This window comes from Podarcis vaucheri, assembly GCF_965113315.1.
Source record: "Podarcis vaucheri genome assembly, chromosome: 11".
Classification (NCBI taxonomy): domain Eukaryota; kingdom Metazoa; phylum Chordata; class Lepidosauria; order Squamata; family Lacertidae; genus Podarcis; species Podarcis vaucheri.
The window spans coordinates 28,849,451-28,993,629 of record NC_138749.1 but is presented as its reverse complement, the minus strand read 5'-3'; the positions used below and the strand labels follow the sequence as shown (position 1 = coordinate 28,993,629).

The 144,179-nt window shown below is 44.4% G+C and overlaps 2 protein-coding genes across 2 annotated transcripts in view; both read right to left on the bottom strand.

Moving 5' to 3' along the window:
• Positions 1 to 32,912, bottom strand: part of LHFPL2 (LHFPL tetraspan subfamily member 2) — a 103,817-nt gene extending 70,905 nt beyond the window's left edge. The window contains exon 1 of the mRNA XM_082192037.1: positions 32,798 to 32,912. The gene's annotated coding sequence lies outside the window, so the exon portion shown is untranslated. The remainder of the gene's footprint in view (positions 1 to 32,797) is intronic.
• A 15,138-nt stretch (positions 32,913 to 48,050) lies between these two features.
• Positions 48,051 to 143,957, bottom strand: ARSB (arylsulfatase B). Its single transcript, XM_082191960.1, has 8 exons — positions 143,623 to 143,957; positions 135,494 to 135,680; positions 125,300 to 125,490; positions 123,181 to 123,388; positions 89,467 to 89,710; positions 85,511 to 85,581; positions 51,098 to 51,223; positions 48,051 to 50,142 (listed from the first exon to the last, which is right to left on the bottom strand). Exons 1-8 carry the CDS (start codon positions 143,911 to 143,913, stop codon positions 49,877 to 49,879), a joined length of 1,584 nt encoding a protein of 527 aa, XP_082048086.1. The 5' UTR covers positions 143,914 to 143,957; the 3' UTR covers positions 48,051 to 49,876.
• Positions 143,958 to 144,179: the final 222 nt, after the last annotated feature.

Genomic DNA, 144,179 nt, shown 5'->3' with positions numbered 1-144,179 from the left:
TTAAGTCAGTTCATAAAGGAAAACTGGTCTGGATTAGTTCTATATATCTTTCCTTAATCTGTATTAGCTCTGTTCAGAGAAAATAAAAAACAGAATAGCATACAGAGAGGTCTGTGCACAAACGAGTACTTTTCACAAGCTGCTTTAACATGCCTTTTGAAGTTATTGTTGCAGCTGGTGTGCCCTGAGATCTGAGTCCTCTGGGCAGTTAAGTGATAAGTCTGAAGATAAGAGACAGAGGATCAAAAGAAATTGAGAAAGTAAGGGAAACTGGGAAAGTTGATGAGGCAGGAAAGACCAAAAGGGATCCAACTGTTGTAGAAAGTGGCCGAATAAAAATAAAATAAATCAGTCTCACACATGCATGCATGTCCTTTTACTGAACATTCTGCTAGTCTTATGCAAACACATGAATGCCATATTTTAAATGTTTGCTGGCCACAACGATGCATAGGTCCATTTTTTGTTTTTGAACTAAGATGGTTAACTCGGTTTCTTACACCAATATCTTTACTTACAGTTTTATTAACCAACTACTAGCCGTACTTAAGAGTGTACCACCACCCCCAAAATCAATGTTAGAAGGGCACTTGTTTAATTAACAAAATCTCAAGGGATGCATAGCCAATCTGTCAGTCTGAGTTTCAAGTGTAGAATTTCAAATTAAGTCTGCAGTCTTTTGTAGCAGACTTGTTTCTTGGTTAAATAATCCAGTATGCAACAACCAAAGCCATGTAAAATAGTAGTTTATTGTTCATAGTATCAATTCTATCTAAATGGGTATTTGGCTTCAGGATATATATTTATTCTCTCTCTCTCTCTCTCTCTCCCTCTCTCTCCCTCTCTCTCTCTCTCTCACACACACACACACACTTGCTACTTGCCAGTTGGGAAGGAAGCAAAATCAAGGAGTGGCCCAAACATAGTCATGTTCATTAATTTCCAGTAGGTCTACTCTGAGTAAACCTAGTTGAATAGCACCCACCTAGTTTATGGGACGCAGGTGGCGCTGTGGGTTAAACCACAGAGCCTAGAGCTTGTTGATCAGAAGGTCGGCGGTTTGAATCCTCATGACGGGCCGTTGTTTGGTCCCAGCTCCTGCCAACCTAGCAGTTCGAAAGCACGAAGTGCAAGTATATAAATAGGTACCGCTCGGGTGGAAAGGTGAACGGCGTTTCTGTGCGCTGCTCTGGTTCACCAGAAGCAGCTTAGTCATGCTGGCCACATGACACGGAAGCTGTACGCCGGCTCCCTCGGCCAATAAAGTGAGATGAGCACTGCAACCCTGGAGTCGTCCACGACTGGACCTAATGGTCAGGGGTCCCTTTACCTTTTTAGTTACACTTGCTGGGGGGGGAGGGGGAACCTATAATACTATAAATGGTAATAAATTTATTTAAATGTAACATGTGTTACAACTTTGTTGTGAGAAACATATCTGAATAGATAGTACTTTGAAAATTAATATTAAGCAAATTTTTACTGACTTGAATAAGTAACCCACAAGAAAAAGTTCAAAATCACGGAAACCAATGAAGGAATGGAAAAATACCTTTAACCGCCTCCAGTTTATACTACTTAGCACTTTTATTAGATAAATTACCACCATTTAACTACCGCAGAAAACTCCCTAGAGGGAGACTAATCAAATATATCACACAGTGAAAACACACTTCCTTAGCTTAAGTATAAACAGCTTTTAAACTTCAGACACAAACCCCAATTTTGCAAAACAAACACATTACAGTATTCAACACAAAGGATATGTGCAATTTTCCTTGTTCAGCACAATGTTAATGGGATTTCCATTTCTTTCCTGTTTTAATTTTAAGAATGGGCTTTCTGATAAACCTTCCTTCTGCTGTTTCTATTCCTGTCCATGCTAAGAAAGGTCAAGGATTTGTTCTTGCTAAACAGTGGATGACAAAATGTTGTTCATAGTTTGAACGTTGAACACAGGAGTTCCTGCACTGGGGTGATAGATATAAATTATCCAGCCAAAGGCAAGGTTATTTAAGCAGTCATCTTGTGCATAATTACATCCACATACACAGAAAATCAATGGGACATGTGTGTGTTGACAGAGTGCAGGACTGAAGGCCTAATGAGTAATGATGTTTTAATACATCCTGGCTTTAAATGACTAGCCTTGGAGAATTTGGCTTCATCCACCAAAAACATCACGAGGTGGCTAGATATGTCTTAGAACCTTTTAAGCTGTAGGGAAATTTACTTTTTAAACTTTTGCACCTGTAGGTTTCTGCATACCAACCATTAAAATTACTATTATACAAAATCAGCAACAACAACACAACAGTTTATCCACATTTAGCTACTGAGAAGATATACCTATTTGGGCAGGTTCACATGTTATGTTATAATTGTGCATACTCCATCTTCCTCTGCCCAGGTCCCCCTACATTGTGGCCAGTTATGCACTAGCATAAAATAGAATAAAGGAGGGCACATGTACAAATGCAAATTTATAAATAATTACTATAAATAGAAATACAAGACATCTCAACAAAACTGGGGTGGGGGGTGGATAATGAGCAGACGGCCTGTGTGTCTACTGTATGGTTCTTTATTTTTAAACCAGATAGCCCTGTAACAAATTACTTGTTCAAACAGAGAGGGGAAAGGGGAACCTTTTATGGCAGGCAGGCCAGATCCTTATCTTCCCCATCCCTGGAGCGTGTTCCATAGGGTGGGCGCCACTACAGTGGTACCTCGGGTTAAGTACTTAATTCATTCCGGAGGTCTGTTCGTAACCTGAAACCGTTCTTAACCTGAAGCACCACTTTAGCTGATGGGGCCTCCTGCCACCGCCGGTGCACGATTTCTGTTCTCATCCTGAAGCAAAGTTCTTAACCCGAGGTACTATTTCTGGGTTAGTGGAGTCTGTAACCTGAAGCGTCTGTAACCTGAAGCATCTGTAACCCGAGGTACCACTGTACTGAGAAGGCCCTCTGCCTAGTTCCCTGATTCTTAGAAATAGCTATCATGGATCAGGTACAATAGTTTTTTGTTGCTTATCAAGGAAAGGAAAGCTTGCTTATCATATGATAATCATTTGAATGAACCATAATGTGTCAACAAGTTTATAAGGTCAGTTACACAAATATTTTAAGATGAAGTCTCAAGTATAGATAATCAACAAAGCATAAACGCCTAGTAGTTCAGCCTATTATAAACTCCTTAACTTTGATCTCAAGCATCTGAGTTGCAGTTATGATCTACAAGAACTGCAAACTGAAGAGAACATTTTTACACACAAATATACATAATACACAAAGAGTCCCATTCTATAGACAGCCTTACTTTCACCATTGTCAACTGAAGTTTATTTAGGCTTCAATTCAATGCTTACTTACCTGGGAGTAAGTCCCACTTAATTCAAGGGAACTTAATTCTGAATTGAAATGTATAGAATTGTATCTATTGTTCTTCCCTTTAAGATAAAATTAATATATTTTAAATTCCCAATCTTTAGGGTAGTTCAATGGCAAATACAATATGGTTACGAACTGCCCTTATGGTGCCAATCATCAGGCTTTTAAAATGTAAATTTGTTTTAAAAAGCTCCCCCCCCCCCCCCGCCTCAAGCAACATGGCTTTGGCCATAAATGCTTCTCCAGGTGTTTCATTCTATTCAAATTGTTTCTGCCTTCGGCCCCAGAAATCTCCTCTAGTATTGTTTACGCAATTATTATTATTGTTACTACGCAATAACATTATGTATGAGCAAATGCCAGTTGTTTCAAAGTTGTTGTTGTTGTTTAGTCGTTTAGTCGTGTCCGACTCTTCGTGACCCCATGGACCAGAGCACGCCAGGCACTCCTGTCTTCCACTGTCTCCCGCAGTGGAAGTAGACTATAAAAAAATACTTATTATGTAACCAAGTATCTTTTCTTAACTATTCTGCTGTACTTTTTCTACTGTTTTTCAATGAGAAAGAGAGAAGTAACTTTTTTTGCAGGTTAGGTTGTATGTTCTCTTGGGGTGGGAAGGAGGGAGCATAGGGAGCAAAAATGGAATTTTGTTTGTTTGGAAAATACAATATGCTCACTTTTGGCACACAAGCACTACTAGACTTATAAAAATCAAAATAAAAGCTTTAGTGAAAAGTTTGAACTGTTTCATTTATTGTAGTTTGCCTTTTCAAAAGAGTTCAGTACTACTCTGCATCCCCCCCCCCGCCCCCCTGCTTTTTAGTGAGTAGCATTGAAAACTCCTTTCAGGATATGCAGATGTTTGGTGCCTTAAGTTTCTTCAGCAATCTACATTTTTCTTTTAGCTTCATTTGCATGATGGCAGTTAAGATGAGTGCTCTATTTTTGCTGCAGATAAAAATAATAATTTAAAAACCTAATTCCTGATCCTTTCCCCCTCCAAATCTGCCTTTAGGGCTTCAATAAACAGTAAATCCATTGTTCTACTTGTTTTATTCTACATGGCACTCAACTCCAAAGCATAAAACTGTACTGCATTGTCAGAGAACTCTGCTTTACCCTCAGCCTGACTTACACACAAACACTTTTCCTCTCTCCTAACCACAACAGTACAATCATTTCATAGACCTACTGCCTATTAGAGGCTTTCAAACTGTAGGTGAACCACATAAAATGGGTAGGTGGGTAAAAATATTGTCCTATTAAACACTTCTTCAGCCCCCTCCTAAAGATGTATTTCTTATATATTTCTCCATCAGTTCTAGCTTTCTCTTAGATTATTTTTTTTTTAAATCTTACATTAAAAAATGGCTTGGGGTGCACACAAATACGGTCCTTTTTTCTCATTTGAATTTTTTTTCATTTTATTTATTTAATGCTTTTCATCATATCCATTGCACGGTGGTGTACAATAAAGATCAATTTTAAAACAACAGTTCCAGCATAACAGTTAAGAGAGTAGAGAAAACTGCAGATTCAACCAGCCATCAATAAACTGCAAAGAAACTACCTGCATCAACCTGAATTGACAACTAATATCCTGCAAAGGGACGCGGGTGGCGCTGTGGGTAAAAGCCTCAGCGCCTAGGGCTTGCCGATCGAAAGGTCGGCGGTTCGAATCCCCGCGGCGGGGTGCGCTCCCGCTGCTCGGTCCCAGCGCCTGCCAACCTAGCAGTTCGAAAGCACCCCCGGGTGCAAGTAGATAAATAGGTACCGCTTACCAGCGGGAAGGTAAACGGCGTTCCGTGTGCTGCGCTGGCTCGCCAGATGCAGCTTTGTCACGCTGGCCACGTGACCCGGAAGTGTCTCCGGACAGCGCTGGCCCCCGGCCTATAGATGTGAGATGGGCGCACAAACCCCAGAGTCTGTCAAGACTGGCCCGTTCGGGCAGGGGTACCTTTACCTTATCCTGCAAATGCCAGAAAAACAGCCACGTCGGTGCCGAAATTAAGTGATTTTTTGTCAATCATACCTCAGGGAATTCCACAAGTGGGGTGACACCTCAAAGAAGGCATTTTCTCATGTGCCTACATAAGGTAAAAACGACAGCCAAACATAAAGTGTTGTCTTCCAAGACAAATACATGTACAGGTGTTGAGTCTTGTATGCAGTTATCCACATGACACCTATACAGACTTGGAAAATCTTTTGCATTACAGAGTAAGTTCACATCCACAGGCCATTCTTCAGTTTAAAGTGTGGGGTTTTGCACAAGTAAGTCTTTAGGGGCACCATTGTTGCTATTAAACCAGGCCTTAGTGTTAGGCATATGAAATGAATACCTGTACTGTGCCGAAAAGTCCCACCCAAATATTGCTGTTTGACTGCACCTTGCAGGAGAGCCTTCAGCAGTGCATATAGAAAACTCTCAGTCCACTGCTTATTGAGTCAAATGTTTATGTGTCATGCAATGACAGGAAAGGATAATCTACCCCCCAAAAAATTGAGTCAAATAAGGAATGCTTAACAGAACAAAGGATATTTACTCAGATTACAACTGAGAATTATGTTTATTCCTCTTGCTAGCCAGTCCAAGAAATAAGAAATGTCAAACATTGTGTTATTCACACTTTTAAAAAACCTTTTTTTCTTTTCCCCAACAAAGCCCACTGTGTTTCATCAGCTTTTCAGGATGCAAGTTTTATGCACTGTTAATAAGGAAATGAATTACTAGAGTGCTTAATGGCTGATAAAAAGAAGCTATTGTCTGAAGAGGAGAAAAAAGAAGCTGTTTATGAAGTTGCAGGTCTCATGCTTTATAAACAAATGTTTTAATGGAACAGTCAGTGTTCTGGGTGACTTCAACGTGGTTGTCATAGCCCACCCTCAGCTGCCTGTAACACTCATGAGACTAAACTAAAAAAAAAAGGGGGGGGAATGTATTGAGTTGGGGCTCTTGGATGTGATACATGCATGTGAGGCCCAGGGGTCAAATGTGTCCCTCTAGGCATTTCTATACAGGCCACAGGGCTCTCCTGAGGCAATACTTTCTCTCACCAGGCCACACAATTCAACTAGTCCTCCTCTGCAACCTTCTCAAGTGCTTATGTCCAAGTGGAATGTGACACTGAATAATGCCTCTTGCTTGCCTAGATTCTATAGCTGGAATGTAGCCTACTGACTGTTGTTGCACCTACTTTTTGCCTCTGGCTCCAACCCACCACTAGCATGCAGCTCCCAAAAGCAGCATACAAGAAAACTCTTAACTACTCTACAAATACCCTGCAAATTATCCTAAATGCTGCAGAATCAAGAGTCATTACTATGTAACCTTTGGGACTATAGTCTAGGAAAGTAGTTGTGCAAATAATTTCAATTTCAGTTGTACAGAGCAAAAGCATGCCTGTATCCTAGACAAAAGGTCTTACAACTAGTGTATTGCAACGTATCTGTGATGCTAGTACTGTTTTGCTTTTCTTAAATGTTAAAAGTGTTGCTTTTGTGAGTCATAGGAAGAACTAATGGCAAGGAAAGGCAGCATGCATAACTTACAGATACCTACAGGGACAGGAATGTAGTCTGGCAGCCCCTCTCAGAAGCACCTAGGCTGTGTACACACAAGGGAGGTGGTGGAATTCAATGTCATGCTATTACAAATGTTCCATCTGTGCAAGCACATTGACTTACCAGACAGAACAATCTCCCCTCCTGGCCACTTTTCTGGAAGTTTTCCCACTCCACCCCTGAGCCCATGTTGGTGGGGGTGGGGGAGAACACTGGGATGTCCCACTGTACAAGAGGAAGCCCTTGCACAAGGCGTCTGCTGATGGGGTTCATTAGGTGAATCCCACCATATACCTTTAATCAGTGCTTTTTTTCTTAAAAAAAATGTTTAGGGCTACTCTCATTTTGACTCAAGAAAACCACCACTTTATAGTTCAAATCATGGAAAATAAATAAGGTATTTGGTCCATTGACCAAAGTACAAAAATTCACAAAATGTTTAGTGGTATGTGTACCCCTGCGTACCCCACCCCACCCTGGAAAAAGCACTGTTTTTAATGCACAATATTTTCCTCAAAGAATTCAGGGCACTGAAGTTTGTTAAGGGTTGCTGGGAACTGTAGCTATGTGGGAGGGAACTACAGTACCAAAAATACTTTTGAAGCAAAGAATGTGCTTTAAAGGCATATACACATGAAGTAGCACATGATGTACACTGCTTGAAGTAGCAGTGTGCCAGCCACCATGAGTGGTTCTTTCACAGCCTCAGCTGTTCTCTGAAGAACTACAGGGTGCCATAGCCACTAAGTACTACATTGCAGACCCAGCACTTTACAATTAAGAGGCTGAAAGTAGACAAGAGGAAGAGAAGGCACAACAGACAAGAAAGAAAAAGGGGGCCAGAGGGGAAGTCATGGTATCAACAGTGGAATGCAACAAGGTCATGTTCATAGTATACATTTAAAGCACTCTTGCACCACTTTAACAGTCATGGAGAATTCTGGGAACTGTAGTTTATTAAGAGTGTTAGAAATTACAGGGCTGTGGGGTCAGCACCCTTAACAAACTTCAATTCCTGGTATCTTTGGGGGAAGCCATGACTGCTAAGGAGTGCTTTAAATGTGTGGATGTTACCCATGCATATAGAGGTTGCATTTATGAGTGTGAGACAGAAGGCATAATAGGCAGATGCAATGTGCCATGAGTGGAAATGAAGTAGTAGTGATGAGGTAATGGCAAGAGAGGAGATACTGTCCTTTTTACAGTAAGAGGTTTTGTTTGTTTGCTGCTACTGACTAATAAAGCCACTTTTGGAAAACTCAAATACACATGTTCACTGTATTTCTGGGCTACAGCTAACTGTTCATCAGAATCATTTAAAATGGACTGACATTCCATCATGATTATATCTGTTGCTTTAAGACTGTCCTTACAGTACAAAAGCCCATACTAAGTAAGAGTCATAAAACAATTATCTAAAGATAATTTTGGAAGGAACGTAGTTGTCTCCCGCTGAAGCCAGTGTTTGGGTTCAACAGTAGGATCAAATGCTGGTTTACTATCCTGGTTTGCAGGCCAACACAAAACATGGTTTTACCGCTTCAGATGTAATGACAAAGTATGGTTTGCCCAAAATCAATAATTACTTATTAATTACTCTGAGTATGCAAGAGGGAAGTGCATGAGGCTCCTTCCATACACCTGACTAACCATGGCTATTTCCTTGAAGACTGCATTAAGTGTCACATAACAAGACTAAACAAGAAGAACAGAAATGCGGAACCAAAGGAGGAAAGAGTGTAATTAGCCAGCCTCAGAACAAACTAATACCATATTCTCCAAGCCGTTTATGTCCACAGAAAATAAACGGGCATAATATACAGCATTATTCCTGGTGATCCAGGGCAAAACAAAATCCCTCCCTAAAATGCCTTTCCCAAGTGAACCTTCTAGGACAGGGGTCTGTAACCCAGCGCCCCGACACTCCCCACTGTGGCGGGCGCTGTACTGGCTGTGACGTCGCATGGGGGCGGTGCGTGCATTAGTCACGCACCGTCCCGACGTCACCTTCCCACCCGCTGTCAGATCGCGGCTCTGGAGATATATTTGTTTTAAATGTCGCAATGGTTTTGCGGCTCCCAGTTTTTTTTCTCTTCGGAAATGGGTCCAAGTGGCTCTTTTTGTCTTAAAGGTTGCAGACCCCTGTTCTAGGACATTACCCTTGGAATTTTGCTTAAGTAACCTCTGCAAGTTGTGGATCACAAGTTTCAGTTCATATGCAAGAGTGTGAGGCATATGTTAAGTTTTTATGAAAAGATATTGGTCAGCATTCATCCACCTGGTGCCCTCCAGCCTTATAGGAAGCTGCTGCAGGAGGAGGAGGACTGCAAGCAACATCATGGGAAGGATGTTTCTAGGACTACGGTGAAACTGTGAATTTCCCTTGTTATTTTTGCTACTGGATCCTGCATGCCATTTAACTAATCTTGTTATATTTATAGTACTGAAATGTGGTTTGTGTATGTTGTTATATTTTTGTTTTGCCAGGTTATTATGATATTGTAGTTTTTGCTTGAAATGCACTCCTATTTCTTTGTTGTAATCCACTTTGAACACGACTTTTTTGTGGAACAGGAGCATACAAATAAAAGGAATGGATGAATGAATATTTTGGGATGCTACTGCTATTAGGTAAAGGTAAAGGACCCCTGGATGGTTGAGTCCGGTCAAAGGTGACTATGGGGTTGTGGTGCTCATCAACACCTGGAGGGCATCAAGTTAGCAAATGCTGGTTTTGAATAATCCTCCAACTTCATTGACTTCCAACATACAGTATATCTTTATCCTACCATTCTGGAAATGACACATAGTTTCCTCCCAAAAAAATTAAAAGAATGAAACAGTTATTCTGCAATCTTTCTCATAAACCTAAGTCTTACAAGTCTTCTGAGAAGACATCACTATGATTGTTTTCATAATTCAGCTGACTCCCAACAGATTTTGCATAGTCTTTTTAATTACTAGAGCTACTTCGTTTAAATCAATTCTAAAGGCACGAACTGGGCAATAGTAAACACACACCCCTTGCCCTTTCACAAGGAACTCTTATATCTGTCATTTTCACAGCAGGAGAACAAAGCCAGCCACATCACAGATAAATAGTTCACACAAACCCCCTATTGCCAATGGTAATTTTGCTGTGTTAGGTCACTATTCTTTTTTGCTTAGCATAGGCAAATTTCCCATGCTGAACAAGTGGATCAATTTTTGCTTTCTTGTTACTAAACTCTTTTGAGCTACTGACAGCAGATATAATTATTTGCCTGAAATATACAAACAGAACCATGTTCTTTACAGATCTGAAGCTTCTATGGGGAATAAAAAGCTTAAACAACATTCTTCAGATTGCTTTACAATCTTTATCATCAGGATTCTCAATGCCACTTACACTGCCCAAATCTTTCAGAGACAACAATGCATGCAAGCCATATTTTGTTTACATTTTAAAGTTGGGAATGAACAAGTAGACAAAGAGACTAGCTCAAGGTTACACAGAGTAGATCAGAATAATAAGATAAATTTTCCTCACTAACTTAGTAAGCAAATACATATATTTCTGTACAGTTTGAATTTTATTTACTTATTCCGCTGTCAACATCCATGTCTTTATTTATATTTTTTTGCATAGACTTTATTTATGCATTTCAGTAATAAATACAAATAAACTGCCTTGCTCAAAGGAATACCCTATTCCTCCCTCCCACCTCCCCATTCATTCCAAATGTATATATAATTTACAAAGAAATCATGTGTAAGGACAATTGTAGGCATCGGGTGATACCATGTTCATTGTTTCAGCAGAGTTCACCAGATTCCTATGTGCCATATATTAAAGGCAGTGTCCTCTTCCGCCAGTTATAAAAACAGTTAGAATCTGGCCAGAGGGCGCTTTCAGTCAGCTCCAGGACTGTTTTGAAAGTACTGATTGGCGCATGTTTGAACATCAAGTTCTGCACAGATACGCGCTGTACTTTCTTATATTAAAGTGTGCACCGATAATGTAACAACGGAGAGGTGCATTAGAGTCTATGGGAACTGCAAACCCTGGATGACTGCTGAAGTAAGGTCACTCCTGAAAGCTCGGGATACTGCCTTCAAGGCAGGGAATATAGATATATACAGAGGGGCAAGAACAAAGCTCAGGAAAGGCATTAAGGCGGCAAAACAACAATATAAGCTTAAGGTGGAGAATTGCCTAGCCTATAACAACACGAAACAAGTGTGGCAGGGACTGCAGCATCTAACTAACTACAAGGCCAATATGAGGAACACTGTTAAGGCTGATGATTTGTTGGCAGAAGAGCTGAACATCTTCTTTGCCTGCTATGAGGTAAAAAGATCAGGTATCATAGCTCCTGCTTGCCAGCCTACAAATTCTCAGCCACTTATTCTATATGACCATCAAGTGAAAGCTGCATTGAGGACGGTGAATACCAGTAAGCTGCTGGTCCAGATGGGGTGCTGGGGATAGTGGTAAAAAACTGTGCTGATCAACTAGCAGGGGTCCTGACAAGGATTTTTAACATCTCTCTGCAAACGGCTTGTGTTCCACCATGTTTGAAAGCAGCCACCGTTGTCCGAGTCCCAAGATAAAACAGCAACTAACTGCCTAAATGACTACAGACCTATTGCATTAACATCTGTAGTGATGAAATGCTTCGAGAGATTGGTCCTTCAACACCTTAGGACATGTTTCCCACGAGATTTTGATAAATATCAGTTTGCCTATAGGAGAAACAGGTCAACAGATGATGCCATAGCTACAGCCTTTCACCTTGCAGCGAGTCATCTGGAGAGACTGGGAAATTATGTTAGAATGTTGTTTATTGATTATAGCTCGGCTTTTAATACCATCCTTCTGGACATTCTTATAAAAAACCTGACGGAACTAGACCTTTCTTCTACCGTCTGTGACTGGATTAAAGTCTTTCTGAGGGATCGGACACAAACAGTGAGGATTGGGCCTGTTACATCTACCTCCCTGAAGCTCAGCACTGGCACCCCACAGAGATGTGTGCTGAGTCTCTACCTGTACTCATTGTATACATATGACTGTATTTCATCTGATCCATCCACTGCAATTATTAAGTTTGCAGATGATACTACCACAATGGGTTTAAATACAGGTGGAGATGAATCAGCGTACAGGGGGGAGGTTCAAAAGGTATCTACATGGCGCCTAGAGAATAACTTGCACCTAAATATTAGCAAGACAAATGAGATGGTGTTGGACTTTCAGAAGAAGAGGGGAACTAGCCCCGTTGTATATTGGGGGGGGGGTTGTGTGGAGACAGTCTCTTCCTTTAAATTCCTGGGAGTTTACCTTAGTGAAGACCTCACTTGGAAAAACAATAAAACTCAGGTGGTTAGGAAGGCCCAACAGAGACTCCATTTCCTCAGGGTCTTGTGAAAGAAGAACGTTTTTTTCTTCTCAAAAAAGAAAAACCACCTCTGAAATAAATGCATTTTAAGCTTGTTGGGGGGGGGGAGGACATTGTTGAATGCCTGCCACACAGGTGTTTTGTGCTTTTGAATTCTTTCTCCAATTCCTTGTTCTTATTTGCCGAATCGTGATATTGTTGACAAAAGCAAATCGAAATTTGTAAAGATTGTATTTTTAGGGAAGTGAAAACCCGTGTCCATAACGTAGGCTTGATCATCTCTCTCCTCCTTGGTTTCCTTTCTCTTTTTGCCAAGCCCTTCATCATTCTTTTCTTCCCGTGTGCCATAGACCAGTTTCTTTCCTCGCAGAGTGTTTAATATTTTGTGGAATTGAGGTCAGCTTGGGTGTTGAGATAGCCGGCTGTCCACCTTGCTTCTTAGATCCTCGTAGCTCTCCAGGCCACTCCCTCCTTGGGGGTCTTTGCCTGGCTGAAGATGAATCCCTGAACTCTGTTTGTGCCGCTTTGCGCCCCTTGGCTTTCTCTCCCTTTGCCTCTTTGGTTTTCTTGGCCGCTGCAGGCGCCTTGGCCTCTGCCTGGGGGCCCCTCGTCCTCGGCCCCTCGTCTTGCTTTCCTTAGACACAGCTTTCTGGCGGGCACCGGGTGTGTTTGCCAGGAAGGCCTTGGAAGAGCTCTGTTTCTTGAGGATTTGGGCCTCTTTCTCCCCCCCCCCCCCGGGGACTTCTTTGCCTTGGGCTTTGCTGGAGATTTGCCTGGATGCTTGCTAGCTTTCGCCTTGGTGCTCTTGCTGGAAGCTGCCTCCTCCTTCCCCCCTTCTGCGATTGCTCCCAGCCTCGGTTTCTCCATAGGAATCTTTGCCTTGTGATTCTTGGCCGCTTTCTTCGGTGTGGGCACTGTTTTTCCATCCGAATCCGAATGCTTTTCCTGGCTCTTCTTTCCCTTGGCTTCCTCTGTGCCCAGCTTGAATCTCCCTGTGGCCCCCAGTGCGGAAGAGTTTTGTGGCCGAATGAGGCAGCCCCTTTTCAGGCCTCTGGCCAGGGCCATCTTCAGGCCGTACTTCAGGAGGATGGGGTCCACCCCGGGGTAGCTGCTCAGGATGTAGCACTTTATGGCCATGACAGAGGCCCCCTTGTGCTCATCCAGGGTCTTCACCGCTTCCATCACATGGTCATCATGGGTGGGTTGGAGCGGTTCAGGGGGGGGCGGGGGCTGCCCAGCGAGGCAGAGGACTTGGCTGCTGACAACGCCTCCATTGCAATCAGCTGCCCAACTCTTCCTCCCCTTCCCACCTCGTGAAAGAACAATGTTAAACAACAATTGATGATCTCCTTCTACTGGTCCACAATAGAAAGTGTCCTCTCATATTGTATCACAGTGTGGTACGTTGGCTTGACAGACACGGACAGAAAGTCTTTACAGAGGATAGTGAACACAGCACATGATATCATGGGCTGTCCCCTGAGCCCGCTAGATGACATTGCAAGGGATCATTGCCTTAGGAGAGCGAGAAAAATTCTCAGGGACGATTCACACCCCGGCCAGCACCTCTTTAATCTTCTACCCTCAGGCAGGAGATATAGAAGTATAATCAGTCATACCAACAGGCTAAAAACAGTTTCTGTCTGTGGGCTGTTAGGCTGCTGAATGGAAAATAATATAGTGCAACTGACTTTCGGGGTTGGTGTGTTGTGCAACAAGCACACAGAGTGCAATGATGTTGAGTGTATGTGGGGGGGGGGAGGCTCGGTTAATTTCACTGTACACAGGTTGTACATTGACAATAAAGGTATAATTAATAATAATAATAATAATATATCCATGCATTTTCTTAACTCATATCTTTTTAAGTATTTCACCATACAATGCTTATAGTATAAACTTATACGGATGTGTGAATACAGCATGGTTTAAATAGTTAATGGCAAAGACTAGTGTACTTATAATCATTAACTATATACGTACCCACAACTGGGGGAAGTTGATATAAAGGAAAAAAGGAAAGACCTGGAACTAGATGTGGTCTCAGCCACCACGGGAAAGGAACCAGTCATGATCCCAGGCTTAGCATTATGTTAGGGACAGGAATCATGGTTCGCTTTGCTCCCAACAAACCACAATCTGCAGTCAAAGTTTCTTTTAGTCTTACTGGTTATCGTTTGTTAAGATGAAATAAACTGGAACCCCTGGCTTGGTTTGTTTCATCCCAGCCACCAACTGGAAGCAAGGAAACTTCTTCACACAATAGAGAATTAACATTAGGAATTAATTCCACAAAATATGGTGATGGCCAGAAGCTTAGATGACTTCAAAAAGCTATTAAACAAAGAATACAGGGCTATCAATTCCTATTAGTTTTGATGGCTATACAGCACATGAATGTTCAGATTCACTATGCCTCTTGAGTACCACTTGCTGGGTGTGAGGTTAAACAACAGGGTCAGCTTGTAATTGTAACACCCTGGCTTGTGGGTTTCCTAGAAGCATCTGGCTAGCCACTGCTAGAAACAAAAAAGTGGACAAGTTATTCTTGGTACGATCCAGTAGAGAGCTCTTTCACAGTTTTTAAAGCAACTGGGATCCAGTGAGTGGTCTAGGAGCATCTGGTAGTTGGAGTTTAGCTGAAGCTAAGCAGGTGTGAACCTGATTGATTTCATGGGAGACCACTAAGAGCCCCATGTAACAGCAAAATATTAGTGTAATAAATAATATTTTGTAAAAAGTGATTTAACAATCTAGAAAGCCTAAAATGACATTTACTGCCTTTGCACTTCAGTGTATGGGGGAATCTATCCTGCAGTTTTCACCTCTCCACTTTAAACAGTTGAACAGAAATATGTTGAAAATGTGCTAACCTAAGCCTTGAGACAATGCAGGAGCATGCCAGACTTAAGACCCACTGGGCAGACTTTCCTATCTTGTTTGGCTAATGTTCTCCCATCCCAAACTCTGGACTTCCTGCCCCCATTCAATTGTACAATAAGATTTCCAGTTATAGCCCAGCCAGGTGGCCAGAAGGTCAGATACTTTTGCTCAGCAGAACACCACTGCATAAGATTTCCTCTTGACCTTCCCGTACACTTCTCTTAAGAATCCTGGAACTGAAAGTTGACAAATCCAGACTTGGTGGATCAAAGGAAAGGCAAATTCCGCAGGACAGACCTAGTTTCACAATCTTCCACCTTCTGCCCTGACTGCTAGCTTTTTATCTCTTCTAAAATGTTAACAAAGAGATACAGCCTCTAGTTAACTGAAAGTATTAGATGGAAGTGGAAAAGAAAGCTTGGTCTCTCAGGTAAAGGTGGATGAAAAATGCTACCACAACAATAAAAAGCAATTTACTTGGAACTTGCTTGGCGAGGAGATGCTGTTACAGACGGATGTCCCGGACCCCACAGACGATTTGATCCATCAGGGCATCATCTAAGTCTCGGAACTTGCAGTGCATTGCAGCCTGTCGGAGGGCGGTGGTGTAGTTGTTGATTGACTCCCCCTCTGCCTGGTTCAGGTGGTAGAACGCATGGCGGGCACCAATCTTGGACGGCTTTGGTGTGTAGTGGTTGCGGAGCTTCTCTTGAATCGTGTCCCAAGGTGCTGCCTGGACTGCTAGAGGCGCAACCAATGCTCGGGCCGTCGCAAACAGTTCGGGGCCACAAAGGCTGAGGAGAGGCCCCGCTTCTGCTCTACAGACCCTCTTGTCAGCTCATTTGCTTGGAGGTAGCAGTCAAACCGAGCGAGGTAGGAGTCCCATGATTCAGAGGCTGGGGCAAACGGCGGTAGAGGCACGAGTGAAGCCATGGTTCCGATGCCGACGTGGAGGCAATGGATGGAACTCCGTGCTCTAGCCAGAACGGTCAGCTCTGAATTGGTTCTGCTCCGTGATTTCGCTCAGTGTTTCAGCTCCGTGATTCAGCTCATCTCAGAGGGTGGCCGCATCTGGCTGTGCTCTGTTGTCCATCGATCCCATCCTCATCGCCAGTGTTGAATAGTGGGTAGACATAGCAGACGACACAGCGATTTCTCCAAAGCAGCTCTTTATTTGTAAGCTGGATCAGAACTGAACAGCAAACAGCTCAGCCGGCCTGCTTTTATAGGCAGCCGGCTGTCAACATTGTAGCAACAACCCAGGGTTTCCTGTCTAAAATAACTGACGTGGACCTGAGTGAAAACTACATACACAATACTCCTGGTGGCCAGGGTGAGAAATTCAATACATAACAATGATCATACAGGTATTTATATGCACTCTTTACCAAATTAAAGTAACAATAAAACCACATAATAATTTTAGTCTCCTGAAAACTGTACCTGACATAAAAAAGAAATGTTTAATCAGATGACATTAGATAAAAGGGGGTGACAAACATAGCATCACATTGCATCTTGAGTGAAACTTCATAGGCATTTAAAATTAAAATGGTTTAAGAGCAGACTATACATTTTCAAATATTCAATGATACAGTGTGCTAATAAGTACAAAGTAAAATAATTTTAGCAGAATTTAGGAATAAAATCAGATGTCTTTAAGTATAGTAGGAATCAGAAAAGGTCCTGTTATTAGAATAAAGAAATCAGGCTCTTCGCAGCATATGTAACCTACAAATGACCGCATTTTAACAGCTCCCTCTCTCAAGAGGACCAGATAAAATCTCCCCATAGCTTCTTAATTGGTAAAATATTTAAACGGTCTGGGGAAAAAAGTCACTGGAAACTCTCTGGCATGGAGTTTAATCATTAACATTTGCAGACTCCGGCACTTAATTTTTAAACATTTTGAAGTCAGTGGTGCTTCTTCCTACTGGCAGTTTCTTTTTGAGAAATATTCTACAAAATGCACCAACAACTTCCTCACCCCCACAAAACACACACACACAAATCTGAACTTCAATTCAACTAGGGAGGATGTAATTTGCATTGAGAGATAGATTTTTGATTTTTTAGAAGTTCCTTAAGAGGTCAAATGGTGATTGAAATTGTCAACAATGAGGTATGTAGATTCTGCTGACAGTAATCAAGCAATTATCTTCAAAGGGCAGGCTGCATATGAGCTTAAAATTGAACCACCATTACCTATTTTTTCTTTGGGTTTGTTTTAAGAGGTATGCCTGAGCAAATGGTGAACTTGTGAAGTATTAAGAAAGCAGAAATGATGCAACTGGTGTGAGGAAAGGTGTGGGGTGATAGCACCAAACTGTCTCCATTTGGTCACTAAGACTGGTTGATCCACATCTAAGGCATCCATGTGGCGAGGAGACATATTGTGATGCCCCACAACGACCCAAGCTGAGGCCAATTGCAGTTTGGTTCTTACTTTTCCAGAACTGACACCTTCAGTGACATTCCATTTGGTCATTATAATGATCATGCAAGAACTGGTACTTGCATTTGCTTATTTTCCTTTTTCACCCCCTTTCAGATCTATCAGACAGTAAGCAGAGCACAGCCTGGGTTGGGAGTAGACCTACAGAGAACTCTGCAGGGAGGGGCTCTTTGCCCCTACCTGGTCCACTTTCCCAGCGAGCAAGAGTGTTTGCCTATAGTGGTCTGATGCAATCCACTGTATTGGTGTGATTGATGCCTGGCCACGTTAACATAAAAATCTAACTTCTTTTTTTTTTTTTACTTTCTAGAATGGGAAAACATATCCACTACCATAGACCTATACTTTTTCCACCCACAGATTATAAAATGGAATAGTACCTTCAAAAACCCAGTACAGTGGTACTTCTGGTTATGAACACTTCAGGTTGCGAACTCTGCTAATGCAGAAGTAGCTGCTCCTGGTTGCGAACTTTGCCCCAGGATGTGAACAGAAAGGAGACCCCATTAGCAAAAGCGTGTCTCAGGATAAGAACGGTTTCAGCTTAAGAGCAGACCTCTGGAACGAATTAAGTTCGTAACCAGAGGTACCATGGTAATTCCAAATTTTGCTCCTTTAGAGCTAATATTTTTTCATGAGTGGAGAAACAGTATACTTGTTTAATAGGGTAACTTGATGTTTAAAATGTCCTCTACAAGGAAAACATCTCATTTCAGAAAGATCATCATTGCGTACAATAAAGCTGAGCATCAAACACAGCAGCTAATGAGCCCAATGAGATTGCTTCTACTGACTCATAATATGTTTTAACTGGTAAACTGAAATATCACAGAGAACAGCAAGCCCGCATTTCTTAAAATGGTATTTGTAAAGAAACATATATCAGTTTTTTAGTGAAGATGAACAACTAAAGTTTCAAACTGTCAGGATAACAGACTTCTGAGTCAGGGAGCTGTACCAAGAGACATGCATTTTCGGGTCAAAGGATGAGTGAGGGAGCATAAATCTGACATTCGTTTTATTTTGAATTGATGACAGGTATTCATAGATGTCAGTAAACATTAGAACAGAAAAGTTAGAAGTTTCTAGCCTGAAGTTACCTTGAGTAGATTCATGCTTTCAGAAAGGTATTTTTACATTAAAATGCTTGGACTTGGGAACTAAGAGATATAAACACTGGATATTTAATTAAATCCAAGGATGAAATCAGTTAAACAAATTATTTGGAACCACAAAGATGAGCCTGTTGTAGAGAAGGCTTGTATATGTTACAGAGTCTGATATGTTCAACATTTGGTGAATGTCAACCATTATGTCAATATTTATAGTTCTAGACCAATTTTCTAAGTCTCTGAAAACTCAGGGTTATACTAAACTAGTGAATGATGACAGCCACTTGTGTATTTCTGAGAAGTGTGTCATATTCAGACAAATCCAAAATGCAAAATGAAGCACTGAAGGATATCTGAGAAGAAGTGCCACAGATATGTGCAGAGGTTTTGGAATGTTTATGAACTGTATTCTTCAACCACAGAATCTTCCTTTATGATCTATTATGACGCATACTCTTTTTACAGATCTATTCATTTTAGACTTGCATATAACATATCCTACATTGCAGAGGGTTGGACTAGATGACAGATGGGATCCTTTCCAACACTACAATTCTATAATTCTATACGGAGACACAGAAATATTGTTTTTCAAAAACTGTCAGCATGCTTGGAAAATGCAGCCAAACATTCTAAAATATTTTAAAGAATACTGGGCAATCTATGTTAAAATCTAGTTTATGAACCACAAAATCTAGTACAATGCTGTATTGTAGTTCAACAGCAATGTTTAAAGTACAGGACAGTACTCCTTTTGACATCATAGTGATTAATCACATCCAAAGGTGTCTGACAATACAATCTACACACGTCTCCTCAGAAATAACTGCCACCAAGTTCAATGAGGCTTACTTCCAAGTAAGTGGGAACAGAATTGCAGCCTAAAAGCAATTGATTCTACAGAAGCAGCTGTAACAGATTTGACAAAATCATGCTGAGGCAGTTCCTACTACTGTATAACTCTATACTCTAAAACTACCACAGGTTAACTTGTGGGGTTTTGTGTGAGATAAAACTTTGATATTTGGATACTCAGGCAAAAGTTGAGCAAATACGAAAGATTCATTTGACAGAACAAAGTTGGTAAAACAAATGATGTGTTAAGAGATAGATATTTTAGGAAACAGGTAACTAATTAATAATTGTATTAAATCCAGTGGTTGTTACAGGCTTCTATAACATGGTAGTAAACACACAGCTTCTTGTAAATTTCAGTTGCTTATTTAGTTATTACTCTTCAGTTAGATGTTACAGGACTAGTTGGTAAATGCTTAGCTTATTTTGAGTTATTACTTCAGTTTCTTAAACTTAAGTATTAAGCTGTAACACCTCAATAACTAATACTTTGGTTCTCAAACAAGATGGTACTTTCTGGCAGTTTCCCCACCTTCTAACAGTCACACCCCTGAGGTACTTCTAGCGGTGTAATGGAACCAGGGGATCACCACACCCCCTCTTAACTGGTTTCAGATTCTTCTCTTGCTAGATCACTGGCTCCTCACAGCTCTGCTTCTCCTTGCTCAAACTCAGCCCTCCAGTTGACCCCTGTTCGAATACTCAGAAGGCACTACACCATCTTTGCATCCAAGCTCAGAGACTCCTTTCTCTAGCTGCAGATATTTTCCTCAAAGTACGGTAGATGTTACACACAGAACCAACTCATTCAGCGCTCTCCCCTCCAGCTCTCTCTCAAACCATCTTAAAACCATCTGAATACTCTCTCAGAAACTGCTCCTTTTTATTTTCCCTCCCAAAGTGCTGTCTTTACCCACACCCACACACCCTCTAGCTAGCTGCCTTGGGAGCCCATCAGGGAGAGAGGCTCCAGCACATTGGTGGAATTCTGAGGCATTGCATCACTGGACTCTAGTCTAGCTCAGCTGTCCATCACACATGCACCAACAGAATGGTTCCATTCAAATTCATCCAGCCATCATCATTAGTTTCCAAATACCTTTCCTTATCCATTGTCTCCAGTGAACACTCACTCCCCATTGGATTAATTATGCTTTATGCCCAATTTAACAGGATCGCAGGAAACTAAAGAGCTGGTGGCAAAAGTCAAAACCCAGATTCACTAGGCATGTCACAGCAAGAATGAACTCTAGACACAGAACATTACAGCAACTGGTGCATTTGCAATGTACGTTGAGAGTGGAATGGGATGATTTTTTTACAGGTGAAAAGGAAGCAGTGGTGACAGTGAAACAAAAAATTGTAATTCATTGCCCATAAAAATATCCACACAGGGTACATCTATATATATATATAAATTGTTTATCTTTCACTTGCTTGGTAAACACTATTGCAGTGTTTTGATGGAATCACTTGTGTGCAAATTAAATAAGTATTCTTCCATGCAAATTAAATAAAAAACAAAAAAGTATACTAGATTAAAAATACAGTAGGAGTTACCTAAATACTTGTAAACTTGGTTATCTGAAATTATAATAAGGGTTTTTAACAGCAAAAAATAAATAAACCCGAGGGAATAATCATATTTTATATATTTCCAATGCCAAAATATGTGTCCAAGAACTTCTTAATAATTTAAGGGAGCTACTGCCATCTTCAGGAAATTCTATATGAAATTAACAGCAAATTATTAACTGTTTAAAATTCTGGATGTAGAATTAGTATATGCTACCATGGGAAAAGTGCAAAATGTTTAAATGTTGTTTTCATCTATTTTGTAGATATCCCAGAACATTGCTTATGAATCATGCTTAAATGGAAGTAAGTAGTTGTCTCATCCACTTTTCATTGTGTTTCACCAGGACAAATTAATGGCTGTGATCACACCCAACCCTCAGGGCATGGTTCATTTAACCTTGTTATGGTTTTGAATATCTGAACCTTCTGTGGTGATCACACAAGGGTTCCTTGACGTTTCACTGTCTATCGATCCCTGTACCACCACTTTATTTCTCACTGCCACCACCCAGGCCCTACCGAGTACAATATTGAGTCTACTCAGGGTTAAATTGGAACATAAACTTCTGTTTATTTATTGCAGTTTAACAAGCGTGTGGTTTCATAAACGGTATCGGTCAATTACATTCATGGGGGGCCTATCCAGACCTATAACTTCCGCTACCTGCTCTCACTCACTAAACCAACTCTCAGATATTTACTTGTCTTCCTAGCCCCTAACTGTTCCTGACTCAGCTTATTTTGCTACACTAACCCAACCTACCCACAAACTCTATCCCAATTCACTCCCACTCCAACCAACCACCCAAATCCCAACGAACTCTTCAATGAACTCTCCCCTTTGCCCCTCCCAGAGCTGGTTTTATAATCCCTCTGACTCCACCCCCCTGGGTCCTGATTGGGTAACCTGTTTAACTATTTCACCTCCAGCTCTCATATGTTAACATCACACCTGCCCCAGGCAACGAATCATTTTTATTTTCGGGCAACTAATCACAAATTGAAACTATGGTTGGTTGGTTGCTTGCTTGCTTGCTTGCTTGCTTACAAATCTTAGCTTGTTTTAAAAGTAATATGTCATTATATCCAGTCCCAGAACTCCTGTTTAATTTTGGTTTGTATCAGCACCCCAGCCACTTTATAGCACAGAGGTATAAGACAAAAGCACCTGGAAAATGGAAGCATGGCTAAACAACTATTGGTGATGTTTTTGTATAGATGGGAGTAATTTCTTCACATTCTGACTGACAACAGAGGGAAATGTGCTGTTTTTTAAAATGTTTTTATGTATACTCTTTCTTTTTCTTATTTAACTCACTAAAATAAATCTCAAAATGTAACAAAAAAAAACCCCAAACAAACCAAAAACAAGAGACTTTCCCCACCACCCAACTCTTCCATGGGAAGCCCTTCTTCTCAAGCTACCTCACCTAGTTTCACAGCTGTTTTATAGGGTGAAGACATTTAAAGGAGCCTCTCTGCTACCTTATGAAAAATTCCGCAGGGTGGAATTTTGAAAGCATAACTAACTTAACTTTTAGCTAGCTACTCTGATTGTTATACTTGCTTATTGACGTTTCATATTTAAGTTATTCTCCCTGGTCTACTGTTGGGAAATTTTAACCTGTGAGTGCAAGACACTTCACTTAACTGTGCAACAATGAGTGGGAGAGCTATCCTGTTGATTCCACAAATTCAACATTTTGGTCAGCAAATAACTTGTTTTTTCAAAAAAAAAAAAAAATGGAGATTCAGGCAGGAGTCCTACAGACAAAAAATATTTTATTCCACTGCGGTAGAGGGAAAAGTTTAAGAATTTCTGATCTCAAGACACTGTTGTGTGTGTCTGTGCAGGAGATAGAGGGAAACTGAAAATCTCTGAGGACAATTCCTCACACTATTTGTACAGTCTGCCAATAATAAGGGAGCTGGTAATACAGTGTGGCAATAACTGTACAGGAATGCTAGAAAAGCCTAAAAGGAAACCACAATGAGATTAGCACTGTTCCTCTGCTCATCTGCAAAACTGTTCATAGCTTGTTCAACCAACTATGACTAAACATTAAGTGGAACATGGCAAATGTATGGTCTTATACTATATCCAGCCTATCTCTGCCCTTTTTCATGACTCCAAAAGGAGTTTATTGTTTTATAGCTGGGCTTGCATTCACAAATGTCTAGAGTCAGCATTAAATGTAAGCCCTGCCACTTTCCAGCAGGCCCAGATTCACCAGGCATCAAATGACTTTGGGGATAGACCTGCCCACCTGTCAACAGTTGCCTGTGGTGAGGTGGGCGGGAGTTTTGTTCTGACTAACCAGACAAATGCAGTCCTCCACGCCTGCTCTACAAAGAAGAACGTGCACGCAAATAATATGCAACAGCATTCCATTGTCTCCCTTGCCTGGAAGAGTAGGTGTGGTGCAAGCAAACCAGGACTGCTCATCTGAAAGACTGACCATGGATTGTTCAACAAACAATGGTTAAAAGAAACTTTGCAACCTTCTTAACTTCCCCCTTGAAACTCAGCTATGCTCTTCATGAAAAACAGAATACAGTGGTACCTTGGGTTACATACACTTCAGGTTACACACTCCACTAAGCCAGAAATAGTGCTTCAGGTTAAGAACTTTGCTTCGTGATAAGAACAGAAATCATGCTCTGGCGGTGCGGCGGCAGCAGGAGGCCCCATTAGCTAAAGTGGTGCTTCAGGTTAAGAACAGTTTCAGGTTAAGTACGGACCTCCGGAACGAATTAAGTACTTAACCCGAGGTACCACTGTAAATAGTAAGAAGGGGGTCATTTTAGGTAAGTAGTAAGCCTTCAATAAGAGAGAAAATCAAAGATGCAATCACATCAGGATGACAATGATCATGGCTCAACACAATACTATTTTCATGATCTAATTTAGCTGTCTTTGGGATTTCTAAAAAGAAAACATTGTAATTTTCAGCAGACATTGACTAACAGGAGCTTAAAACTACAAAGAAAACAAATTGAAGGCTTTTGGCTCAGTAAATCCGAAAATGTGTGTATATCTCTGAGTAAATCACTAGCTCTTCAGAGGCATCTTTGCAATTTCTGCAACTTAGATATACAAAAAGAAAAGGCATTTCTTCAGCACAATGTATTGCATCAACTTGCATTGATCAACAGGAAGTTAGCACTTGTTCCAACTTGGAACTCACAAAAGCTCTCAGAATTCTCTTCTGAAGAAACTATGTAAGAATTTACTTTTTCAGTAACAGAAGGTTTGTAGATCATTCCACATGGTGAATCTGTATTGCAGTTTTATGAAACATAATTCAACCTATGATGCACAACACCTGTAAAAGTGCTTGATCCAGCCCTCCAATATGAGCAAAACCACCATAACAATGTCTCTCCTATTCTCAATAACCCACAGAGCATGACAATCAATGATATCAAAATAATCTGAGTCTCACTCCTCTTGCCTCTCTTCATTAAAGAAGGTAAGCAATCAATGCATCCAATATTGTTTTAGTGTCAAACCCTAGCCTGGAGCCAGACTGAAATGGGTACAGACAATCAATTCTCAAGGTATTCATCCCAAAAGGTGTATTTGCAACTAGGTAACTCGGTCCCAGCGCCTGCCAACCTAGCAGTTCGAAAGCACCCCCGGGGGGCAAGTAGATAAATAGGTTCCGCTTACCAGCGGGAAGGTAAACGGCGTTCCGTGTGCGGCTCTGGCTCGCCAGAGCAGCGTTGTCACGCTGGCCACGTGACCCGGAAGTGTCTCCGGACAGCGCTGGCCCCCGGTCAATAGATGTGAGATGGGCGCACAAACCCCATAGTCTGTCAAGACTGGCCCGTTCGGGCAGGGGTACCTTTACCTTTACCTTTAATGGTTGTTGCATTCTACAGAGTCAAGTAAGTGTTTCTTCAGGATTGGGCTCACCGCTGCCTCCTTCAGAACGGCCTGAACCATTTTCTCTCTTAAAGAGGCATTGGTCACATCCTGGACTTACCTAATTATTTCACTTCAGCTTGACAAAAGTTGCCAAGATAGGAAAGGCTCAAGAATATTGGTGGTAAGCTGAACCTCTCCTAAAACCTCATCCACATTCTCAGGCTGAAATTAATTCCATCTAGCCTAAACTGTTCCCAGCTAACCAGGCTAGATTATTCTCTCCAGAGGAGCTGTAACAATGATGGATTCATCTTCACAATGGAGAAACTAGAAGACCACTGTTTTCTGGCCAGGTATAACTTGTCAAATCAAATCAAATCCCTTTATTGGCATCACAGTATAAAACTTTTCAGGTCACTGGGATAATTAAAAGGACAAGAGTGAAGCTGTTGAGGACATAAGGTCACACTGTGATCGTGTGCACTTAGATATTTTGCTTCGCCCTGTCAGTTCCCTGAAAGGATGGTTTGTTGGGAACCTTTTTGGGTAAAATTGTGGCTAATAAGGAAGCTTCTAAAGCAGTGATATCTTTGTCCTGATCTGCCAGGAGAAACCTCATTTGACTTCTTCTCAGAGTTTTAGGCCAGAGGTCCAACATTTTGCTCAGCATCAGTTGGTGAGGTCTACTGTGTAGAAAGCAATCTAAGAGAATGTGATCCATTGAATCAGGTACTTCTTGGCTGCAGGCACACAGACAGGCTTGATATGAGGTATATGAGAATCTACCTTTGGTCACTGCAGAAGGGAACGCATTTAATCTCGCGACCATAAAGGCTCTTCAGTGGGAAGGGAGTAGTAGATCCTTTAGATATTTGGCACAGATTCTGTAGGGTGTTGTAATACCTAAGGCCTCAGGAGAACAGGATCTCAGAGTATGAGGTAACAAGCACTGTCTTTCGTGGTCGTAGAGCCACTGCTTGTAATGAACTCATTCTGGAACTACAACAAAATTTTGGTCATTGGGCCTATCTTGAAGGAATTGCATTTTCTCAGTTATATAGGAAGACTATGCTAGTTCCTAAAAATGGTCATTCTGAACACTGGCTGTACAACTGCAACAGTTCGCTGGTGGCTGCATCCCATACTTTCTCTTACCTTGTTCCTTAGGCTTGGAGCTGCTTAGATCTGCTTTCTGCATAGAAACAATCTTAAGTGCCATGAAAATGAAACATGGGGAAGTACATCACATAGCTTTTTTCCAAGAGCCAAACATGTAGATCAAAGTTCTAGAAGTGGATCCAGATGTCATGGATCTTCTTTCAACAATGTTATAGTGTCTAAAAATGCTTTCAGTCAGGCTGGCAGATTGCCTGTGTAACTTCCACAGAGCTCCTGGTAGCCATATCCCAAGCTTTTTATTCATGCTCCAGTCTTGGTTTTGGCTAGTAATTTTGTTCTGTAATTGGGGAGCATAGAACCAGGGTAGAAGAACACTGTGATATGTTCAGGTGCTGCAATTTGGCATGCACGCTATCCTGGAGCCAATTGCCCTGGCTGGGTTTAGAATTTCTCACTAAATGCCACCAACAGGTCTTATGTGGATCTGACCTAGACCATATCCATACCACAAGCATTAGTTTCTTGATTCTCAAGGGCTTGAAAAACTTGGTTCCCAAGGGATACCATGGTGCAGATGCAAGCTCCCAATTTGCCAGTGAATTAGCTACTTACAGCTACATGGAGAATGTTCATGTCTTCTAGAAACAAATGAGATTCAGTTTCTTGCCACTAGGTTTTATTGGCTACCAAGAACATTAACTCTTGACTGACTGCACTTCTTATGTATATTAGATGGTTGCCTTATCTGTGCAACAGTGCACAGGAAAGTACATTGCTATGGTATCACTTTTTAATTGTGACTTTTCAAGTTCTGGCTTTTTCTTTGCATGCCATATTTCTTTTATTCCTGAGTCCTGTCTTGGTTTCCAATAAATCTTCACATGTGTTTCTTCAACGGATGAATCTCTTTCTAAGTTAACCACTACCTTGATCCAAACTCCATGTCCTTTTTTGGACCTCATGTTTGCAGACATTCCTCTTCAGCTGTTTTTATTTATTTACATTCCGCCTTTCTTCCATCATGGAAGCAAGGTGGTGTACGTGTGGTTCTCCAATTGTCACCCTCTCAAGCAATGACTACACCCCAAGCTGCTTAGCTTCAGCAAGGTAGTGGCTCCATGTGCCTTCAAACCACGTTCTAGGACCTGGATGTGAATGTCAGTCCCTGCCAGTGGTTTCTGCATCTGTTGAGTTCAAAATGTTCTAGAGTCTTTGGCTATGAGGATCGCTACGAGTCTCAATAAAGCAAGCACCAAGCAGGTTCCAGCCATTCATCACAAACACTCTATTTTGTGTTAACTGTGTCAAGAAAGTAATGAGAATTTGGCACAAGAATAAAGCAGTACACCCTTCAAGCGACCCAAAAAGGATAAAAGGAAGTAAATACAGAGTCAATAATATCTCACACTTATCTCCACCTTCTGGCCATATGCAACTGGAGGAAGACACAGATAATAAAAGCATGTGTTTTACAATTCACTTCCCCATAAAACTGAGAGGCTGTTTCCCCCTGCTTGCTCTTCCAAAAGCCTCTTGGTTTGTTTCTAGATAGGTATGACATACCAAGTCTTATATGCTAGCATACCCCTTAATGAATTAACCAAAAGGAAAATTCATATGCATTCAGTGATACTGCAAGAAGTGGCACGGCTGTTAAGGAATGGGTCACCCACAGCTGTCTACTTAAGGCTGAATGAAACCAGTTCTGTTAATTTACAGAAGGCATGGCTATGATTACATTAAGGCATATTCACCAGATCAACATACAAAGTAACCATTTCAGCTACATTTCAGGCTAGAAAAAGGTTTTCACTACACCTGTCCTAATTATGGCCACAATGAAAAACTGGGATAAACTGCAGTAAACTTCCGAATGGGCCATTTTTGTGAAGATGTTACAATATAACTGCTGTTGAAAGTCAAAATTAAAGTTAAAATGAACTATACTTATTTGAGGCTCATCAATGTTAAAGGTGTAACTTACACCTGTAATTCATTCCTGGGACATTTTGTGTTGTGAAATGAAAAGATGCAATGAGTAAATATGAAAGGAGTGTTCAATAAATATACATCTTCCTCTGTATACATATTGCCTCCTGTGTTGTAGCTGGAATTTCACACATCAATGAATAATGCTATGAATGTTAATAATTAATGTTTGTAATGCTACACACAGTCGCCCTTCAACTGAACTTTGATAAAGTTTTCCTGTTTTTCTGGATTTATCTCCAACAGTGACAAAGGATTACTAGAAATCACGGCACTTCCTACCAAACAAAGATTATATCCTCATGGGAAGCTATTCTGCTCTTGAAGCATTTTTGTGCCTAGTGAAAATTGTGACATCACACCTTGAAGGCAGGCAGAGATGAAATATGCAGGGAAAACGAATGCCCTAATTGTGACTTGGGTCATTGCATTAAGTTGGTTCATAATCCTCATGGATGTGTGTATATCACAGTTCCTTACTAGCAGGGCTTTTTTTCAGCCAGAACTTACCCAAACTTATCCAGCACCTCTCAGGTGGGCGCCATTACCATTATAAGAGAACAAGGGAGATGTTCGTGGTGGTTTCCAGCATCTCTTTTTCTAGAAAAATAGCACTGCTTACTAGTGCAGAATAGGGAGTGCCCCATCCACTTTTGACTGAGGTCCCATCCAAGGCTGGCCAAAGGCATTTTGTTGCCTGAAGCAAATGGTGAGAAGTCACCTCCTTCCAGTCCCATCTACCCCTGTCCCCTACGAGTTTGAAGCCCCACCTCCACCAATGTTACTCCTAAGAAAATGGAAGAAAATGAAAATGATTATCCCTACTTTAACTCATGCTACTATAAAAACATGAATGAAAAGTGTGCAGGCAAATGCCTATTGAAATCTCAGAAGCCAGAGAGGGTGACTTCAGGGATGGAAGAAGGGGGTGCGGTGGGTGTGAACCGCCCCGGGTATCACCACTGAGGGGGGGGCGACAAAATGCCGGGCGGCACTCAATGCAGGGCCTGCAGCGCACCTGAGCCACTCATCTCTCCTGGGAGAGACGCGGTGGTTTGGGTGTGTGCAGCCTCGGCGCTGTCCAAACAGTCCACCCGCTACCTCCCCTCCAGCTGTAGAGCGGCTGAGTGGGAGGAGGCAGGCAGACTCCGGAGGCCCCACGGTGCACCCCGCTCTCGCCCCTATGGGCGGCTCCGCCGCTGGGTGACTTAAACAGTAGTTGTGAATATCACTTTAGAGCGCTACATTGACCACCCACATTGAGCAAAATCAAAACAAATTGTGCAAAATGGCAAATGCTGGAGAATTATGCAAAGTAAGAAAAATGTGTATATTTCCCCAATGTTTATTATTTAAAAGGACACATTAGGTAGATAGATAGGTAGGTAGGTAGATGAATACTGTGGCATCAATGCACAACATTTATGCTTACTGTGCAGACTCACAAGGTGCTAGCAGAAGAGTAGCTCAAAGCATGTGTGCCTTGTGAGGATCAGGTGTTTTTTCATGCAAATTGAAAAAAGAGGAACTGCACAGGTAGAAAGAGCAGCCAAGAATGCTACCACTTCCCATAGTCTGGTACAAACCACAGAATTCCATTCCAAAATAAAAATAAGGCAAAAAGCAGGATGGCTTGTCTGTTGGCCCTTTTTTTAATCACAGGAGCACATAGCCATAAGGGAACCAGAACAAAACCTGTGTTTTCATTATAGCAAAGGAAATTTCATCAAACTTTTAACATCTCTGCAAAACAAGCTACACCTACCAAATCCCCTCTTATGGACATATGCTATACTGGATCTCTGTCCTCCTTTACGTGTATTCAACCTGTGGAACTCTTCAGTCCAGAAGACAGCTTCAACATTTGCAAAAGGGGATTTCCCCACTAGTGTGTGCATGTAAATGTGAGGTAGCAAACGTGGTGCCCTTCAGATGTTGATGGACTACAACCAGGGTCAGCCAAAGACATTCTGACACCTGAGGTGGACTGCAAAATGTGTCAAGGAAGAAGGGATGAGGAAAGATCTATGTCAGGAACAAGGGGATGGGGCAGAGTGTTTGTACCGGGAACTGTTACCCTGGTAGATCCTGCCATCTGAGGCAGTTGCCTCACCTTGACTCATGGGTGGGCCGGCCCTGACTACAATGCTCATCAGCCACAGCCAACATGGTCAGGGGTAATGGGAGCTGTAGTCTAGCAACATCTGGAGAACACTACAGTGGCTACCCCTGATGCAGATGTGCAAACATACACAAGCACATAATAGTAGTGTTTACAGTCCATTCTACACACAAATACAAAGATATGGAGTAAATTTGCTTACTCCTCCTCCTGACCCAATCAGCGAGTAACACAAACATTAGTTGAAAAGTGTCTTGAGAAGTTGCCAACTCCCTGGCAACTTTCCTAAGTAGGTATAAGAGCTATGACATTAGATCAATGTTGATGCTTGTAAGAGAACACATTAATGCCAATGTTTTACTTGATATTAGTCCAATTTCCTCCACTGGGGATTAAAATGTATGCTATGTCAAACAGCTCTTCCTAAAATTTCTCTGTGCAACAATGTTATTTATTCTACCCTTTTCCTTCCCAACACTACTAGCCTGTTAAAAAATCAACAAAAACAGCCACAGTAATAGTAAGCAATAAAAAGTTACTAATAAGCGTCGTCCATCACTACATTTCTTGATGTGATTAGATTTCATGTTTGTTTATTTGTTTTTAACTCCACATAACAACAGACCACTGTACAACTTTAATAAAATCCCCAGTAAACCAGGTCTACTCCATTCAGTGCATGTTGCTTTGGTACACAAAAGCTGAATGCAGAGCCAATGAGCAGGTGAAGGACTGCATCCTTCACATGGCATTGGATTGCAATCAAACCCACACTTAAGCCTGCAACCCAATGCACTTACTCCCAAGTAAGAGTGCATTGCATTGCTTACTTAGTGTGCATCAGACTGCATCCTTCATACGGCATTGGCTTGCAGTTCTGTCTTAATTTGACAGGACTTATTTTGAGTAAGAGGGCACTGACTCAGAATTCAAAAGAAAAATAAAACTGCAGAAGATGGAACAGATAAAAGTATTGCTCGTTTTGCAGTTCTCTGATTTGTCTTGTGTACTACACTGCTTTTCTAAAACCAGGTTTCTAAGCCAACACTCTTCCCAAAATAATTACACATTTTATTACGCTTCTATGCAAACAGTTACTGCACTTTCCTTACACTAGTAATAACTATACCACAAAACAGGAGATTGATGGGAAGCAACTAATCCAAATGTTAACAATGTAATTCAAGAGGCTCCATACCTTTATGCAAGCAAGTTAAATTAGTGGAACCACCATCTGACCTGTGTTTGTTTTGCACGTCGCCATCATAACAGTTCCCATAAAAACAGGAACAGGAACAAGAGAATCAGTTTGGAGAAGCACAGCTACTTGTAAAAATCCCCCTCCCATTATGATGTATGCAGGCAAGAGAGCCGAAAAGAATGCAAGAGTTCTCTCGCACACACATAGGGTGTTCAGTATTGCGGAAAGCGCTTCACTCCCAACAAGGGGTGCATGTGAGAAAAGCTAACGGCTCCCTCCCAGCGACCCAACCATTAAGGGTCTCTGGAACGAACAATGCATTCACTCCGGCTTTCATTTTCCACACTGGAAAGCCACAGCAGGCGGCAGAGCAATAAAACCACTGGCAGATTTATCTGCCTGCTTGGTCGGCTGCGGAGACAGATGGGAGGGAAAGGGGCTTCGGCGGCGGCGGCAGCAGCAACAAACCTGGAGTGTTCCAGTGCAGTCAGGGCGCAGTCTCGAGGTTTGCTCCAGGCTCCGCAGCTCAGCTACAAGGCCGTAGATGTAGCATCTGCAAAGTTTTGTGCTCTCTGGGTTCTTCTCCCCCAGTAGTGATCTGACCAGTTCCAGTGCTAGAGGCTAAAGTGGATTTGGCGCTGTGTGTGTTTAGACGCGCACGTTCCCCTCGTGGTAGGACAGAAACCCTTTTGATCGCCCGCTGCTAAACCTGTTTGTGGGATCCCAGCTTTTCTCTGCAGCTGTTTCCAGGACGCTCCTCCAGCAGATCCTCACTGCCTTTTTTTCTCCCACACCCACACGGTCAGACACCGAAATAACCCGGAAGGCTGCTGGGATTTGGAACGAAGAAGCTGGAAGTTTGAAGACAGCCAGCCGAAGCGTACTTGCTTTAAAGCAAAACCCACCGAAATCACTGGAATGGGCTCACCCCAGTTTTGTTTCGCTAAAGAGGAGAGGGTCGTTCTCTCCTGAGCCAGTGGCCAGCAAGGCGCGCGCGAACACGCCAAGGCACACACTTTTCCACACTCAAGTTTTCAGGCACGTAGGAAGAGCGGAGCTCCCTCCCCCCCCCTCACTGGCGAGACACGGTCGTCGTGACCCCCCCCCCGCCGCCCCTTTATTTTCCTCACGTCCAAAGTTCATAAGCACATGGAGGGGAAGTTTGCTCCGCAAAAGCCGCCACCATTCCCAGCGCCTCCCTGGCCGGCCAGCCTCTCTCCCTCTCCTCTCCCCGCGCAAATCCAATGAATGGAAAGGAAACCCCCTCGGACTTACCCGACGTCCAAGGGTGCAACTTCGCCGCAGCCGCCTCGCGGGTTTCCCCCGGCTGGTAAATCCCCCGGTGCCCGGCAGGAAGCGGCCGTGAGCGCGCTCGCGCTTGGCGTCTCCGGCCACCTCAGCGCGGGCGTCCCCCTCCGTCCTCCCTCCCCTCCCTCCGCAGGCCTCGGCGCGGCCAGCCCAGGAGGAGCGGAGGGACCTCGCCTGCTCTGCAGCTTCCCGCGGGAGGGAAGAAGGAGCGGTGTGGAGCGAGGCTGCCTCCTCGCTCGCTCCTGCCCTGGACCAGCCCACTCCACACGGCCGTCCCCCCACCAACGTCTGCCTTCCTCTTCTCTCTCCTCCCAAAGCCGGTGGATTAAAAGGGGGGACGAGGCCGGCGGCGGAGCAGGAAGGGATAGTGTTGGAGAGCGATTGGGGCGTCCTGAGGAGAAGCCGCCAGCGATTGCAAGACGAGGACTGTCCCTCACCAAAGGGGAAAGGAGGGCGGTCTGGGAGGGAAGGGCGGGATGCGGGGCCCAAGCCAACGTACGAGGAGGGGGGGTATCGGGGTCGAGGGACAAAAAGGAGGAGCACACGGGGAACAAGTGTCAAGGTAGTTTTCCTCTGTTGGGTGGGAATATTATATTCATGTACACACATTCACACACTTTGGTGGCGCACGGCAAGAGAGCCGGCAAGAATTGCGAAGCTCGAAGAAGACCCGAGGGGATAGAGGTGGGGGCGCCCCATGACTTCTTGTCGTGGGGTCAGGGAGCGAGGTTCCTGAGGTAAAATGTGAGGCTTCGTGTGGGGGGGAAAGTGGGCGCAAGTTTGAAGTCTGAGGGGTGATACGCGCAGCTTCCCTTCTCCCCGAGACATGGAAGTGTTCCTTTCATCTGTTTGTCACGACGTTGTATATAAAAAAGGAAAACGAGGATGGAAAACCTTTCAAGGGAAAAATAAACACATGCCTTCTGTCTGTGTGTGTGTGGTGTACAGAAAGAGGCAAAAACGATAGGAGTGCGTGAGGTAATGGGGAAGGTATCTTTCTGAGGGAGATTTCGTCAGGTGGTGTAAAAAGATCAGGGGGGGGGCAGGATGAGGGCAGATGTAAGGCATCGCGGTCCCTGCGGGAATACACGTGTGAAATGCCTTCCCACGTGAAAGCGGAACAGCCCATCCGAGGAGAGACTACGCCGCGAAGGAGCAGCCGCGCCAGGCTCCTGACTCGGAGCGGCGGAGCGCAGGGTTTGGTCAGCAGCAAGGCTGCCCCGCGCTGCGAGCCAAGGCAGAGCGTCCCAAGAGGCAGGGGGACGAGGTCAGCGGCTGTGTGTGTTGATAGGAGGGAGGCCCCACGGCTCCCAGCAGCGGGCGGGGCGGAGTGAGCGTGGCAGACACAATAAAGGGTTCATGCATGGAGCAAGGCTGGGGCGGGCGGGAGGAAGAAAGGCCCGCGGGCCGCGGGGGATACGGAACTCCCCGTCTCTGCTGCTCATTACGAGGGAGGGACGGAGAGGGGACGGCAAGGCCGACGAAGCAAACGGTCGCGGCGAAACTGGCCTCGGGGGAAACCCAGCACTGGGCAGAAGAAGAGGCTTCTGCGGGAGGCGAGGGAGTTCCCGCCAAGCCCAGCTACTTTTTGGCGCGCGCGCGCTCTCTCTCTCTCGCCCGCTCTCCCTCCCTGCTTGATGTGTGTGAGTGAGTGAGAGAGACGTTAATGGTACTACTAGCTTGGTGCCTCCCTGCCGAAGACGCTGCCAAAAGCACCAAACGGAAACCGAGTGCAGTGCTGAGCAGCAGTCGTGTCCCTGGGATAGAAAGGGAATTATTGGACACCCTCCTCGCCTGCCTCAGAGGGAAAGGAAAACAGCAAGCAAAGCATGAGATTGCACCTCAGAGGAAGAGGAAAAATATAACACGGCACTCTGTTCTCTCTCTCTCTCTCGCTTTCTCTCTCTCTCTCTGTGTGTGTGTGTACATTGTGTGCTATGATCCTGTTGGTGGTTTGCTGTTGTGCCCTGATAAGTCTCAGTATTTTATGGGTTATTAAAAAAAAAAAGACACCTGTTGAGGGAATAAATTGAAACTTGGCATACATAAACCACCCAATGAGGCCTACAAATGTGGCAGAACTGGGCCTATCTTTTATTTATGTAAGAATTTACATACTGCTTGATTGTAAAACACACAAACACAAAATTCTAAGCCGTTTACAACTATTCTAAGTGGTTTAAAACAATAAACTGCCTGTAACAGTGCTGGAAATGGACACATTTACTTTTTTCAGTTTTGAAAAGGAGTATCATATATTTCCAATTTTGGTGAAAACTGATGTACAGTGGTACCTCGGGTTACAGACACTTCAGGTTACAGACCCTTCAGGTTACAGTCTCCACTAACCCAGAAATAGTACCTCAGGTTAAGAACTTTACCTCAGGATGAGAACAGAAATCATGCTGTGGCGGCGCGGCGGCAGCGGGAGGCCCCATTAGCTAAACCTTAGGTTAAGAACAGTTTCAGGTTAAGTACGGACCTCCAGAAAGAATTAAGTTCTTAACCCGAGGTACCGCTGTAGTTTATTTGGACTTATTTAGAAACCAAATCTTTCATTGGTTTGGTGAAGTTTTGAGTGGCCATTCAAAAGTCATTAAGGTTTCCCTGTCCCTTTAAAATCTATGGCTGCAACTATTAGCAAAATAAGGCAGTACATGCACAGTTTAATTTTTGAACTGAGAATTTTGCCAGCACACCAGTGTTTACAGAGGGAGCCACCAAGCGGGTGCTCTGTGCAATGTCTGTTCATTTAGTTATGGGATATAACAGTGTGGTGCAGTTTCTAGTTAAGGGGTCACCAATTTTGGGGAGTCTCACGATATCTTTCTTTGGGGCTCTGGATTACCTGAGAAACTACTGAGAGATGAGGATGGGGTGGTGGAGCTGTCCTCCCAACAGAGGCATTGCAGCCGCTTACCTAGAAGGTGTTGGGGTGGGGCAGATTGGTTCAGTGTTCAGTGTAAAACAAGTTACGTACTTCGTATTCTAAGTATGGGTGCAATCCTATCCTGAAGTTTCATAGGCTGTCACTGCAGTGGCAGAGAGGAGCCAATATTCATGGAATTACAGTAGTACCTCGGGTTACAGACACTTCAGGTTACAGACGCTTCAGGTTACAGACTCCGCTAACCCAGAAATAGTACCTTGGGTTAAGAACTTTGCTACAGGATGAGAACAGAAATTGCGTGGCAGTGGGAGGCCCCATTAGCTAAAGTGGTGCTTCAGGTTAAGAACAGTTTCAGGTTAAGAACGGACCTCTGGAATGAATTGAAGTTCTTAACCTGAGGTACCACTGTAAATGTTGGCAGGTGAATCCTTCCCTCTCACAGTGCTTGTATGTTTCCACCGGAGGAGGAATAGGACACAGTGGAAGTTCTACCAGGATCAGTTGTGTACCCCCTTGTCCCCGCTGATAGATTTGCAGCCGTAGGATTGGATAGCTCAGTTGGTAGAGCATGAGACTTTTAATCTTGGGGTTGTGGGTTCAAGCCCCACATTGGGCAAAAGAGTCTTGCATTGCAGGGGGTTAGACTAAATTTACCCTCATGGTCCCTTCCAACTCTACAATCCTATGATTCTACGGTTGCTCGATCCATGCATTTTATTACGCTGCTTCAAAATAATTGTGCATTGTGTTATTCATCGCAACTGGACCAATAAGAGTTAAAAGAAACCCTTGGAAATGAGGTTAGTGTAAACAACCAGATAATATATCATGCTGAACATTTTACTGCGACTAGCTTCGGTTTTTCTGTTGTAGACATTGATGCTGCAATGGGATACACCGTAACACTGCCAAATGCTTCCCAGTATTATTAAATTTAACTTCACCACTCATCTACAGAGAATTATTAAGTTTCAAATAGAAACTAATTATTCTGGTCTGTCTCAGGGCCGATTCTGACATAATGTCTTTCCCCCCACCCACCCCCAACAGCTGAATATAGCAGAATACTCTCAGAGGAACATATGTGAAGGGGGTGAATACTATGTCAGATTGAAAAATCCACATGTATTTTGTTGAAAAAGATCTGCGAGCAGGAAATTAAATTCCTAACCGCTCTAGCAGTATTATGCAAAATAATAAAACAGCAAGGAGTTTGTAAATACCCCATAGTAATAACTTAAGTGTCCAAAATATATCTGCTGATTTCATGCCATAATCCAAACAAGTGTGTTCAGCTATTTTGTGCTGTTGCCTCGTTCTTCTCTATAAGAATTAGAACAACTGCGTTCAAACAAATGCATTGGAAGGGTCAGCACACGACTAGATTGAGGCCTTTCTTTCCTCCTTTCCCTCTTTTCCACTAGCATTTGGTTGTTCTCATACTGTATAAGGGTTTAGCACCTATGGCGATAGCATTCGTGTCAGTACCTCCTATGACACCCTCGTGAAAGAGGTCAGCAAATATTGCCTCAAAAATCTACAATGCATGAGAAACTACATTTTTTCCACTCACTGGCACAGGTGTAGCCCTCTTACATTGAACAGCTGCTCAAACAGGCCCACATTTCATTGGAAAGCTGGGATTGGAAATTTATGCTCTCTTCCATTCTGCACAGATAACTGCAAAGGCTCTTTTCTGTGGTAGCCAGTGTAGGCGCCTTTTTCTGCATTGCCGAGTGGACTGATGCTGGGGCAAGTCAGTCAGCACCATCTGGGCGGCTTCCAACAAAATATTAAAAACAATACAGCATCAGACATTAAAAACTTCCCTAAACAGTTGTCTTTTAAAAGTAAAATAGTTGTTTATTGCCTTGACATCTGCTGGGAGGGCGTTCCACAGGGCAGGCGCCACTACCGAGAAGGCCCTCTGCCTGGTTCCCTGTAACTTGGCTTCTCGCAGTGAGGGAACCGCCAGAAGGCCCTCAGCACTGGACCTCAGTGTCCGGGCTGGATGATGGGGGTGGAGATGCTCCTTCAGGTATACAGGACCGAGGCCATTTAGGGCTTTAAAGGTTAGCACCAACACTTTGAATTGTGCTCAGAAACGTACTTTTATCTCTTTCTATGCATTTAGATGTGGCAGCCAATTCCTGATGTGCAGCCACATAGCAGCTGTTTTGTGGCTGGTGCCCATGACAGTTTCTAAAAGTTTCAAAAGTGCCCGTTGGCCCCAGAAGCTTGTGCTATAGCATCTAAGCTATTAATTTCAACTGGAGGCAAAGGAGGCATCTCCACATGACCCCAACCTATAAATGCTTCCTGCAAATAACACATTATTTCTGTCTACAGATTGAACAAATAATAGTAATTTAGTTGATAATTGGCACAAATTGTCTTTTCTCTATAGCTACATGTTTCAGCTGCATGGAAGTGACTTCCATGGGCATAGAAATTATGTTTTGTATTTGATGTTGATGTTAACCTGCTGGTACCTAGATAAAAATTGTCTACAAAATAATGTTTTTACATGCATCTTGTTCTAGAATGCACTTATAGTTAAATAACACATGACAGCCTGCCTAGATACTTCCCACTTTTTATTTCTATAATAAAAACAAGTCCCTGGATGGGTAATTGTACCATGCACCATGACTCTCAGCTAAAGACCTAACACATCATGCACATGTGCATTTCCCCAACACCTGTAAAAAAGGACATGCAGTAGCAACATTTTTTGGTTATATCTATATTGAACTATTGTTACATGCTCTAGGTGGGTCTATCTTTAAAGACTGAAAACTACAGCTGCTTCAGAATGCTGCTGCCAGGTTGCTGACAGGGATCCATTGTTCAAAGCATGTGATTCTGCAGCTATTTAATCTGCAGTGACTCCTGGTATGTTTATGAGTTTGATTCAAAGTGGTTGCTGTCACCATTGTGGTTTGTTTCCGGGGTATTTGAAGGACTACCTGTTCGCACTTGATTCTGCCAGCCGGTTAAAGTTTGAGGAAGATCTGCTCTGTATTTTCACCACTATCTAAATTGTGATTAGTGAATACACATGTTTTATGTTGTGGCTTTGATGATGTCAGTCACATCCAGATAATTTAGTGAAGATGATTAAAGAACAGAACTTTAAAGCTTTCCAGAGCCATTTGAGAAATAAACTTGCATTCAACAATTAGAGAGAAGAAAGAGATTCAGAAACCAGGAGAGAGAGAGAGAGAAATGTATATAGTATGAAATTGCCATAAAAATGCAAGGTAGCAATAAGTAATACATCAAATAATGTAAATGTAAATGTATTTACTTAAGAATAATAAATTACAGAACTATTTAAGGTTAACCAGTTCACCTTTTTAAAAAGAACAAAAGTACTTTTTCTGAAGAAAAATACAGAATTTCTGAAGTTATTTTGAAGACTCTGAGAACTTATTGTAAAATGCTAGAATGAATTAAGGCACCTATAAATGAATGCTAGAGGTGTTTTTGGAGTTTATCTGGGGGAGGGAGAAAGAAAGTTGAGTCAAGTTCAAGGAAAAAACTCCAGCTGTAATGTCCTGCTACTTTCTATGTTGCACCTTAATGCAATAAATTGTAGCTTAGAATAAGACTGCATAAACACGAGAATTTATTATAGACTCAATGAAGATTGTGTATGGACTACCTAGAAAAAACATGTACCTGTACTCAATCTAGATCCATTGTATATTTTTTGCCCCTGAAAAGTGCTTCTTGAGAAACTGGTTTCATTCCAAGAATAAAAGCGCATTGTGGATTGATTCTGCTTTACCTCACAGTGTGTTCATTTGGAAAGAGAGATCTAAGTAGTCCCAGCAGTGTGTCCACATCTGCCCAATGACATTGTGGGTGGGCATATACCAATAATCATCCACCCGGGGCATGTGCAGGGAGCAAAAATGTGCAGATAACCTAATTAAGGGGAGGGTTTTCAAATATGTATCAAGTAACTACACCCATCCTTGTGGACAGCAGGATCTATAATCCATCTAGATTTAAAGCAGGATGTTGAAGACAAGCACAAGTGATTCTGGAGTGAGAAAAACAACATTTTTGTGCTATTAACAGGTTTGTGTGTACACAGCCTGAACACTCTAAGGCGGAATCTGTTACTGACTTTGCCAGCCATTTAGGATGCAAAAGGCTGACACTTCCACACAGCTGCTTTGAGCTGTTTATACACTGTGAAAATGGGCTCTGTAACAACTGCTAGTGTGCAACCTCTGGCCTTCAAACAACAGACTTTTATCCACATAGATGGGCAATGATGTAATTTGAGACAATTCACAAAACCCTAAGCTACTCTGTGGGACAATGGGAGCTTTTCATTCCTGTTCTTCATTTAGCGTGTATGAGCCATTCTGGTCAATTTGCAGTTGTGGACTATGTCAATCTTTATTTCTACCAAGCAGTATTCCAAAGGCTTGTTAAACTGATTTTTACCCTAGACAAGTATAAACTTGTCTTTTGGAAATATGTCCTATTGATATAAATGGAACACACTCCCCCTAAACAGTTCACCATAATAGTCATCAACTCAGTCCTAAATATATATATATAAACTGGTCAAATCCCACAAGAGATATTTTCATGCAGAATGAAGACTCTTCATGCACAGCTGATCAGAATGGAGACACTTATCCACATTGCAGTGTTCAGTTGGGGGCCCAATGAATTGCATGGATGGTGCTTTGAACATGCAGTGAAGATACAGCTATAAAGCAAGAGAAAAGTTTTCCTGACATATATCTGCGTATCTCTCAGTGTGTGCAACTAGACCACCAGCTAAAGTGGACAGTGGTTAGATATTATAAGTGTGTGTGAAGTATGCATCATGTCACCTTTTAACTGCTTTGGCAAATTGCTGCCTGCCAGGACTGGCCCACCCATTAGGCAAGGTGAGGTGAGGCAGCTGCCTCAGGCAACAGGATCCATAGCAGCAAAAGATCCAGCCTCTAAGGAATGCATTACCTGCTGGTGCCGCTGCTGCTGCTGCAGAAACGATGACTGTGGCTCACTCTGGGGAGGCCAGATCTACCCTACTGCCGCCTCTGCAGCCTAAAACAGACAGTCCGCCTTGTGCTCTGGCTCCTCCTCTCGAGCTTGCAAACCATTTCCCCCCTGTTCGCTTACAACAGGCAAACTCTAATCCAAAACCAAAACTATTAGTCTTCTGTCTTACTAACTATCCCCCATTTGCAGCTGCCAAAGTCTTTGCTTTGCTGGTGGCCAATCTCGACAGGTCATGACTTTGTCTATATTTCTTAATGGCTTATCTCTAAGTGATTCCCTGGTCAGGAAAAAAAGTTTAGCCTGTGTTTCTACACTGCTAAATCAAACACCTGGCACCTTCTCTTAATACTCCAAGTATTGGTTAAACCCTAACATTTACTAAACCTAGGAAGCATGGGTGTCTTGCACCTACAAACTCTGGCACCCAAACCTATAACAATACGTAAGCCAGAGGTTGGGAGCCTCAGGTGCAAGAGCTGAGTGTGACTCTGCAGGCCCCCCATCTGACCCTTGGAACTCTTTCCCAGCCATACATATCATACCCTAAGTGTTTTCGTCTGGCTGGAATGTGTCCTTGAACTCTGAGCATGATTACTGCTTGCCAGCCCCTTCTGCCCCTTGCCAGAGGACAGAAGAGTGTGTGCAGAAATTAGCCTACAGTACAGATGTAAAATTAACACTTGTTGCTTTTACCATTGGCATGTGGCTGTCAGTTGCTCAGAAGGGAATGTGACATTGGGACTGAAAGACATTCCCCACCTCTGACCTAAGTAGTCATTAAAGGCCTCCAAATTCAAAGTTCTATTAACAGTGTAAAATGGACCCTTTGTTTCCTGCAGTACCCTGTGGGCTTCTGAATGACCACCTTGTGATTATGAATCAGTTGAGCAGTTTTGGAGTCTTTCACCAGAAAGAGACAGGTGGCACATGCTTATTTTAATGAATGGTACCAAAAAACTTCCTCTAATGTTTACTATCTATAACTAAACTTTTATGCAGAATTAATAATTCAAAGTTGTTTTTCTCCCACACACATTTGAGCATCGTCTCCTTTGTCATTACAACATCCTCAAGCAATGAAGCAATCAAGATCTCAGCAATGCTGAATTATGTATGACTGATTGATTCGCGGGCTGCAGTAAGCAGCTGTAACGCAAATAATGTCTGGTGTCAAAACAGTTAAAGTGATGCTATTGATCTGAGTGGGATACTGGACATTCCTGCAGTTCTGATAGATTCATCCAATGGGTTGCCACTTGCTTAGGGGGAAGTGGAGGCTAGATATGGACATAGTGCATTGATCAGAAAACATTTGTAACACATTGATTAAGAAAGAACACTATAGGAAATAAATGGTGCTTGGGGAAAATTAGTTTGTGCACTGCAGCTTCATATGAATTCCGGGGAGGATGTTTGGATGCAGAGGTAACTCTGGCCCCATGGCTTAATTGGGGCTGTAACTGTTCTTTTGCATACAGAGAAACTGAATATTTAGGAAACAGTAAATGACCGAGAGCAAGAAAACAAATGAATATTCAAAGAAACTGCCAAAGGTAGATCTATCTACGATGAAAAATGTTATCCAAAGCAGTGGGTGATTTATAGTTATGATCTTACATTCATTTAAGAACAAAGAAAAGAGATTGCACCCATTGTGGGGTGGAATGCAACAGGCAAATTAAGTGTATCTTTACAAAGGGGGAAATACTTAATCAGAGCTACAATTCCCAATACCCTTAATAAACTACAGTCCCCAGGAATCTTTGGAGAGGGGATGTGCTTTAAAAGTATAATGTGTACCTTGTCAAAAACTGTATCAGTTCTAAACACACCATTTGTATAGGAGATGTGGCTGCAAGTGCAGTTGGAGTCAAGTCGATGGCAGAATCCAGTAATCACATGCTGAGAATAATGGGTTAAATGATGCCTTATAAGATTGTTTTGAAGGCAGCCAAGATTGAAGTGGGATGGGGAGAGATGGAGGTCAAATGTAATTTCTCATTCAGGTCTGAAGTTGTGAGGGTTAAAGACAAGTTCCCAAAGGGATAGTTTGAGCCAGTTCATTTGCTGGTGGGAGTTGTTTTTAACATGGATTGTATTTCAAAGTATGTATGTGTTTCAAAGTCAATAATAAATAAGATTAAAGTATCAGTGAAAATAAAAGAAAGCTATCATATATTTAATTAACGAGTTGACTCCCAAATAGAGAGAAATGTGTTCCACCTGCATTTTGAAGGGGACCAATCTGATTCACCAGTCCAAGCATTATATGCAGGTCACCCACTTGCTGGAGCATCACCTTCCAAAGAAACTACTCTATTCCGAACTTAAAAATGGAAAGCATAATGCTGGTGGTCAACAAAAGAGGTTTAAAGACTGTCTCAAGGCAAAGCTTTAAAAATGTAGTATAAACACTGACAACTGGGAAACACTGGCCTGCGAGCGCTCCAGTTGGAGAACAGCCTTTACCAAAGGTGTCATGGGCTTTGAAGACACGCAAACTCAGGACGCAAGGGAGAAACGTGCTAAGAGGAAGGCACGCTTGGCAAATCCACACCATGATCAACTCCCATCCAGAAACCAATGTTCCCACTGTGCAAGGACGTGTGGATCCAGAATTGGCCTCCACAGTGACTTACGGACTCATTGTTAAAACCATGTTTATAGAGGACAATCTTACTCAGCTACGAGTGATCGCCAAAGAAGAAAGAAGTACCGTATTTTTTGCCCCATAGGACGCACTTTTTCCCCTCCAAAAATGAAGGGGAAATGTGTGTGCGTCCTATGGGTCGAATGCAGGCTTTCGATGAAGCTTGGAGAGCAAGACGCGTCGGTGCGCACCGACCCTCTCGCTATCCAGGCTTCGAGCAGATCTCCGCAAGCCGTGGGAGCCCGGTGCTGGGCTCCTGCTGCTTGCAGAGAGTTGCCTGTTCTGGGGGCTGGGTTCGGGGGAAGCTCGGGCTTCCATAGCCCCACACCTGGGGGGGGAGTAAATTTTTTCCCTTTTATTTCCCCCCAAAAAAACTAGGTGCGCCTTATGGGACGGTGCGTCCTATAGGGCGAAAAATACGGTATATGCAGGTCAACTATGGAACGGATTGCAAGCTTCCTTGTGTGTGTTTCATAAAGGAAATGTATTGAAAGGCATAGAAAAATGTGTATTTTAGGGAAATATTATGTACAAAATGCATACTTCAAGGAAATGTTTATATAACTTAATTGTGGGGGTTCTGTACATTTTTTTAAGAATTAGTTTTTATTGGGGGTTTTGTGTTACAAAGCAAACAGATCAACAGGGAATAGTACATCTATGGGGGTTCTATGCTTCTAAAAAACTGCAAAATTGGGATAAATCAGAGTTGTTGTTGTTAGAATTTATATACTGCCCTATACCTGCAGGAGAACATTTGAAACTGACAAGGAATGGAACCATATAGACTGAGTAATCAATTCCTACACACAAAATATCCACCCTGTTAAGGGGGGGGGGAATCACAACTAAGTAAAATAATTGCAAGAGGAATCAGAACACTGTGAACTTTTAAATATTTGCAGTGCAATCCTATGCATATTTACACAAAAGTAAGTCCAGTGAGTTTCATGGGGTTTACTCACAAGTGAGTGTACACAGGATTTAAAAGTTTAGTTGAAAAACCAAGCCTAGGGGAATAGGATGAATTATGTGTATTATACCAAATTAAGTGTGCAGTTTTGTACCTAGAAGAATACAGTGGTACCTCGGTTTAAGAACAGTCCTGCTTACGAATGATTCCACTTACAAACTCAGCAAAAGTGGGAGGCCTAATTAGGGAAAGTGTGCCTCGGTTTAAGAACGGTTTCAGTTTAAGAACGGACTTCCAGAATGGATTGAGTTTGTAAACCAAGGTACCACCATATATGTACTTGTTAGTTGGCAAGGACTTAACAATGTCAAATCAAAGGAGGCCATTGTGGGAAAAGATAGAAAGGCAGCAGGGGAGCCCAGGAGCTGCAGCCCCCCCCCCCACGTCTATCTCATTATGGGGTGGGTGGGTTAGGAGACGAGCATGGCTGGCTGCCATGATGCCCTCTTTATGGCTCAGCTGGAACAGGCAAAGACTGGGCCAAAAGCAAAACACCAGGGTGAAGACTTTTGTAGTCCCTCAGTGTCCCATCACTAAGTAGGCTGAGAGCCAAGGGATGTCGGATGGTTTGAAACACCACAAGCAGTGTGTCAAGGGTGGAGGAAGCAGAGTAAGGAGAGTGAGAGTAAGGGAGCTTGTTTGAGGAGAGAGAGAGAACTGGGACAAAAGATATGGGGGAACATGTGCAAGTGGAACAGGGATAACTAGATTAGAAGCCTCTCACCACAAGAGACAGGGGGAGAGTGGAAGGACAGTAAATAACTGACTGCTGCTATGTAAGATAGGCCTTGGTGGCAGGCCAGAGGGGTGTGTGTGTCTTGTAAAGAAACCTACCAATCTACGATGTCTGCTGATAAACTGGGTCTTGAACTCCTTCAAGAAATAAGCACTCACCAGTTGAACACTGAAGAAAGGGAATCTGCTGACATTCTGAAGGCTTTCCTTACTAAATTTTGAAGTGTTTTGGTTTTTTTAAAAAAAGATCTATGTGACGTTCTTAGTCCTCCTAACCCCCTGAAGAAAAATAAATAAATAAAAGAATCATAGTCATCTAGTACTAACCCATTCTGTTTATATGTTCAGTTTGACTGGCAGAGCTTTAAGTTTACCATAGAATATTATCTGTTTTAAAAAAGATATAAAGTCCTTGTAGTTATGCTGATTCTCAGAGCTGTTTGCTAAATCTGAAGACATAAAATAAAACAATGTATGCCAAAGATGAAATATGTGCCCAGCTCCAACATGTCGATTTAGTGTACAGTATTGTGCAGCAGACCGTAGTATAGCTCATAACTTTATAAAGAGCCCTCAGATATTTTAAGAATGAAAGGCACTATGCAGTCAAACCTATATTTTCTTCATTGCCTTGGATGCCAGCGTTTGTCCATAGTAAGCTGTGGCTTTGCTAGTATAGCTTGTTGTGGTTTCTGAAGAGTATGTTCTGTACATCTAAATCTAGAATTTCTCTTTGACTGTACTTATTTTAACTATAGCTCTTCAGACAAAACACAGCAGCTTTCTTTATCAAAGAGCCCAGACAGAATGAAGGGAAACTAGCAGCTGGGAAGGTTATCTTTTTTATGATTGCAGCAGATGTTCAGCCTGTGTGTCTGGAGGCAGTTGGAGGATGGATTGGGGCTAACAGATTGAGGCTGAATCCTGACAAGACAGAAGTACTGTTTTGGGGGGACAGGAGGCAGGTGGGTGTGGAGGACTCCATGGTCCTGAATGGGGTAACTGTGCAGGTAACTGTGCCCCTGAAGGACCAAGTGCGCAGCCTGGGAGTCATTTTGGACTCACATGCAGGCTGAGACCCGACCTGCCCACGGACCGTCTCACCAGAGTGGTGCATGCTCTGGTCATCTCTCTATGTGGGGCTACCTTTGAAGGTGACCCGAAAACTACAACTAATCCAGAATGTGGCAGCTAGACTGCTGAGACCACATAACACTGGTCTCAAAAGACCTACATTGGCTCCCAGTACGTTTCCAAGTACAATTCAAAGTGTTGGTGCTGACCTTTAAAGCCCTAAACGGCCTCGGTCCAGTATACCTGAAGGAGCGTCTCAACCCCGATCGCTCAACCCAGACACTGAGGTGCAGCGCTGAGGCCCTTCTGGCAGGTCCCTCACTGCGAGAAGCCAAGTTACAGAAAACCAGGCAGAGGGCCTTCTCGGTAGTGGCACCCGCCCTGTGGAACACCCTCCCACCAGATGTCAAGGAGAACAATAACTACCAGGCTTTTAGAAGACATCTGAAGACAGCCCTGTTTAGGGAAGCTTTTAATGTTTGGACTAATGTATTTTAATATTTTGTTGGAAGCTGCCCAGAGTGGCTGGGGAAACCCAGCCAGATGGGCGGGGTATAAATAATATATTATTATTATTATTATTATTATTATTATTATTATTATTATTATTATTATTATCATCATCATTATTATTATCATTATTATTATTATTATACAAGCAAGAGGTTTAGTATCAGCCCTTCCAATGTTCCCTAACACAATTCCTGCCCTGAAGCAGAAATTCATCCATAGGGTGACCAATATAATTAGCAAACCTGGTGCATCTGTAATACACATAGGTCAAGATTCGTGATCACACAGGAGTAAATTCCAGTGGAACCTACCTGCTGACTAAGCTTGCATGGGATTGCAGCCTTAGTGATGAAGGATGAGAGAAGATGAAGACCAGCACCTCCATGTGATCTCACAATTTATTTATAGCTTGGAAAACCTAATGCAATAAATCTTTTACTTAACGTATAGGTTGTGTTTAGATATGCGGTATACAATTTAATAGAACTGAAATCCTGTGTATGCTTATGTGTTTAGCATCATCATTTTGGCACTTACCAAAACAAAACACCTCTTCTTCAAATTCGTTTCTTATGAATCCAGTGCTTAGCTCTTCCAGGGTGACTGCTTACACATTGCCAAAATAAAATAAAATAAAAGAAGAAAGACACAAGTTTGCATATAATTTGCACCCTTAAAATTACTACAGTTTTAACAGAATATTTTTTTTAAACCAGAGCAGGTGACCTGCAGCCTGCTGTCCAAATGCAAACTGTTGATGAGCAACTTCAGGGCCCTTGCCTTGAAGGGGGCTTTTATGGTTCTTTTATCTTTAAACTTTTATCTTTAAACTGGACTTGGATCATGCAGCTCGTCCAACAGAGGATTGTCCTTGGTAAAGTTGAACAATTTGTCAACCTAAACAGTATACGTTTGAAGCAAAAATGGCATCAAGCCCCCCACCCACCCCTTTTCACCCATTTTCTGAACAATACATTTGGTGCGAGGGAATAACATAGAAAAGGGCCACCAGGCACTTCCCATCCTGGCCAGAGTTGAGTAGTGGATCCTAGGAGGTGGTAGCTTCTCCGCCATGGAATCTCCTCAGCCCATTCTCCTCCTCACTTTACCTTGCTCTGGTAATGTCAGAGCAAGCACTGTGAATTGGGCCCAGGAAAAAAAAGTCAGACAAATATAATTTATTTGTGGTCCACTGGTCGCAAATGAAAAGTTTCAGAATGTAAAATGCATGAGATCTTCAAGAGAGGGGGAAAACCCAGAAAGCAAGAAGATTGTCTAAAGGAAATTACAATATTTAGACTTGCTCAAACTTATTAGAGCCCCCTAATAAAATGACCAACTGAGACTCGACCATCATCCTGTGATGGCATCTGACCATCCCTTTATTTAAAAGGAACACGTGACACAGATTAAGATACTCCCACAGCATTTCCCCCTACTTTTTCCACCTCGTGCAGAATTCTATAAACCGCTATTACGTTCTCACCCACTTTGTGGAGTTCTCACCGAAACTCTTCACAGTCCCTTTTTGGTTTTACTACCCTCAACAAAACAGTGTCATCAGCAAACTTGGCTGCCTCTCTGCTCACACCTACCTCCACATAATTTACAAACATATTAAAAACACTGGTATCATCACAGATCTTTGAGGAACCCCACTTCCATTGTGGGAATTGTCCATTTATTATTGCTCCCAGTTTCCTGTTATTTGGTTACTGAGCCATAAGAGAACCTTTCCTCTCATTCCATAACTACAAAGTTTAATCAGGAGCCTTTGGTAAGTGGACTTTGTGTAAAAAAAAAAAGTCCAAAGAGTTCTGAGTAAATATGTATATAGGGAAGTAGCAGATGGAATGGTGGGGTGGAGGCAGCTACCTCACCTCCTGGCAGGTGAGCCGCTGATGCTTACTGGGAGGTTCACAGTGGTGGCAAGGTTGGTGCAGTGCGAAGAAGAAGAAGAAGAAGAAGAAGAAGAAGAAGAAGAAGAAGACGAAGAAGAGGAGGAGGAGGAGGAGAAGGAGGAGGAGTTTGGATTTGATATCCCGCTTTATCACTACCCGAAGGAGTCTCAAAGTGGCTAACATTCTCCTTTCCCTTCCTCCCCCACAACAAACACTCTGTGAGGTGAGTGGGGCTGAGAGACTTCAGAGAAGTGTGACTAGCCCAAGGTCACCCAGCAGCTGGATGTGGAGGAGCGGAGACGCGAACCCGGTTCACCAGATTACGAGTCTACTGCTCTTAACCACTACACCACACTGGCTCTCAAAGGTGCCAGCAGAGTCAATCCGGTGCTCCTGCCAGTGTCATATGCACTGTGCCACCCTCCACAATATCTTGCCCTTCTCCCTCCTGGCAAGCAGCAGCAACTCAACTGCTGGGAGGTCAGGTATACATCTCCACGCCACCATCCTGTCCACCACTGTGGACACAGTATTCATATTGATCTCAATATTCATATTGTGGAAATAAGACATTTTGGGTGTAGAGCTGACATGTTTGGCTATCACTAGGACCTTGGTGTGTAGCTGCTAAGAGGTTCTGTTCATGGAGATTCTAGGATGCTCCTGTTAGAGTGACTCGCGAGGTAAAGGTGTGGAGAGAGAAAAGGAACTCTACAATTGGCTTCTTTCTCCTTTTCTTTACAACTCTGTCAGCCTCCGATAAAAGCTGGCTCCCGGCAAGTATGAAATCAAGCCTTTGACTTCAGATGCAAAAGAATTTAGAAGGCCCCGCCCCCCCCCCCCCCCGCCATGACTCAGAGCTTTCCAACTGAAATAATGTTTCCCAGCTGGCCAGGAACTTTGGGAAGGCGGCATCATTTTACCCTCTGCTTCAGAGACATGTCATGGATGGCAAAAAAACCCACCAACATCCAAATGGCAGATTTATGATTCTATAGAACTTCAAGCACAACCGATGGTGAAACTGGCTCCTTCAAACAGCTTTTGAGTAAGAAGAACTGGATCCAATGGACTGAAGTGAAAGCTGAAGAGGTAAAATAAACGAGTCAGAAGTGTCTGTGTCCCTGAGTCTATGGGCTGATTCCCATGGAAGATTTTTGTACACTTTGCCGTGGTGTACACAAGGATGCACACATTTTTATGTACACAAATATAATGTGGGAATCAGCTCTATGACTACCCTGGATATACCTTTCTCGGGCTGCTGAGCAGTTTCCTACATCCAAGGCCCCCAGGCTTTCTTCGTTCCTGGGTCACAATGAGGGTCATTTTCTGGGTAGAACACGGGAACAGAGTTATTGTTATAGTGCTGGAGACGAAAAAGGAGCTTTTTCACAATGTCAGGATATTGTTCTGACAAGTCACTTCGTTCCTCGGGATCATTAACAATATCATAGAGCCAAAGTTTCTTTGTTGGAGGGTCTGAAGACAGAGCCTCTGACTCATCAAATAAAGATGGCGGTGGAAACCAGTGGGAGCAACCTATAAACAGGAACAGAGCAGATTAGAGGTTAGTTGGGACAGCATTAACCTCTTAATTTGTTTCCAGCTTGTTCACAGATCTGACTTGTTCAATTTTAGAGAAGTGGAATTGAACTTGCGACACGGAATTTGTTTTTTCCCTATAGAGCTTTGCCAGCTGACCAACAGAATACCCAGAAGATGAATTAAATGTTAGTAGGAAGAAGAGTTCCTAATATAAACTGTATGAAGCTCAGTCTGCAGTAGAGCTATTTGGCTGAGGTTTGTTGCTCTTTTCTTGGTTTTGACACCACCGCCCTCAACTCCTTTCTCTTACTGCACCTTTTGCACCTTTACATATTTTTTTATAACGAACATTCAACGATCAGTGGGTGAACTTTGAGCAACAAGACACACACAAGCGGACAAACAGTGCCATCCTAGAAACAAGGTAAGAGATTAATCTGCAAGAACACTGACTGACATATAGGAAATTATAGTACCAGCTGGATGCCTCAACTGGAAAGCTGGGATGCCTGCCATTTTGAGTGAGCTTTCTAGCAGGTGTGCCTCTTGCTGCTTCAAGTGACAAATTTGAATACAATGCTTCATACTATGTCAAAACAGATAGTGCATGTGGGAATGTTAGCACACTTTAAATAAATAAGTTACTTTTTCAGGCAGAACAGCCTAAACTGGTCATCTTTCCCACCTCTGTAAGCTGCCCGGGAGGAAATGTCTATTGATGGGTGGCCATACACATTTAACCAACCAACCAACCAACCAACCAACCAACCAACCTTATTTTAAGGCTGAAGGGCAGGGAGTTCTTATGATCATTATTAAGTCAGTTCTTTCTTACACCTCTGGAGCATCAATTGCTACCAAAACCAGTATTCACAAATTTAATACAGCAAATACCAGGAAGTGCCACTATCTGGAACATGCGAAAGGGAGGAATCCCATAAAAAGTTACCTGGATTGCCGGTTAGTAGTTTCCATTTTCCATGTCGAATTGCAGCATGTATAGAGGTATTGAAAATTGAATCTTCCCAGGAAAAATAATTACTCTGTGATGAAGTTCTGTTTCTGATACCTGCACCTAAGATCAAATAGGACACGGGTATTATATCCATTGTGAAATTATATTGTTTGTGTGTGGAATAGGTAAAAAGGTAAAGGACCCCTGGAAGGTTAAGTCCCGTCAAAGGCGACTATAGGGTTGTGCCTAGGACTTGCTGATCAGAAGGTCGGCGGTTCGAATCCCCGCGACGGGGTGAGCTCCCATTGCTCGGTCCCTGCTCCTGCCAACCTAGCAGTTCAAAAGCACATCAAAGTGCAAGTAGATAAATAGGTACCGCTCCAGCGGGATGGTAAACGGCGTTTCCATGTGCTGCTCTGGTTCGCCAGAAGCGGCTTAGTCATGCTGGCCACATGACCTGGAAGCTGTACGCCGGCTCCCTCGGCCAGTAAAGCATGATGAGTGCCGCAACCCCAGAGTCGGCCACGACTGGACCTAATGGTCAGGGGTCCCTTTACCTTTACCTTATTATATCCATTGTGAAATTATATTGTTTGTGTGCGGAATAGGTAAAAAGGTAAAGGACCCCTGGAAGGTTAAATCCAGTCAAAAGCGACTATAGGGTTGTGGCGCTCATCTCGCTTTCAGGCCAAGGCAGCTGGCATTTGTCCACAGACAGCTTTCTGGGTCATGTGGCCAATATGATTAAACCACTTCTGGCACAATGGAGGACCGTGACAAGTGCCAGAGTGCACTGGAACTTATTATGCATTTTAAAGAAATACTTATAATTATAAACGCACTTATGGTGAAGACAGAGGAATCATTTGCTAGAGTTGTGGAGATAGCATGGAAGTGTAACAATAACATTCCATACAAATATAGCCTTCTTTCCCCATGGTCAACACCTGAAAATAACAGTTCTGCAAGTTTGCAGATAGTAGGTGTAGCTGGGGGGGGGGCAGACTGGGTGCCACACTGTGGGGGGTGGAACTTACCATGGGCCTGCAGTGCTCCTGAGTCATGCGTCTCTCCTGGGAGTGGCTCGGTGGCTCGGGAGCCTGCAGGCTCCGTGCTGCCCAAAACAGCAATGTGGGGCTTGCGTCCACCCGCTGCCACCCTACAGCTGAGGGGGAGGTGGCAGTGGCGTAGCATTGGTTGTCAGCACCCGGGGCAAGGCAAGTAATTTGTGCCCCCTAACCCATGGATTTGCGCACCCTAACCCTAACCCCCAGATGTTGCGCCCGGTGCGGCCGGCCCCCCTGCACCCCCCACGCTACGCCACTGGGAGGTGGTGGGCGGACTCCATGGAGGCTCTGCTCAGTGTGCCCTGCCCTGGCTTGCCCCACCCCTGGGCAAAGGGCACATGTCTCCTTTGGCACCCAAGCAGCTAGCTATGCTGCTTCTAAAGATACCACCAGTGCTTTTTTTCTTTTTAAAAAAATGTTTAGGAGTACTCTCATTTTGACTCAAGAAAACCACCATTTTATAGTTCAAATCAGGAAAAATAAATACAGTAAATGGGCAAAAGTGCAAAGATTCACAAAATGTTTAGGGGTATGCGTACCCCTGCGTACTACCACCTCCCCCTTCCCGGAAAAAAGCACTGGATACCACCAAGACACTTCCCTCACAATGCCCAGATCAGTTTTTAAAACTTGCTAGGTTTTTAAAAATAAAGCACAGGCGAAACAAATATGAATGTATGTGAGGTGCTTAAATATAGCATAAAAAGGTGAGCAGTATCCCCGAAGCATAAGGTGTTTCTGGCAAGAGTGATGGCTGATTGAGCATTTGAGTTGACAGACAATAGATCTGTCATGCAATCATGTAATTTTAAAGTATTGCATCTGTGTTGATTATTTAAAGGCCATTTGTATATATTTACATGTTTAGACATTGATTTCTTCTTTTACAGTGTTATTGTGTGAAGGCAAAATTTTGAGTGCTTCCAATATGATAAAAAGATCAGTTCTAAATTAAAATTACGTTACAGAAAGCAATCTGTCTGTGTATGGTACATGCATAAGTGAAGGGCGTGTGGATAGATGACAGCAGCAGAGAAGGCCCCCTCTTTAGGATGGAGTAGGAGGATTCAGAAAAGCCTTGTCTGTGTAGGCAGACTCATCTTTGCCTTTATTCCAGCAGAACAGAAAGCATGCCTGATTGTCAGCGATGTGTGAGGCCTGAGAACACAGTGCAGCCTTTAATTTGGCTCTGCCAATAATGTAAATATTATAATGAACATGTGTTCCCAAGCCTCCAGCCTAATGAGATGGATGCAATCTGGGCTAGCCACAGTCCTAAGAATCTGCTAGAAAAAGGCACACACCAGCCACAGCTTACACACTGCTGAGTAACCATATTCTTTCCATATTCTTTGAGCACATAGAGTTTGCTACTGTTTTTAATTTTTATTACTATAATTGTTTTATCATTATGTTATTATTATTTCAGGAATGTTTCTGTCCTCTCTTTCCAGTTCACAAACTGAACCACTCAAAGTGTCTTATGAAACAAAAGTAAAAATAATAAAAATAATAATAATGCCTACACACTATTACAATAAAAGATGCAGATAAAAAGCACCACAAATCAGTCAACCTATAAAAATGAAGTAAACCACCAGAAAACAAATATCCAGCTTCTGGGACAAAGACCAGCCTAAATAAAAATGTTATATACCATCAAACAGAGAGGAAGTATGGGTCTCCCATGATATGATGCTTCAGAGAGTGGGAGAAAACACTCTCCCATGTCCCTACCTTCTATACCTTAGGTGTAGGGTGAAGAAGAAGAAGAAGAAGAAGAAGAAGAAGAAGAAGAAGAAGAAGAAGAAGAAGAGGAGTAGTAGTTTGGATTTGATATCCCGCCTTTCACTCCCTTTAAGGAGTCTCAAAGCGGCTAACATTCTCCTTTCCCTTCCTCCCCCACAGCAAACACTCTGTGAGGTGAGTGGGGCTGAGAGACTTCAGAGAAGCGTGACTGGCCCAAGGTCACTCAGCAGCTGCATGTGGAGGAGCGGAGACACGAACCCGGTTCCCCAGATTACGAGACTACCGCTCTTAACCACTACAACACACTGGCTAAAAGTGCCTCTCTTAATAACCTTTGAGTCCAGGCAGCATAATCTAGGAGGAAATAGTCCTTCAGGTATTCTGGTCCTAAGCTGTAGCTCACCAAAAACACCTCCACACAGATTCTCTCAGTAAACCAAACAACAGCAGTGCATCATAGGTCATTGTTATTATCATCCTATACCGCAGTTGGAGGACTGACAAAGAGAGAGGGTTGTTTGCCTGAGGCTAGCACAGGGTGAGTTGAGGTTTCCTCTTTCTGTCTGACAATAGGGAATTCATCCGCACCTTTAATGATATGTGCAGCGTTTTATTAGGTGGTGAGTGAAGTCATTTATGAAGGCAAGCTCCTTTTTAAGAAGCACTGATGACGAAACATTTCCATGAGATTTGATATGCTCTTTTAGAACAACCACTTTCCCACACTGTTTATAAGTGTAAAATAAAGTCAGTCCAGCCAACTCTAAACTTCCAGGGGTTAAACTATGCTGGTTTATGTTTTTCCTTGATCTCTGTAAATTTAATTACACTTTTAACAGTTTTCTTGCTCTACTTTCAACATGGAACAAGAATGAAAGGAAAAGTCTGCCAGACACACACTGAATTAGAAAATCGTTGAGGTAAAGGACTGCACATGGTATTTATTATCTAGGCTGGAAAATTCAAATCTTTCATCATTTTGTGTGTACATTCCATATGACTCGTTCCAAATTGATCCAAACTTTTGATTTTCAATTTATAAAAGCAAACCTCACGGGCAATATATTGCAATGATAATTTATATGTAAAAGGTTTCAGAACAGACTATCTGTTTTGTGTGGAAGTATAAGGCAGAGAGAGAAATACATATAAACCAGAGTTTCAGCCTATTTATCTAAACAACTGAATTAAAAATCCTAATGCTTTCAGCCTAACTTTTCACCCCCAAAATGTTAAGTAAAGGTAACTACAGGCAATTTGTGTGAGGGCTGTTTTCCAGGTCCTCGCACTTGACAGCTGAGCATGTCTAAGTCAGCTCCACCTCCTTTTCTGGTCACTTCCAGGTCACCACGATGCATGAGGTCACGCATCAATTGGTTGTTGCCTGTACATTTGTTACCCTGCCTTGACTCTCCCATAATTTCTTAAGAAGAGCTCAGCTGTGTCAGAGCTGGAGTCAGGCATAGGTCAGCAATAAAACAATAAACCACCAGAGGCCAATGAAATTATCTCTTTATTCAAGGAAACAAACCACAGCTCAGTCCTAGTGGTCTCAGCAACTCTTTCCAGGAGGTCTTGCCCCCAATGAAGCAGTTGTGACAACTGAAGGTCTCCACCTCCACAGCGCCCACTAGGAATCCTCCTCTCCAAGGTCTTTCCCAAGCAGTCACAAACTGAATCTGCACACTCTGCTCTGCTCATTTCGGTTATCTGTGTGTTCTAGGAGATCAAGGGGGAAGGGAGCTGGTTGCAGCAGGAGGGGAAGACTGCCTCTCTGTCTTCTGGCCCCACTCCTCTCCAGTCCCTGCTTCTGCCTCTGAACTGTTCTTGGCCGCAGCCTCTTCCTGTTACCTCTTCAGCTTCTGACACCTTCTCCTCCCAGTCTGCTCCTTTTCCCATTCATTGTCGTCAGAGATATGCTGCCTCTAAACCTGGAGCTTTCATGTAGCCATAATTCCCTCTAATAGTGATCCCAGGTGTTTGAATGCTGGTGTAATGGGTATGGGGTTGCTCGTGCGTAAGTTGCCGCCTCTCTTGGTTATGCCTTGTTAAACCTTTCTGTCTGGACAGCCCTTCAATTCGTGGCTGCCTCAGTCGCTAGCAGAATCCGTCAGTGGGCGTTTCTTAAATCTTTTCCAACATAAAAGTTGTTTGACACCCAGTCTCCTCCTACTCTCTCTGCGCGGAAGTCTTCTGCGCAGGGTGGGCGTGGGTAGCGGAGGACCCGTGCTCTCCCCGCTGGTGTCCGGTGAAGAGTCCTGGAGCCCTCTCGCCGATTCCCCCATCAGCCTCTCTATATCCCTGGTGTTGCGCTGATTTGCTTCCCCATCTGCGGAGCTGCCTCTCTCCCTGCTGGGCCCTTCTCCAGCATCATTTGAGAGCCTTCCCTCCGCCTCTAGCTCCGATGTCAGTTCCCTGACATCCGGTCAGTTTGGAAGCAAAAGGGGCCATCTCAAAACAGCTAGGGGTTTCTACATACTTCAGAAACTCCCTTCCTCCTTCCTGAAAGTCCCCTGCCCTCTAAGAGGCCGCAGGGCATTCCTCTTAAAAAGTGGGGAGAGACATTTCCCACTTGCCATGAAGAATTCCCAATGATAGACCTGTTTCCATAAATCTAATTTCATTCAAATCCATCTAAGTCCATAGTCATCATCAGATCATGTAGCAGCAAGTTCCATCAATTTATTGTAGGAAGTGTGAAAAAGTACTTCTTTTGGTTGGTTTGGAATCACTCAACATTCATCTCCACTGGGTGACTTGAGATTTTAGTATTATGAGGAAGATCTCAGTCTTTGACCCATTTTAACTGTCTTTTAAAAAAAATTTCAATTTCTTCATAAATGTTGATCATACGCTCCTGTGTAGAATTACTGTGTTTATATTAATGATTATATATTGCCATGCCTATTGCTAATAATATGGCAAAAGCATGACAGTGCAAACATGAGAGTGTGCAGGTTCTAGGAGAGGAGTTTGGGTTTTTTATTATTATAAATGAATCAACCAAAATTATAAAGGGTCTGGAAGCCAAGCCTTAGGAAGAGCGGTTGAGAGAGTTGGGAATGTTTAGCCTGGGAAAGAAGAGACTGAGATAGCCACCTTCAAATATCCCAAGGGCTGTCACATGGAAGATGGAGCAAGCTGGCTTTCTCCTGCTCCAGAGGGCAGGACCTGAACCAATGGATTCAAGTTACAAGAAAAGAGATTGTGACCAAACATCAGAAGAACCTTCTGACAGTAAGAGCTGTTGGACAGTGGAACAGACTCCCTTAGGAGGTTGTGAACTCTGCTTCCTTGGAGTTTTTAAAGCAGAGGTTGGGTGGACATGTGTCATGGATGCTTTAGATGAGAGTCCTACATTGCAGGAAGTTGGGGTCCCCTCCAACTCTACAATTCTAAGATTCTATTAATCCCGATGCAGTTTACAAGCAACATATAATACAGTGGACACTCGGGTTGTGAACGTGATCTGTGCAGGATGCACGTTCACAACCCGCAGCGTCCGCAATCTGCAGTGGTGCGTCTGCGCACGCGCGGGTTGTGATTCAGCATTTCTGCACATGCGCAAAGCGTGATTTTGCGCTTCTGCACATGTGCGACCGCCGAAACCCGTAAGTAATCAGTTCTGGTACTTCCGGGTTTTGGCAGTCCAAAACCCAAAAAACCACAACCTGAAGCATCTGTAACCCGAGGTATGACTGTAATAGCATTATGGAACATAATAGGACATCACAAACACAGCATAAATTAACAAACATAAATGGTAAACAGATCATGGCAGTGTCATTTATCTCCAGTTATTTTGTTGATGTGCCACAGTGAGCTAAGCCATGGTTTGGTTTAACATGTTGTCTAAATCCAGGCTCATAATTAACTCTTGCAGAAAACCAGGAACCATAAAACCAGGAGCCTAGATTCAGATGACACACTATGCCAAGCTAAAGCTTAGTTCAGTGCAGCGGGGCAGAAAAACAGCCCAGGAAGAGTGAAGTGGCTATGAACTCCTCTTCAGTAGCCTGTGTGCACATGCATTCATGCTAAGCCATGATTTGGTTTAGCATGACATGCAGACCAGGCCATCATGCATAAACAGGTAGCTCCAATTATTATTTTTAAAGAAGTCTTCTGAGTTTATGTTCTAATCTTTGATGATTCAAAGGTTAAATTGCAGAGAAGTAAAAATGCAACAGTGAATTAAGTTTTATACAACTGCATAGGTAACACAGTTTTATAGAAGGCCCATTATTTATATTCCTCATGCTCATTCCCTCACTCCTTAAATAAAAGCTCCAGTAACCAGCGTCATTGGCAGAACCACAAAGAGATGAGATATAAATAGGCAGTAGATGCATTTTTAAAAAGGTCCAGGAAAACTAACCAAATACATTCACTGTGATTAAAATGATGAGAGAGAGAACCATGCTGAAAAAGTTTTTTTCTCTCTCTGTGTGTATGGCAAGTGATCAAAGCGTACATAGCTTTGGTATAACACGGTATTTAGTGAAAGCCCAACCACAAAAGTTAAAGCATACTGTATTCCAGTGTATTTGTGGTGCGGACGGTACATTCTGGGGCCTGGTGGAGGAGACTGAAACCATGTAAACGTAATACTTAATTTGGAAGCAGACTCATGCCCAATCATTTATTCCACAATGCTTGTCATACGAGCTCAGTTTCCATAGGCAACATTTTTTGACTGCCACCCTTCGCTGACCATGAGCAAAAAAGAAAGTCTTTGCTCACAGTGTGGGAGATGGCATGCACTGTGATTGCTAATGTATTACAACCAACCAAGTAGGGCTATTCATCAGCAACCTCTGCTTTTCTTGCCGCCCGCTCTGCAGTCGCAGCTATGGAACTGATCTGGCTAAGTCACAACACCCTAAGCAACCTGCACACTACACCCAGAGACATTTCAAAAAGCCTCTTAAAGAAAGGAATGTGCGATTTGGGACTGGACACAGTTACAAGTGAACAACTTAGTGTGCATTGTTGTGACTTGTGTGTGCACCCACAGATGGGAAACTGGCAATGCATCCTATGCTGGGGGAAGGTTAAGATTCTATTGAAAAGAATACTAGTAATACCAGTAATAAAGGTAAAGGTAAAGGACCCCTGACCATGAGGTCCAGTAGTGACTGACTCTGGGGTTGCGGCGCTCATCTTGCTTTATTGGCCGAGGGAGCGGGCGTACAACTTCCGGGTCATGTGGCCAGCATGACTAAGCTGCTTCTGGCGAACCAGAGCAGCGCATGGAAACGCCGTTTACCTTCCCACCGGAGCGGTACCTATTTATCTACTTGCACTTAGATGTGCTTTCGAACTGCTAGGTTGGCAGGAGCAGGGACCGAGCAACGGGAGCTCACCCCATCGCGGGGATTCGAACCGCTGACCTTCTGATCAGCAAGTCCTAGGCTCTGTGGTTTAACACACAGCGCCACTCGCGTCCCTAATACCAGTAATACTTTCCTGATAAAAGCAACAGTACATCTCTTATTTGAACACCAGTGAAGACTGCTACCCATTCAAGATCTTAGCTTGATCATCTCAACCCTTGGCTTTGTATAAGGCAGGCTACCAAGTTCTTGAGTGTACAAAGCATATGAGAAACTATTCTGTCCAATGGTTAAAAAATCCTACTACAGTCGTACTTTGGAAGTTGAACAAAATCCGTTCTGGAAGTCCGTTTAACTTCTGAAATGCTCAGCATCCAAAGCATGGCTTCTGATTGGCTGTAGGAAGCTCCTGCAGCCAATCAGAAGCCCCGTCAGATGTTCAGCTTCCAAAAAAATGTTCGAAAACCAGAACACTCACTTCTGGTTTTCGATCGTTCAGGAGCCGAAATGTTCGACTCCCAAGGCATTCAGGAGCCTAGATACAACTGTATTATCACTAGCATTATGTTGCAAGCTCAAATTCATATATTGTCATGAGCTGAAGCTTGGGCACATATTGTATAGAATGGTCTAAACATATCATAGTAGGGGATCATAAAAGGAAATAAAGCAAGCTTGCAGTTAGGTGGAAGTGAAGGACGAAAGAGAATGTGAAGGTAAAGATACAAACCTTTACTAGTGGTGCAGCAATAAAACTGCTAGCACATTTGCAAAGCTAAGCAGGTTTCTGATTGGTTGGAGCACTGTGTGTTGAGATTCCTTCATTGCAGAGGGTTAGACAAGATGACATTCAGAGTCCCTTCCAACTCTACAATTCTATGGTCTATGAAACACACAAACATCTAGGGACTATCTAGAACACACAAGTATATATGCAAGATACTTGGGGATGGCAGTCAAGGTTGCCATCATTACCATGTCTGGAAAGCTAAAAACTGTATAAGCAGCTTTGGGAAAGCAATTTTTGGGTGGCTTCTGGACCTGGACTCTGTTGGTTTACACCTGTGTTGGACTATCCATTACGACAGGATGACAGGTCACCTCTGTCAGTGGAATGCTGTGCTTTTGGAAGCGCAGCAAACTACTATTTTGAATTCTGCTTATTTGCTTGCATGACACTATGTGTGTGCTTTCAATGAATCGTCGTTAAATTGCAACCATACTGACTTGTCTTGACAGTACCAACTAGGGCTGAGTAGAAGAAACTTTACCAGGAATCAGAGAAGGTAAAGTGGATAGGCAGCTATATACTTCACTCTAGGCCTGGAGCCAAATACCCTAAGAATAAAATAAAATCCCACGAGAGAACTCTTATCTGACTACTTCCAAAGCCAGTAAATGATGCATGTGTGGAAGCCTGCTTCTTCATGCATGCTACATGTAGAATCACATGGGCATTGCTGAGGGCACAACAAAAGTTTAAGAGCTCTCAGATTGTATGGAAGATTTCTTGAGAAACTCATAAGAAACTGCAAAGTTCATGGAAATAAATGCAGGCCTCAATATATGCACGATATATACAAAGGCACTCTAAGGCTTTAGCCACCCAAGGTTATTAAAAATGGGGATTTGTTATGCAGATTCTGAGTATAGCGAACAGAAAACGTAACTGTTTACATTTGTTATAACCCATATGAAAGAAAAGGGATTTGGACCAGAAAAAAGGAGAAGTTACATTACTTTAAGAGGTGCTGCAGACCTTTAAGGAGGGCATGCCTATACCAGACTCTCAAGACACAGGCTTGCATTTATTCTCCCTTGCCTCAATAAACTTTTTTTTAAAGCTCAAAGTATACATTTTGTTCCTTTGTGTATGGAAATATGACCAAAAGCAAGAGGTATGAACAGGATAAAAAAAAAATTAAATACATTGTTCCACTAGTTAATTAAAAACATTCAAATATGGTGCTCATTTAAGCTGCAGATAATGTAAACAAAAAGCCTTGCACGTACAAGCAGTGAGGAAGAGGAACAGCTAGCTTGGACTGGTTTATTTTCCAAGAGAAGAAGAAGAAGAGTTTGGATTTGATATCCCGCTTTATCACTACCCTAAGGAGTCTCAAGGGACGCGGGTGGCACTGTGGGTTAAACCACAGAGCCTAGGACTTGCCGATCAGAAGGTCGGCGGTTCGAATCCCCGCACCAGGGTGAGCGCCCAATGCTCGGTCCCTGCTCCTGTAAACCTAGCAGTTCGAAAGCATATCAAAGTGCAAGTAGATAAATAGGTACCACCTTGGCAGGAAGGTAAACAGCATTTCCGTGCGCTGCTCAGGTTCACCAGAAGTGGCTTAGTCATGCTGGCCACATGACCTGGAAGCTGTATGCCGGCTCCCTCGGCCAATAAAGTGAGATGAGTGACGCAACCCCAGAGTCGGCCACGACTGGACCTAATGGTCAGGGGTCCCTTTACCCTTTACCTTTAAGGAGTCTCAAAGCGGCTAACAATCTCCTTTTCTCTTCTTCCCCCACAACAAACACTCTGTGAGGTGAGTGAGGCTGAGAGACTTCAGAGAGAAGTGTGACTAGCCCACAGTCACCCAGCAGTTTCATGTGGAGGAGCAGGGAATCGAACCTGGTTCACCAGATTACGAGTCCACTGCTCTTAACCACTACACCACACTGGCAGCCTGCTAACATATAAAAAGTAAAACATTTCATGAAGGATCTCTCTCAACCCCACACAGCCTCCAACACTGCATATTCCATGGAAGGAAAGCGGTCCCTTTGAGATACGCAGCCTTTCTTTATGTCAGAGAAGACTCTGCAGGTGTTGCTGGACTACAGTTCCCATCATCCCCTGACCATTAGCCATTCCAGCTGGGGCTGATGGGAGTTGGAGTCCAACAGCTTCTGGAGGGCCACAGCTCCCACATTCTATGTGGGCTACTTTACCAAATCTATTGGGGATGCAGTTCAAATGCTACAGTTCAAATGAACTGGCATTGCGTCAGAATCCTGCTCCACTTGGCCCAGTATTATCTGTTCTGATTGGTAATACATCTCTACAGTTTTAAACAGGTCCCCTCACATCCCTGCCAACTGCGATCCTCAGTGGTGAAAAACTAATGGACCTTCAGATGTTGTTGGACTTCAACTTTCGCAAACCTCCCCAATCTTCATGGCTACTGAGTCAACAGTGATGGGAGCTATCTGGTAGCATCCAGAGGACTAGGGGTCCCCACCCCATTTCAACTGGAGGTCTTGGGGGCAGAACCAAGGAATTTCTGCATATTAAGCATGCACTCTACCCCCACAGTCCTTCCCTTCTTACAAAGCCTCATAGGTATACCTACCTATAACCCAAGGAGAGACAAGAGGAACTTCTTGCTTTCATGGTCTTCGCAATGCCTTACAAGCAACTTGCTAGAATAAGCTATAAATGAATGTTTATTGCATGGCTCGTTGTTTTGACTGGGTCACAGAAACCTTGTTAGTTTGACATATACAAGCTTTTTACAGATAAGCAAGGAACATTGGGATTTCGTAGGAAAAGTCCTATGTTTTGGTGGTGACACTAAGTCTGTACAGCTCAGCGTGTTTTATACTTGCCATCCTTATCAGAATTTTCTTCCAAGAACAGCAAAATGAGAAGTAGACCTTGTTAAACTAATCTTACGTCTTGAAGTTCAACCCACAAAGTGGCCTTTCACTTTCACTTCAACACAGATCCCTTGCAGTAGATCCTTGTGGTTCCTTATCCAGTTTAATGCCACACTTTATGACAGTCCCCCCCCCCCGCTGTTGCTCATTTTTAGCTAAGCCAAGTGTGTACTCCTGGTTCAAAATGGTGGTTTCTAGTATCAATACTGTCAGGGAACTGACATCGGAGGAAAGGGAAGTAGTAGGGCTCCCAGAGACTGGGAGAGAGTCAACAGCTAAAGCAGGGACCAGTAGGGGGAGCGCGGGGTCTCTGGAGGAGGATCTCAGTAATGCTGAGAGAGACGCAGCAGCCCAGGCAGGAAGCAGAAGGGGAGAGAAAGGGGTGAGAGACACCTCGAGCGAAAATAGCGGGGAGGTGTCAGAAGCAACTGCAGGGAGACCTATGCTTCGCCGGAAGCTGTCACGTCGTGAGTCCAGGAGACGCGTTTCCGTTAAGGAACTTCTTTGCTGGAAGCGCTTCCGCAGACAGCCACTGTCGGACTCTACAAGTGACTAGAGCAGACATGTCTGAGGAGCTCTGTCACTCACAGAGGTTTGTGGGGTCGCACAAACTCTGAAGGGGCACTATTTAAAGCACAAGCAGCTAATCATCCCTTGACAGCAGTCCGACAGTCTCTGTACGCTGCCTGTGCAGGAGAAGGCATCATGAGCGACCCAGCAGGAGCCGGAGCCGCAGGGGGTGGAGCTGGTCCAAGCTTGGAAGACAGATACCGAGCATTGGAGGTCCAACTTGCGCTGCAGACGGCGAGGCTCGAGGAGAGGAGGGCTCAAGATGCAGACAAGAAGGGGAGAACCACTCAGTTCCCCAGAAAGGTACCAGGATTAGTGCAGAAGTTTGGGGGGGACCCCAAGGATTACCATGCCTTTAGGACTGAAATGCAATATGCCCTGAATGTGCAGTTTGATGAGTTCCCTGATGAGGAATCCCGAGTTGCTTTCGTAATTGGGCATCTTGAGAAGGGGGCGCGGGACTGGGTTCGACCCCTGATGGCAACGCACAACGATATCCTGAAGGACGCTATGAAATTCTTTCGTGCAATGGATATCATGTTCTCCAGCGATATTGAGGAGGGGGGAGTGCGCAGACAGCTAATGGCTTGCAAGCAGGGAAGCAGATCTGTCCGTGAGTACTGGACTGAATTTACCATGCTGATTCACAGATTGGGGTGGGATTTATCGGCAGCACCCATTCAGATGCTATTTGAAGAAGGTCTTTCTTCAGCTGTGAAAGACGAGCTGGCCAGGAGCCCCAGGGCGGTGTCTATGGATCAGCTGACCAAATCTGCGCTGACCATTGGAGCGCGCCAGGAGGCAAGAGCCTTGGAGAGGCGGGAAGGGAGAGGGGAACGTTGGAAGGAGTTACGCATTCCAGACATTCCTGAGCCAGCTTTCCCGCCGGCAGAGCCGATGGAAATCGGAACAGCCCGCGCGCGCGCAGTTTCAAAGCCCAGTGAGGGGGCGAAGAAGGAGGGAAAGGGACCCCGGAAATGCTATCTCTGCCAACAGCCAGGCCACTTTGCCAGAGTCTGCCCCCAGAGGAAGGAATGGCAAGGGATGGTGGGAACTGTTGAGGGGGAAGAGCAGGGAGAAACGGAGCAGGTAAAAGCCAACGCCTGGTTGCCAGCAGGGCACTGCAGCCAGGCCAAAGAGCAGTGAAAGTGCCCCTTTCCCAAGTGCCAGTGCCAGAAGCTCCTCGACCTGCTCTAGTGATTGAAGTGTCGCTAGAGTTGCAAAATGGACACCCCCTAAAATTAAAGGCGCTGTTGGACTCAGGCAGCTCCTGCAATTTCATGAGCAAGGAGTTTGCGGCTGAACACCAGATACAGACTATCCCCTTAAGCAACCCCCTGCAGGTGACCACGATCGATGGCAGAGAACTGTTGGGAGGAGGCGTCAGCTTGCAGACCATCCCAATGATAATGAGGGTGGCCAGGCACACCGAACTGATAGCGTTTAATGTGGCCACCTTGGGAGGCGCTCCCATTATTTTGGGAATGAGCTGGCTAGCCCTACATGATCCGCTGGTGGGCTGGCATCAAAGAGTGGTTTCCTTCGGTTCCGCACATTGCTTAGAACACTGCAGGGGGGAAAAGGGGTCAGCAGGGGCCCAAGCCACCCTAGCAGGGACGGAAGTGATGGAGAAGGGGAAGGTGCCATCACAGTATGCTTATCTCAGCGACGTGTTCAGCGAGAAGGAAGCTGACCAACTACCCCCGCATAGGCCCTTTGATTGCCAGATCAATTTACTCCCTGGAGCACAGCTTCCTGTAGGCAGGTTGTATGCCATGTCAGACAGGGAGATGCAGGAGTTGCGAGCGTTCATTGACAAGAACCTGAAGAGAGGCTTCGTCAGAGAGTCCAAGGCAGCGGGGGGTAGCCCAGTGTTTTTTGTGGATAAAAAAAACACGGACAAGCCGAGACTGGTATGTGACTTTTGGGCCCTAAATGCAGTGACAGAGCCGGTGGCTTTTCCTATGCCCAGGATTGATGATATTTTGACCAGGGTGCGAAAAGGAAAGATTTTTACAAAGCTGGACCTAAGGGGGGCGTACAACCTGATACGTATAAGGAAAGGGGATGAATGGAAGACCACCATGTTCACCCCTTTGGGGGCATTTGAATATCTCGTTATGCCTTTTGGATTACAAGCAGGCTCCGCGTGTTTTCAAGCCTTTATGAACCACGTACTGGGGCCTTTGCTCTACAAGAATTGCGTGGCCTTCTTAGATGACGTGTTGGTGTATTCGGAGAATGAGGAGCAACATGTGAGAGACGTCAGAGAAGTGTTGAGCAGGCTGCATGCCAACAGACTGTGGGTGAAACTGGAGAAGTGTCAGTTTCATACCAAGGAGGTGGAATTCCTGGGGTACCGCTTGTCAGACAAGGGGTTGGCCATGGACCCCGGCAAGGTTCAAGCGGTGCTGGAATGGAAAACCCCCAAGACTAAGAAGGATGTGCAGAGGTTCCTAGGGTTTGGAAACTTTTATCGTAAGTTCATCCGAAACTTCGCTCACCTGACGGCGCCCATCACGGACTGTCTCAGCAGCAAAAAGAAGTTTGTTTGGACGGGGGAGGCGGAGCGAGCGTTTGAGGAACTGAAAAAGGCCTTCGCCTCTGACGAACAACTTCTACATGTGGATTTACAAAAAAAGCTGAGGGTCGAAACAGACGCTTCTGACAGAGCCATAGGGGCGGTGCTTCTTCTGCAGCCAGGGAAGGAGGGGTCCGAGTGGCGACCGTGTGCCTTCTTTTCGCGAAAGCTGAACAAATCGGAGAGAAACTACACGGTGTATGACCGGGAACTTCTTGCGATTTATGAGGCCTTCCGGAGATGGAGGCACCTACTAATTGGTGCACAACAGAAGGTGCAAGTACGCACGGACCATAAGAATCTAGAGTATTGGAGAACTGCGCGAGTGCTCAACCAACGGCAGTTGAGATGGGCCCAGGAGTTCTCCAAATTTAACTTTGAGATTTGTTACGTACCAGGCCAGGAGAACGTTAGGGCGGACGCTCTATCACGCAAACCTGAATATTTGGAGGGAGAGGGTGCACCCGAAGAGACCCATGTCATTCCCGAGGATCGCTGGGTGTGTGGGGCGGCACTGGTGGGGCTAAGGGAACTGATAGAGGGAACGGTGCAGGATGAATATGCCCAGGACAAACTCAGGGGTCTCAGGAGGGAGGGAGACAAACCCGGGGGTTTTGAGGAGAGAAACGGGGCGTTGTACTACAAGGGAGCGTTATACGTACCTGAAGGAGAATTGAGGGAAAAGGTACTCAAGCAACTGCACGATAGCCCCACAGCAGGGCATTTTGGGCAACACAAAACCATGTGGCTGGTTACCAGGGAATTCTGGTGGCCCAAGGTCAGGGAAGATGTGCGGGAGTATGTGAGAGGGTGTGACCGATGTCAACGAGCCAAGGGGGAGAGGCGGGCACCGGCAGGTTTATTAGAACCACTACCCACGCCGGAAAGACCATGGGAGGCAGTGGCAATAGATTTTATGACTGATCTGCCCAGGTCCAAAGGGAAGACAGCCATTATGGTTGTGGTAGACCTGTTAACCAAGATGGCCCACTTTATAGCCTGCTCACATGCGGTCACAGCAGAAGAAACCGCTAAATTGTTTGTGGAAAATGTGTTTAGATTGCATGGTGCCCCCTTGAGGGTGGTTTCGGACCGAGGGAAACAATTTACTTCCAGGTTCTGGAGGAAGCTCATGAGCTTATTGCATGTAGAGGTGAATTTCTCAACTGCCCGTCATCCAGAAACCAACGGGCAGGCGGAAAGAGCTAATGGTGTCCTCCAGCAATATTTGAGGTGTTATGTGAATGACAGAGAGAATGATTGGGTGGAGAAGCTGGAGTTGGCAGAATTTGCCTATAACAATGCGGAGAACGTGTCCACGGGAATGAGCCCTTTTTTGGCCAATCACGGGTGTCATCCCCGAGCCTTCCCAGGGGGGGAGGGGGAGAACTGGAGCGTTCCAGCCGCAGAACAGTTCGTTGAAGAAATGGAAGCGATCCATCGCCAGCTCCAACTTAATTTAAACAGGGCGAAGGAGGAATATAAGAGGCAGGCAGACAAAACCAGAAGGGAAGGAGAAAGCATTAGGGTGGGGGATCAGGTGTGGTTGTCCACCCAAGGGTTACCATTTAAAGGAGGTTGTAAGAAGTTAAGACCCAAAAGACTGGGCCCATTTGAAGTCACGCAACAGGTCAACCCAGTGGCTTTCAGACTCCGGTTACCTAACCACATGAAGTTGCACCCAGTGTTCCACAGATCATTGCTGTCACCGTATATAGGGGACAGAGAGGGGAGGGTCAATAGGGGACCAGCTATGGAGGAAAAAGAACACAGCTACCATGTAGCGGAGATTCTCGATTCCAGGTGGAGGGGAGAGCAAGTAGAGTATTTGGTAATGTGGGAAGGGGAGCCGGAGTCGGAAAACACCTGGGTCAGGGCAGAGGATGTAGATGACGAGGTTTTGATTGAAACTTTTCATCAGAGATTCCCTCGGAAACCCCAGCCAGTGGCGAGGTTCCGGAGGGAATACTTCGCCACCACCGACGAAGAAGAAGAGTTGGAGGGGTTCGCTGATTCCGAGGTGGAGGAGGATTCAGCGAGTCGGAACGAAGACCGATGGAGGGAAATGTTCGAGACGTCGGAAGATGAGGAGGATTCTTTTAGGGGTTTCAGCTCCTCACCGCCCAGAGGAGAGAGAAGGGGCGGGGGAGAGGGGGGCCCTGGAGGGGAGGTGGATGTCAGGGAACTGACATCGGAGGAAAGGGAAGTAGTAGGGCTCCCAGAGACTGGGAGAGAGTCAACAGCTAAAGCAGGGACCAGTAGGGGGAGCGCGGGGTCTCTGGAGGAGGATCTCAGTAATGCTGAGAGAGACGCAGCAGCCCAGGCAGGAAGCAGAAGGGGAGAGAAAGGGGTGAGAGACACCTCGAGCGAAAATAGCGGGGAGGTGTCAGAAGCAACTGCAGGGAGACCTATGCTTCGCCGGAAGCTGTCACGTCGTGAGTCCAGGAGACGCGTTTCCGTTAAGGAACTTCTTTGCTGGAAGCGCTTCCGCAGACAGCCACTGTCGGACTCTACAAGTGACTAGAGCAGACATGTCTGAGGAGCTCTGTCACTCACAGAGGTTTGTGGGGTCGCACAAACTCTGAAGGGGCACTATTTAAAGCACAAGCAGCTAATCATCCCTTGACAAATACCTTCTCCTGTATCTCTAACAACAAGTTGTAGAGGACCCCACTACCTCTGCAAAAGAGCCAACAGTCACCTCAGTGTAGCCCATTCACCAGGTCTACCACATTTTGCGACCTATCATGTCAAAAATTTAAAAAATACATATATTGCCAACCATGTATTGTAGGTTTCCAGGTGCTAGCTCCTCTCCCATTTCTTTGTAGTTTAAGACAGCAAACCTAACAAGCTCTTCCTCCGTTGACTCACATAGCTGGTGGGCTGCCTCTAGATTTCTTAGCCACCTTTCCATAGCTCAAGGCATCACACATAAAGATCAAAACTGAAATAAAAGACCCACCAGAAACAACACAACAGTCCCAATCTGTCGGGGTTGGGCTACAGAAAAGATCTGAGGGCAGCAAGGAATTGTGGAGCAAGCCAAAAGTCAGGAGCAAAGGGCAAACTAGGAGACAGGGATGGGGCAGTATTCAGGAAGACCTTGCTGCTCAAGCAAGGATCAGGTGGAGGAGGATGCCCTTTATGCTTCTTTCTGCCCAGAAATATTTAGTGGACAGCCTGGGTGGGTAGAGTCAGTCCTGAAGGCTCTTCAAGTACATAGGCTGCCACCTGCAGTTCAGTGGTTCACCACACGGGGCAGCCACACACAGATCCCAACCGCTCTTGACAAAAGCATGGAAAAAATGGGATCTGACAGAACTGCCAAACCGAAGGAGAGAAGGCAACAATGCAGGGACAAGAAAGGAGAGCCAAGTACATGGGCTGAATAAATTATAATTAGCTACACATTAGAGGCTCTTTTTCCTCATTAGTAAAGGTAAAGGTACCCCTGCCCGAACGGGCCAGTCTTGACAGACTCTGGGGTTTGTGCGCCCATCTCACATCTATTGGCCGGGGGCCAGCGCTGTCCGAAGACACTTCCGGGTCACGTGGCCAGCGTGACAAAGCTGCATCTGGCGAGCCAGCGCAGCACACGGAACGCCGTTTACCTTCCCGCTGGTAAGCGGTACCTATTTATCTACTTGCACCCAGGGGTGCTTTCGAACTGCTAGGTTGGCAGGCGCTGGGACCGAACGACGGGAGCGCACCCCGCCGCGGGGATTCGAACTGCCGACCTTTCGATCGGCAAGCCCTAGGCGCTGAGGCTTTAACCCACAGCGCCACCCGCATCCAATTTTTTCCTCATTACAGTCAAGCTAAATGCCAAGTGAGTGAGGTGGAAACAGCCCCTTCTGAAACTTTCCAGCAAGGAGGAACTATTCATCTGAGGGCTAGTAGCTATTGATAAGACTTAACCTCCATGAACCATGGGGACGCGGGTGGCGCTGTGGGTTAAACCACAGAGCCTAGGACTTGCCGATCAGAAGGTTGGCAGTTCGAATCCCCACAATGGGGTGAGCTCCCATTCCTCGGTCCCTGCTCCTGCCAACCTAGCAGTTCAAAAGCATGTCAAAGTGTAAGTAGATAAATAGGTACCGCTCCGGCGGGAAGGTAAACGGCATTTCCGTGTGCTGCTCTGGTTCACCAGAAGCAGCTTAGTCATGCTGGCCACATGACCCGGAAGCTGTATGCTGGCTCCCTCAGCTAATAAAGCGAGATGAGTTCTGCAACCCCAGAGTCATCCGCGACTGAACCTAATGGTCAGGGGTCCCTTTACCTTTACCATGAACCTATCTAATCCTACAAGAACATATAAACTTAATAGACGACCAGTTCTCAACATATGTTGTGCCTTAAGTCATATTCATATACAAAATACAATTCCCTCACTTATATATTAAAACTACACTTGGAAACAGAGGTTGGGGCAGTGTCAGCTAGTGGCCATTGGGGGGAAGGCAGAGAGGCTGGCAGTAGGTGGAGCCAGAGCCAATGGCAGGCTCTTCCTGGTTCCCTCCTCCATCCTTCTCCATGCTGAGGGAAACACCAAGATTAAGGAGCAGGAAGGTGGCCGCCATTACCACCCCCAGGTCTGAATGTAAGAAGGCAGGTGGGGGAGCTGGCCAAGGACAGACTCAGGTTGGTGGTACAGTGCCCCATTTGCCTTTACAGATGAGCCTCCCCTGGTTTGGGGGGAGCTGCAGTGCACCATTTGGCCTTATACACTAGCGTCCACTGGTTGGGGGTGGGGGTGGCAGGACCAGGGTGGCTCCCTCTGGAATCTACCCTATTTTTCGCCACAAGACACACCTAGTTTTTGGGGGAGGAAAACAAGAAAAAAAATATTCTGAATCTCAGAAGCCAGAACAGCAAGAGGGATCACTGTGCAGTGAAAGCAGCAATCCCTCTTGCTGTTCTGGCTTCTGGGATAGCTGCACAGCCTGCATTCGCTCCAAAAGACGCACACACATTTCCCCTGACTTTTTAGGAGGGAAAAAGTGAGTCTTATAGAGCAAAAAATATGGTAATTCATGAATAAACTATGCTGCTATTGCTCCTAGAAAGCTGACTTCAAGGGCTTGCATCACGTTTCTTATGTCTGCCGAAATAGCCAAAAGACTAATGGATATTTAAATGAATGAATGAATGAATAAAGCTGTTTAAGATCTCTGCATCATACTTTCTTCTCTTCTCGAATACCAGTGGCCAAGGAGAAATGCCCCCAAAGAATGCTTTAAGACTCTTGGTCCCATGACTATCTGGGTTCCACGTTGTGTTTGCTGTCACAGACATCTCCAACAGAAATGTAGTTCTGCTGAAACATTTAAAAACTAAAAGGAAAGATTTTTTTTTATAAAAACAAAAAACTTTGTGCTTGTAAAATAATTGCTTCCAGAATGTTTCCACTCATTAGTTCAAGATTTCAGTAGTGCTCTGCCAACAATGGTTTTCCTGTTCCAGTTACATCTGTACAAAAAGATGGAATATTCATCCTTTATTCCTCCTTCTCGTATGTCAAATACATTTCTTAAAAGAAGTTTTAAAAACTTGAAGTAGACGAAGAGTCTACCCAGACATGCTGTTTCTGATGCAACACTGTCCACCTGTGGGACTGTACCACTCCACAGCTTCGGAGTGGTGCAATCCTACAGGAGGACGTGCTAATGGATCACTCAACTTTAAAATGTGGTTCCCTCTCAAAATTTACCTGCAATCATAATATGACCACATCAGGGATAAAGCTTCTAGCTTAACCTCACCCTGAGATACTAGATTCAGGTAGGTAGCTGTGTTGGTCTAATGCAGTCGAAATAAATTAAAAAATTAAAAAATTGTCCAGTATTACCTTAGAGACCAACTAAGTTTGTTCTGGGTATAAGCTTTCATGTGCATGCACACTTCTTCAGATACCTAGCTGAAGACGTGTGCATGCACACGAAAGCTTATACCCAGAACAAACTTAGTTGGTCTCTAAGGTGCTACTGGACATTTTAAAAAATGTTGTATTTATCTTACCCTGAAATGTCAGCTTTCCAAGTACAGGAAAATGTTGACATGCTTACATGAATCTGGATGTGGCTTAGTTTTGTTAATAGGACTGTATCAGGTGCCCTTTCAAATAGCTTTTGAATGTTGATTTCTATACTCATCAGTAACACTGAGGTTCAGTCTCTGAAGTGAGAGCTAACAAAACTTTTAGAAGCAGAAATTAACCAGTCTGGGAAACACAGCACTGCCGTCACTCCTGCCAGGGCACTGACTGCTCACCACACTGTCTTTGTAATGAACCCAGTCTACAATGGAGAAACCAGCAGGACCAGTACAGGGCCATTTCAGGCAGAATCCAGCTAACACATCCCAACTGCACAAGGGTTTTTGCTTTCACAAAGGAACTCACCCCCAACTTTTCTCACATGTGCACAGTACCTTCCCTAAATCTGGTCTGGATCATCGGGGGAAGGCCCAGAACAGATTTAGGGGGTCATATGGAAGAAGAGGGGGGAAGTTTCACTGCAGAAGCATAAATGTTTGTGCTGATGGAACAAGTTACATGCAACCCATTGTTTTCATCAGCATGCATTTTGCGTCCACATGTCAGCAACATGATACCATTCTGCCTCCTGCCTCCCACAGTTCAAATTTTCCAGGCAGAGAGAATCACAGATGCCCAAGCGTGAGATATTACCGATTTTGTCAGTCTAATTCCTGCTCAACAAGAATTGCTAGGAAGCGTTATTAACGTAAGAAAACCTAAGGAACAGTCAGCACAACCCCTGCAAAAAAAGGGGAGAGGATCCCATTTTTTTATTTATTCCATTTTTATTAGCTTAAAATACTTAAGTCCCACTTTTCCTTAAACAATTCAAATTGGCAAGTGAGAGAAAGAATATGATACAATAAAAACAAAAAGTAAGATAAAGGAACCAAAATAGCAAGCTATCAAACAAAAGCAATTAAAAGCAGCAGCTATGGAAACATAATATAGAGGCAGGTACCAGTTAAGGCCTAAGCAGTAGAAACCAGCCTCTCAAGGCAAAAAGCCTCCCTAAATGCAAGAACATAAAAAAGCTTGCTGGATCAGGCCAGTGGTCTATCTAGTCCAGCATCCTATTCTCACAGTGGCCAATCACACGCCTATGGGAAGCCTTGGCCCAGTATACCTAAAGGAGCATCTCCATTCCCATCCTTCAGACCGGACACTGAAGGCACCCCTATTTAGGGAAGTTTTTAATGTTTGATGTTTTATCATGTTTTTAATATTCTGTTGGGAGCCACCCAAAGTGGCTGGGGAAACCCAGCCAGATGGGTGGGGTATAAATAAATTATTATTATTATTATTATTATTATTATTATTATTATTATTATTATGGCAGTGTGGCAAAGTATAGCGCAAACTGCAAGGGCTGAATATGCACTGAAAGATATGCACATCTTGCCTCCACTGTTAGAGGCAATGTGCCTCTGAATACTGTTAAGTTGTAGGTGAACATATCAGATGACACAGCAATTCTTCAAACAGCTCTTGTTTATTCACAGGCCAGAACAGAACTGAACTGAAGGGTTCAGCCAGCCTGCTTATATAGAGCTCCACTAGAACACAACAGTAACCATTTTCTGTAACTATCCAATCACTGAACGTCACTTTCAATCCCTTATTTGCATATGTGGACCTGAGTGAAAACTATCTACAGTATCCCCCTGCTGGCCCAGGGTGAGAACTTCAGTACATAACAAATAATACCTGCTGGGAATTGCAGGTGAGGAGAGTGTTGTTGTGCTCATGCCCTGCTGGCACACTTCCCCACAGGCCTCTGGTTGGCCACTGTGAGAACAGGATGTCAGACCTTTGGCCTGAACCAGCAAGGCTCTTCATATTTTCTTACGTTTTTTTACAATACTATAGATCTGATGTTCACCATTTTGCACAGGGTAGATGTAGAGAGCTTCAGTGACAGCACGGGGAGGGGGGGAGGAGGGAAGCTTTAGGAACAAAGAGTAATACAGATGGTTCCCAGACCAGAAAGGTTTCTGTTTGTTTTTCACTAATTTTTCTGTCGTTTTCTAAATCATGATATATGAAAACAATTATTTCCCCTGAAGGAGGAGGATGCTGAAATGTCAAGGGCTCCTTCAGGCTCCACTGTGATAATGAATTATTGGAGAAATAAAAAATTTTTGCTACTTCAGTGAAGAAAGACATTTTGTGACCTTTTGCGGCTTTATGGCGATAATGAATTTTCTGCAGAACTCAGACACTTTCAGTTACTCTATTAAAATAAGAATGCTTGAGGAATGGCTGTGACCTTGACCTTTGAAAAATTAATGGAATACTGATTTTGAAGGAACTGATGAAAATCTAGTTATCTAGACTCTTATTTATTACTGTCACCCCAACAATGCCCATATATATATATGATAAATATATTTTTTTTAAACCAAGCAATGTTCTTCAACCATCTTAACATATCAGTTGAATTATTAACTTCAGATACCAGTCATCTAATCACCCTTCTACATGCTGACTGTATCAGCTTTAGACAAAGATGTTTTGGTTCAAGATGAAAGGCTTTACAAGGAAGTAAAGAAACAGTAGCAGGCTGGACTGGGCAAGCTCCAGATCTTGGCTTGGGTCCTAACTCTTTGCTCCTTTCACAGAAGGAGCAGCCATTCAAGAAAACCACTCACAGAATGTTTCCTTCCAGGAGCAGGACTCTTTCTGCGTGCACAACTCTCCTTCCGTAAACTGGGCAAAAAGCTAAGATCCAAGATACTGTCTTCTAATGACATCCGAAGCATAAAATAATCAGGTTTTGCCATGAGCTCTAACTTACCCAATTCTCTTTCTTTTTAAAATAGACCAATTAAAGAGACCAATGGTAATACTAGTTATTACACAATATGTTGCCAAAGCTTAAAAAGTCCCCCCCCATGCTCTTTTTTTTCCAAACAAAGGAATTGGAAACAGTTGATTTCATTTCAATGCTTTGTAACATCCTGAAACAAATGTAAGAGAAAAAGGAAATCATTATTTTCAAAGGCAAAAAACCCCCCTCAAATTTGCGTGGACAGTGTCATTATATAGCTTACCGTATTTTTCGCTTTATAGGATGCACTTTTTCCCCTCCAAAAATGAAGGGGAAATGTGTGTGCATCCTATGGAGCCAGTGCAGGCTTCAGGCAGCTATCCGCAAGCCTTCAGAGTGCTCCGAAGGCTTGCGGATAGCAGCCTGCAGCCTGAAGCCCGGGGAGTGCAGCGCCAACCGCCACTGTGCTCCCCGGGCTTCAGGCAGCTATCCGCAAGCCTTCTGAGCATGGTGGGAGTTCCCGCTGGGCTCCGAAGGCTTGCAGATAGCTGCCTGTTCTCCGCAAGCCTTCTGAGCACGGCGGGAGTTCCTGCCAGGCTCCAAAGGCTTGCGGATAGAAGCTTGTTCTGGGGGCTGGGGTCGGGGGAAGCTCGGGCTTCCCCCGTCCCCAGCCCCGCAAGCCCCAGGAGCAGTGGCGAGGTTGCGCGCAATCTTGCCGTCGCTCCTGGACCAGTTTTGGGGGCTGGGGTCGGGGGAAGCTCGGGCTTCCCCCGTCCCCAGCCCCACGGCTAAAAACAAAGCCGCGCGCAGCTTCTCCCGTCTGGAGAGGTTGCGCGTGGCTAAAGAGGAAGCCAAGACAGCCAGCGGGATAGATCTTGGCTTTCCTTCTTTATTCCCCCCCCCAAAAAAAACCTAGGTGCGCCCTATGGTCCAGTGTGCCCTATAGAGCGAAAAATACGGTAGTCACTAGGTGACACAAGACTTAGGAGTTTCATGTTGCTATCCTGCCTTTGTTAAAAGATACAAAAAGGTTCTTGTCTAGCTTCCAGATACAGGTGCAGCACTCATTCAGCAAAATATATATTGCAAATATATGAGTAAATTGAACTGTCTCACACAGAATCAAAACTAGGTTCATCTAACCCATCCCTATCTACTGTGACTGGAAATGGTTCTCCAGGGTCCTAGGGGATGCTGGCAAGACTCTTGCAATGGAGACACTTTGAATTAACATGGGAGCTTTTGCATGCAGAGCATGGGCTCTAGCCATACAACTAAACTAAAGGTCCTCCCCTCCAGTCTTATATTTTGTAAAACAAAGAACTACAGTATGTGAACTAATGGAAAAAGGAAATGTAGCTAATTAAATTAATTTTAATTTTCAGTAAAGTATCTAAATACAATATTTTGAAGGAAATGGCTGGTTAGGATGGAAAATATGGGAATTAAATTAGTTATTATAGGACAATAGGCAAGGAAAACTAATGAGGGATATTTATATTTTACCTACTTCTTCTTTTTTTCTACTTAGGGTCTGTTCTTCTACTTGGGCTATGTGTCTTCATTTTTCAGTTGCAGAAAGGAAACAACAACATTGGTTATCTGGCAGACCAACATTAATGGCTGCATTCCACATGGTGGATCACAAGCTGTAGAGGCATAATCTATCTGATTGCCAGTTTTAGGGTTGAACCAAACTGCATTTTATTGAAAGCTGCTTCTTTCCGGTAGGACTTCATATCCAAGTATCTGGATACATGGATAATCTTCCTGGGAGTTTTGAGACCAAATAGCCTGTATATATGTTGCAGCCATTATCTTTCTAAAGTTTCAAATTCACCAAGTCAGCAGCAGGAAAAGATCATATCAAAATGATGGGATTTGTTAACACACTTATTTTTTTAAGTTTCAAATAAAGCCAGGTGTTAGCTGCGCATGAACATAAAGGGCAATGCCATTTTTATTCCTTTAGAGAAAGCACACCCACACATTTATGGACCCACAAAAACAGTACACACCATCTACTTACAATGAGTGTTTGTTCTCTTTATGCAAATTCATATTTTCCCAGTGGTGAAAAGAAGTATGAATGGCACAAATCAATTTGGCTGTGTAATAAGTCAAAAGAATCTTTTTAGCCCTGGTGAAAAATGGGGCCCCTAGGAGTTAACTGTCCCATAATAAAGACAAATTCTTCTGGTGTTCTTTGCAGATGCAATATATAATGTCACTGGAATTCAAAGGTGATTTATTATAAACCAAATATCCACACACCATAAAGTATTACTTAAAAATGATACGGGCAATTCCATCATAAATTATGGCACCAATTCAGCAGAGCACAGATATTGTGCAGGTATCCACAAATGTGACATACAATTTTGCAGAACAATGTAGAAAACTTTGCTAGACTGCACAGTCCACACTCTGCTAGAAAGGAATGCCAGTGAAAGGCAATCATGGATGGCAATGGAGGTTGTTGAAAGTGACAGTGCACCACCAAGACTGGAATGTGGCACACCAGTGGCACATGGTATAATTCACAAGTCACAGAATCCCACTGCGATCAGGAGAGAACTCTATGCATTTAGTGGTAAGGTTCATAGCACTCACAAATGCCTTCACGGATCAAATAAATCAGCTCACACACCCTGCCATCAGCTGCTCAGTCAAACTGAAAGCCAAGCTGCGCATTGAGGCTATGAAACTATGGATAGTTAAAGCTCACTATTATTATTTTTAATCAGGGAGCTTTTAATATTGCACATGTACCTTTAACACTGTTTCTGTGCATATAATAAATTATTATGAATTAAATGAGTGCTGGGTGGTTGTCAGATACATACCAAAGTATGGCTGTTCCATGCGGCTATTTGTTTCGGCAGTTATTAGTAGAATGCACCAAGTAATGTCCTTACAAATGTCAGATTTTGATTAAATTGGCTCAGACTAAGTGCCTCCTAATTTCTATGCTCTGGGTTGATGCCTTCAAGCAAGCACAACCATAACCCAACTACAACCAGTAGGCAAGCAGGCCACTTTTTTTCAGTTTTTCCATTTGCAGAATGCATAGGCTTTTGAGCAATGGTGAAAGAGCTTTACACTGACATCTCTCTCTCTACCTAGCAACACTTAAAAAAACAAAGAAACAAGTTTGGAAGTCAGTCCTTTGAAGCATCTGATAAAACCCTGCCTTTTTCTCTCCAAGATGATAAAAAGAATGTCTGTCTTGCCAAGGTGGTGAATATCTCATGTTTTATTAATGAATGACCATGACAAATAAGGAAATATATTGACAGACTTTGGCTAACAACCCTTAGTTCCAATTGTTCCATTACTTTCTCTAGGTCATTCAGTTCAGATTCTGAAAAATAACAATTGCCTACAATAGGATATAGAGCTTCAGTGCTGCTATGAGACAGGGCATCTAGCATTGGCTATGTGGTCAGGAATATGTTTGGTTTAGCAGTTAAGGGAATTTTGACTCAAAGCCAGTTGGTTTTTAATTCAGCTGAATCACCGAAACTTGATGAAATGCCATAAGACTATCTAAAAGAAAGCAGAGGCTTCACAATGGAAGAGCTGACGTCATCCTCACAGCTGCCAAGCCATCAATAACTTGGAGAGCTGTTTTTAAAGAAACGATGCAAAGTTATAACAAATGTGTATGATATTGTACATTTCGCAATACTTTTCCCAGTGCACATAAGTGCACTTAATTTGAAACATATACTTATTATGTGATTTTATTCTTTTATATGGCAAATTCAATTAGCATATTCATTAGGGAATTACATGTTTTTTTTATTAAGTGTTCTGTTTGAAATTTCATATGAAAATATTAAGCAGAATGCCAAGAGAATATGCAAAGGTAGGTTATTGATTAAGGGAGGGAAGTGATTTGTGTGTCTCTAGACACTGACTCCTTATTCAGTGTGGCATTGTTGAGTCTCAGGTGGGCACATGTCCACAAGTGATAGCATGTGTTTAGCATGGCTTATTTCCTCCAGAACTTTGTCCCAAGGCATTTTTAAAACTTTGAAAAGTAGTTTGGCCCAGACTATTGGAGAGAGAAAAGGAGGCTCAACGAACAATGTTGTACAAACTGATAAGGATCATGTACAATACCTGCTATTGTGTTTTAAGGCACAAACCAATGGGAAGATCTCCTGCACTAGTTCCACTGAAAGCACTATGCCTTGGCACAGCTCCTATTCTTTCCCAATGGAGCTCCTACAGGAGAACTTTCCAACTAATTACAGTCTCCTATCATGCTCCAGCAGGTGCCCTTAGGTAATAGGATCCCAATTCAGGAAGGTCCAAGTCTCCTGCCCAAAAAAACTCACCAAGAAATGATTATATGGGGGCCCAGCAGTGACCAAATAAGCCAAGGTCCAACAGAGGGTATCAGTCCAAGAGGTAACCCAGAGGCAAGGTCAAGCAACAGTCAACACAGCAGGTTACAGTCAACACAGCAAGAAAGTGAAACAAGGTTCAGGCACAAGAAGCCAGAGACCAGTGTCTTTTCTAGCACCTGGAAGGTTCAAGAGGGAGCCAGTGTGGTGTACTGATTACCAAGAAGAGTTGCTGTGCTCATTAGGCCTGACACTACTAAATAGCCCTTGTTTGTTCTAATAAAGAGTTAACTTCACTTTGTTGTTGTTGTTTAGTCGTTTAGTCGTGTCCGACTCTTCGTGACCCCATGGACCAGAGCATGCCAGGCACTTCTGTCTTCCACTGCCTCCCACAGTTTGGTCAAACTCATGCTGGTAGCTTCGAGAACACTGTCCAACCATCTCGTCCTCTGTCGTCCCCTTCTCTTTGTGCCCTCCATCTTTCCCAACATCAGGGTCTTTTCCAGGGAGTCTTCTCTTCTCATGAGGTAGCCAAAGTATTGGAGCCTCAGCTTCATGATCTGTCCTTCCAGTGAGAGCACTCACGGCTAACTTCACTTACTCTGTGTGATTTATTGCTGACCCACTCCTGACAGGCACTTTAGCGGGTGTCTCTGTGGAAGGTCCTTTGAGGGGATCCTCAGTCCTGGTGGTTACAGGGTTTGTTTGTTTGTTTGTCTTTTGTTCCTATGGATTTCTCCTGTGCATTTACAGGTTCCTATGCTCCTGAGTCAACAGGGCAGAATGAAGCTGCCATTGTCATGTCTAGTTTGACCCTCAAAAGCAGACATAATGCATAGAGGTCAATATCTCTGAATGCAACATATATCATAGCTGAGCACTTCCCATGTTCTTTCTTCACCTCCCCCCTACTGTTCAGAAATGGGCAGAAACATCAGAGTAAAAGGTGCAAGTTATTCCAAGAGAGGTTAGCAACACTTATGCTCAGTAAAATTGTTCCCAGATCTATCATTTTTTCTGTGGTGAGCTTGAACCTACATGTATTCTATTTGGCGCAAATAATCTTCCTTCCAGAAATCTGCCATTGCAACTGTGGAGGGCAAGTCTGTGTTGAGACAGTGATTTTTGAGTGTCTGTAAAAAAACCTATTGACCTATTCAAGAGCTGTGATGCTCAGACTCATAATCTGAAAATAGGTTGACTATTCTGAGGACTATGACCATGAAGTATGCTTCTAATAGCCTGAGTTGCTCCTAATATGTTTTCCAAAAACAGTCGTTTAAAAAACCTGCTAAATTATTATGGCTAAAATTAGAACAATAAAGTGTGTAATGCAAAGCAACTGGTCCCTTCAATTTTCACCCAAAACAGCCTTCAAAACTTTCGATCTACTAAACTGAATGCACTCTACCTGCCATGTATGCGCTCCCAGAAGGGACTTGAGAAAGTTGCAATTTTCAGTACCAGTCTGGGGCTGCAAAAAAAAAGGGGGGGGGCTGCCATGATCCTGGGCAGGCCACCATGCATTGATGAGTTGATGAGTCGCATTTGACTAGAAAGATTGCAAGTCGAGGCGAGATTTTGAAGGTATAATTATTTTTCAGTTTTAAAATGAGTTCCACAGATATTTTAAAAGGCACAAATTAACCAGAGTACAATGTGTTTTAAAGTGATGTTGCTTCACACACCTTTGTCTCAGTCCAACAGGAGTAAACACTGGCACAGACTGTAGCTGTGCGCATATTTCCCTGTACCAAAAAGATTCACCCAGGACAGACTTTGCCCAACACACTCTCAACCATCTGTTTGGTGAGAAGGCAGAATCAAAGCCTCCATTTTCTTTTGCACAGACAGAGGGCCAGTGCAAAAGACCCTGGGGAGCTGCCTTAAACTGTGCCAAACCATTGTTACCTCTGGATCAATATTGCCCACACTGGTTGGCAGTGACTCTCCAGGATTTCAAACCACATTCTCCCCCAACCCTACTGAGAGATACTGGGGAATGAACCTAGGACCTTCTGTATGCATAGCCGAGGGTCTGCCACTAAACTATGGCCCTCACTATGGCACTGAGATCCAGATGCCATGTACAAAGCTGTTTTCTTTCCTCATGACTGGGGTTCATGGATGTGAGAAGCAGCCATGTTTACCTGGCCTCCTGACATGGGTGTCACTGAAGATTACTGGAAGAGGTGATGCACGCAGCTGGGAGATCATCACAGCGCAGACGCCCTGGCAGAACCAATCCGGTGCTCCCAGCAATGCATCCTCCCTGTGCCAGACTAGCCCCTCCTAGTAAGATGGAGTGACACCCATGCTGGCAAACCAGGTAAGTGCTGCTGGGCACTCATTGCTTAAGCTCTGGTAGCTTTGCATGCAATAATTTTCTTAAAGCAGAGTGAACAAATAATGCAGAGAATCCCTATAATAGAAACAGATAGGTAGCCGTGTTGGTCTGCCATAGTCAAAATAATAGTGAGGGCCTCACGAAGAAGTGTGCATGCACACGAAAGCTCATACCAAGAACTAACTTAGTTGGTGGTATCTGAAGAAGTGTGCATGCACACGAAAGCTCATACCAAGAACTAATTTAGTTGGTCTTTAAGGTGCTACTGGAAAGAATTTTTTTATTTTGACTATGGCAGACCAACACGGCTACCTATAATAGAAGGCATTGTTATAAAAGTGTCAAAAAATCCCAGTGAATACAAGTCTCGGGCCCGACTGCTCCTACATTCTCCTGTAGTAAGAAAAAGGTGGAAAGGATGGCCTGGGTAGCAGATGTTGATGCAAGAGAACCTAGAGAATGACAAATGATGCCAGATGGGTGCATAAATAAAGATGATGCATTTTTGTGATGTTTCGCTGGGTTGTTGCTTTTCTTAAGTGTCAAGCACTGTATGAATGCTATTCATACAGAAACTCTCATTGCCTTGAGATATACTGTATTGCTCAAAATTGGTACAGGGAGGTGTAGGGAAAAAACATCCACACACACACACACACACCCCTCATATGCCAAAATGGCTTCTGAGCTGTTTACAACAATGAAAGCACTGTCAACTGTCAACTCATCTGAGTTCAACTAGCACCACAGAATATGGATTCCAGAAGAGGAGCTGTGTTAGAAAGTGACATTCATAATGGGAACCAATAGACAGGATTCTTTTGAGAGAAGTTGGAACAGCCAGGATTTGAACCAGCCAGCTCGGAGTAATGACCTAGCCAATAATGGAACATGTACTCATGTTGCTTCTGTACAGAGAAGAAGCTGCTTTAGGCAGGTAACAAATCCAAAATTACTGTAAAACTTTCAAACTGCTAGGTGGTATGGCTAAACACTTCCTGAAGGCCGTTCCTTGGGGCTTGGAACCCGTCCCTTTCTTACTCTCAGAGGTAGAAGAGCAACAGCTCATGGTAGAGTGGCCACTTTGCTGGAAGAAGGTCTCAGGTTTGATCCCTGGGACCTCTAGGTGGGGCTGGAAGAGACCCCTGCCTGAAATCCTAAAGATCTGCTGACAGTCAATGTAGACAATACTCTGAAGGCACATGATGCAACAACCTAGATGAAGCTAAGAAGATCTGGGTCTCGTCAGGGCAGTGTCGGATATGCTATAGCTTAGGGCTCCACTCTCTTGCCCCCCCCCAAATATACTTCTTCTTAATTGTATTTCAGGGGCATGGGTGGCGTTGTGGTCTAAACCACAGATCCTAGGGATTGCTGATCAGAAGGTTCAAATCCCCGTGATGGGGGTGAGCTCCCGTTGCTTGGTCCCTGCTCCTGCCAACCTAGCAGTTCAAAAGCACATCAAAGTGCAAGTAGATAAATAGGTACCGCTCCAGCGGGAAGGCAAACGGCGTTTCCATGTGCTGCTCTGGTTCGCCAGAAGCGGCTTAGTCATGCTGGCCACATGACCCGGAAGCTGTATACCAACTCCCTCAGCCAGTCGGTGACCAGAGTCATCCGCGACTGGACCAAATGATCAGGGGTCCCTTTACCTTTAATTGTATTTCACTTTTAATATACTTCTTCTTAATTGTATTTCAGTTCAACAATTACTTTGATAAAATACATATTTTGTTATGTGCAAATGGCTTTAGATACCTATTAGGTCCATAAATTACCATATAATATATATTCAACACAAAAAACAGCAACAATTTATTGCTGACAAAGGACAGCTGGACATATAAAGGGCCCCATTACCTTCAGTAGCTTAGGGCCTCATCAAACCTAAATCCGGCCCTGGGTCAGGGTATGGATGAGATGGTTACTAACTCTATAGATGCTACCTTGCATTCTACAGAAGGGTGTGAAGGTGGGATATAAATACAATACAGAAAATATGGGGGGGGGGGAACTAGTCACAAATGACTCATTTGCAGCTTTTGTCAGGGAACAAGCCAGCAATAAATCACATGGAGTATGTGAGGTTAATTCTTTATTAGAAGAAACAAGGCTTGCTCAGGAGAGCCAGGCCTAACGAGCACACTAACACTTGCCTACCAAGACAGTTGTGGAGGCTGAAGACCCCCACCTTCCCATAGCTGTCTAAGGCTCCTCCTCCTCCTCTAGGTCCTTCCCAAACAATCTGAGACTCTCTTGATGAGTCTGTCTCTGCTCCTCCCTCTTCATACCTCTTCTGGTTCTGGGAGACCAGGGGAGAAGGGAATTTGTCACAGCAAGAGTGGGAGATACCTTGGCTTCTTCACCAGTCTGACTCATCTCTGCCTCTTGGCCTCCCTCTTCTCCTGCTCCAGCTTCTGCACTTCTCTCTGCCACAGACTGTCCCTGCTCACTAAACCCTTTTATCTGTTCAGCTTCCGACACCTCCTCTTCCCAGGCTTCTGCCTCTGACCACTCATCATTGTCCCACCACCAACCCCTGGCTCTGAGCCTCCTTCCCTTGGGGGTTCCCCAGCTGGTGCCTCCCACCATTCCTCTGGGTCTAGCCAGCCTATGGCATCTGTGTCAGTTTTCTTGGAACAGCAGCTGTCACCTGCAGCAAACTATTTAAGGCAGCCCTTGCAAAACACAGCCCCCAAAGAACCCAGAGAAGGCCCCATACAGCCAAGGGAAGTTGTGCAGCATGTGGCTTCCAGGCCATACAGAGTGTGCCAGCAAGTCCCACCTGGCAAAACTTCATAAAACTTTATGCAGAACTAGAAGGGCTAAAATACATACTTGGAGGCTGTACGACTTAGGAGGATGTATGCTTTTTGTCCTGGCCCCGAGCCACACTTCATTTTATTTCTGCCTTCTCTCCTCTCCCTCTCCTACTCTTTCGCACACACATGCACAACTGCTTGTCCCCTGTGCCACTTGTCTTCAATTGCTACAGGCAAAAGGGCAGCAAAGAACGCGAAGCCCAGGCTCCCACAGAGTGCAACCCCAGTCCACTCTTTTGCCTCCTCAACTTTCAACTTGGCGGGGGGTGGGGGAGCCTGAAAGGGACCGTGCAAGGCCGCAGGCAGAGTCACAAAGCCTGGGGAGAACCACGCGAGGAGGGCTGCCATCTGTGGTTTTGGACACCCCTTTGTTATTACATAGTAATTTCATTAAGGAACTTAGAGAGTGTGTAAAAAGGATATGTTCCAATGAAAATCTTCTTAAACAATCCCCACATTGAAAAGCTTAGTCTCTGGCAAAATAACAAAAAGGGAAAGGGGGGGGGGGAAACATAGCTGGGCAGAGTTGTAAAACAGACAGTGTTTAAGTGGAGAAGCAGAATTGGCAAAGCTTCCCATCTCTCATGATTACAGCATGAAAGCAGCCATGGGACTTGGAACTTCACAGCCACGTAGGAACTGGAGCCCCCCTCCTTTCTCTCTATCTGCTAGGTTAACAAGAGAGCTTTATTGTACAAGAAAACGGCATGTGCATGTATATCCCCAACTATCGGAAGATAACCGCCACTTTTCAGGGCTGGGGGGATTTTGGTCCTTGGCATGGTGCCCCACTATGTACCTGGAGCATGTGGTTATCTGTCAACAGCTCTACACTCTGGGCTGCATTATGATTTACATATGAGCAACTTTGGAGCACGAGAGAACGCAACAGACTCTGGGAATGATTTAGAGTGTAGTTAACCGTGCTCTGAAGATGAGATCACTGCAACACTTTATGGCATAGTGGCAGAATGGCTGGTGTCCAGCCTGATTTAAATTCTTCACCCAGAGAGAAAAATAAAAACTACATTGATAGGGGAACCCCCAGCCCCCCAAGTGGGCCTCAAGGACCTGTCCAAAAGTTCCAGGAATTAATAATGGTAGACTTACATGGAGACGGATCCACAAAAATCGGGTCTATGTTATGAAGCAGCTCCGTTCTGGGGGAAGGTTCGCCTTCACTAGAATAAAGTTTATTAGGAAAGGCATTAAATTTCTTTCTACAGTTTAACAGAATCCTAGCCCAGCTATTTCAACCATTCCTTTTGCGATTCTCTCAAGAAAAAAAGGAAGTCTGTTAACTAATTAAGTGTGCAAAGCTGCTCAGAAATTTAAACAGGATATTGTTTGTCCTGTACCAAAACCAAGCCAGAAGAAGAAAAGAAGAATTGGGAGCACACTTTCCTTTGAAGCTCTGCCTCCTGGTTTCATGGTTACCATCACATGATTGACAAGTGGGTGGCCCTTCCCATCTAGGAAAGTGATCCGTGGTGGTGGGGAGTTCATGCTGGATTCAGTTCCCCAACCCTGAACTAAGTTACACTCATAGTAATCAGGAGCCCAATTAATTTTAGTTATGCATTTCAGGAATGCGTACATTGGCGAAATCCAACATTGGGGAAGTGGGCTTTTATTCAGCCATTAGGACTTCGCTTTTTCCTTTCTCCTCCCCACCCTGCAGCTCCTGTGGCCCCACCAAATCTGCTGAAGAGAGCCAATCAACCAGAGAAGATTTGCGGTGCATAAGGAGGGTGAAGGAGGGGAAGAGGAAGTCTCATTGCACAAGTGGAAGTCTGTTCTGCTTGCACATGGCCACTATTAGATGTTACACAAGGCTTTTCTTCACACAAAGTGGAAACTCAAAGGATTTGCATTAATGGTTTAGTCATACAGAGAGCAGACCCGCTGAAATTAATGGGCATGACTAACATAAACTGGTCTACTCTGAGTGGAAAAAGGGACGCGGGTGGTGCTGTGGTCTAAACCACAGAGCCTAGGGCTTGCCAATCAGAAGGTCAGCGATTCGAATCCCTGCAACAGGGTGAGCTCCCATTGCTCGGTCCCTGCTCCTGCCAACCTAGCAGTTTGAAAGAACGTCAAAGTGCAAGTAGATAAACAGGTACCGCTCCGGTGGGAAGGTAAACGACATTTCCGTGCGCTGCTCTGGTTTGCCAGAAGCGGCTTAGTCATGCTGGCCTCATGACCCAGAAGCTGTATGCTGGCTCACTCGGCCAGTAAAGCAAGATGAGCACGGCAATCCCAGAGTCGTCTGCGACTGGACCTAACAGTCAGGGGTCCCTTTACCTTTTTATTCTGAGTGGAACTTAGTTCAGAGAAGGGGAACTGAGCCAGACTGAACTTTCCACCACCAACTTCCCACTTGGATAGATGTGCAGGGCCACCTACCAGTAAACATGGGGGCCAGAAGGCAGAACATCAAAGGAAAGTCCACTCCCAATTCTTCCTTTACATATGTGGTTTGATTTCAAGTCACGCCCACAAACAAAAACTGTTCCTTTGCAGGAGTGGCTTGAGCTATGGCTTTGCAGATCCTTTGCAGCTGTGTCTTGAAATCAAGCCAGGGCTGCAAAGAACAACATTCTTTTTAGCTACCCAATAGTTATAAAACACAGTAAGTCAATGCAAGATATTTAGAAAACATTTACCACACAATAAAACAAGAAGACATAAAACTAGCAATAAAAATAATGTAAAACAAAATGGTTTTCACTTGCTTTCTGAGGGTGATACCCAATGTTAATCATATTCAGAGTACAGTGGTACCTTGGGTTACATATGCTTCAGGTTACACACTCCACTAAGTCAGAAATAGTGCTTCAGGTTAAGAACTTTGCTTCAGGATAAGAACAGAAATCGGGCTCCGGTGGTGTAGCGGCAGCAGGAGGCCCCATTAGCTAAAGTGGTGCTTCAGGTTAAGAACAGTTTCAGGTTAAGAACGGACCTCCGGAACGAATTAAGTACTTAACCCGAGGTACCACTGTAGACTCATTTAAAATCATGGGAACTGGCTAAGCTGACAGAGAGGATACATGGGAGAGACAACATGGATTTCAAAAAGGAGTGGGAACCATTTATAAACTATATAAAAAGACAGTATAAAGATTTGGACCCATTGGCACGTTTTGACTAAACTTTCCCAACTACGGTATATAAGAGGGAAAACCAGCAGGGTATAGAATTTGTTTAATAAATCAATACGGAAATATTGGGGAAGCCAAAGAGGGGGGAGGGGAGAAATATGGATATATAAATTGTTCAATTAAGATTTGTGGAAAAATTGTTGTTACAATTTGAAAATTCAATAAAAATTATTATAAAATACAATAAAATCATGGGACTTAAGCTCATTTATTTCAATTGGTCTGTTCTAAGTATGACTTCTTTGGCTCTCAGCCAAAAAATGACTAAAGGTAGGAGCTCAGGAGGCCTTTTTTTGGGAAGCGTTTCAAAGGGTTGCGTCCAATGCTCGTCCTACTCAGAGTAGACCCACTGAAGTTAATGGGTATGACTGACTTTGGTTCATTAATGTAAATGGATCTACTCTGATTAGAAAGTACTTGGATACAACAGAATGTTGCAGCACCCTTAAGAAAAATACAGTTGCCTAAGTTAACAAATTTGTCCGCATGGGAAATGGATCAGGGCCTCTCTAAATTTTATGGGAGAAGGGTGTCATGTGGGGGGGGAATGCTGTGCAGAGTACCCAGCTCCCTAGATATATAGGGCTTTGTGCAACATAATTAGTACCTTGAATTATGCCTGGAAACTGACAGGTAGTCATTGCAACCAGTAGGGAGCAGGTTTTTAATGCCCCCAGCAATCTGGATTCACCGGGGGGGGGGGTGAAAACATTTTGTACTAGCTGCAGCCAAGGGGAAAAAAACTTTCTAAAGGAAATTGAGTGCCATGCTTTCAACTTTGTCAAGAATGCCTTGTCCAACCAAAACCCTGGTTGGTCTGCAGCACTTGGGAAAGTTCACAGAATCAGATTGCTGGAGAATACCCAATGGTTCCTGCAGTACAACCCTTTGTTCCAACACAGGAAGATATTCAATATCCACAACATCTCTGGAGATGCCTGTCCAACCAGATAGAATAATAAAAACATCACCCCAGGCAGGCAAAAATAGTTTAAATAGCTCTAATAGAAAGCTGTTGTAAGGAACTGATGCATGACAGAGTCAAGCAAGGAGGAGACTGTGGTCAATTTCATGTACTCTGTCTGTTGCAAAACTGTAATTGCTGCAGATGTTTTTTCTTCCATGGGGGGTCTACCAATAATTCTGTGCACCCTTGTACTTTTAAAACTCAGACAGCTTAATCCAATCTATTAAAAACCCAGCCATTATAGTTTCAATAAAATACCCCTGCTGAAACTATGTAAGACTGCAAACCGCTTTCTGCATTGCTGATAGCTTAATGAAGCAATTATCACCTCTCTCCGTCTTGTTTACTCTGTGATATTGAAAACCAGTTACTTTTCAACCATGCAAGAATGTATCTGTTTACACTGTTAAAACACCCAGCACTCTGGGGAATTCTGGTTAGATTGCAAAGGAGGGGAGGGGGGGAGGAAATTCTACAGAGAAAATTTAGAAGGTGAAAACTTGCCCATGAGTAATTTGACTTAATCAGACTATTGGCAGGAAAGTTTCTGATGGATTACACAGTGGACATGCATCAGGGTTGCATTAATTTTTCTGTTACAAACAGCTGGGTTATCATTCATTTAATCAAATCCGCTTATAGCAGCAAACACTCAAGTGATAAATTATTTCTCAGGACCTTCTCATGAGTTACATGGATTTTTGAACAAGGCGTCATACAAAATGTTTGCTGCTTGAGTCTGCTAGCTTGATTAAGTTTAGTTGCCCCATTTCTGCTAGTTAATAAATCCATTAAAAGAAAATCCGATCACATTTTTAAGGACGTTTATTTTAAAAAAACAAAAACATGGCAAACAAGGATTTTGCCCCCAGCAACATCTTGGTTGCCCATAATGCACCATGGAGAGGGGGATAATGTCCTACTAAAACAGAGGTTACCTGATTGTTCTCCAGACATCAAAACCATCTAGACGCTTTGTGCCATTCGTAGACCCTCCAGCGAGCTTCACCAGGGTTGGCAGCCAATCAGAAATGTGGATAAGGTCATGACTTTCCACTCCCTTCCGTTTCAGTAAAGGACTTGCAACAAATCCCACTCCTCTCACTCCGCCTTCCCACAGTGTCCATTTCCTTCCTCTTAATGGCCAGTTGTTTCCACCTGCCAACGTTTGGCCCCCATTATCTGAAACATATTAAGCGGTAAGTATGAAGAAACCCTGTTGTTGGTTTTTTTAAAAAAGTTTTATATACCTCCTTCACTGAAGTTTTTAAAGATGAGGTTGGATGGCCACCTGTCATGGCTGATGTAGTTGAGATTCTTGCACTGCAGCCGGCTGGAATGGGTGATCCCCTTCCAACTCGACAATTCTATAAATCTATGATTCAGATGGTATCAGTAGCAAATGGTGGTATGCGGTGGCAGTGTTTATTCGACCTCCTGACAGACATACAAAATGCACTGCTGTTTACTGGGAGGAAGAATGGAAAGACCACGGTAATGTGGACCAGGTCAGCACTGTGCAAACACACTTGCAGAACCAATATGGTGCTCCAGGTATGTGTTTGCGCAGTGTCAGCCTCATTGCTGCACTGCTCCCCCCTTTCTCCCAGTAAACACCGGTGTCCCTGCTGCTGGGAGGTCAGGCAAGCACCATTGCCCCGTAATAAAAAATTAAGGTCTTATATATATAAAATAAATGTTCATAAATGTACCAACCAAGCACAAACATAGATATGTGGAACACATGTCCGGACCAGCACAGGAAGACCATGCAGAAACCATTTGGACTCCCAAGTTGACCAAACGTTTCTCTGCAAGGAGGGAGGAGGTGAGAAAACCTTCCTTGTTATAGGAATTGGGTAATTAGCATTTCAAAGGAATGGGCAGACTACCAGGAAAAGCAATTAGATAAGGCTTTATTAGATAACCTGGCAGACAGGAAAAACATTCAAATTTCTGTTGTAGACCACCATTCTGTGATGTAGATATGATGTTTGTGGGGGGTGGTCTTGGGTTACACCCCTTCTGTGATGTATGTATGATGTATGGAGGGGTGGTCTTGAGCTCCAGGGCAGGGAATTTAAAATGTCTATATAAGGGCAGGCACACCTTTGCTCTGGGCCTTCCTGCGTGTGAGGGGAGCACCCTGTTGCAACAGTTCAATAAAGATCAGGTTTACGATCTGCTTTGCTTCTCAATATTCTCTGGTTGGCCTCTGTTATTTTCTCCTACCAATAGGGAACCCATATAAGGACTCTACAGTATACAGGCTCTTGGAAACCCCATAAGGGAAAAGAGACAGTTTTTGTTTACAACACCTCACACCATCATCTGCTACAGAGTTGTTGGTTTTTTTATTAGACAACATTTCATAGCTAACATATCTGACTAACATTTATAAGCAGGGTGTAGAGGACTGTATCTTAATACGGAGTGCCCATAATTTAGTGGCAAAGAACAACTCAGGTTAAAGTGTCAGTGTAGTGAAGTTGCCATTGTTAGAAAAATCATTCCTTGGTCAAGAAGACGAGTGTGGCCTTGTGGGTATTCTGTCAGCCGCAGGGACCCTGGGAAAGTGAGTTGTGTATCTTTAAAACCCAGACTTTCTGGCTCCTTGCCATGAGAGGTTTATGGGAGGAAAGGGGTCCTTGATTAATGGAAGGTTTGGCACCTGGGTTGTGGGTGTGAATCTCTTCCTCCTTCCCGGAGGTTGTTTGTTTTCAAACTGCTGAGAATTGGGGATCTGGTTAATTTCCACAGGTGGGAGGAAGATTCTTTGATTAAGGGTTCAAGCCTAAATTGACCCAGCTGCAAAAGAATGAGCTGATCAAATTAAGACTCTTGATTGGCCAAAAGTTACGACGCAAAGTCAGAATTGTGGATAAAAGATCCAGGGATGTTTTGTTAGTTGCTCTCTGCCATTGCAAAATGCTAGATGCCATTGTGCTGCAATCCGCAAAGATGCCCGGCTGTAAGCTCCATCGTTAACAGCCGTTTCGTCCTTTTGAAATGGAAATCCTCTACCAGCTTCATTATACAACAACTTGAAAGGACTCTTGACTATTCTAACTGTGGTCTCTTTGTGAGTATGTACGAGCTAGTCATACTGTACAATGTTATTGTTTTCATGTTTGTAAGACTCTTAAGAAGTGCCTGTGGTCTTTCCACAAGTTTTCAGTTTTCTTTTTAAAATAAAAACTTTTAATTTAGAACCTGTTAGTGTGTTGGTGCCTTTTCCGGGGAACAGCTAATTCCAAGCCTTCTGCTTAGTCACGCTATACCGAGTGAACTTCTGCCTGCAAGCTTGTGGATGCAGCTTGTAAGGAGTGGGGATTGCCAGGGTAATTGGACACACTCTCCTCCCTGGGTGGTGTCTCTGGAGTTCCCTGAACTAAAGGGAGTGGTGGCAGCCTTACCGGTGTGATTTCAGTCTGTGTTTGAAAAGTAACTTCCCTCGCCAACCTATTCCAGGAACCTGAATTGGCCGGAGAGCAGAGTCAGGGAGGGGGGAATAGGGTGGACGAGTGGAACCGTTACTACATGGTGGCAGCGGTGGGATCTAGAACTTCCCTGCGGAAAAGCACTGTAACGTTTTAAAAATAGTTTGGCACGTATCTTTTGTGGCTTACAAACGGTTTATTATTTTGGATAGAGATAGTTAGGATGGAAGACTCTTTAGCAATTGGACAACAATCCATGAAAACTATTGATGAATGGGGGGTAGTAGGAGGAGCCAGTACCCTGCCGGTGGAAACCAACCCCATCAGGACTCCAAGTCCTAGTGAAAAGTCCGCGTCGTGGTATTCCGATGGGTCCCAGGAGGAGCTGGTGGATTCCAGCATCCCAGAGACGATTCGGAGGGGTCAGCAAAAGACCTGCCGTGTGGAAGGAGGGAGGGCTGCGCTGGAGTGCCAAACCCAAACTCCTCGTGAGGAGGTGCAAGTAGAGACAGCTTCTGCACGTCCTAGGGAAAATTTTCCTGTTTACACAGAGTCCAGGGAGATGGATTTCTCAGAGGGACTTGATGTGGAATGGATTCGTGATCCAGTGGACGGTGGATTCCGTTCCAGAGAGAAGTGTCCAAAAGTCGGTGGGGCTATTCGTCTAGCACCAAGATACGACCGGATGGCGTATGATTCTCAAAGTTTGCAGCAACAGCAGCAAGAGGTGACGGAGAGAGGCTACAGCCGAGGGGCATATGCGCCGGATGTACGCAGGAAGGTGGGACAGCCTTCGTTTAGCCCGGGAAAGACCTACTCGCCCGTCAATGCTCAACCGCTTCATGTGCCGGTGCGTCGGTATGTGGTCGAGGAGGAGGAGTTCTACCAGAGACCTCAGCGTGAATATGCAACAGCAGCGGAACCGCGACGCCCGGATGGGTGGTTGCCGCCTAGCAGAGTTCTAAGGTATGAACCGGTCCCTGTGCAGGGGGGAAACCAGCAACAACCGTCCCCTCCAGGACTGACTTTAAATAACTTAAATTGGAGGGTGTTTCAGAAATACCAACCTCCCACTGATGTACTGTGTTACCTAAATCTTTTTGAGAAAACTTGCAAGGACATGGGGGTTGCACCAGAACTGTACATGTTGGTTTTGCGTTCCCTGGTTTGTGGGGATTTGTCCGAACTAATGGGAACTCTTCCCCAAGATGACCAAAATGACTATGAGAAATTTAAAAGACTAGTTATGCGACGGCTTGGATTACACCCTGAGCAATACAGAAAAGCTTTTCGGAAGGTGGGGAAAGGTGGGCTCACTGATAACATAGCCGTTTTCTCTGCAAAGATGGCTCAGAATTTTGAACTGTGGCTTGCAGCCGAGGGGGCTCAGGACGTGAAGGATATCAAGCAGCTCCTGCTAATTGAGCAGTTGATGAGGTCCCTGTCCCCTGAAATTGCTAGCTTGGTTGCAGCCCAAAAGCCGCGAACTTTGGAGGAAGCTACCTCCTTTGCTGAGTCCTTTAGGATTAATCGTCCCCATTGGGCTGCTAAAGGGGGGAACAATGCTAATAGACCTATGATTGGGTCTGGAAGATCTGCCCCCCCATTAAAGAACCTAGCCCAGGTATTCCAACCCCTGCTAAAAACTCTGCTGCAACAGGGGGAGAGCGTCCGAAGTTGTCCCCGGCATCTGGACTGTGTTTCTTGTGCAAAAAGCCGGGACACGTGAAAGCCGCTTGTCCCCAGTTGGGAGATAAAAAGCCCCCCATCCTCACATCCACTCCCGCCGTGCGAATGATCCAGCGGCAGGAGGAAGATTGGGAGGAGGAGCAACTAAAATCCGGAGTGGAGCAGAGTTTGGTTTTGAAGGAGGGTGGGGCAACGCCTAAAGCTGAAACACCTGCTGTCCCAATAACTGCTGTTAATGTGGGTCCGGTGAGTGCGGGGAGTAAATTCAAAACCCCCCATGTGAACTGGGCAAAGTTGGAGTTTTCTGCCCCTATTGAAGTCAATAAAACTGTTGTGGAATCGTATCGGGACTCTGGCTCAGACATTACAAGTGTATCTAGAGATCTGGTCCTGCCTAGTCAAATGCAGACAAAGCCTCTGAAAATTAGTCCATATGGGGTAGAGGAGATTTATCAGCCAACAGCAATAGTTCCCCTTAAATACAAAGGCTATAGCGGGGACCATTTGGTGATTGTTCACGACCCACAAGTTTGCAAAAGCCCAGTCTTGGTTGGAAACGACCTTGGGTTTCAAGTTTATCTGCAACAACAAACCAAGGTGAATCCGGTAACTGTAGCACCTGCCCCCACCTCAATTCAGGCAGGGACAGACTCTGTTGAGCCTGAGACAGGGTTGGATGGAAAACCCGGAGAGGAGGGAGAGTTACCAATCCTGGATATGGAACACACAAAGAACTTTGATGCCCCTGTTGAACTGGGGGATTTGGGTGAGTTTGCTGCGGAACAACAAGCAGACCCCTCCTTGCAGGTTTGCCGGGAGGCGGTTGGGGCCCCCCTGCGGGGAGAGAAACGGGCCCAATTTGTGTATAAAAAAGGCCTTTTGTATCGGCAGTTCATTCCAAAAAAGGTGAAGGACAAAGACTTTGTTTTACAACTAGTGGTTCCAGCAAAGAAGCGGTCTACTGTTCTCAGTTTGGCACATGAGGATGGCTTAGCTGGCCATATGGGACTACAAAAAACTGTAGAAAAACTGACTCGATATTTCTACTGGCCTGATGTATATCAAACAACTAAAGCATACGTACGCTCTTGTGTAATATGTCAAAAGGTGGGGCATGATTGTGATAATCTCCCCAGTGAGTTACAGAGTGTCCCCTTGGAAGCAAATGTTCTGGAGAAGTGGGGTATTGATTTAGTGGGACCTTTACCAAAAACCCGCTCAGGAAAGCAATATTTGTGTATAATCATTGATTATGCCTCTCGTTATGTCTGGGGGACGAGTTTAGCTAACACTTCTGCTAACAACCTGGTGAAAGCTTTACTCTCTGCCTTTTGCTCTTTAGGAATTCCTAAAGTTTTGGTGAGCGACTTGGGAACTAATTTCATGGCTAAGGTAACTCAGGAGGTTTTGCGAATGTCTGAGGTGCGCCACCATACCTCTATTGCTTATCAGCATCAAGGAAATGGGTTGGTGGAGAGAGTGCAAAAGACCATAGTCCAGATGTTACGTAAATATGCTTTGGCTCACGGTTCCAGTTGGGATCAGGATTTGCCTTTGGTGGTGGCTGCTTATAACGACTCCCATCAAAGGAGTTTGGGCTTTGCACCAAATCAGTTAATTTTTGGAAGGTTTCTGAATACCCCTCTCTCAATGCTGCGCAAGGAGTGGGAAGGGTCTGAGGAGGAGATAAAGTTACCTTCCGTCAGTGAATATTTTGCCCAACTCAAAGGAACCTTAGCAGATGTATGGAAATTGGCCAAAGAGAATTTAGAGAATGCCCGATTAGATCAAAAGAAGGTACATGATACCAGAGCGGTGTGCAAACAATTCGAGGTGGGAGACCAGGTATGGATTTTGCGTCCGTCCCGTCCCCACAAATTGGATGTGAAATGGCAAGGTCCAGGTGTTGTAGAAGCAAAACTGAGCTCTGTGCGTTATCTGGTGAGCTGCAAGGAATTGCACCCCACTGCTCGGGAGTATCATGCAAATTCTTTAAAGAGGTATGTAGAACAAAAGATCTCTGTGCTGGCCATTTCGCAGAGTCAGGAGGAGGTGCCCTCCTCGCCTGTTGATCTTTTAACTGAGTATAAACAGGCTGGAGCAGTTTCTGATGTGTTGCAGTTGCCGACTTTAAGTGAAACTCAGACTAAAGAGCTTTATGAGGCACTGCTACCTTACAGCAACACCTTCAGTACAAAGCCTGGTAGGACTCACCTGGCTCAGCATCATTTTGTTACGGGGGACTCCCCCCCTATTGCCTCACGTCCTTACCGAGTTGGTGAAGCTATTGCACAGAACATTGAGGCCGAAGTGAAAGAAATGTTGGAACTGGGGGTCATAGAGCCTAGCAAGAGTGCTTGGGCCTCCCCTATAGTGCTGGTTCCAAAACCTGATGGCTCCATTCGCTTCTGTGTTGATTACAGAAAGATAAACATGATTACTGTCCCTGATGTGTTCCCTCTGCCTAGGATTGACACACTGATTGAGAAGCTGGGATGTGCGAAATTTATTACTGTTATGGATTTGACCAAAGGGTATTGGCAAATCCCTTTGTCCCCTGAAGCTTCTGAAAAGTCTGCCTTTACCACACATGTAGGCTTGTACCAGTTTAAAGTGTTACCATTTGGTTTGCGAAATGCTCCTGCAGCTTTCCAAAGGTTGATTAACTCCTTGATTCATGACATGAGTGAGTTCTGTTGTGCTTATTTGGATGATCTAGCTGTTTTTTCCGAATCATGGCCAGAACACCTTAAACACCTGCAGAGAGTTTTGGCCCGGTTGCAAGAAGCAAACTTGACTGTAAAAATGTCTAAATGCCAGTTTGCTCAAGGAGAAGTGGTGTATTTGGGATTTAGAGTTGGGTCTGGAAGCATTAAAACTCTGGAGGCTAAGATACAATGTATTCAGGAGTGGCCTCGCCCTGTGGTGAAAAAAGACGTGCAGTCCTTCATAGGGTTGGTAAATTATTACAGGCGGTTCATCAACCACTTTTCAACCCTGGCAGCTCCTCTCACCAACCTTTGCAAGAAATCCTTGCCAGTAAAGATAGAGTGGAATGAGGAGTGCCAAAGAGCTTTTGATTTGTTGAAACATGCACTGGTGAGCAATCAAGTCATGTTGGCCCCAGATCAGAGTCGGCCGTTTAAAGTACAGACGGACGCTAGTCAAACTGGATTGGGTGCCGTTTTGTTACAAGAAGATCAAGAGAAAAATTGGCGTCCCGTGGTTTATCTGAGTAAGAAATTGATAACCAGGGAACAAAATTATTCTACCATTGAAAAGGAGTGTTATGCTTTAGTCTGGGCTCTAACTAAACTGCGTCCCTATCTGTGGGGTACTTTCTTTGAAGTCCAGACTGATCACTCTCCACTGTGTTGGTTGGAAAGAGTAAAAAGTTCTAACCAGAAATTGGCCAGATGGAGTATGGCCTTGCAAGATTTCCAGTTTAAGGTCACTCACATTGCTGGAAAAGAAAATGTGGTTGCTGACACCCTTTCTAGGATGTACCAATCTGTTCCATGAAACATGAATGTGTATTCTGTCAACATCTTCTGCTGAGAAATTATCCTGAAACTGTGTAAATAGTGGATTGGGGGGGGGCTATTAGTGTGTGTGATTTAAAAAAGCTGTTGAAAAAACCCCTGGTCCAAGAAAATCTACCTCATTGTAAAAATAGTTTTGAGAGAATAGAGGGACTTAACCCTATATTCTCTCTAGGGGGGAGCGTGTAGTGAAGTTGCCATTGTTAGAAAAATCATTCCTTGGTCAAGAAGACGAGTGTGGCCTTGTGGGTATTCTGTCAGCCGCAGGGACCCTGGGAAAGTGAGTTGTGTATCTTTAAAACCCAGACTTTCTGGCTCCTTGCCATGAGAGGTTTATGGGAGGAAAGGGGTCCTTGATTAATGGAAGGTTTGGCACCTGGGTTGTGGGTGTGAATCTCTTCCTCCTTCCCGGAGGTTGTTTGTTTTCAAACTGCTGAGAATTGGGGATCTGGTTAATTTCCACAGGTGGGAGGAAGATTCTTTGATTAAGGGTTCAAGCCTAAATTGACCCAGCTGCAAAAGAATGAGCTGATCAAATTAAGACTCTTGATTGGCCAAAAGTTACGACGCAAAGTCAGAATTGTGGATAAAAGATCCAGGGATGTTTTGTTAGTTGCTCTCTGCCATTGCAAAATGCTAGATGCCATTGTGCTGCAATCCGCAAAGATGCCCGGCTGTAAGCTCCATCGTTAACAGCCGTTTCGTCCTTTTGAAATGGAAATCCTCTACCAGCTTCATTATACAACAACTTGAAAGGACTCTTGACTATTCTAACTGTGGTCTCTTTGTGAGTATGTACGAGCTAGTCATACTGTACAATGTTATTGTTTTCATGTTTGTAAGACTCTTAAGAAGTGCCTGTGGTCTTTCCACAAGTTTTCAGTTTTCTTTTTAAAATAAAAACTTTTAATTTAGAACCTGTTAGTGTGTTGGTGCCTTTTCCGGGGAACAGCTAATTCCAAGCCTTCTGCTTAGTCACGCTATACCGAGTGAACTTCTGCCTGCAAGCTTGTGGATGCAGCTTGTAAGGAGTGGGGATTGCCAGGGTAATTGGACACACTCTCCTCCCTGGGTGGTGTCTCTGGAGTTCCCTGAACTAAAGGGAGTGGTGGCAGCCTTACCGGTGTGATTTCAGTCTGTGTTTGAAAAGTAACTTCCCTCGCCAACCTATTCCAGGAACCTGAATTGGCCGGAGAGCAGAGTCAGGGAGGGGGGAATAGGGTGGACGAGTGGAACCGTTACTACAGTCAGGTAACAGGTACTGGGGGAAATTCCTGACTGACTTTGGAGACCCACTGCCAATCAGAGTAGACAATATTGGGTTAGATGGACCAATGACCTGCCCCAGCATATTCATTACAACTATCCCCATCATCATTATACTTATTTCTTTACTACACTTATATGCCTCCTTTGCCTCCAAAGTTCCCCCTCCCCATTAATCTTCACAACAACCTTGCTAGGTGGGTCAAGCTAAAAAACAGTGACTGGCCCAGGGGCCCCCAGTGAGTTTCATGGTTGAGTGGGGATTCAAACTCTGGTCTCCCAGGTCATAATCTAACACACTTACTGTTACATCACACTGGTACTTATGCATAATTTGAATGATTTCACTCTGAAATGTGTATTTATTAAAAGAAAGTTTTCACTTCCAAGATCCCAGCACTCCCATTTTTAAAAGATAAGGGATATATTCACTTGTGAGATACCTCCCACCGGGATAGACTTCTACCTGCTTCTGGCTCTGCACTGCTCTGCTTTCAAGTTTTATAAACATCAGTAAATACAGTTTCTCTTTATTACTGGAGAAAAATCATACAATAATGAAGTGTTCTGTTGCAATTTAATGCTCATTAAACAGAGAGAGTAAAGACCAATATTATTTTGTTCTGAAGTGGGTGGGATGTGAGTAGGGCTGCATTGTTTGATCAACTGATTGATTAACCAATTCTAAAACCTTTTAATTGACTGAAAAGGTGTTCCTAATTAACTGGGCAGCAGACATAGATATACATTTTTAAAACCTATTATTTATGTGACTACTTATGAATGTGCAGGCTTCAAGCATCATTTAAAACAAGCATTCCCATGCTCTCTAACACAAGAGAAATGCCTCTTCTATGGTAACACCCAGTGTGGCTTATATACACACATTGTCTAGACAAAAAGGTTGGATCCAGAGCTGCCTTTCTGCAAATCATCAACAGCCTAAGGTCACGGGCCCAGCAACCTTCAGGATCCTATGCAGCATCATTATGTCACAAAGGAGAAAGAAATCCTCTAAGAACATCCTCTTTACAGTAGTACCTCAGGTTAAGTACTTAATTCGTTCCGGAGGTCCGTTCTTAACCTGAAACTGTTCTTAACCTGAAGCACCACTTTAGCTAATGGGGCCTCCTGCTGCTGCTGCGCCGCTGGAACACAATTTCTGAATCCTGAAGCAAAGATCTTAACCTGAAGCACTATTTCTGGGTTAGCGGAGTCTGTAACCTGAAGCGTATGTAACCTGAAGCGTATGTAACCCGAGGTACCACTATACTTTACTGCCTTGTGCATGAAATCCAGAAAATAAACACAGAAAGAGGCCTTTGAGATTCTTCTACCATTTTCAGGATTTGATCTACAAGAGGTGGTACTCTCTGAATCAAAAATATAGAAATGGAAGACCTAGTCCTAGATCTCCATCACCTTGCCAAGTTTGGCAAGTAATGAATGTGTAGCTCGTTCTGTGGGTAGAACAGATTTTTGATAATACTATTTTGGAGGTTCACTTCTTCAACATGTAATCTTGCAACCTAAACATTGGCTTCCAGGACCTGACAACTATATTGATCAGTGCTTCGGCTACAGATTTGTACAATAACCATGCAACAAATACAACATGGCTTATTTCTGACCAGTTTTCTAGACATACTTGGCAATATGTGAGTCTACCAGACATCCTGGATTGTCCTGAAACTTTAAACTCGTGAAGAGATTGGAGTCCAGGGCCAAAGGTTTAACAATTTCAAAGACATTTCAGGCAAAATTATTGTTAATGTTTCACTCCTATCAGCTTTATTGTAATGCAAGGGTAAGAAACCATTTTCAGGACAACAGCCTCAAGAATATTCTTGTTTTCTCATCACTTGATGATTTTGAGCTGAGTAAGCAAGCCACCTCCATTGAAAATGATTGTGCCTGATATCGAGTGTTATGAAAAATCTGGTGGTGGTGATTTGATGACTGACACACATGTATGAGCCATTACATGACATGTCCAGCCACCAAGTTAAAAACAAGTATGGGTAAACCAATCAGCAGTACTTTGATAGACTAGTCTACAAAAGTAAGTGTCTTGCAGGTTCTGATCCAGTGTCTGCAACATTTGCAGTGGATCTCCATGGAGGCTGAAGCTTCTCATTCACCTCTATGAAAATGAAATACATTGGGTTGTATCCAGACTGAGTTAGCTGCACTTGGATCCCATTTAAATCAATGTGGGGGGACACACACGCCTCCATTTTAATTTATTTCAGTCATAATGAATTGCAACTAACATGGCTGTGGCTTAGTGGCAGAGCAAGGTGATCTGCATGCAGAAAGGTCTGAGGTCTATTTCATGACATCTCCAGACAAGGAAAAACTCCTGTGTGAAACCTTAGTGAGTTGTTGCCAGTCAGTACAGCCAGTACGGAGGTAGGTGGACCAATGAACTGACTTAGTACAGCGCAGATTCCTAGGCTATTGGAAATGCCAAAGAGCACATGGAACATTTCCCTCTAAAGGGGGGGTGGGGAGGTCTGTGTGCCCAAGAATGTTGAACATGGCCCCAAAGTTTATTGTGCTTAATGGCATCTCAGGGCTTGAAGGAAGTGCAAGTGTATTTCAAGCGGTAAGTGCATTAAGAGGACAGATAAACATGAACAATTTCATTACGCTTTGTAAACCAGATTAACATAATTCCTTTTGATGTGGCTCCTTAGATCTATGGGAGATTAACCAATTTGTGCTTCAGGCACGCGTGCCAGTCCCAAACATTTTCACCTCACACATGCATATAAAGGGGGGGGGATCTCCTATATGTCAAGTGTGTCCTACACATGTGATTATAGTGGTACCTCGGGTTAAGTACTTAATTCGTTCTGGAGGTCCGTTCTTAACCTGAAACTGTTCTTAACCTGAAGCACCACTTTAGCTAATGGGGCCTCCTGCTGCTGCTGCGCCACCGCCACACAATTTCTGTTCTCATCCTGAAGCAAAGTTCTTACCTGGAGCACTATTTCTGGGTTAGCGGAGTGTGTAACCTCAAGCGTATGTAACCTAGAGCGTATGTAACCTGAAACGTATGTGTCAGGGGTTCAGGAGCAGAGACGCAGAGAAGGGAGGAAGCAGAGAGCGAGGGGGAGGAATCCGAAGGGAAAATGAGTGATGATGACGACCCGAGATCTCCAAGCCTAAGCAGTGAGTCAGAGGACTCCCAAAAGGGAGCCCCAGTGAGCAGAGCAAGGGGGGGATCCGGGGGGACACCCCAGGAGGAAGGGAACAGAGGAGATTCAGAGAGTAGCAGCTGGAAGTCGGGACCCACGCTCATAACTGAGGGCGGCAGCAGCTGGAAGTCGGGACCCACGCTCAAGACTGAGAGCAGCAGGGAGGAAGGTAGCCAGGCATCGGGTTCCGGAGGCTGTCAGCAGGAGGGAGGGCACGAGTCAGGGGTGGTCACGCCCTCCTCAGAGAGCGAGGCAACGGTTAAGAGGAAAGTAGAGAGTTGGGCGCGCGCGCCAAGTTCAAATGCAGCGGAAGCTGGAGCAGTAAGCAGCCCGGAGAGTGAGCCAGGTCCTAAAGCCCGCCGCAAGGAGGCAGAAGGATCAGGGGGGTCAGCGTCAGAGGAGAGTAGAAGGGAGGAGGCCCAGGGGGGCAGAAGGACCCAGAGACGTAGGGAGAGGCGAAGGAGGTGGAGCAAGGCTAGGGTATTAAGCTGGTGTGCAAGAGGCGGGGACTCAGACGGGTCTTCGCCGACCTAGGGCAGAAGGTGTAGAGCTGCACGCTGCAGTTCGGAAATGAAACCTGTAACTTAATAAAGACTCTTATAAAGTGAACGCTGGCGGACTTGGTCCTATGTGAGCTGGGACTGGGTGGCAGCTCTGACAGTAAGACCCGTCTCACAAAAGCTTCGGACACCTGATATCTCGCAGCGGAGAGAGAGGCAGCTGGAGGAGGGGATCGGTGTTTGGGAGCAAGCTCACGACGGTTAGCAGAGATGACGGAAGCAGAGACAGTTGCAGCGCTGCAACAGGCAGTTACCCAATTGAACGCGGAGGTACTGGCATCCAAGAAGAGGGAGGAGGATGCGGCAGCCGCCTACAGAGATCTCCACGCCAGGTTTGAAGCATGGGTTAAACACGGGCAGCCAGGACCCAGACCGGAGGGGGTTGGGTTGGCACGGAGAGCAGGAGGGCTTGTGGCTCACTTCGATGGGAATTTACAACAGTACCCCAATTTTCGAGCAGACGTAATGTGCGCACTGCAACTGCTGGCAAAAGACTTTAGAGATGAGGAAGAGAAAGTGGGGTTCATACTATCCCATTTGCATGGGGATGCTAAAGCGTGGCTACGCAATTTGTGGAGGGATAAAGATCCGGCGCTTCAGAATGCAGATGCCTTTATCAAAGCGATGGATGCGTGTTTTTTGTCTACTATTGATGTGGATCTTGCCCGACGGGAGATTCATGGACTAAAACAAGGGAGGGCAAGCGTCCGGCAGTACCACGCCCGCTTTTTTGCGCTGGTCAGTGCCTTAGAGTGGGACCGGGATTCGCCCCCTGTCAGAGACCTGTTCTGGGAGGGTCTAAGCTCTGCGGTCAAGGATGAGATTGCAAGGGGGGAGAGGCCCCGAAGCACGCAGGAGGTGGTCCAAAGGGCGCTGACTGTGGGGGTGAGGCTGGAAGAACGTCCATGGTGCAGAGATGAAGGACGTGGAGGGCGCGAAGCAGCGAGAAGTTTCTCTTTCATTCCAAGAGAAGCAGCGCGTGCGCAATCCACACCTCCGCCTGGAGGGGGAGGGGAACCGATGGAGGTTGGAGGTGCAAGGGCTCAGTCAGCAGCCAGAGCCCAAGCACCGACAGCAGTGAAAGCGAAGCCTCCTAGAGGGAACAGGAAGTGTTACATCTGCGAGGATCCAGGCCATTTGGCGAAAGAGTGTCCCCGGAGGCTCCACAAGCACACTGCAGCCTCAGCAATGGTGACTGCAGCAACGCAGCAAGGAGAACCACAGCAGGGAAACGACGATGTCTGGCTGGAGACAGAGGCACTGGGGCCCAGCCAGACGCATCAGTGAAGCAGTCCCCAGCAATCTTGCAACCCACGGACCCCCTCCCACCCAAACCAGTAGTGCAGCTCACAGCATCTCTCCAGCTACCCGATGGCGTCACTATCGAAGTGCCGCTTTCTGTGGATTCTGGAAGCAACGCAGACTTTATAGCGCAGGATTTTGTGGAGCAGCACGCTATACAGCTACTGCCTGCCACTCTGCCCCTGCAAGTCGTCACAGTGGATGGCAGAGAGTTGCTAGGGGGGCAGGTGGTGAAGCAAACGCCACCGATGGTGATGCGCCTTGGCAACCACAGGGAAGTCATCAGTTTTAATGTCACCCAACTGTCGGACACGCCCATTGTGTTGGGCATGAGTTGGCTGGACAGGCACAGTCCGACACTGGCTTGGTACCAGAGACAGCTGATCTTCGGCTCCTCTTATTGCGCAGAACACTGCATCCTGCCCAGACAGGAGGGAGAGGAGGAGGAATCACAACTGCGGTTGGGAACGTTGCAAGCAGTCCCCCACAAATACGCAGACTTTCTGGAGGTCTTCTGCGAGAAAGAGGCTGACAAGCTACCACCGCACAGGCAATATGACTGCAAGATTGACCTCCTACCAGGGGCGACGCTGCCGAAAGGGAAGCTGTATTCCATGTCTGAGGACGAATTACAGGAACTCAAACAGTTCATAGATCACAATTTGCAGCGCGGTTTCATCCGGGAGTCCAGGGCAGTAGGGGGCAGTCCTGTTTTCTTCGTGAAGAAGAAAGACACGCCCCAAAAAAGACTGGTGGTGGATTTTCGCCTCTTAAACAAGATGACCAAGCCTTCTGATTTCCCCATGCCCAGGATTGACGACCTACTAGCGACGGTGCGCAAGGGACGAGTGTTCACCAAGTTGGACCTGCGAGGTGCGTACAATCTCATCCGCATGAGGGAGGGCGATGAGTGGAAGACAGCCATGTTCACGCCTCTGGGCACCTACGAATACAGAGTGATGCCGTTTGGATTGCAAAACGGTTCTCACTGTTTCCAAGCTTTCATGCATCATGTGTTGGCGGGACTCCTTTACAAGAAGTGCGTCTGCTTTCTGGATGACATCCTGATATTCTCCGAATCGCAGCAAGCCCATGACCAAGATGTTCGGGAGGTGCTGAAGAGGCTGCAGCAGCATAGACTGTACGCCAAACTGGAGAAGTGCCAGTTCGACACGACGGAGGTGGATTTCTTGGGTTACAAGTTGTCGGACAAGGGGCTAGCCATGGACAGCGCCAAGGTTCGTGCGGTGTTGGATTGGAAGAGCCCGCGCAACCGGAAGGAGGTCCAGCGGTTTGTCGGCTTCGCCAACTTCTATCGCAAGTTTATCAAGGGGTTCGCGATGCAGACGGCGGCCATTACGGACACGCTAAGCTCCAAGAAAAAGAAATTCATCTGGACGGAGCAGGCGGAGCAGTCCTTTCAAGCACTCAAGCGTCTCTTCGCGTCGGAAGAGCAACTGCTGCATATCGACCCCAGCAGACCGATGCGGGTAGAGACAGACGCGTCCGATAGAGCAGTGGGAGCTGTCCTGCTGCAAAGGGACCCACAGGGGGTCTGGAGGCCGGGAGCGTTCTACTCCAGAAAGCTCAGCAAGTCGGAGCAGAACTACACCATCTGGGACAGGGAGTTGCTGGCCATTCATGCAGCTTTCAAGGCGTGGAGGCACTTCCTGATCGGCGCCAAGCACACGGTGCAGGTCTGCACGGATCACAAGAATCTGGAGCACTGGCGCACGGCTCAGTTCCTGAACCAGAGGCAGATACGTTGGGCGGAGTTCTTTGCTGACTTCAATTTCCGAATAGAGTACGTCCCAGGCGACACCAACGTCATGGCGGATGCACTGTCCCGCAAACCGCAATACCTCGAAGAGGCGACGCCAGCGGCAGCCATGCACATCTTCGCGCCAACAGCGTGGGCGTGCGCTTCAGCCACAGTAGACCTGGATGCGGTGCGGCGGGCGTTGCAGGACGACTCCTTCGCGCAGGCGAAGATGGCAGAGGTGCACAAGGGCACGGCGAAGGGCGACGAGTTCCAGATACGAGACGGCTTGCTCTTACGTAAAGGGGCCATCTACGTGCCGGGAGACGAACTTCGCGCCAGGGTACTGCAGCAGCTGCACGACGCACCCACGGCCGGGCACTTTGGCACGGAAAAAACGGTGGAATTAGTCGCAAGGGACTTTTGGTGGCCCAGACTGAGAGGGGAAGTCGCGGACTACGTTGCGAGGTGCGACACCTGCCAGAGGGCCAAACCGGTGCACAAACCACCGGCGGGACTGCTGGAACCGCTGCAAACGCCGTTTGAACCGTGGGAGAGGGTGGCCCTGGACTTTGTTACGGATCTACCCAGCTCGAGAGGCAAGACAGCTGTACTAGTGGTGGTGGACTTGTTCACCAAGATGGCACATTTCATTCCGTGTGCGAAGGTGGCCACGGCGGAACAAACCGCCAAACTGTTCATAGATCACGTGTTCAAAGTGCATGGTCTGCCGCGGTCTATCCTGTCCGACCGCGGGCGCCAGTTCGTCTCGAATTTCTGGCAGAAGCTGATGAGTTTTCTAAATGTCAAGGTCGATCTGGCATCAGCAAGACACCCGCAGACCAACGGGCAAGCAGAGAGGGTCAATGCCATCATGCAGCAGTACCTGAGATGCTATGCCAATCAACAACCTGCGACCTGGGTGGATTACCTGCCGCTCGCCGAGTTCGCTTACAACAACACGAAGCACGTGTCCACAGGGGTGACGCCGTTCTTCGCCAACAATGGGAGGAATCCCAGAACCTTCCCGGGACGGGAGAGAGTGGGGGAAGGAGAACCACAGACGGCGGACGCGTTCGCGTCAGAGTTGCAGGCGGTACACGATCAACTCAGACGGCAGCTGGAGCTAGCTAAGCACGCCTACAAGGTGCAAGCTGACAAGCACAGGCGGGTTGGCGAAGAGATCCAAGTGGGAGACTGGGTCTGGTTGGCAGCCCACGCAGTGCCGACCAGGTCACTAGCCAAGAAGAAGTTGGGGCACAAGCAAATTGGTCCGTACCAAGTCGAAGCACAGATCAACCCGGTAGCCTTCCGACTGGTGCTGCCGGAGGGTTCCAGAATGCATCCGGTGTTCCACAGGTCGGTGCTCACTCCCTACAAGGCACCTCACAGATTCCAGGAGCCAGGGACGGCACCGAGTCCGTTCCGGGAGCGAACGGAGACGCGAGGGGTGACGCAGCAAGACCCCATCAACGAGGTCACGGCGATTTTGGACTCCAGATGGGGGGAAGAGGGAGTCGAATACCTCCTAGCCAGAGAGGGCACCCGGGCCAGCGCCAATAGCTGGGTGCCAGACTACGCTTTGGAGGAACCCCTGCTCAAGGACGAGTTTCATGCCCTTTTCCCACACAGACCCATGCCAGCGAGCTTCTTCGACGACTGGCTGTTCACGCCCACGCTTTCTTCCAGCACGTTCCATGGATTCGACTCGGACGGGGAACCCGCACTGAGCACCCGTTCCCCAGAAGGATCGCCGGCGGGTTCGGCGTCAGACACCTCGTATTGGTGGGACGATCGACCGGAGGAGCAATGGCGCCGGAAGTGGCTGGAGATGCCAGGTCGAGCGACCGACGCAGAGACTGACATGGACGTGTTCGGGGAGGACCTGGGGTTCGAGCACGGCGGTACAGAGATGGAAGCGGAACAGGTCAACGTCGGCGACCGCGAGGAGGAAGACTCGGAGGTCTTCAGTTGGCGGCCAACCACGGGGAGCGAACTGTATCTGGCATTCCCTCCCGTGATGATGGAGCACCCAGCACCCACACCTGAAAGCGGGGAGGGGGGAAGGGGGGGCTTCGAGGGGGGGATGGATGTCAGGGGTTCAGGAGCAGAGACGCAGAGAAGGGAGGAAGCAGAGAGCGAGGGGGAGGAATCCGAAGGGAAAATGAGTGATGATGACGACCCGAGATCTCCAAGCCTAAGCAGTGAGTCAGAGGACTCCCAAAAGGGAGCCCCAGTGAGCAGAGCAAGGGGGGGATCCGGGGGGACACCCCAGGAGGAAGGGAACAGAGGAGATTCAGAGAGTAGCAGCTGGAAGTCGGGACCCACGCTCATAACTGAGGGCGGCAGCAGCTGGAAGTCGGGACCCACGCTCAAGACTGAGAGCAGCAGGGAGGAAGGTAGCCAGGCATCGGGTTCCGGAGGCTGTCAGCAGGAGGGAGGGCACGAGTCAGGGGTGGTCACGCCCTCCTCAGAGAGCGAGGCAACGGTTAAGAGGAAAGTAGAGAGTTGGGCGCGCGCGCCAAGTTCAAATGCAGCGGAAGCTGGAGCAGTAAGCAGCCCGGAGAGTGAGCCAGGTCCTAAAGCCCGCCGCAAGGAGGCAGAAGGATCAGGGGGGTCAGCGTCAGAGGAGAGTAGAAGGGAGGAGGCCCAGGGGGGCAGAAGGACCCAGAGACGTAGGGAGAGGCGAAGGAGGTGGAGCAAGGCTAGGGTATTAAGCTGGTGTGCAAGAGGCGGGGACTCAGACGGGTCTTCGCCGACCTAGGGCAGAAGGTGTAGAGCTGCACGCTGCAGTTCGGAAATGAAACCTGTAACTTAATAAAGACTCTTATAAAGTGAACGCTGGCGGACTTGGTCCTATGTGAGCTGGGACTGGGTGGCAGCTCTGACAGTATGTAACCCAAGGCAGCACTGTACTAAATGCATAATTGCAATTAAAGACAGAGTGGACACTTCTGCAATGGAGCTCCATTCTTTGGAGCTGCAATCAACAGCTGGATTGGAAATCCAAGTCAGCTGATTTTGCTGATGATTAGAAGAAAAATACCGGGCATGTAGAAGGCTGCATGATGGAATTACCTCCGAAGTCTGGATAACTAAAATAATACAGTGATCAACTTTATCCCACTCCAGTTCCCTTTTCTTATTTCTTTTGCTTCCTCCAAATCTAGTGAAATAGTCCATATGGCAAACTTTTGAGCACATAATTAAATTATCTGCACTGCTTGTAGGAAGCTTCTTCCATACTTCTCTCCAATCTTCACCTAAGAGCAACAGATTTCTTTTCATTTCCTCTACAACAAGGCACTGAAAGTGGGAACTCAGGCAGTTCATGTAAAAATTTGGCTGAAAAAATCATTATTCATGAACTTTGGACAGATGTTTCTCATGTCCCTAGAACTGCTTCAGAATTGCTTTATTAGTACAAGGTTTCTGAGAATCAGGACCTTGATTCAATTTCAGCCTTGCTAAAGATCTTATATGAATCAATAAAGCAGAAAAGCAGCCCCATTTCTGCTCAGTTCCATCTGAAGACTTGCCAGATATCCTGGTACAGTGTGAGCCCATGAAGCTACAGACAAGACAATGATAACTAGTATAAACTGGCTTATCAGCATGAACATCTTTTAAGAACTGCAAGACAGCAAAATAATGAATGCTTGACCTGGAATAAACCAACATTACTAAATCAGCAAAAATTTGAAGAGCTCATGAAACAATCTTTGTGCTCTCTTCCTATGATCCAGTGCCATGTGTGTACAAGGATATCACAACAAGAGGTACATATTTAAAATTGGGGGTCTTAAAAACCACAAACTAGAATTGTAAAATTGGTTTTTAAACTGGGTTGCAGACTGTTTCTCTCTCTTAAAACACACACACACACACACACACACACAGAACCCACCATACATGAAGTCAAAAGTAAGTTCTTTTCCAAAATAATTGCTGGTGGTCAAGATGCCATTAGCTGGGTAATCACCTTGATATTTTACACTAGATTCAAGATGACAGGCCATAATAAAATGCCAATGAGAGCAGGTAAGAAAGCTTCAAAGGTGTCTTAAGAGAACGTGAAGCATGCCTGCTCACATTAGGAAAGGGAGCCATGCTTAGCTAGGTCACTGTTGTGTGTACTGACATAATCCCCATGAATTCCTCATTGTGTTCCCCTGAAGTAATTTGATCCTATTCCCTGTTATTTGAAATACAAATAGCTTACAATTCTAAGCTTCTCTTCACCATGGTGGATGAACAAAAAACAAAAGCAAGTGTTAATTAACCTATAAAGTAAATCCAAATACCGCAGTCAAGAAAAGCTTAATCTGGGTAGCTGCATCATGTAAATGAAGCAAGATTGCTTAACCACTAATTAAATGCATTCTGTCGGCCTCTATTCTAGATGTAAGGATTGCCTTTGCTGGATCTTTGCAAGATCCATTTAGGTCTAGCATTAGCTTTTCCATAAGTAGTCAAAGATACAGATCAGCAAAGGTATACACTTGGCATGACTGTGACCACTGGCTTTTGTTTTTTTTTACGCTGGAATCTGGTAACACTGGAAATGTACCGCCATTGAGCACAGCCATTCCACTAAACTCACAACCATTGGAAGGTCCTTCAAAGATTTGCCTAGCACAGGGATGGGGAAATCTGTAACCTTTCATTTGTTGTTGGGACGATGGGTCCCATCAGCTCAGACAGCAAGGCCAATGGGAAGATGATGGGAGTTGTAGTCCAGTAACACCTGAAGTATCACAGGTGATCTAGCCCTTTTATATGAAGCCACAAACTGGATCATTTTGTGTGTGGACAGGCTTTTGATTCAGCGGGTGCCTTTGCTAACAGAAGAAGGGAGTAAGATCTCTGTGTCCCCTGGAAATCTGCTGCAGAGAGTTAACGGCCCCTTTCATGGGTGCTGGCACAGAGATCTGAAGAAGGAATCTCCAGGAACTGCCTCACCTCCTCTACTGTTAGTGGAGCCCTCTACTAGATCAAAGATTCCTCAGCTAACAGAAGGATTCCTTTCCTTTGTAGAACAGGTGGATACTGCAACCCCATCTAACCAAGCAACCATCACCCTGTTTTCAAGAAGTGAATCCCGAAAGTTAACTGTGCATTCATGTAGGGCAGGGGTCAGCAAATTTTTCACCAGGGGGCCGGTCCACTGTCCCTTAGATCTTGTGGGGGGCCGGACTATTTTTTTTTGGGGGGGATGAACGAATTTCTATGCCCCATAAATAACCCAGAGATGAATTTTAAATAAAAGCACACATTCCACTCATGTAAAAACATGCTGATTCCTGGACTGCCTGCAGGCTGGATTTAGAAGGCAATTGGGCCAGATCCGGCCCCCGGGCCTTAGTTTGCCTACCCACGATGTAGGGCTTGGTTTGGACTGTAGGAGTCCCTCTCAGTACAAATAATTAATAGTAAATGACCTTCAAATCCTCCCAACTTTACACTACTGTGTCGACTATTATGTCAATTAAACTTAGTGGAGTGCATGAACGTACTTATGGGTTGTTCCCCCCCGCCGCCCCTTATCTCAGAGTTCCTGTTTTAATATGGAACCAAACCAAGAAGCCTTCTCATTTTAATAAACACAGCAACAGAAGTAATAAAAAATTGATTTCTTCTACTTCGAGCTATTCCAAGAATAAGAGATGCTGACACATGATTTCTGTCACCTGAGAGTAATTCAGTATGGACTATGTGCACACAATGTTCAGAGGAAAATAAAATATGGTGAATAATAATCATGCTAACTCAAGAGAGCTGACTTTTTCAATTATAATAGCAGCTAAGGTAAGGTTACTCTGCTCTGGAAAATAGCAAGTAAAAAGCCATTTCTGAGCACAAAGTCTCCTCCTCAAAATATTCCTTAACGTGCTCCTGAGATAAAATGAACAGTCTGCAGGATTAACAAAATGATGCATGTATCTCAGCCCTAAACACATAGCCTAGGAGGAACCAGCGAGTAAAATAAAGAATGAGGTTTGTAGCAACTCCAAATACCACCACATCCACTATATACATTTCTATATAACTGTAAAAATAAGCTCCCACACACGTGCAAAATATATTTTCGAAATGCAACATTGTTTTCCTTCTGTCACATTCTTGCACAAGGTCTTGAACAAAGCAAATGGCTGTCCCACATAGTTAAGCTTGTTTTTGTTTTAATGTAGAATATCTGCAGATGGCAACCATTTTCTTGGAAGGAAGATCCACCGGTTTCACTGCAACTTGCTTCAATGCAAGTTTATTTAGGAATGTAGCCAAAAACCTGTGTCTACTGAATGGAATACTGAATTCCGAGGGTCAAAACCTGCTAAAATGTGGCTGGAACATTTATGTGTTCTTATTCAGAGAAGGAAGTTTACTTTGAATGCCCTGTTTGGGCATCCCCTTACGCCTTTTGAAGCAGTGTGTTCTTTTGGAACAGGATCTACTCATCTGGGGTTTTTTTTGGTTTTATTTTTTTTTTAAGTTAAGGACCTAATTGAGATGTATATTTGTAATGCCTTCAAAAGGGCCGTGGAGGAAATGAGGCCATTATTGCTGCACTTTCCCAGATGTTGTGTAAGAACTTCAGAAAGCCGAATCTCCGCAATCTTAACACACTCCAAGCTGCGCAGAGAACACATTTACAGTCAGAAATGCAAAACCTACTGAAGTAGAGGCCTAAGGGTGGTTGTTATCAAGACTGACGCATATGAGGGAGGCTGCTTTTAAACATCATTCTAGACAACAGAAGGTTTCCCCCTATTTTCTTTTCCAGGGAAAACAAACAAAAAACAAACACAAGATCTTGAGGAAATGAGCAGGGATTCCTATAAGGTTGCCAGCTATATGAGAATGCTGCCTTGAAAATAAATAAAGTGCCGCATTTAGTCTGCACTTACTTCCAAGAATATGCTCTCTGGCACAGCAGCACTGTGAGGGAGAGAGGAAATGATCTATGCATATTAACGCTTTGTGTTGTGCCTTTTTTGTTTGGAGGCTGCTCATTTGGTCACCCAGATTACCTTGCTCTCTTCTCTTTCCTCCTCAGTTTATTTGAGGTGGACGGCTGTGGCTGCACTTTGTCGCTTATCTTGCACAAAATAAACAGAGCAATCTGGAGCTAATTTAAGCGGTTTACCATATCAGGATATGGCTGGGAAAGGCTTTAAGGCAGGGAGTGGGGAGGGAGGGCTCAAGGCGAACAATAGCTCTGTGAAGCTGAACAGCAGTGAGCACAGGAAGGCTCTGCAGACAGCCTGGCAGACAGCTGTCAGCCATTCCAATAACAATCCCTGCAGCCAATGAAAACTGGCCAGCATCTAAAGCCCCCCAAACCAACCCAGGAACACCAACAATAAAAACAAAGGATTAAACATTTCAGCATATAGTGGCATGAGTGACATGGCTGTAGCTCAGTGTCAGGGAATTGCTCAGCTGCTAGTGTGGTGCTGTTTTTCTCCTGCAACGATTCTCAAATAAAGAGCAGCTGTAATTACAGCACCATATCTTGCAAAGCACAGGCCAAAACCCAAGGAAGTGGCTTTATTTAGTGTGAACTATAACTCCAGTCGGCCGATCAGACCTATTTACATCTGCTTTCCAAATCAGTTCCCTTCTCTGATGCCAGGAGTGGCATGTATGTATGTATGTATGCATGTATTTAAAAACCCACCTCTAAACAACAGGATAACACAAAATGAGAAATCCACATGGTCCAATTTTCTACAGCAGACCACGACAGGAAAACAACAGATCAATGTTGTTGGTCCAAAATTTATTATTCTCTTGTATGACTCCAAGTATAATATTGGGCAGCATATTCTACTTTATTATTCCAAATAGCTATGAAATGGCTCAATTTCTCCATAAAACAATTATTCACCCACCTGCCTCCTTTTACTCTGATGGCATTGGTCACACACACAATCTCTTAAGTCTTCTAACAGCCAGTCTGTGATGGGGGGATGGGTTTGTTTTTTCTATTTCTAGTTTATGGCCATTCATGCTGCTATTAACAAATGGATAATCATTTCCATCTCTTCACAAAGAACTACATAACTCACAAAAACAGAATAATGCAGCCAATGGACCTAGTGGTAAAACATAACCCATCATATCATTGGTTTTATAAAGGATTTAATTCTAAAAATTAATAATCTTGGAACTTGTCCAACAAATATGATCTACATACATTCCTAGAACACTGTAGTTCCAACAGTAATCTCCTGTATAAATTTTGCTTAGCCTAAGTGGGTTTGGAAAACCTTGTTAATTGTCACCAGGACAGTATCCATGATGTTTCTCCATTATTTGGCCAAAGCCTGCTCTATAAAATTTACTTTCCTTTATGACAATAGATAAGAGTGCTAGTAGCTGTTGTTGTTGTGATGGATTTGTTCCAGCCTAGTACAGTGGTACCTCAGGTTAAGTACTTAATTCATTCGGGAGGTCCGTTCTTAACCTGAAACTGTTCTTAACCCAAGTTACCACTTTAGCTAATGGGGCCTCCTGCTGCTGCCGCACCGCCAGAGCATGATTTCTGTTCACATCCTGAAGCAAAGTTCTTAACCCGAGGTACTATTTCTGGGTTAGCAGAGTCTGTAACCTGAAGCGTATGTAACCTGAAGCGTATGTAACCCAAGGTACCACTGTATATAGGTCCCCCCCCCATGTAGTGGGGCATTGAAGTGAGCTCCTTCTTACAAACCTTCAGCAAGCAGGAAGTCCTCTAACAGGACGTCCATCACAAAAAAAGAAGGGATGGTGCAACATACAGATACAGCCTACTTCTACAGGCTTCTGTGTAAAAAGATCTCAGCTCACACTGGGGGTTCCATGCATGATGAGATTATTTGGTTTTAGCTAGTAATGGTCCATTATCTATGAAATTTCTAATAATCAAGATATTTTTGATACTACTTCTAAAGTATCCCATATATCAACTAAATTAAGAACATAATAGTTGGTAGAGCATAGATCAGCCAGTAGAGCATGAGACTCTTAATCTCAGAGTCGTGGTTTGAGCCCCACGTTGGGAAAAAGATTCCTGCCTTGCAGATGGTTGAACCAGATATCCCTCACGGTCCCTTCCAAAGCCACAATACTATGATTCTATAAGAGCAGTGCTGCTGTGTCAGGCCAGTGACCCATCTAGTCCAGTATCCAGTTCTCACACAGGCCCATGGAAAACCTACAAGCACAACCTGAACACAACAGCACTCTCAAATTCTGATTTATAAATGCTTATCTTAAACATTTGTGATGCTTCTTGAATATTGGTGAGAAATTGCTGTTGTTAACGTTAGTGAGAAATGTTGAAGTGCTTCCACATTGCAACACATTGCCTCAACTCAAGCTATTGCATGACAAGGGATATGCTTTGAGAGGTGACACAATAAGGCCTATCCTTCCCACTGACCTTTTTGTTGTTGTTGTTTAGTCGTTTAGTCGTGTCCGACTCTTCGTGACCCCATGGACCAAAGCACGCCAGGCACTTCTGTCCTCCACTGCCTCCCGCAGTTTGATCAAACTCATGCTAGTGGCTTCAAGAACACCATCCAACCATCTCATTCTCACTGACCTTGGCTGGATACAAATGCCACTTGGTTTTCTCCTACCCTATCCCAGAAGTGCTTTCTTTTGTGCTGTTCCACTTGGTCCTTATGCAACCTTAATGCAACAGGTGGAAATCGCTGGTCCCTGGATATGCTTCATTTCTTATTTCCTCCTTTTATCATGTAACTTATATGACAATCTATTATATAAATGTAGCAAATCAGTGAATGAATGAATGAATCTCCCTAACTATTCAGGTACTTGCAGTCATCTTACTACTTTTGAATCCCCCTCCCCCGATCATACCAAAATCTCATGGGTGTCTAACCTGGCTGGTCCACCACAGAACTCTACTAGTGTGCTGTTTATATTGATCATCTATTAAAGCAAAGCAGGCAGCTTGGGAGTTAACATTCGTTCCTTGTTTTGCCAATTCATTAGAGTCTTTCAGAATGTGCTAACAGTTTTTAGCTATTTTTAGGATGGGCAGGACTTGCTGGGGTGGGTGGGGGCTTTGAGAAGATGGCAAAAGCAGAGTTGAAAGGAAATCTCAGCTGAAAGCTAACCTTGGGACATGTAAAGTCCATTCCACCAGGATATTCCTGTAGTACTGGACAATACCTTGCACAGCAGGGAACCAGACTGGATTGGATTAGTATTGTTCAACCCTCAAGTAGATTCTGTCTCCATAAACTTAAAAGGATTTTAAATCATCTTTGTAGCCTGCCAAATTTTTGCAAGTTCTGAAAGATGTGTAGGGCAGATGGTTAAGCACAAGGCAGAGAGAAGCATATCCTCAGAATCAAGCTGTGTATTGTGGATGTGTGAAAGCCATCTTTTCATTTTCACACACACATATATATAGAAGGCTGATTGCCGAAGAATTGATGCTTTTGAATTACGGTGCTGGAGGAGACTGGAAGAAGATCAAACCTATCCATTCTTAAGGAAATCAGCCCTGAGTGCTCACTGGAAGGACAGATCCTGAAGCTGAGGCTCCAGTACTTTGGCCACCTCATGAGAAGAGAAGACTCCCTGGAAAAGACCCTGATGTTGGGAAAGATGGAGGGCACAAAGAGAAGGGGACGACAGAGGACGAGATGGTTGGACAGTGTTCTCGAAGCTACAAACATGAGTCTGACCAAACTGCGGGAGGCAGTGGAAGACAGGAGTGCCTGGCGTGCTCTGGTCCATGGGGTCATGAAGAGTTGGACACGACTAAATGACTAAACAACAACAACATACATATACATATACATATACATATACATGCATGTTGGAACATTTATCTGCAAAAGCATATATGCAATCCTAACAAAATGCATCTAAATAACTACTGTGGCATCACATGCACACAGCTGGGCTCATTTCATATCATTATATTCATTCAAAAGCACAGATCTCTTTCTCTGAATCATGTGGCTTTTTGTTGCATGGGTATTATAGCAATCTTCTCAACAGACATGTTCAGGACACATAATCACAGATATGAATATAGGAGTTTTCGAAGAAGAACACTCCAAGGCTTTTGATGGACTTTGATAGAATTGCCAGCAAGCCAAAGATACACACTACAAAGATCTACACCAGTGTTTCCCAACCACTGTTCCGCGGCACACTAGTGTGCCGCGAGATGTTGCCTGGTGTGCCGCGGGAAAAATTAAAAAATTCGAAAGATTATTTTTTTTAAGTCAAATTTTTGATTGGGGCGCCATCACTAGATGACCCTTGGGGTTCCCTCCCTCCCTCCCGCTCTGCGCCTCCCTCCTCCTCCTCCGGGGAGGCCCTTCCTGGCTCTCGGCCAAGGCTTGGCGGCTGCCACTCACTCACTCACTCGCCCACCCGTCCCTCCATCCCTGCACCCGGCCTCTCCCCCTCCGTCCCCGGCGCGGGGGCTGCCGGGATCCGTAGTCCCCTCGTCCTTGGGCTCCGCGCCCGCGCGGGGTGCGCAAACTACGTTTCCCAGCGTGGCCTGACGGGCCGGGTGTTTTGTTTGAAGCGCTCTTCTCCCGGCCATGGAATGAGCGCGGCCGCGGCGGCCAGGGGCTCTTCCGCGCAGACCCCGCGCAGCCTGCCTGCGGAGATCGGGCGGCAGGATGGAGCCCGGGGATCCCCGCGGAGGCGGAGGCTGCCCCCCAGGTAGGGCTGCGTCGGGGGGGTTTTATTTTTGCAATGCTGCATCCGCGCCGGAGGGGACGCATCGGACCGCGGGGAGACCCCTTGGCGGGCGTGCAAGGCAATGCATGCGTGCAGGCGTTGCATGGAGTGCAGTGCAATGCAATGGCAATGTGGCGCCCTGCATGCATGCATGCAACTTCCACCGGTGCTCCGGACTTGGCAGGTGAGGGGGGTCCCCAGTGGGCGGCAGAGAGAGCCGGGAGGGCGAAGGGGAGCCGGGGGGGAGCAGCGCTGCTCCCCGAGCCGAGCTCGGGGGGAAACTTCGGCGTCGTTGCGCCGGGTGTTGGAAGCGGAGGCTGGCGGGGCCCCCTCACCTGCAAAACCTGGTCGCCTCTCATATATTTCGTGCATTGCATTCATCACCCACTTTCTCCTCCAAGGAGCTCCCGGGGGCGCGCGTGGTTCTCCCCGTGTTATCCTCGCAACAACAGCCCTGCGAGGTGGGTCAGGCGAGTGGCCCAAGGGAGCACCCAGGGATTGTCCTGGCCAGGTGGGGTGATTTGAACCCTGCTCTCTGCCCGGTCTTCGTCCTCATTTAGCCCCCACATGTGCATGACTGTGCATGACTGAGGTTTCCCCCCCTCGTCTTGGCTATGGTGTGAGTCTGTGCTGCTAATTAATGGGGTTCTGCCTTCGGAGAAGATGAGCCAGCCCTCAAGGAGGTGATTATGTAATTTGCTAGCAATTCATGTCCCTCCCGGTGTGACGCTGCGTGCTGACGTCACGGGGCTGTAATGGTGGTGTGCCTCGAGATTTTTTTCATGAAACAAGTGTGGCTTTGCCCAAAAAAGGTTGGGAAACACTGATCTACACTACCTAGAAGCTGTGGCTAGTTACTATCCCACCCTCCAAAGGCATTCATATACCTATCAGTTGTTCCTATTGGCTGTTAAGGAGCATATGTGCCCTCTGTGTTAGCGCCACACTGTAGTGCTCAGCTTGTTGCATCCCAAGCCTCTGCTTCTACATGCCAGTACATGCAGCAAACTAGACATTCGTGGCACCTTTTCACATGCCAATTCATCTAGGTGTGAAGCAAGCCCTAAATGTTAGCCTGGTTTATAAAGATAAAATTGCATTGTCTTCATTAAAGAATAAGAAATAAAGAGCAGGCCGTGTGTGTGCATATCAACTTTTTGCTTGTTTATCACAAGTACGGTAGTTTGTGACATTGTTTGTGACATTGTGCACAGACGCAGGTACCAGTGCAGCTTGGCTTAAGCCATGGGACCTGATTAATCAAACAAGAGCACACAATCAGCTTTTGAGCAGCGGTGACAGATCGGCTTGTACTATGTCAAGAAAAAGACAGGCTATTAATTAACTAGAAAATCATTTGTCGGTTTTAAGATCTCAGCAGGCTTGTCGCAAGTCCTAACATTTCACTGTCTCATTCTGCACCATTTACGGAACATGTGAAATTATGCAGAACACCAAAAGGTGAAGCTGTTTCCATAGAGGAGAAAAACAAAATAGGTTCTCAGGGAATTATAAAAACATTTAGAAACTAAGGCATCCTTGTAGAAGGATATGCCAAATGTAGTATTTATTAATACAACTGACATATTACAGAGGTTGTGGCCAGAATTCTATAGTTAATAAAGAACGTGACAGACATATTTACTAAACATATATCTAAAACACATTTACTTGGAAGAGTCCAAGTTTCCATTTCAGTGTAAGTTACTTCAGAACAAACCTGTTTAGGGGCCTAACTACACATTACACAGACATGCATGTAACAAAATGGATCAAAACTGATTTTGAGGAAGGGGGTGATTAGGAGCAGAGAAGCAGTGTGCGGGGGTGGGGAGGGGTGTTTATCCTTTTTTCCTTTCTGTTGTTTCCCTGGTCTAAAGAACCTCATTCCTAAATGAACAAATAGGGGATCATATCTGCACACAGTGAGGCCGTAATCAACTATTTGATGAAGTTTAAGACTACAGGAACTCCTAACCTCCAGTAGGGTGGAGATACCTATCAAGCCAAAATGGATCTAGATGGTTTTCTGACTGTTCCAGGTAAGGCCCCATTGCCTCAAAGTCCTGGTTGATCTCTGGATTAAAGCAACAACTTGGACAGATGACACAATTGCTCCTGAGAGCATCCTCTTTCTGTGGATGAAGGCACATTTTGGTTTTCCAGGGAGCTCAGGGCAATGAAGCAACAGTTATGGTGCCTAGAGTGAAGGTGGGGCACTCAAAATTGGCATAGGTAGAGCTCCTATTAAGCCCTGCAGATCAGATTGAGGGGGTGCCAGGCTCCATGGGTGGGAGAAGGGTGGAAATCTCATTGCACAAGCAGACCTCGCTTCATATATGCAACAACTTAGTTGAAGCCCACCCACAATTTTGTTCCAAACAATGTTGGGCAGCAACCGAGAATTAGACAGCATTTTTTTCTTTCTTTTAAGTAGAGAAGAAGAGCCTTGATGGATCAGACCAAGGGCCAATATCATACTGAATATGAATTTGCATCCTCAGGAGCCCGGTGCATACATAACAGTAAACCAGAATTAAACCAAGTATGGCTTACCAGAAATGAGCAAGCATGCTGGTGTACACTGCTCAAATCACACACACCCTATACCTTTTGCCATGTCAGGGGAAAAACAAAACCAGACTGCCAGCTTAGCATTCCATGTGAACCATGCTTTGTTCTTGGTTTGCCCTTGTGGTTGTCTGGAGAGAAACAAGGCACAAGGACTAGTTTGCATGTACAGTGGTACATCTGGTTGCGGACAGCATCCATTCCAGAGCTCCAGTCGGATCCCAAGGTTTCCGCAACCGGAGGGACCACTTCTGTGCATGCGCGTGGGGCGGTAGACCACTTCTGCACATGCATGTGCAGTGAAACCCGGAAAAATACTTCCAGGTTTGCCACGTTCACATCCTGAAGGATACGCAACCGGAGGTGTGCGTATCCAGAGGTACCACTGTAATACTAAGTCAGCACACTCATGTGTTTCCTCCCAATGCAACAAAGGGAAAAGGAAGAGGGCAGAGACAGTATGAGTCGCATGTACTAGTGTGCTTGCTCATTCCTGGTAATCCATACTTCGTTTAACTCTGGCTTACTGTTATGTGCAAACATGGCCAATAAGTAGTATGTCAATATAGAAATATCAACCAACCAGCAGAAAGAGGCACACTGCATCTGGAATCCCTCTGTGGAAAAAAGGAACCATCTGACGAGTCTGAACTATCTATATTAGGAACAATAAAAGGGAGACTAAATATGTCCAGAATTATAAAGGGTGGTGCTGATATGGAATGTCTGAAACATTTAGTTATTAAAAAGGCATGAGGCTGAGGACTGGATTGAAGCAGGGGGCAAGCCTACAAGCAACTCTTCTGTACACTTCAGCTTGGATGAAGCATTTAGAACTGGCTGCCAAAGATAGCAATAAAAGCATGTCATTTTTTCCCATTATTAAGTTTTTAAATTGTGTGGGTGAATCCTTCCAGTGCTTATGAAAGGGGAGGATTAATAGTATTTACGACAGCTATGCAACCTCTATGAAAGCTCCAATTCATAGCTCAACCAAGCAAGTTGATTTCTGACCTCTGGCATTCCCATTGAACTGGACTCTTGAACTTATGCACCAAACAATTTAAGACACTGTGTGTGTGCACGTGTGTGTGTGCGCACACACAGATGTGTGTGTATGCTGTCTATAATCACTTGCAGAATGGGCCTCTCTATACTCCCACTGATGCCAGACATTTAACGAATACATCAAAGACCTACACTGTGCACAAGCAGCTCAAGGTATGTATCTGCGAAGAACGCTGTCCTCAGTTTGAACTCCAAAGCTCCTCCCCAGTCACACATATTAAGAATCAATTCATCATTTCAAATCTTAATCTGGTTGCATAGGATCTGTAGAACACTGCAGTTCTCTCTAGGGGCAAACAATATGGATCTTTGTAGGGTCCCAGGCATACGTCAACCAATTGCTAGCTGGTAATGAATTAAATGGAAACTCAGCCTCATCCTGCAAAACAGTGATGCCCCCCCACTCCACTATATTTACACACAGTAATATTTTAGTGTCTTTACACCAAAGCAGCAAAAGGCTTGGCTTGTACCTGTTGTCCTCTGAAATTTGCACATTTAACTACTTAAGTTCTTATATGTTGTTTTAAAACAATGCCACCATGATTTTATTATACCTTTTGTTATACGGGTATCATTCAGCTGAAATTGAACCAATTCAGGATTAGACTTGTGCATATTTCACTATATTATTTATTTAGATTAACAGCCCACCCAAACACCAGTGGAGTTTTTTTAAGAGGAGTAAAAAACAAAGAGGACTCAGAGCAAAATAAAAAGAAGTTCCTTTTCCAACTTCTCTCTGAACTCCAAAGGCCATCTCAAAGAGTAGGCTATGTTTCAGAAAGATGCCCAGATATTAGTTTTCATACTGGAGCAACGTGGAGAAGTACCGTATTTTTTGCTCTATAAGATTCACTTTTTCCCTCCTAAAAAGTAAGGGGAAATGTGTGTGCATCTTATGGAACGAATGCAGGCTGCGCAGCTATCCCAGAAGCCAGAACAGCAAGAGGGATTGCTGCTTTCACTGCGCAGCGATCCCTCTTGCTGTTCTGGCTTCTGAGATTCAGAATATTTTTTTTCTTGTTTTCCTCCTCCAAAAACTAGGTGCGTCTTGTGGTCTGGTGTGTCTTATAGAGCGAAAAATACGGTACTCTCTGGCATTTCCACCTGCAGACGAAGGCCCAACACAAACACTCTCCAGGATGCCAAATAGGAACAGGATGTTGATTAGTTTGTAGCAGCCGTTGGTGGAGGGGGAGGTACACAGATTGTTTTGTTTTCTGCCCTTGGGAGGAACACTGTGACAAAGGCTGAAAACTCCTAGTGTTAGCAGTAAAAAGGGCTACACTTTGAACCAACAATGCACCGTGGAAATAAATTAGTATGTGGGCTCTATCAAACAGCATTGTCACAAGAGAAGCCCTACTTCGCATCTTATGGTGCCCTCTTGTGACAATGATAAAGTACGTCACCCTTCCCCATCATTTTATTTTTTTGCCTGGAACAGGTAAGTCTGTTGAATTTCTGCCTATCAAGGAACCGTTAAGCCTCTGTTAGGTGGAAGCCCCACTTATTGCTTCCCACACTTTCCGGTATTTAGCACTAAAACAGAAGCATGTTTACTATAATATTTGATTACATGGGTACAGTGGATGCTTGGGTTGCGAACATGATCTGTGCGGGATGCACGTTCACAACCTGCAGCGTCCGCAACCCACAGTGGTGTGTCTGCGCACATGTGGGTTGCGATTCAGCACATCTGCGCATGCACAAAGCGCGATTTAGCCTTCTGTGCATGTGCGATTGCCAAAACCCGGAAGTAATTTGTTCCGGTACTTCCGGGTTTCAGCAGTCCACAACCCAAAAAAACGCAACCTGAAGCGTCTTTAACCCGAAGTATGACTGTACACATTAAGAAGCCATGACAAACAGCAGGCTATGGGCCATAGCTCAGTGGCACAGACAGCATCTGCTTGGAATGCAGATGGCCCCAGGCTCAAACTGCGGCATCTGTGCGAGCCTCACACAAGGAGCCAGCTCCCCACTTCAGAACTCCTCCCCACCCCTCCAGCACACGGAAACTGCCACTGCAATTTTGGCTACAAGTAGGATTAATTGCAGTAGTATTTATCAATGTGAATGCTGCAAATTGCCCTATCATATCAAGACTGCAACAAAGCAAAGCAACTTGGGTCTTTTTTTCCAGGTGTCGTACAAAGTAAAAAAGAAGCACATGTATTCTTTGGTTGCAGAGTCTCACCGACGCAGCCTTAGCTCTGGACTGCTTTTTTTCTCAAGGGGTCACCAACGTGGTGCCCACAAATCTTTCCTAGCCCCCTCCAACTGCCCCTGCTGACAGAAGCATTCTGTTGTAGCCAACAGAATGGGTATCTGTGTCTTAGGTTTGCAGGGACGGTTTATTAAGAGTTTAACGATTTTTTGGGGGGGGGGGGTTACATTCCTTACACAGATACCAAGTAAGCCTTCTGCATTCTTTCCCAACCTCCATTTCCCCTGCTAGATAATTAGCTTAATAGCCAACAGAAAATTGCCAATAATATGTGCGTATATCTAACTGTTAATCTTACCTGTAGAAAATATTAGAACCGTGTTGTTCCAAAGGCCGTACTTCTTCAGGGCTGCAGTGACATTTCCCACAGCTTCATCCATAATAGACACCATTCCCGCATATTTGCGTCTCTTTTTGTCTTTGATAAAAGAATATGGCTCTATGTATTTCTCAGGTACTTGAAGAGGCTCGTGGACTGATTGCAGAGCGAGGTAGAGAAAGAGAGGCTGTCGCCAAAAAGGCACAACACCAAAAAAAGAGACCGCATCATTAAATGCCATAATCAGAATACTGGCTGATAAGCTTCCAGCTGCAACTACTGGCTTCCTTCCTGCCTTCTGTCTTTAGTTCTCAAGGATAAAAGAATATTTAATTGAAGACATCCCCATTTTTATGATGTTGCCAGACTCCATTGGCCCCAGCCAGAATGGCCAGCAGACAAGGATGATGAGAGTTGCTGTCCAACAACATCTGGAGGGCCATAAGCTGATCTAACTCCAGGCAGACCTTCAAATTCAATTTTTGCTTTCATTAGGGAAGTCTAGAAATATTTAAGAGCAGGGCACACTAGTAATTGGGTCAGACATGCTACATTAGTGGTGCAGGACAGGGAGTACTATTTGTGTAATCTGCCTGAGACATCTTTTAAAGATGAAACTTTCTTTTCTCAGTTTTTCCTGGGCCACTAAGGCTGGCCTTCTCCCTGTTTGTACCTTATGGTATTGTATTGCATCTTTCATTTCTTTTTGTGGTTTATATTAATAGTTTTTACTTTTTATTGCTTTGAGATGTTTAACATTAAGTGGTTTAGATTAATATTTAATCACAACGTTAATATTTAACATTTCGGTGGTACCTTGGTTCTCAAACTTAATCCTTTCCGGAAGTCCATTCCAAAACCAAAGCATTCCAAAACCAAGGCGTGCTTTCCCATAGAAAGTAATGCAAAACTATCTAACAAGACCATTGATCCATAAAATGAAAGCAATCATCAATGTACTGTACTATAAAATAAATAAGACAGTATTGTAAATGATAAAAATAATATTTTTTTTCTTTCTTACCTGCACTGATGATAGTCATTGTTTGGATGGGGGGCTTTTATCCATTTCCACAGTCACACAATCAATCAATCAATCAATCAATCAGTAGCTGAACTGGGTTCCACACAGTCACAAAAACAAATTAGCCGAAAAAGCCACAAAAACAAAAAGCAAATAGCAAAAACAAAAGCGCCAAACTTAATCCATTCTGGAAGTCTGTTCGAAAACCAAGGCGCAGCTTCTGATTGGTGCAGGTGCCCCAGAAACAACAGCCAACAGCAGCATTGGACATTTGGCTTCCGAAAAACATTCAAAAAATGGAACACTTACTTCCAGGTTTTTGGCGTTTGAGAACTAAGGTGTTTGAGAACCAAGGTACCATTGTACTGATATTTAATAATATCTAATTGATCACCTGGTTTAACAATGTATTGGTATTAATAATCTCAATGCAAGATTAATAATAACATATATGGTTTTCTACCAAGGACCTAAAGACAGCATACATAAGGTTCTTCCAACTTCATCTCCACACCAACCTTAGGTAATGAGAGACCTAAGAGTGATGTGGCAGAGGCATACATGGAAATCCTTTGCAGGTGAAGTTGGTCCCACTGAGTTAAAGGGGGTTGTTTACCAGACAACCATGTATAGGATTTCAGCCATAGTGACTGCCACAGGGAGCCAGTGAATGATGAAGGAACTGAACCAATGCAACCATCAAGCACAACACTATTTGCCACATCACACTGGCAGCCACAGGTGCTGCAAGCAGATAGCACTGGTACAAGTTTTACCACCGAGATTTAAACAAACTAATATTACAGTATTTTGAAGCTGCTCTATCAAATTTCTCATACAAGGAGCAGAAAAACCGAAGAAAATGTTTGAGAAACTGAATTCAGTTTCTTTCTGATCTATTTTGTAGGACAGCCCTGTCAATGATTTCCCCCCAATATGTTGTTAAATTCCCGATTATGAACTTACGACTATAATGGGACTAAGAACAGGTAGCTGCACCAAAGCGTCTGATCATAAATGCATCAAAATGTATTAATTCCAACTTTATATTTTAAGAAAGAGACAGAATTGTACCTTCTCAGTCTGGTGATTAGCTATAAGATCTACTGCTCTTTCTGTAAACACATTAGTAGAGTACATGTCTTCAAATCCATCTGCAACTTCTTCTCCCTCTCGAAAATCAAGAGCACATCGAGTTACGTTCTTCGCTTTGATGGCCACACAGCGCTCGTGAGAATAGTAATCTTCACTTCCAAGAAGGTAACCTAAAAGAGAGAAATATCAAGTCTCTCTTTTTATGTATTCATTAAATTTATGTATTCATTACATTTCTCTTCCCACCCTTCCTCTCAAAGAAGCCCAAGGAAGCAAACATCAAAATGTTTAAACAATACAATTTAAAATAAAACATATTTAAAACATTAGCAAACAAATAAAAAGCATTTTAAAGCTTTTAGAGTATCTAAACCTTTTAAAAACCATCACATACCCTCAAAGCTGCAAATTTCATGGTTGCTATGGTCAGTATCCTTCAGCCTGGATAAACAGGAATGTTTTTTAATTTATATTGAAAGCCAATAATGAGGGAAGGAGACATGCCTCACTGGGGAGGGCATTCCAGAAATTGTCTGTGACAATTTCAGTAGGAGAGTCTTTAAAAGCAGAATGGCAGTAAGATTTGCAAGTCAGTAAAAAGGAGGAATTTACCTGGTCTGGTACACCTGGGGGAGGGGGCGGAATACCAGGACTAAATAGGATTGTTTTTATAAAACAAGTCAACAAATCATTTGGCAAACTCTCTCATCCCCACCATTAAAAAACTAAAAACAAAAACCGTTAACATCTGCTTCCATGCTTGCATGGTTAATAGGAGTCCAATGATGCTTTTAAATTGGCAAGTGCATGAGAGATTTTGAAACTGAAATTATGGAACGTCAAAGATGAAAAGCCACAGCAGCCAAGATAAAACAAAACGAAACAAAAACCCTATAATAATTCTTGCAGCTGAAGCTAGAATTACTAAGCTATTTCTATGTTGCAAAGAGTATTTTTCATGCAAGCTATTCAAACATTTCCAATCTCCTGCTGACACCAACTGGTGAGTGAGACAGTCTCTCCAGAATAAAGTATCCCCATTTCCAAACAGAACAGAAGGATTTCCAAATAAAATCCTTCTGCAGCTAGCTTGCCACAAATTAGTGCCGTTTAACAGACACAAATCAGGCTTAACACCAATGGATAGTAAGAGTTAACAGACAGCTCCTCCGGTTTGCAGTCACACCGAGCAAATGAAAGTCCTATATTTCTTTATTATATTTAACAAAAAATTTATGCCACATGATTTTAAATAATTTAGATTTTATTACAAACAAAACCAGAATTATCAATAAAAGGTAGGCAAAAACAGATATTAAACATCCAAAAGATAATTAAAATTAGCAGTGTACCAATGCCACGATATAGCATGGATTACACCCTCAGTTACCTAAACATGGCCTTTGACGTTTCCAATTTTTAATTTTTTTTCTGGAAGTGCACCTGACAACACTGAAACAACATTGTGTAAGGAGCTTGTGTTAACTGTGAAAAATGCACATTTCTATACAAAAGGGGCAATCCTACAATGCATTTTATTGTCTTTCAAAATTGTATTGGGGGGAACCCCTCAATTTGACCATTATGGCTATTGTACCCAAGTCAGTCTTTCCTAGTCTTTGCAAGGTTCAGATCCTACTATCTTAAATTCCCACATCCAGCTCTATAATTAATAAAATAATAACAACAATAACAATAACAATAACAATTTATATGCTGCCCATCTGGCTGTTTCCCCAGCCACTCTGGGTGGCTCCCAACAGAATTTTAAAAACACAGTAAAACATCAAACATTAAAAACAGATGTCTTCTAAAAGTCAGATAGTTGTTTATTTCTTTGACAACTCATTACCGGTATCAGTTTGCAATCAATGTGTGATATCCAGTGCTGCAGGAGACTTCTGCTTATGCAATGGGGCTTGCCCTTCTCCTCTTCCTCCTGCCCCCATGCTCCTTCAATAGATTTTTAGGGCATGCAGGAGGCTGCAGATGGGGCAAGAAGGAATCTGGTCCACTAGCTGAGTCTCTTCTGCTGGATTCTGTTGTGAAGGTATGGCCCTGGGGACCTGAGCCCGTCTTTTGCACCATGCCCCACATATGCTACTGAGGCATCTAATCATAAGCCTGCATTTTATTAATGTTTGATCAGGTTCCTAAATTAAATGGGCTTAGATTTTCAAATGTTTCATGCCAGGCAAGAAGACTAGCTGTTTAGAGAACACTGGCAATGTTTTCCTCCTAGACAAGGGGGCCCCTTGATTGATAGCAGAAAACAATTCGCAAAGTCGTAAAAAGGGGGAATTACAGGCTGAGAACGAGGACACTGACCCTACATGTTACAGAAGATAAAAAAGGCAGAGATAAACATAATTAGGAATGAGTAAATAGTAAAATAATACCAATGTGCCTCCCAGTAAAATGAGCCAGATCTTCTTTCTAAGGTTAAAAGGCCAAGACCAAATGGAGAAGCATCTAGCTGGCAGAAAGAGAGCATTTTTGGGAAGTCTTTTTTTAAAGCTGTTTCTTTCTTAAACTGAGAGAGTTAAAGGGCAATAAATGTTGGGAAGAGCTAATGGGAAAAGCAGCTGGCTGAAGGGGGGGTGTAAACTGAAGAGGCTTCTTTTGAAACTGTTTTAAACTGAGTTCCTTTTTCTACTTTACAAAGGCCTTATTCCTTTTAAGAGGCTACCTGTGTTGTGTATTAAATATATTGGCTTAAATGTAATTATGCAAAGGATTTAAGAAATGCTAGATTCTTATTTCATATAGTTGTAAGAGTTGTATTTATCCTGAAATTAAGTCAGCCACCAGCCTAGCCCCCCTGCCAGACAGGAAGACGCCATCCAAGCAGTCCTGATATATAGTGGTCAGGCATTTGTTTGGAAACCTTCAAATGAAGGAGATCTTTCAATGTTGATGTGAAACTCAAGATCCTTGACATATGTTTAAGATAAAAATTTAAGATTAACCATTTGTTTTAGAAGGCAATAGGGCAAGGAGGGCAAGAGGTGAGCTGGTAATTAAGATTCCTTGTTGAGACACATGTAAGATATATTACTACTTATTTGTCATTTATAGATGTAACAATATATAGCTCTTTGTGTTCCATATAAGGACAGGAGGATATGGGTGTATCTTTTAGGATTGGTTATAGCAATCAGCCAATAGGAAATCCAACCAGGCTGATTGGACAGAGGCAGCCAAAGGAGGAGCAAAGGGGGCTGGATTAAGGGAATATAAGTGCTGGCCATAATGGCAGGAGGCCAGGCCAGAGCTTGGTAACCATATACCACTGTGCCTCTCATTTATTTGTCTGACAAATAAATTATTATTTTAATTTCTCTATTGCTGCGTTGAATATTTCATTCCAGCTAAGCGTTAACCACAAGCAGGGTGCTACATTTTATGGTGCCTGCGACTCGGATAAGTGGTCTGCTGGAACGCAGCCCCTTCGCCTTACTGGACAGGGTACAAGAGAGAAGACAACTGATTGCCTACCCAGCGCGCACTGGGAAAATTTTTTCCAGGGGAACGCAGCAGTCTCGTCTGTCTGATACCCTGCCCACTGACGGCGACGGACCGGGGGGGGACCAGAGAAATAAACAGGCAACCAGCTAAGGGTAAGTGCACTAAGGGGTTTTGGCCCTCCAATTAATTGGGAGGAAGAGAAGTCCTGATCAAACTTCTGCGTCTCAGTAAAGGGGAACTGAGTACGCTAGGTGGCTGGGTACATCAGATGGTGATCTGGTGTAGGGAAAAGGGAAGATTGGGAGGTAGTGTGTGGTGAAGTATCTAGCGCATTGTATGTGTGAGAAAGTACAGAGCAATCTGTAGCTGACCTGAGTGTGGAGTGGGCAGTACTTCGGTTCCTAGTAAGGCGACTTCACTAGGCAAGGAAACCCACGAAGCGTGTGTGTGAGTGACTGAGTGGATACTTCACAGGGCCATACAATGGGAGTTGGGGGTTCAAAGGGGGAAAATACACCTCTTGAATGTATGTTAAATAATTTTAAGAAAGCCTTCTCAGGGGCATATGGAGTCAAAATGACGCCAGAGCACTTGAGAACGTTATGTGAACTAGAATGGCCAAAACAAAATACTGGATGGCCATTTCAGGGAACCTTTGATATAAATTTAGTAAGCAAACTTTGGTCTAACATCACCAAAGAAACTGGAGGGTGCCCAGAACAATTTTCATATATAGATTCTTGGCTGAGCACATTAAATAAAAATCCTCCATGGATAAGGGAATGCAAAGTCCAACGATGCAAATTATTGGCTGTAAAAGCCAAAGCTAGGAAAGGAATCTTGCCAAATAAACTCAAACCCATTTTTGAGGGACCAGAGGAAGAGCTGCTTCCACCTCCACCCTATGCTCCACATCGAAGGGAGCCTAATTCAAACCCTCCACCAGTTGTAACCCCAAGGCAAGAAAGTGGAATGAATAATGGGGCTGGAGTCACAGAACTTGATTCCTTGATAGATTATGAAAAATATCTTCAGGAGGCATTGGAGTCCTATAATGAAGCCCAAGCAGAAGTGGTTATTCCATCTGTGAGTCCCAGTAGAACTCCATCTACAGTCTCTTTTAGTGGAACAACTGATTGCCTACCCCAAACTCCTGTACATCCAAGTCCTAGAGAATTATTACAGAAGTTACAGGGAGACCTTAATCGGTCAGCAAGCAATACAGCCAGGCGTATAAGGCTGCTAAAAGAACGCCTTGGGACAAATACCATCCCCTATGATTTGAGGCCCCTAGAGCAAAGCGAAGAGAAAGATCACGTAGTAGCCCCTCTCAGAAGAGTATTTGATGCACTTGAGGAGCCTGTGCTGGTTAACGGGCAACCCGGACCACGGCCACCTCGAACTACGATCCTCCAGTACATTCCATTCACAACTACGGATCTGATGAATTGGAAAACACCCCATCTTTCGCAGAAAAACCTCAGGCTATGATGGACTTGGTGACCTCAATAATAAATACTCATAGTCCTACTTGGACAGATTGCCGCCAGCTCCTGAATACTCTGTTCACCACTGAGGAAAGGAGAGACATAATTGAAAAGGCACAGATGTATTTGCGTGAGCAGGCCAGAGTGGGAAATATTTATAATATTGACCGTCATCTCCAGGACAACTTTCCCTTGGAAGATCCTAATTGGGATCCAAACAATGCAATTCACCTGGCCAGGCTTACCACCTACCGCCAGGCGCTTGTGCAAGGTATCTGCAGGGCATGCCAGAAGCCCACTAATATGTCTAAAGTCTCAGGAGGGTAGACGTGTTACCCATAACACTGTTTCGTGTTCGGTGCGCACCCACAAAAAGACTTAAGTTGTCACCTTTTGAGCTCCTGTATGGGAGGCCGCCCTCCTTTGTTCAGGATATTCCAACTGACCTCAAACAAATAGGAGACCATGTGACACAGGGACAAGTGCAATCTCTCTCCCGTGTTTTTGTCTCTCTCCCGTGTTTGTTTGTTTTTTTATCTTAACAGGTGGGCCCTCGAGCGCACACCGTGCAGCATTGCCAAGCCGATTCATCAGCTCCAGGCTGGCATAGCATATGGGTGAAAGAGTGGAAACGTGATCCACTTGCACCTAAGTGGCGTGGACCTTACACCGTCTTGCTCTCTACTCCAACAGCGGTGAAGGTAGCTGAGGTGACCCCCTGGATTCATCACTCCCGTTTGAAGAAGTCCGAAGGCAGTTGGACGTGCAAAGGTGACCCCTCTAACCCTCTTAAACTGACTCTCTCCAAAAACCCCTGTATCTAGCCCTACCGGGAACGGGCTAGGTCACGGGCAACATTAGACGACCGGCCTGCTGCAGCCACAACCTGGAAGCTGGCTGACCTGCGCACGCCTGAAGCTTGAGGAGCGTCTGAACCAGCGACTGTGAACGGGAAGATTCTCTTATACAATTGATTGACTGCCCCCTTGTGGAACAATTATCAGAGATATTACTCATTGGGGATCCTCGGGATATATGTTTTGGTCTTGGTGGTTCCCCATTTCTGTCACTGGGGGAATTATATTGGGACTAATATTTATTTGCTATCACAATAAGGTAATCTTTTGTGGAAGGAATGCATATGCTAGACATCAACATGATTTTATTATTAATCCTGATCCCTTGGGAAGGGGAAGGGTCCTTGAATCTGACCAAATTTGCTAAATATGGATTCCGCTATGACCACAATATGTGGGTAGGCTTAGCTGAGATGGTAGCCAATGTTGCAAATAGGACCAATTGCCTTGTTTGCTCTCTTGGGCCAGATGATTCAGAGGGAGGTATGCCCTTATTACCGATACCATTAGATGCCATTGGTATGGTAAGCGAAATACCACACCAAACAGAAATACAGAATTTCCCCGGATGGAACTCAACTCAACCATTACGAGTTATACCTGTACAAGGGGAATTCTGTGTACATAAATCATCAGATGCAGCTGATTCTACCATGATAGGCTCTTCTCATTGTCACTATACTTGGGATTATATTAAGAATACCTGGGCACACGGTACTACCTATCGAACTCGGAATACCTTGCCCTGTGCACCTCCTTTTATTCATGCATGGAAAGTGGTATGGAACATAACTGTGACAGAAAAAGGCAATCTAACATACTGCACTGTGAACTCTCTACCTCTTTTGATATTTCGCCTTCTGTACTCCACGTACCAAAAACCTCAGACCCGATGGTTGTGGTGGATATGTGGAGAATGGGCATACAAGAAACTCCCCTCCAAATGGAGTGGGACTTGTTTCCTGGGATGGGTATTACCACCAATGTGGATTATGCCCACTAATTTGGCCAAGCGAACACGAAGAAACGCTGATATTTCTCATATAGCAGGAGGAAGTACCCAAAGTTGGAGCGGTACTGATGATTGGCCACCAGAGCGCATTATAGCCTATTATGATCCTGCCTCCTGGAATCCTGGTGAGCTCATACAAGGGGCACGGGATCCTATTTATAATCTAAACAGAATAATTCGATTGCAAGCAGTAGTGGAACTTGTAACCAATGCAACGGCCCAGAGTTTGAGACTTATTGCACAACAGTTGGATGAAAGTAGAGCCGCCATTTTGCAGCTGAAAATGGGAATGGATTATGTACTTGCCAAGCAGGGAGGCCTATGTGGAGTCTTGAACTTGACAGGGAATGCCTGTTGCTTTAACATTTCTGATAATGGTGAGGCAATCCGTGTGTTGGCCACAAAGATGGAGAGTATAGCACATGTCCCAGTACAAACATGGGAAGGATGGGATATGGGATGGCTCACCAATTGGTTACCTAATGTTGCGGGACTCAAAGGGATATTATTGTCTTGCTTGTTTTTCTTGACAGTAGTGGTAATGGTTTTATGTATGGTGCCATGTATCATTTCATGTTTTAGAAGTACAATTAGCAAGATGGTTTCAAATGAAACTCTACCTCATATCATGGCCCTATACAGAGCTTTACCTCAGGAACATGATGAAGGTCAAGCTATCAAGGACACTTGGGATGAAGGTCCTTGAGCTTGAAATGGGGGAATGAGGCATCTAATCATAAGCCTGCATTTTATTAATGTTTGATCAGGTTCCTAAATTAAATGGGCTTAGATTTTCAAATGTTTCATGCCAGGCAAGAAGACTAGCTGTTTAGAGAACACTGGCAATGTTTTCCTCCTAGACAAGGGGGCCCCTTGATTGATAGCAGAAAACAATTCTCAAAGTCGTAAAAAGGGGGAATTACAGGCTGAGAACGAGGACACTGACCCTACATGTTACAGAAGATAAAAAAGGCAGAGATAAACATAATTAGGAATGAGTAAATAGTAAAATAATACCAATGTGCCTCCCAGTAAAATGAGCCAGATCTTCTTTCTAAGGTTAAAAGGCCAAGACCAAATGGAGAAGCATCTAGCTGGCAGAAAGAGAGCATTTTTGGGAAGTCTTTTTTTAAAGCTGTTTCTTTCTTAAACTGAGAGAGTTAAAGGGCAATAAATGTTGGGAAGAGCTAATGGGAAAAGCAGCTGGCTGAAGGGGGGGTGTAAACTGAAGAGGCTTCTTTTGAAACTGTTTTAAACTGAGTTCCTTTTTCTACTTTACAAAGGCCTTATTCCTTTTAAGAGGCTACCTGTGTTGTGTATTAAATATATTGGCTTAAATGTAATTATGCAAAGGATTTAAGAAATGCTAGATTCTTATTTCATATAGTTGTAAGAGTTGTATTTATCCTGAAATTAAGTCAGCCACCAGCCTAGCCCCCCTGCCAGACAGGAAGACGCCATCCAAGCAGTCCTGATATATAGTGGTCAGGCATTTGTTTGGAAACCTTCAAATGAAGGAGATCTTTCAATGTTGATGTGAAACTCAAGATCCTTGACATATGTTTAAGATAAAAATTTAAGATTAACCATTTGTTTTAGAAGGCAATAGGGCAAGGAGGGCAAGAGGTGAGCTGGTAATTAAGATTCCTTGTTGAGACACATGTAAGATATATTACTACTTAATTGTCATTTATAGATGTAACAATATATAGCTCTTTGTGTTCCATATAAGGACAGGAGGATATGGGTGTATCTTTTAGGATTGGTTATAGCAATCAGCCAATAGGAAATCCAACCAGGCTGATTGGACAGAGGCAGCCAAAGGAGGAGCAAAGGGGGCTGGATTAAGGGAATATAAGTGCTGGCCATAATGGCAGGAGGCCAGGCCAGAGCTTGGTAACCATATACCACTGTGCCTCTCATTTATTTGTCTGACAAATAAATTATTATTTTAATTTCTCTATTGCTGCGTTGAATACTTCATTCCAGCTAAGCGTTAACCACAAGCAGGGTGCTACACTACTTCTTCCCTTTTTTAAAAAAAAATTTATTTTGTGGTTTTTAACTTGCTTATTAAGCGATTTTCCCTGACAGTCAGCCTAAATCTATACATATAAATTAGCACCTGCAAATGTTATGCAAATCTGTGTCACGGTTCTGTGCCTTTAGGCTTTTAAGGATTTAGCAATGCCCTTGGTTGGACTGCACCCAAGATTTTCATTATAATTCATAACTCATATGCATGGCCATCCATAATAGTAAAATGATGGAACAAACCAAGAACAAAGACACATGGTCCCTGAAGACAGCCAACAAGAGCCAAGTAAAAAGCAGGCCATTTCTGCTCCATTTTGGCGTTTCACGTACAAGCATGTGACTATATTGTTTCTGGGAGACAGAGACATTTCCTGTACTATAAATGTGTTCCATACACATTTTCGCTTATTTCTGAATGGAAGACAGAAGAAAAATCAAATCTATTCAGTATTTCATACATTCCACGCATTTACATTGTATGCTTTTATTTTTCTTTTCACTCAATCCACCATACAAAACTCATCGTTTGAACTCATCCCATCCAGCCCTTCACATCCAGAAAATTCCATGCCACAGAGAGGTTATAAGTTGGACATAACTTAGTGATAGAACACAAGCTCTAATTCCCCAGCTTAGGTTTTCTGAATACAGAGTCCTTCAGCTGTGATTCTTGTTCTGGTATCTGGTGTTGCAGATACAAATCAGTGACACAAGCCAATGCCTCCATTGTCACAAAAGGCCCCTGCAACAACTTTTGAGAAATCATTATCTCAGAGGCAGAACAAGGTAACATCCCTGATGCATCAGACTTCTGTACTCGGTAGAAATTAGCACCTTATACCTTTGTCCTCCTCACACTGTTACACCATCCCCCAAAGCCTCCATAGCAGCTTCCCCCAATCTGGTACCATCCAGGTATTTTCAACTACAGCTCCAATCATCCTGGCCCAATGACTGGCCATGTTCCGAGATAAGCTAATTGGGATTTAGAGCCCAAAACATCTGGAAGCCACTAGGTTGGGAAACGCTGCTTTAAGGAAAATATTAGCCATGGTGGCTAAGTTATACCTATGATGCCTCTGAGTGACAGTAGCTGGGAATTACAAGTGGGGAGACTGCTCTTGTGTTCAGGTTCTGTTTTCAGGCTTTCCACATATATCTGGTTGGCCACTGTGAGAACAGGATGCTGGACTAGATCAGCCACTGGGATGAACCAGCAGGCTCATCTTACGTTTTTACTAAGCCAGAACAAATTATTGACTGCTGGAGCACCCAATGAAAACAAAGGAGGAATAAAGTAAACATCACTTACCAAAGTAAGTATCAAATCCTCTGCGGGTTGGAAGGCATTCTTTTCTGTACATTCCTAAATGCCACTTTCCCACCATGTGGGTAACATATCCTGCCTCTTTAAGTAGCTCAGGCAGGAGTTTTTCATGCAGTGGGACACAGCTGGGCTGACACGGCCAAATTATTTCATGCTGTAAACCTGTATGGATCTAATGAAAACAAGTGTACCTTACACATCGGTTACAGCATAATTTTCTGATGCTCAGGCAGCGCTATCTGCATAGCAACACGTTCATATTTAGAGGAAAACAAATCTAACATACCCAGATCAATAATGAAACTTTAAATACATCACATCTTAGAAATACTGAAAAATAAGCTGCAACTGTGTGCAGGGTGGGAAATCACTTAAAAGTAATTGGTGTACATTTTCAGGACATCTAGGCTATGAATCCAAATGAAAGGAAGCAAAACACAGAACTGCCATGTCTATCACATAGGAGTTATGGGGGAAAGGTACCTGGTGCGGCTTGAAAACGGAGCTGTCACCCAACTGAAGGTTACTCAACAGCGCCATTCTAATAAATGTTTTCTTAGAAGCAAGCTCCACTGTGCTCAGCGGAGCTTACTCCCTGGTCAGTGTCCTCATGGAGGACCGCAATATCTCAAGGACTGCCTCTCTCCATATGAACGAACCCAGACCCTGCAATCACCATCTGAGACCCTTCTTCATGTGCCTCCTCCATGAGAGGTCCAGAGGGTGGAAACTCAAGAATAGAACTTTCCTGTCGTGGCTCTCCACTTGTGGAATGCTCTCCCCAGGGAGGCTCGCCTTGTGCCTTTATCACCCATCTTTAGGCACAGGATGCTGGACTAGATGGACCTTTGGCCTGATTCAGAGGGCTCCTCCCCTGTGTAAGGGCTTCCGCTTGAACATTCGTGCTTCTCCGCACCCCTTCTCCACTGTGTGCTGACTGAGATTGGCCCTGAGAGGGTCTGGAAAACCTCCAGAACAGCACACGGAAGGAAATGGGGATTCATTCCGTCTGGCAAGCTGATATGCTTGTGCAGGTGGAACATCAGTAATTGTGCAATGTTGACTTGCACCCAGTGACAGAGCACAAAAGGCTACAAATGTCTGCATAGACTGGGGCCCACAGTAAGTTACTCAACCTCCGGAAAACCTTTGCAGCCCAAACCAAAGGTTGGATCCAGAATTAGCCCACCCTCTGCAGGCCACGGTTGACAGGTGGGCAAGGCCATTCATATGTCAATCACCTGCCATCATATGACAACAGGCAATTCTAATTTCAAACTGGTGGCAGGCACAGGTTTCTCTCTGTTCTTAGAGCTGTAATGCTTAGCGCTAAGATGGAAGACAAGAGATCCCTTATCTCCAACTTTGCCCTTAGAGCTTAGATTGGAGATGACAGAGCTTTGCTTCTGACATCATATGATCACATACGGGCACAGTTTGCTTCAAATGGTGTTAACAACCAAATTAGACCTGAGGTATGGTGGCTCCCCCATGTTGCTGTAGGCCATCATTGCTTTCAGTCATGAAGAGGGAATGAAGTTTTGTGGCCTTCCTAAAGTTGGAATCTGATTACTATTCAAAACAGAATCTCATGATCATCAAATCTGTCACATGCAGGACTATTAAAACATTCTGTTCCCTAACACTTTGCATTTAACTCCTCCATCAAATGCCACGTACACCTGCACAACATTACAACATACACTTGTGAAATGTTTTGCGCTTCTCTCAAAGTCCTCCCCAAAGTTGCAAGCTTCAATTAAATGCAAAATCTGTTTCCAGCTTCTGAACCACTAACCACAGAAATGACAAATACTTGTATCTCATTTTTCTAGTCATGGTTTCATTAAGCTATTTTGGAAGGCAGTTCTTAAAAGAGGAATACCAAATGTATCATAATTAGCCAAAATTATATCATCTAGCAAAATGAGGAGATTTTTGCCAGCCAAATATAATAATCAGAAGAACCAGTGAGCTTGAAGATTACCCAAATGGAGGATTCTAGCTGGCTTTAGAAAGCAAAGAAACAAGGGAGCTACTGAAACTGAACATAAACATAAAATGGAAATATAATCTGAAAAGAAAATTCACTGTTATTGCCAGAAAGCCCAAATGCATTATTTGACATCCTTAACAGATGACCCACCAACCATCCAGAGACAGAAAATATGAGTTTCATGAACAGCCAGATTTATTAAAAATTCTAAAGAAAGCAAAGCATCTTACATATGTTTGCATGCCTCTCTCAAGTAAAAACCACTGTCAAATATGTATTGCACATTTAAAAAACACTATGAAGGTGCTCTAGTCTTCTGGTTTTATTATACTTGTGAGAAGGTTAATACGAAAATCTTCAAAACTGTCACATGCAACTATGAACGGTGATCTAACAACAGATTTATGATCAAGTGTAAGGAAGGAATAGCAGAGGACTAACATCAATAAGATCACAGGGTTAATCTTTCTTTAGGTGATTTTTGAAAATGGCTATGAACTGGGAACCAAGCAAGACATATTTTCCATTGGGCTCTTTTCATGTAAAAAAAAAAAAGGTATTTTAAAATGTTTCAAAATCGTCCACTGTTCTCCGCAAATTCTCTAGCCTGCCCTACCAGCAATGGAAATGGAGTGTCGCTTGCTAGTGATGGTGAAAAGCACCTGGCGGCAGGTTTTCATGAGCAACTGACAGGGGCGGTCAATATCACTTGCCAATGCAGTAAAATATAAATTTCCATTTCTGATTGGAAAGCAGATGGCCAGGCTGAATTGACATAGATGGCTTCCTTTCAGGAAATAAAAAGCTCTGAAAATATATATGAAACTATAGGGCAGTTTTAGCAAGACAGGGTGGTGATCAGCAGAGGAATGGCTAACACCCCAGACTGTATTTTACTACTAATGTTTTAAATTAGCTTTTCCCCCCTTTTATATCAACCAAAACAAAGAGGTAAATGAGAGAGAGAGAGAGAGAGAGAGAGAGAGAGAGCGCACACACAATGGCTTCTTAGACAGAGGAGAGAAAGATCACTGTTCTTAACTTGTGCTCATTCCCCAGGTTTTCAATTTCTGGACAGACTGGCAGAAATAGCAAGAGCTCAAAGTAGCCATGTGCTCCCATGAAAGAACGAAAAGAGAGCCTTGTTGATCAAGCCAAATGTCTATCTAGTCGAGCCTCCCATTCTCACTGTGGCCACCCAGATGATCATGAGAAGAATATTCAGCTATAAAGCATCCAGCTCATATGATGTGAGAGGCTAACACCAGGCAGAGTGAGGGTGGGGCCACCCCAAAGGGAAGACACCAAATGGATCTGTCTCTTTGGGGACATCACAAGGTTTTGTTGACCTGTTGTTTTAAGCTAGACTTATATAAAAATATGAAGTTGTATAACTCCACATTTTTCTGCATCCTCCTAGCTTATATGAGTTGTGTAGAATTTTTATTATCTGCTGGCGGGGAAACTAGTGGAAGGAGAATGGAAATTGCTTCATGTTCCAGGTGAGGACCTGTTGCCATTGATCTCTTTCCTCTGGGTGGGAGACAGGAGGGAAATGAGTGCTGTGTGCCAGGTTTGTAGCACATTTCTATTCTTTCTTCTTCAGGCTCTGGCTATTATAATATGTGTTTCATGCATATTTTGTCTGCTGGCTTCAGGAAGATAGAATTGGTTTCTACCCCCAGGGAGAGCCTGTTGGTAGAATCTGCCCTTCTGTGTGAGAGACAGGAATTAAATGTGCACATCATAGGTGAGCAAGATTAGGAGGGTTTTTTCTGTTTCATGCTGCAGGGCTGATTGGTGTTGCTAATATATATATCCAACATGACTGATTTAGTTTGTGGTTTTTGTTATTTTATATCATTTTTATTCTGTTACTGCATTTATTGTATTTTATTGCCTATTTCTTTTCTATTAGGGAGCACCCCCTGTTTGATAATGTTTTGTTCTTGTTGTGAGCCAGTTTGAGCTCAGCTTGGCTGTTGGAAAAGCAGCATGCAAATACAGTGGTACCTCGGGTTACATACGCTTCAGGTTACACACTCCGCTAACCCAGAAATAGTACCTTAGGTTAAGAACTTTGCTTCAGGATGAGAACAGAAATCGTGCTCCGGCAGCATGGCAGCAGCAGGAGGCCCCATTAGCTAAACTGGTGCTTCAGGTTAAGAACAGCTTCCAGAGCAGCTGAAGGAAGTCCACAAAGATTTAATTTGTTAAAAATTTGGATAAAACTGTATAATTTTGTTTGGAAATCAATAAAAAATTATTTTTTTTAAAAAAAGGAACAGCTTCAGGTTAAGAACAGACCTCCGGAACGAATTAAGAACTTAAACCGAGGTATCACTGTATTAAAGTGGGAACTGGATGTAACAGGTCTCTCCCCAACTGTGATTCCTTGCAAGTGTTCAGAGGCCTCATGCTTCAAAGAGTGGATGTAGAACACAGAACATCCTTGTGAAGAAACCACTACCCTATACTTAAAACAGAAGAGGAAATAAAATTGCCCTCTGGATCACCATTAGGAAATATGAGATGACCACCTTTCATTTCAGCCGGGGAGCAAATCAGGGAGGTGAGCTGCGCCCTCCAGGGCCTCTTCCAGATATACCAGCTCTCCTTCCCTTGCTATCATAGCAATTGGCCACAAGTTACTGTTACAAAAGCAGAAGTCTAAGACATCTCCACACATCATGAAATAACTGGGTCACCAAAGCCCAGTCAGGATGGAATAGGCTGGGATCACAGCAGGGGCAGATGAAGATCAAAGGGCCAGAAGAAGACATGGTCCAAGGCAAGAAATCTGTATTGTTCCCAGCCTAATTAGGGAATCCAAGGAAGCTGAAGCAAAGGGTATGTAGAACCAGCCAGGCCCCTATTGATTTCTCAGGTCACCCAGTCATGACTGGTGAAAAATGCTGCATATCCAGTATCAGGAACCATAGGGCTGCTGCAGAACATTTCCCCAAATGTCCCAGTAGCAGAGTCTCTGATGGCTTACAAGGTCTTACCAAAACAGCTCCTATCTAGAAAATATGTTGTTTTTAAAACCTACTGAAATAGGAAAAATTCAGGAGTAGATAAGGAGGACATCTGGTCAAATATTTAGCCTCTGGCTATGATCTTCTTCAAAGGCTGTAAAGAGTGATTAACCGCAGGGAGAAAAGCAAAGTAGGTTATGGATCACAGATAAAACAAAACACAATTTGTGAAAGGCCTATATCTAAAAGAAATAACTGCATAATGAATTGAGCAAATGAGTTTTAAAAAGAGAAACATGTATTACATTCATTCCTTTATGAAAATAACAGTTAGGCACCTGTACTAAGAATGGTGAATTATATCTACCAAAGATCAGGGGGAGAGTGGGGAAGGAAGTGGCTTTGTGGTTAGTCTTGAAAATGGGGACACTGCTGGCCCTTTCACGACATGTCTGCAAAACCCTTTGCAGGGGTGGGGGACTCGTGCTGTGTCCCTGAGTTGCAATATTAACAAAGTAAGAGAAATATTTGAGAAATAGCAACTTAGTACTCATGAATACATTTTTTAAAAAGCAATGTTGTATCTCATGTTAACTATTACCTGTTCCTGTATCTGCTACTTGGATCTGAATTTGCAGCTGCAAAGCAACTGGATAACCCTTGCAAATAATAATAATAATCCTTGATGTTTGGGCTAATAAACCCCAAAAGTTGGGGGGAAAGGAATAGAAGCTCCACAGCAGAGAGAGTTGCAAGTAGCAAAGATTGTGCATGCATCTACCTACCAATCAGATGCCAACATGTAGCTACATTGACTGTTGGAGACTTTCCAGCGTTTCAGACAGGGAACTCACTCAGTCCTGACTAGAAATACCGGGGACTGAACTTGGACTATTCTGCAAGCAGAGCAGATGCTCTAATATTGAGCTACAGGCCCATCCTAAGCTATAGAGCTTTCCAGAGTGTGAAAGAGATGGGGCATAGTCTCAAATTGGTCATTGATGAATGAATTAACTGCAAGTAGCATACAGAGTCCTAACTATGAACAACTCTATTGTCATAAGAAATCAAAGGCTCCAATCCTTCTTCCTTGTGTGTCCCATCTGTCAATCCATATAGCTAATGCTGCCAGGACAATATGTTTGGAAAAGGCAGGGGGCTGGAATTGACCTCCTTCATCACCAGTCAAATGACTTAATCAGGCTTATGTTCTCAATTTATAAGTGGGTTTGCAATCTTGTATAAGGAAGGGTGTGCTTTAAACAATATTCATTGCCCTGTTTTGCACATAACACCAGGGCATGGTTTATTAAACCAAGGCACAGCATTATGTGTGAACACTGCCCAGCAGCTGAACTTTGTTTTGTCTATTAACTACAAAACCATGATCTGAAACCACAGTTATTGGCTCATAGCTTAGTTTCTTTTAAACATGGCAAACTGAGCACTTTTCCTTAACCACAATTTATATGACCACCCAAGCTCACCAAACTACAAGGCAAACTACAAAGGCAGGAGCTGGAAAACTGGCTAACAGTAGCAGCTGGAAAACAAACCAAACTTCGAAGACTTTTGGTTTGTTTGATAATCTGTGGGGCAACTCATGGTTTGTAAAACAAAGCAGGGCTTCAGCATGGTTTATCATTATGTCCAAATGAAGCCACCTCTGATTGGTGGCAGCTTTTTGCCGTCCCAGGCAGGGGGCTTTCACATCAGTTGCTTCCTGATTCTTTTAACTAAAGAAGGCAGGGATTGAACCTGGGATCTTGTGGATGCAAAGCATGCCCTCTGTTGCTTAACTAAAGTTCCTCCTCACTGCTGCTAAAGAATGAGATGCAGTCCCAGAACTAATTCTCCAGGTTGCCTAACAACAGCTTGAATAGTGTCCAGCCTGTGGTAGGACTAGCTAACAGTAGCATCTGCTTGTGTAAGCAGTTTCCGTTGCCAGCAGGATAAGGTAAAGGAGTGTGAGTGTTGCAGCACTTTAGAATTCAATCGGTTTGCTACAATATGGGCTTCTGCAAGAAATGCCACCAGTTGCACCATTTCTTTTGCTTTCTCCCTGCACCCCTGCCCCAAATCCAAACACCAGGCTTCCTAGCGGAGTGATTGGCACACATCCACTTTATGAGATTATCCCAGAATCATAGGCAGCAGGAAACACCCACAAATAGAAAGTCAGTTAGATCTGAGGCAGCCACTGAAACTTGAGGAGAGAAGGCTAAATTTTAATCAGCTGTTTCCTTTCTCAGCTCTGCTGATAAAATGTTTCATTCATGATGCTGACATGCAAACCGAAAGGAGCTTTGTGGCTCCTCCTTTCCTTAAAAATATATGTTACTGGAAAACACTGCTTGCTGATATGCAAAAATAAAGTATATTCATTATTACACGTTGCTTTCCGTAACAGATTACAGAAGACATATTCATTATTACACGTTGCTTTCCCTAACAGATTACAAAAGACACAATCCTGACCTCTTACTGAAATGCATATTAAACAGCCACTAGAGGTCTCCCCAAACCAGATAATCTATTCCTATGGTATCTTTGCACTAGGAAAACAATACAGTACTAGGAATTCGTCGTGCATTTTTGCAAGATATATCATTGGGTTTACAGGGCATACGGGCCGGAAGGGGAATATTGACCCTCTCAATGTTAAGAGCTAATAAGTTTTAGAACAACGGGCAAAGAAAACTAGAAATACGTTGCCCAGAAATACAACCCCCAAACCTCAACCTTATTTCATATGTTCAGTCAGCTCTGACAGGAAACAGACGTGACTCTTTTTGATTGTAGCTCGTCACGTTGCTGGACAGACACAAACACACGTGACGCGCTACACGAGTGAAGAGCTCTCATGATTTGGACGTGACTTTCAAATCAGAAAGGAAAAAAAATACATATCCCTGATAATTAAGATGGGTTAATACGCAAAGACCTCGGCAGTTCCTAAGTTTTAGAAACCACTCATTCGAACGGCAACCGCGAGGGCTAGAAAGTTAGGCTTAGATTCTCACAGGAATCCAAGGGAGAGATTCCGGGGCGGGAAGACAGAAGCACCTCAGCCACAGTTTCTACACGTCCCTAAGCCCTTCGCGTGGGCAGGTCCAATCCCGCCGCGTTTCCCCGCCTACCTGGTACCTGCCGGTGAGCAGCTGGCTGCGCGACGGGGTGCACAGCGGCTGCGTGTAGTAGCTCTCCAGGCGCACGCCGCCCGCCCCCAGCGCGTCCAGGGTCGGGGTGCGGATCTCGGAGCCGTGCCAGCCGACGTCGCCCCAGCCCAGGTCGTCGGCCAACACGAAGACCAAGTTGACGGGCCGCCGAGGCGCAGCGCTCGGGCACGTGCGCGCCAAGCACAGCAGCAGCAGCAGCAGCAGCAGCAGCCCCGGGGGCGAGCAGCGCCCGAACACCAACCGCTGGAGCATCCCTAAGTCCTCCGCCAGCCCCAGCAGGAACTCACAGGACAGGAAGGGCACAGGGACCTGCAAGTCTGCCTCCGAGGGCAAATGGTCCGCCCACCCTGGAGGAAGCCAATCACAGTCAGCTCCGCCCCCCGGAGCGAAATGAAACAGGAACCACCAGCCTGCCCGTCTCCCTCTCCTTCCCCAGCCTGCGTCTGTCCAGAGGGCTTAAAGAAGTACAGAGCAGTACTGTACGTGGTCCGGGGTTAGGGGTGGAAGGGGAAGCCCCA

Excerpts from the sequence above, each read along its gene's own strand:
- ARSB (XM_082191960.1), bottom strand. The coding sequence starts at position 143,913 with ATGCTCCAGCGGTTGGTGTTCGGGCGCTGCTCGCCCCCGGGGCTGCTG. Across the intron at positions 89,711-123,180 it reads GGTTCTAATATTTTCTACAG|ATAATGGGGGCCAAACGTTG; the intron begins GTAAGATTAACA and ends AATATGTTTCAG. Across the intron at positions 85,582-89,466 it reads GATGTCTGGAGAACAATCAG|TGAAGGCGAACCTTCCCCCA; the intron begins GTAACCTCTGTT and ends ACTTTATTCTAG.